This window comes from Lemur catta, chromosome 11, assembly GCF_020740605.2.
Source record: "Lemur catta isolate mLemCat1 chromosome 11, mLemCat1.pri, whole genome shotgun sequence".
In the NCBI taxonomy this organism is placed as follows: Eukaryota; Metazoa; Chordata; class Mammalia; order Primates; family Lemuridae; genus Lemur; species Lemur catta.
The window spans coordinates 97,544,933-97,676,858 of NC_059138.1; the positions used below are offsets into that span (position 1 = coordinate 97,544,933).

The window sequence follows — 131,926 nt, forward strand, 5'->3', positions numbered from 1 at the left end:
TGTGGCTCCTCTCAATGAAAGTTACTGACTCATTTTGTAGAAAAGTACAAGCTTTCTGAGTCCTGCAGACCTAGGCTCATTCCAGAGCCCACCTTTCTGCTGGGTGATCTTCAGTGAAATGTTTAATCTCATTAACCACAATAATCTCCTCTGAAAATGGGAGCATCTACCCCATGGGCTTGCTGTGCTCCATAAATGAAGTAATATATTTGAAGTATCCATGTATAGTTAGCATTCATTAAATATTCACTTCTGTGTACATTCCTTCTCTTCAAACGAAGGTCTGGCTTTAAAAGACATACCGAGAACCACAAATTGTCTGAGTCTGGGAAGGATAATAAGGGTCACAGAACCCCAGATCTCCCTGAGAGGGGCCTGACTTTCTTCCACCACAACCCAACCAAGCTGTCATCTGGCCTGTACCTCCAGTGGCAGAGGACTCTCCAACCTACCAAAGCAGCCAGTTTTATTCCTGGGTCAGCTTGATTTGTGGACGGCTGCTCCTTGGAGCTCTGGCCCAGCTGTCTCAGCCCTTTAGGATGATACCAACAAGGCCTCTGTATGATGGCCCTCTATGCATTTGAAGACACACTTTATGTCCCCCCAAGCTGTCTCTCCTGCAGGCTAAACATTCACTCGTTAGACTCATGCTTTTGTGCTCCATATTATTTATCGTTCTCTAAACATGCAGTTTCCAGAGATGAGCACTCCAGCCCAGCGGTGGCTGAGCAGCACTGGGGACAGTGGAGCCATCGCTTTCTGCCTTGGAACTTCTGTGCTTGTATTAATGCAGTCTGAGCTCAGCCCAGCTTTTTTTGGATGTTACCTCACAAACTGATGACTCACAGTGAGACAACCTTTTAGTAAATGCACTAAAAATCCATAAGTCTATTTAACAGGAGATGCCACAAAGCAACATAGTCCTCATTCTGCACGTGAGCAAGTGGGTGCGTGCACCGGGATCAGGACTCGCGCTGCTGCTACTCGTCAAGACCGTTGTGAATCCTGGTTCTGTCCTGCAGTTCAATATAATCCACCAGTGTGGTGACCGTGCCTTCCGTGGTCCTGTCCCAGGACTGGGATGGGCGGTGTGATGCTTCTTTAGGGCCCGCGGGAGCAGAGAGGGATGCAGGGAGCCAGGACCTGAAATGACCCTTACCAAGAGCACAGGTGGAGCCACAGGCGTGTTGAGCTAGAGGGGCTGGCGAGATGCACGACCACTTTACCCACGGATTTGGACACAGATGGCCCTAGCACTTCCAAAAGAAGACAGCAGAATCCTATTTTGGGGTTGGGAGGGAAGGAACCGTGAAGCTGACAGGCAAGAAGCCAAGCCCTGCAGAGCTCTCCTAAGGGCCTGCGGGTGTCTGGGGCGGGGGAAGAAGGACGTGGTCTCTGGAAGAAGCGCTAGCAAGCGCAGGGACGGAAGCGCGGCAGAAACCCAGGCCCGACTCACGGGGCGAGGAGAGCTTCTGCGGGCGGGGTCATGGGGCACAGGCACCTCTGACCCGAGTCCTGGGGGAGCGACGGTGGATCCTCTTGCCTGGAGGGGACAGGTCCAGAGGCTTGGAGGACGAACCCAGCAGGAGGCAGCTGCAAGGAACAGAGAATGCGGAAGCTGGAAATGAGCCTGAGATGACATGCGCCATTGCCGATGCCACAGTGAAAGAGCGGAAGAGGACCCCGCCGAGGACAGGCTGCACATGCACCGCTGGGAGCCCTCAGCACGCCAGTCATCTTCAGTTTGCGTTTGCCGTCAGCAAGGGCAAACGCAGCTGTGTGGGCAGCGGGTTTCTCAGGCCGGGCTGAGATGACCGCGCACGAGCCGGCCTTGGCCTTGGGGAGGCGAGTCCGCTCACTCCTGTAACCGCGGCGCCATCGCCTGGGTGGGCCCACGTGGCCACCTTTCCCACGGCTCGCCGCCACCGCTGTCCAGAGCCACACGCGAGTGCCCGCCGCGTCCCGACAGTAAAGAGCAGGTGTCACCTGCCGACCGCTCGCCTTTTCCTGCCGTGTCCGCAGCCTGCGCCGGAGCTCGCGCCGGCCACAGAGCCCCCGCCCCACACCGTCCAGGGATTGTTCTTTGCTTTTCTCTCAGATCTGGTTTTCCTGAGAGCAATTGCCCTGTCACGTATCTCCTGGTGCCCTTGGGCCTCAGCGCGCCCCTTCCGCGGGAATGTGTCCAGACACCGGCGCTCGGCGCCCAGGCCGCGTTGCATTATTGACCTTGCGCTTGCCTCTCAGCTAAAGGGATGATGTGAAAAAAAAAGATTAAATGGCTTGCCGAATTTCAGCACCAGTGTTGCCCACTCTGCCAATCTCTCAATCTGAAAACTGAGACGAAAAAGGAAATGAAGCTACTTTGGCATACTTTTTAATGGGATTCAAAGCTAAATTCTAGTCACTTTGCACTTTGCTAAGCATAGATGAGCAATTCATTTGCTAAAGAACTCTACAAGCCCACAGTCTGTGTTATGTAAACTACCTTCCTCCCCTACCAAGGCAAACACTTGGTCTCTCCAAACACCTGTGATTTCCAAAGCCTGCTGGCCATCATTTGGTGAGTTCAGCTGCTCAGAGTCTGAAATTCCTCTGGGTCAGACCCACAGAGCAACCAGGCAGCCTCTCAGTGGAGGCCACAGCCTAGCAAGCCCTGGCCACATCCAGGCCATGGTATCAAACAAGGTTCCCAAAACTCTGAATCAGCTTCCAACATTGAACATCAAGAACCTGACATAAAATCCGAATTCCTGGCTTCGCCTGGAGTTTCAGAGCTGTGTTACTGCTGGGCCCACACTCCTGCATCGGTGTCGAATCTCTGGGCTGGGAAGTGTGTCTCTAGTTTGGAGGTCTTCGCCTGCCCACTGGCTCACTCATGGGGGCTGCCGGGGCCTTTTGGCCTAGGATTTGTGATCCTGCTTTTGGGTTTCATTTATGCTGGGCCGTTTTCTCCTTCTAGCTATAACCTTCCTGGTCTGAGGCTGACACTCCCCCAAATGAGAAGGTGCAAAATGTGACTTGAGAGTGATGGCAAATGCCTGAATAGCACCTGCCATGTGCCACGTGCTGGACTATTAACTCGTTTCATTCCCACAGCAATCTAGCATGGTAGGGGCTCATTACCCCCATTTTACAGGTGAAAACACTGAAGCTCAGAGATGTTAACTCACTTGTCAGAATTAACTGCCTTCTCTACCCCCGTCTGAGTCACGCTCACACAGCTGAACGTCCCCTGCCCTGAACCAGACATGCTGGCTGTTTTCCTCCGTGACCTCCACACTTTTGGCTACTGGGGCTGCAGCTCTCCAGACACCACCCCGCGGGTCTGTGGGGCCCGGCTCTCTCCTCACACAGTGTGTGCTGCCCACTTTTAGATAGGGGTCCTCCTGTGACTTTGTGGCTGCTATTCTTTGTGGGTGCAAGAAACCAGGAAATCTATTAAACAAGACTTTTGGACTTACCACCCAGAATGCTTAAGAATCACGAGAATAAACAGACAACCTACAGAGTGGGAAAAAAGTTTCCCATACTACACATCAGATAAAGGACTGATAACAAGAATCTATTTAGAACTCAGGAAAATCAGCAAGAAAAAATCAAACAACCCTATCAAAAAGTGGGCAAACGACATGAATAGAAATTTTTCAAAAGAAGATATAAGAATGGCCAACAAACATATGAAAAAATGCTCAACATCCCTAATCATCAGGGAAACGCAAATCAAAACCACAATGAGATACCGCTTAACTCCAGTGAGAACGGCCTTTATCAAAAAGTCCCAAAACAACACATGTTGGCGTGGATGTGGAGAGACAGGAACACTCATACACTGCTGGTGGGACTGCAAACTAGTGCAACCCCTGTGGGAAGCAATATGGAGATACCTTAAAGAGATTCAAGTAGACCTACCATTCGATCCAGCAATCCCATTATTGGGCATCTACCCAAAGGAACAAAAGTCATTCTGTGACAAAGACACCTGTACGTGAATGTTTATAGCAGCACAATTCACAATTGCAAAGATATGGAAACAACCCAAATGCCCATCAATCCACGAATGGATTGTAAACTGTGGTATATGTATACCATGGAGTATTACTCAGCTATAAGAAATAATGGTGATATGACACCTCTTTGGTTCTCCTGGAGAGAGTTGGAACCCATTATATTAAGTGAAGTATCCAAAGAATGGAAAAACAAGCATCACATGTACTCACCAGAAAATTGGTTTCCCTGATCACCACCTAAATGCACATCGGGGAAGGATACCAACTGGATATCAGACTGAGACGGGGGGGGGGGGGGGGGAAGGGGGAGGGGATGGGTGTATGCCTACATGATGAGTGCGTTGCGCACCATCTGGGGAATGGTCATGCTTGAAGGTGCTGACTCGGGGAGGTGGGGGGGTGGGGGGAGGGGACGGAGGTATGACTACATGGTGAGTGCCAGGCGCACTGTCTGGGGAATGGACACACTTGAAGCTCTGACTCAGGGGGATGGGTAGGACATGGGCAATATATATAACCTGAACTTTTGTACCCCCATAATAAGCTGAAATTAAAAAAAAAAAGAATTAGGACTGTCCAATAAAACCAAGTGGAGATGGAAGGGCATACTAAAGTGTGGATGAGAATTTCTATTATTTCTCCTGCGTTGGGGAGTATCTAAATTTGCTGTCTGAAGTCAGAGCCTTAAAGGATCACCAGCTGCAATCTGGTAGTAAGTGGTGTTAGCACTTTTCCTTGTCATTACAGATAAATTTGCAATTGAAGGAAGGTGAAGAAACACTTCTCAGAAGAGCACAATGTCTGATGTGGATTGCCAGGACAGGAAGTGCACACAGACTCTGAAAACCTCACCCAGCCAAGCTGAGTAAAATCCAGACTCAAGGACATTGCATGGTCAGTGGTCTCCCGTGTTCACTGAGTGCCTGCTACGTGCCACAGACATCCCAGGCAGGTTCCACGGCTGCCATTCATCTGCTGACATCCCTTTGAGGGCCACGAGGTGCAAGCCCCACACTAAACTCTGGGGATGCAGTCCCTGTCCTTATGGAGCTGAGGTTTTAGCAGAAGACTCAGACTTTGAACAACCAATGACACAACCAGTTAATCACAATTACAAGTGCTGCAAAAAGAAAACATAGTGTGCTGCCCAGACGAGGTGCTCCCAAGCAGTCTGGGAAGTGGAGAAAGGCCTCGCTGGCTAGAAGTCTGAGCTGAAACCCGCGGGAGTCGGGCAGTAGCTGAGGGCCTTCTCGTTCCTTCCAGGCAAAGGGAAGAGGAGGTGCCAGGCGCCCAAGGAGGAGCAGCCATGGACCTGAAGAAGGCGCCAGCACCCAGGAGCAGAGGCAGCAGAGGAGAGAGGCCCGGGGTAGGCCAGTGACCTCGGCAAGCGTCATGCCAGGCGGGGCTGCTGAGCCAGGTTCAGAAACTTTGGGATTTATCTTAAAAGCACTGGGAAGCCATTAGAATTTTTAGCAGGATGGCGATAGGGTCAAATTAGCATTCATAAAGGTCAGTGTGCCCATGTGTGCGACAGGGGCAGAAGTGTGGCGGGGGCAGGTGGAGGAAGCTGGTTGCGGGGCCAGGGGCAGGTGGACAGCAGGCTTCAGCAGCCACCGCCAACCCCGTGCCACGTCAGGCTTTGCCGGGAGGCTGGCCTGTGTGCGTCGATGGCAGCATCCCGGCCCCTGTCCCTGCACGCCAGGGGCTCCCTGCCCTAGTCGTGGCAAACAAAAATGTGTCCAGACATTGAGAAATGTCTGCGGGGGCCACCGGTTTAGACTAAAGTGATGACAAGATATGTGGAAAGATTCAAAGTATATCTTGGAGCTGGAATAGAAAAAAATTGGTGATGGATTTCAAAAGGGCTGGAGAGCTTGTGGGGCCGGGGTGGCCTGGAGCATGGCAGGACCCCATCGCTAGAGAACGTGGAAGGCAGACCGGAGTGAAGGAAAGACAATAAGCTCCATTTTAGGTGTGTGCAGTTTGAAGGCCTCCAAGAAATACAAAGAAAAGCAAGACGGCCCCTGCCCGTCAGGAGGGCAGAGCTCGGGAAGAGGCTGGTGAGCGCCGTGCCGCGAGTGCCGGCCAGGCCGCGTCATGCTCACACGAGTGGACACGCACAGACGCTGGGCCACACTGGCCAGGAAGCTCAAGAGATTTATCGAAGAAAAGCTCAGATGGACTTTTAAGGCTGAGTCAAGATAACTGGGTAAACATAAACGAGGAAAGAGCAAAGCAGATGTAAGAAATCTGCGTGGTCTGAATTCAGAAAACAGGCGGCATCTGGAGCAAGGACCCGGCTAAGCGTGACAGCGCAGACAGCGAGTTGGAGAGACCTCTCGGGCGAGAGGACACCGGCTGCAGGGAGGAAGGAGGGACGGCTCCGAGATGACATCTGGCCACAGCAGCAGGTGACACAAAGCCAGGACCCAGCCCACATTTTATGAAAACATTCGTTCAGCAAATATGGTACCATTTGCTGAAGTAGAGAATTCAGGGCAAGAACTAGATTTGGCAGGAAGAGAACACTAACTGGAGGTTAGGACAGGGGAGCCGGGGAGCAGGTAGAAGCATCCTCCAGCCGGCTGACCCTGGGTCCCTGGGACGATTGTTTGTAAGGGAGGACGTCTGACCTTGCCACGGTCCTCTGAACGCTCTTCCTCTGTCATCCTCTAAGCTCTGTGTTCCATGCTCATCTTTCTACTACATTCCAAGTATGTTCCACTCCACCCTAGCATGCTCCTGACTGCAGTGTCACTTTTCCTTCAAGCAGGACTTGAGGTCTCCTGAGTAACCAGCCAAGCTGCAGACAGGTTGAAGGTCTGACCCTGGAGAGGACGGCGGGCACCCCTGGGTGCAGGGCTGGGCACGCCTCTGTGTTTCTGCAGCTGAGCAGTTTGAGCAGCTTCCCAACCTGGTGCCACACGACAGCACCACACCCACGAGGTATTATTCCAGCTGAGCCTCACACGCCACACCATCAAAGGTGCCCCACTCAGCCCTCCCCGGAGTGCTGCTTTTTCTCTTCTGCTCATGTGCAGTGCAGGTGTCAGGGCAGCAGTGGCAGGGTCCACAGTGCCCACGCTGATCCGAAGCTCCCAGGAACCCACACGTCGCAGACATTGCTCACTGTGTTTCCAGGGACCAAATTGGTAAAATGGTGTGAGCTGATCACGTGTGTGAAATGGAAACAAAAGAGGTCAATTTGAAAACTTATAAAACTTCTGAGAAAATGCAACTTGCTCTCCCCATCATTAACCACAAGTATACCCCATTCCAGAGGGCAGGGACCAGAAAAGCAGGGCTGGCCGCCCCACGAGCAGTGGATGTGGGCAGCGTGGGCAGCACCACGCCCGCCCTCACCCGCTGCGGAGCCCATGGCCAGACCTGGCCGCGCGGGCTTCACAGGACGTCATCTGTGCCCAGTCTTAGAAAAGTCTGAACAAGCGCGGAAACCGCTTGCCTGGCCCTGCAACGGCCCAGAGCTCTCACAGGCCGCTATCGCATAAGTAACTTTGTTACAACAGTGACAGATGACAAGCGGGTGTAAACAGGATCTTTCTTTTTATAGTAGAGAAGCAGACAGGCCAAAGAGTGGTAGTGTGATGACTGATAAATGCTTTTCATTTTTATTTTCAAATAAGCATTATCAAAAGGTTTAAACACAAGCAAAGTAGAGAGAATAGTATAGCGAACCCTCACGTACCCACCACTCGACTGCGAGTGTTATCAGCTCGTGGCCAGCTTCGCTTCACTGCCCACTGTCCTCTCTTCCGTCATTTTAAAGCAGACCCCAATCAGCACAGCACTTCATCCAGAGATGGTTTAGTAAGAGCTCTGAAAGACAAAGACTTTTTAAAAACATAGTCATGTTACCAATTTCATATCTAAGGGGGAATTAATTTCCTCGGTAGCATCAAACATACAGTCTTTAAATGCCCAGTATTGGGTAAATAACTGGGTAAAGTTAAATGTCATAAATATTTTTTAGTTTGTTTGAATTACAGTCCAAATAAGGTCTACACTTTCCTATGGTTGATATGGCTTTTAAATCTATGCAGTCCATCCCTGTTATTTTTTTCTTGCCATTTACTTATTGAAGAAATCAAGTCTTTCATCCTGTCAAGTTCACCATGGTATGGATTTGTCTGGTTGAATCCCTGAGGTTTCATATATATATTTCTCTGTCTTCTGTTATTTCCTGCAAATTGGTAATTAGAGGCTTGATTCACTTTTTTTCAAGATTTCTTCATAGGTAGTGCTGTTGGAAGAAGTACGTAAGGTGTGGTTCTCTCTCTCTCTCTCTCTCCATATATATATATAATATATATATATATATATATACCCACAAGTGTATATATATTTGTGTGTGTGTGTGTATAGTTATCTGCCATTAATATTCAAAGCCTAGATATTTTAATTTACTACTGGTCATGAAAAGTTAATATTCTAATTAGTCTTTCCTTCTTCATCCATCAGCTGAAGTCCATCCACAGAAAAAAAACCCCTCTCCTGCTCCCCGGTCATGTCGGTGCGGTGCACTGAGAAAAGGGGGTCTCAGTTGTGCCCCACTTTGTCATGTGCCACTTACAGACTGGTGTGTTGATTCACTAGCTCTCTCCAACAGCAATTAAGTTTCTTTTTCAGTGTGCCATTAAGATCATCATTTTGAACATATTTAATAGATCAAGGAGACAAAATTAGAAGAATATAGAAGATTTTAAACAAAATTAACAAACTTGCATTAATAATTGAAGAAAACAGTTTTTTAATTAAAAGAAAATTCACATACCAAAAAATTCACCCTTTTAAAAGTATACAATTAGGTGGTTTTTGTATAGTCACAACTGTACAACCAACATCCACTGAGACTGGCTCCAGACCCTGTGGAGAACCCTCCAGAACGTTTTATAACCCCCAAAAGAAACCCACACCCATTAACAGTCATTCTCTATTCCTGTCTCCCCCAGCGCCTGGCAACTACTAATCTACTTTCTGTTTCTATGGATTTGCCTGAAAATACATCCTTTATAACCACATTTGTAACATTTAATTTAACATTTAAATCAAATTTCTTTCAATGTAAGAAAATGTAAAGTCAAAAGGCAAATCTCAACAACTCTCAAAGGATTAGTATCATAGTGACCACATTCTTTGACCACAATGCAAATAAATTGAAAATAAATAACAAGTAAAATTGTAACATGAAATAATATGACAAACAATATCATGTAATTGGAAGATTAATGACACACTTATTTGACTCATGGATTAGAGTCCATGGATCATAATGCCAATATTTGTACTATGCAGGAAACTTCTTCCTTTTTAACTATTTAAGGCTAAATTTTAAAATATTAGATGTCAACTTAAAGGTATGCAAGAGTATTTCAAAGCCCTTTAATGGCAGCATGACAGAGAGAGAGGAAGGGGGGAAGAAGGAGCCCCTGAGAAGGCCTCCCCTGGGGCTGGAGCCAGGCTCAGCACGATGGGCGCTCACCTGGGGCTGGGCCAGCAGGGAGAGGTGACGCGACAGGGCCAGAGATTCAGGACAGACTTGCTCTGACTGCCGGCACCGTCCTTTTGGGATAAGAGCTGTTCTGCTGGAAGTAAGAACACAGGTGATCCCACCAGCTCCTTGCTTCCAATCCCCTCAGGTGCGACATCCACCTGCAGGTCCTTCCAGTGACATCCATGCCATTGTCACTCAATTCTTCACAAGATGAATGATGTATAAGAATCTCTCCCAAAAGTTGAATGACTTCCAGTGGTCCTGAGTTTCTAATTTTATGTCAGTTTGTTACACCAGAGTTTCCTTAGAGATGCCGTGAACTTGCATCTCACTTTGCGTTTCCAGCAGCCCTGGCATTTGCACCTTGTGGGCACCTATAGCAACATCAGCTGAATGCATTTTGTCACCCAAATGGATCAAAACTGTTAAGCAGAATGTACCATTTTCTGCTGTTATTGGCAAAAAGCATGACCACAGTCATGGAATAAACAGGTTGGCTGGCACCTGGCCAGCCTAGGAAACCACACTTGGCCCTTGCTGGCCCCTGGGATACATCTGACTCTACCCTATTAGCTAATGTGATCACTGTACTCTTCAGAATGCTAAAATATGAGATATTTCTGAGGGAAAATGGGGCCACCATGACTCAGCCTATGAGCAGTAGCTGCATAGGACTCCAGTCAGATTGCACAGCACGGAAACTGCTGGAGTGCCTGGCGTTGCAGTTTTGCTGAGGACAGGGGTCTTGTCAGAACAGGTGGGCTGCCCTCCACGGGCCCTGCGGGGCAGCAGTGACCCAGCACCCACAGCACGAAGCAGCAACTTCCAGAGACCCGTAATCAGCAGACAGCCGAGACTGCTAGAACACTCTGCAGGCAACAAGAATAGTTTGTGGGTCATATGCCTACAAACCCAGTTCCTTCTGCTCTCAATATACCGGAAAACAGAATCACAGGAGGAGGGAGACCTGGGGTTCCAATAATTATCGGTTTCATTATCTCCTAAGAAGAGGAAGATTTATTCCTTTTTTGGTGACCAAAAAAAAAAAAAAAAAGTTAAATATGAAAACCCAAGTTGTTTGAAAATTTAATGTAAAACAGCAGTTAGTGAGTTTTCCTTCATCTAAAACTGTACTGCTAAAACGAGCGTCAGTTGGTCATCACCGAAGCCACGCTGGGAGGGCTCACAGATGGACAGCTACAGAGCCATTGGCTAAAGGCCAACAGGACATCTGTTCTGGGGCTGCCAGTGGTTTAAGCCAAGAGAGTCAGACCTGAGAATAAAACATTTCCAAATATCATTTTCCTCTGGACCTCATTTACAAAGCATCATCAAAGCTGAGTGAAGGGGAATTTTTCCAACATAAACAACCTGGATTGGGGTAAGGTCATGCTGTTTTAACCATGCAGTTCATACAGAGAATTCCTGGCCCCCCAGATCAGGGAGAATGTCCCTTGGTGATAATTTTCATTATTTTATGCTAACTCTGATACATAACATTTCAACGTAAGTTTGAAAGAAGACATTTGCTGGAGCAAACTGACCCAGCAAGTGCACGTCCTCCAGCTCCCCGGGGCTCCGCGGCAGGCAGCTCTCCAAGGAGGACGGCGCCTCCACGAAGGCAGTTCCCCGTCGTCACGGTCGCCTGCGTTTTGCTCTCCCGCCGTCTCTCTGCAGGGTAACACGCACAGAGGCACCTACACAGCAAAGCTGTCCTGTGACGGGTATGCAGACTTCAGGTTAAAATCATTGACACAGTTTATATAAATTCCAAATACACCTTTTCTTAATCAAGTCAGGTTCTAAACAATAATTGTATAAATTTCCCAATTGAGGCCCATGTGCTTTTTTTAATAAGGTAGCAGTTGTTTTTAAAAATATAAAATGCTTATTATCAAAAGTTTAAGAATTAAAAAATACAAATCAACCACAATCCTAGAATGATGCCTAATATATTAAAACACTGTACATACACATAAATGCACACAGACAAGCACGCACACACACATTGAAATCTTGACATTTGTGGTGCACACATTTGTAATTTCAGCTATTCCTCTGTAACTCCAATTTGCACCTCCACAAGGTACAAATTTCAATCCGGTGTGTGGAGAACATCACGAAGCTAGTGGGCTATCCCAGGAAGTCCTGCCGCAATCGCCCAGGCCTCTGGGTGTCCCAGACAACACACAAGCGTGTCCAAATCCAATCCCTGTGGGTAGGTTTGTTTGAAAACCCTGCTGCTGGTAACAGCTACCCATTCTCACTGCGCCTGCAAAGGAAGGGGTGGGCTTAGCACACAGGCAATCTCAAGCACGTGGGTGGGCAGCAAGGGAACGCAGAAGGCATGGGGAACAGAATGGAAATCGGAAGCAGAAGCCAGAGTGACTCCTGCCCTCCCCTCGGATCTCCTAGCTCTGTTTGCTTCTATCTGCGCCTCCCATCACAGTGTTTTCTGCATCCTCCTCTCTCAAATGCCGAAATATGGCCATTTCAGCTCCCAAGGACAAATGAATCTTAGTCCTATTTCCCCAGAGAAACTGAATTTCTCAGTCTCAATTTTAACATCACTGGAGTGCAGATTAGCACAGCTCACGTTGACTGCCAGGCCAAGGCTTTCAAGGACTGTCTTTGAGTCCAAAATGCACCCTGATCTTTCAGCAGGTCCTGACTTTTCTCAGACAGGGCTGTGGACATCGCTGGTACACAGGCCCCCAGACCACCAGAATCTGGCACTTTCTCTTAATGGAAGTGCAGCCCTTCCTTTGTCACCATAAAATAGATGCAATTTTATTTCTAGTATTTTCTACCTGTTTCCTACCTGGAGTTAACAATCTTAACACTTTAAAAAAATGTTTAAATAAATTTTAACACATTTCCTCATCACAGTCTTAACCAGTTCCTTGCCACACTCTTTGTCTATGTTAAGCAGAGTTCGACTCAGCACAACATGATACACCTTTTCCTCCACACCCTGCACCTACCTGTCTATTCATGGTGTCCCACTTTACACTCCGCAACACTGGACGAGCCGCATCTCCATGTGTGCTGCTCTTGGCTTAACGCACACTTTCAATGGTAGAAATCGTAGGATGGCATGGAGTTTAGAAAAGGGAGAATTTACGTCAGCTTCTGCATAGATACAGGGTGTTTAAACCCTGCTATTTTCCAGTCTGGTGGATTTTTTTACTCTGATTATGAACACATTTTATTGAAAATTATATAACTATTGATAAATTTTAGTTCATAAATTATTTATCAAAGCAAAATCCATTGAGTTATTTATATTCATTAATAATTTATTTAACACATAAAGTGTTTCCATCTGTTTTTATTTTATTTCACTGAAATTATATTCTTTGGGATGGATTATTTTGAATAGCACACGTGTTTTCTTTCTCTGAGTCACATGTCATCTGCTCCAGTGTCTTGCTCTGCCAGGAGGGAGGCACAGCTGGGGGCCACGAGTCAGGCCACGACAGGACACTCTTAGCCATGCCACTGGGAGTTTATCCTTCTCACCTTAAGAGATTGATAATGTAGCTTTTGTTAAACATTATTTTTTAAAAACTAAAGTTATGCATTGGTGGTTTCTAAACTTTGACATGTAAAAGTGATTGTCTGAGTCTGCTCTGTGTTACAGAATGCCGCAGACTGGGTGATTCGTAATGAACAGAAACGTATTTGATTTGTGGTTCTGGAGTCTGGGAGCCCAAGGGCGCAGCACCAGCATGTGGAGAGGCGTCCGGGCTGCACCGTCCCACAGCACAGAGCGGAAGAGCAAGTCAAAGTCACTTTTACGACAAACCACCCCTCACAGTGATGAGACCATTCCTTCAATAGCACTAATCCATTCGTGAGGGCAAATCCCTCGTGGGCTAATCATCTTTGCAAAGTCCCACCCTCTCAACACTGTTTCTCTGGGGATTCAGTTTCCAACACATGAACTTTGGGGTGCACATTCAAACCACAGAAGTGATGGAAACTCTGCTCTCATCGTCTTAGATGTCACCAGAATCTCTGGGCTTTTCTTTTCTAGTCGAAGAAAGTATAATTAAATACATGAGAAAAATCTCAAGCTTCATTGTTTCAAACTTCATTTGGATTTGACCATTGGCTCTTAATTCAGGGAGCTATCCTTTTATCAAATCACTGTCATTAGGGAATCCATGGTTAAACTATTAAATAAATCCAGTCTTTGTTGTCATTGATGGTGGCTTTTTGACTGTGGGAGTTTTGGCCAATTTAGGATCCCTACATAAAGAGACATCCAGTGGTGCAAATGTCATGTCACTGCAACTGAGGTGGCTTGTCATTTCTTCTTTTTCTGAAATAACCATTTTTTCTTAAAGAAGCAGGAAATGAAATTTCTTTTTCAACACGATTTATGTAAATTAGGATGTTTTCTGATAAAAGCAGCTTCTCTCTGTTTTTTACTCTGGTCCTCTTAGGTGTTTGCACAGATATATTACCTTAGGTATCTAAATAAATGTGCTGTGTACAGTAGAGAAAGAAAAAACGCCCTATTTTTGAGGACATTATTTCCATTACTGCTTGGCTGACAAGACACTAACACTGCACAGGGAGGCTCAATTCCTCCTCCACGAGAAAGCAAGCTGGCTTGCTGGGCAGCAGCTTCTGCAGAAAGCACAGAGCAGCAGTGACGGAAGCAAGTCCTCTGGTGTCAACAGCTCCCATGGACACCCTGACCATCCTTTCCTTTTGAAGCAGAAAAAGGCCCGTCCATGACAGCCTTGCACACAAAGAAGAATCATGATTTGAGGAATTTGTTTCCTTAGATGGGCAAGTGATACCAAATTTCTTTCTAGTATAACAGTGGTGCCATCAATGCAAATTAATCCGTTTGTATGAGATGTTACCTTATGCTTTAGAGGTCTCCTGAGATGAAACCATTGCTTTCATTCAGGGTTATGCCAGTAGTTCACAGTCAACTGGGATTTTTGAAGAGACTTTTCATAGGGATGGGACTGAGGTCTGGTCTCCAACTCCTGGCTTCAAGTGATCCTCCTGTCTCAGCCTCCCAAAGTGTTGGGATTACAGGCGTGAGCCACTGTGCCGAGACTTTTAAATGAAGGAAATACTTACATAGATTAAGCAGGATCAAGGGAAAAACGGGGTATGCTGAGGCATCCGGAGACCAACACCAGTGGGAAGCTCTATCATCCCAAGGCTTGTCATGGCAAGAGTGTTACCAGGGCCTGGTGACGGCTAGAGTTCTGGAAGAATCTACTCATGGAGTGGCACATTCCTTGCCAGAACCATGCCAAAGTGGGGAAAACGAAGGAAAAATACATACCCTGACTTCTCTCTCCTCCCTTCTCTGACCCTCTGTCAATCAGCTTCTCCCACTGGTCAAGCCCTCAGGAAACTCGAAGGCAAGAAAGCTCGAGGGACAGCGCCCCCGGGGTCGGCACCCTGAGGCACAGAGCACAGAGGAGAGTATGGAGGCAGGATTGAGGGCATGGGCTGGGCAGGAACCGAGTCTCACCAGCACAGATGCCGTCCCTTCCACCAGGATGATACAGAGCACCCGGATCATCCCAGATTATTGACGAAGAGCCCATTAGTTTGCAGTCTCCTCTAGTCACTGTCGATCTGCCCATTGTGCAAGCCCTTAAGGATCCTAGAGGGTGGGTGTTTCCTCTGCCTCATCCTGTGCAGTGGTGATCGTGCCCATGGGGGCTCCTTGGCGGAGCTCCCTTCCCTTCTCCCCACGCTCGCCTGGGAAGTTCCCCTCGGAGCTCCTGCCCACACTCCAGGAACAGAAGGTGTAGAAGAGTCACCCTGCTATTTGAAGGTCTTCAAATATTAAAATAAAACTACCTAATCCTTGTCAGTTATTTTGAGGATAAACTTTTAATAAAATTGATCATGATAAAGTTTATTTACCACATGCTGTGGTTTGAATGTGTCCTCCAAAAGTTCATGTTCTGGAAACTTAATGGCCATTGGAACAGCAGTAAGAGGTGATGGGCCATGAAGGCTCTGCCGTCATGAATGGACTAGCCCTGCTGCCATGGGAGTGGACTCCTGATAAAAGTGTAAGTTCAGCCCCCATTTCTCTCTGTCTCACCGTGTGCTGTCCTTCCACCCTGGGGTGGCCGTCACCAGGTGCCAGTGCCATGCTTTTGGCCTTCCCAGCCTCCAAACCGTGAGACAAGTAAACTCCTGTTCTTTGTAAATTCCCAGTCTGTAGTATTCTCTCACAGCAGCAGAAAACTGAGACACCGCATTTTAAAAGAAAGTCATTCTTCGTGAGAGGATCTAGAAATTCAGAGTTTTATCTTTGGCTACTTATTTCTACAAAGTCAAGACTTGCAGATTTTAACACAATTTTTTTCATCAGTTGTGGAAAATCCCTAACACACTTTTTCTGTGTGCAGTTTTAATTGTTACCAGTATTTTGGTTTGTTTGTTTCTACTGGTGATATTAATTACAATTTGGATTTAAGATTGATACTTTGTATTCATTTCTTTAATAATACATGAGAAACTGTATACAGTTTTGCCCAGGAATTCCAGGATGGCAGCATTGCTGATTGGTTTAATATTTGCCGATTTAGCTCTTATGTATTCTTCTATTTCCTTTTATGGAAATTATCTAATTATCTATCCAAAAATACAGCCCAGGGAGTCAAAATGCTTAACTTTTTGCTTCATCAAACCTATCTTTTGTTTCATCATCAAACATTTAGCAATCATCTAGAAGTTCTCAAAATTGTTCAACAGCTATTATCTACTTTTATAAATACAGATATAGATGTATATCCTGACTTTTGCTCATAAACACTTTATCATGAGCATTTTCCCAAGCTATGCTTTACTCTGCCAAAATGTGATTTTAGTGGTTGTGTCATATTCCATTTAATGGAAATATTTTTACTTCACAGGCAGTCCCCTATTTTTGGACTCTTAAGTTATATCCAGTTTTCTATACTAACACTTGGAAAATATTCTTATTTGTAACTCTTTGCATATCTAATTATTCCACTATAACTCTTCCTAGAAGTATAATCAGTGGATCAAACGACATGAAATTTTAAAGACTCTAAAATCATCTTTCCAAAAGATTTTCCTCTCAGGAAATAATTTTGCCTCTTCTCAAATACAGAAATGAAGGGGAGAAAAACATCTACAATTCTACATCACAGAATATTACTATAAGATCTGTAGCTTTCAAGATATTTAAGGCTTATGTAACAAAACGTTCACCTAAGCCATTAAAAAAGTAAACATTACATTGAACAGCACTATTCTTTTTATTTTTAAATTAACAGATAATCTTGTATGCATTTATCACATGCAAAATGATATTCTGAAGTATATGTACATTGTGGAATGACTAAATCTATTATAGCTAAGTGACATATAAAAAAGAAGGAAATCCTGTCATTCGTGATGACAGGGATGAACCTGGGGCACATCATGTCGAGTGAGATAAGCCGGGCACAGCCAGACGAACACTGCACGTTCTCACTTGCATGCGGAATCCAAGGAAGTTGATCTCAGGGAAGTGATGAACAGAGTGGTGGGTACCCGGGGCTGGGGTGGCCGCGCGGGGTGGGCTGGGGAGACGGGGAGGAGACAAGGCTCCGTCCGGTGAGGTTGGAGGAGCACATTCCCAAGATCTGCCGCACAACATGGTGATGAGGGTTGACAATATATTGCTTTCTTAAAAAGTGCTAACAGACTGGCTGTGCTCTCACCACAAAAATAATAACTATGCCAGCACAGTTCTCCTAAGGTGACTTTGTTACAGAGTCCCTCTGCCCCTGGACACTGCTGTCTAGGCCTAGCTCTTCCCTGGCCCCCGGTGGACATGAATGCCCTGGAAGGCCTGTGACTTCTCTGTTCATTTACTTGTAATCAAGAGCTTTAGGGTCACTGTGGAAACCAGTCTCCAGGGTATCTGCTTTCAATAAAATCATAAGCTTGTTACCCCAATTAACTCATGTGCTTGAAAACAACTAAAACTCCAGCATAAATTTGTGTCTACAATCCTTAAAAGCTTCTTCGAGATGACGAGAAAGTTGGGTGTCCCCAGGCCAGTGTCTAGGACACGGCAGGAATCCAGGAGATTGATATCACTGTTTCCAGTTTTCACTGCAAGGGTATTTGCCAAACTGGTGACTTTGAGCTTTGTTTGTCACAGCCTAGTGGCTGAGGAGCAGAACCACACGCCAAACAATTGCTGTCGCCATCACAGAAGACAAAGGAAAAAGTCTAAAGCCTGACCAAGGTGGGGATGAAATAAGAGATGCTTTCACCATGAAGCTGGGCCTCCAACGCCTCTGCCCTTGGCGTGGTGACCTGGAAGCGAACTGACCACAGGCACGTGCACGCAGCCAACACTGAGACTGAAGACATTTCAAAGAATTGAAAGAAAACAGACTTTATCATCTGACTGCAATGTAAATAATCAATAAATCAACAGGAAAAAACATAACCCCCAAATCCCACAGGTCTTGAACCACAGTGAAAATTAGAAAATAGTTTTAACTAAATGGTGATGAAAATACTACATACAAAAACTTGCGAAATGCAGCTAAAGCCAGGCTTAAAGAAAAATTGCATACATTTTTAAAAACTAAAGGCTCAAACTTAATGCCTCAGAAGGGCAGGGAGAAAACCATGACAGTATTATGCTGTGAATTAAATATAAAACATTTTCTGTTTTTTATCAGAAGAAATTATGTGATTTATCTGGAAACCATTGCTCTAAATCCTGAGTTTCACAGTAAAATTAAAGGAGAGGTTCTTTAGGAGAATTTGGAAACAAGTGGCTTAGTCCATAACTCGTTCCTGTTCACAGAATCAAAGGCCCAGGAAATATCACCTTAAGGTAACTTTACTCCTAAAAGTTTACTCAAGAAGTGACTAAATATAACACTTTTAGCAACAAAATGTGTACTGATTATGACCAATGCCTACCTTCTCTTGGTGTAAAGCTTTAGTGAGCGATTCGCCTACATTCTAGATGAACAAGTGAATGTTTCTATCATCTGAGAGATGAGAGACATGGTTGTCCCTTTTTAAAATGGCCATGATTTGTAACCCAACGCCAGTGCCCTCCCCTGCCCCACTGTAACTCATTCCACTTCTTCTGCGATGGCCCCCACCTCCAGGTCACCTCTCTCTACTATATTTGAGAAAGAGAAGGTTTGTCTGGACTGCCCCTGAGCTGTCCTCTGGCTGCCGCTTCTCTGGGCAACGTGCTTCTCCAGGTGACACGGTTCTGTCCCCTCCGCCAGAAAAACTGCCATTGCCTCCGCCCCTCAACACAGCGCTGCTCCGTAGCCCACCTGTGGGGCTGCACACGGGGAGCACTGTACCTCCCCTCACTGCCCTCCTCTTTCATTTGTGCTTAATTCCCTCATTCGCTTTGAAACTGTTACCCTGGACCCTCTTTCCTGTTTTATGTTTTCTCCACAGTCCCTATCACCATTTCAAAATACTACACATTTATTTTTTCGGTCTGTATTCTGAAATGGCCTAGGGGCAATGGGCACATCTAGGACCCTGATCTTGGTCTCTAAATGTGACTTCCCCACAAAGGAACCTGGACTCTTTGGTAGAATATCTAGGTTCTAGGCAGATTCTAGTGTGGGACTGTGGAAGTCCAAGGTGAGCCTGGGATGTATTATCTTGTTTTGCCAGGATGCAAGGAAGTGTTCAAAGGTGGATGAGTCAGGTTGAAGCAAGCAGGACTTGCTCTTCTGTATTTACTGCACCTCAGTAGCATTTACGATGGAAAAAGCAACATTGGCTGGAAGAAGCTCCCACTGTTCAAAACTAGGTCAGTTTGTCAAAAAGAAGAACGATAATGGGTCATGACAAGAAAAATTGCATGAATCTATATAACACGCAAAAATAGGAAAAAAGAAAAAAGGTGGAGGAGAGAGAAAGCTCTTCTTTATAGCCAGGGAATAAATTTAGAAAAAATGATAGAATTTCAAGCAAAACCCCAAAAGGATAATTGATTTGTATGAAAATTATCAAATAAAACCATGGAATGAAATGTTATTGGAGGCAAGATATTATACACAAAAATTATCAACCACAGATAACAGATTAATTACTCACTACAATGGGGAAATTACTCACTACAATGGGGAAAACGTTGTTTTTAGAATTGAGGAATCAGCTGCTCCCTTATCCAGGTGACACAATTTGACACCACCAATAGTGGGGAAACCTAACATTTTGGAATTCCTGGTGGGATGCAATAAGATACACATAATAACTTCTATGCAGTCCTCTTACCAGAACTATTAAGCTTGAAACTTTTCATGAGGAAACTATCCAGCAAGTGATGAATAATGTATAAGACAGCTGGCCTGGATTCTTCAAAAATAGTCAACACCATAAAAAACAAGAAACAGCATGGGGAAAGTTCTAGAGTACAAGAAATTAATGGGTCGCTAAGCCAGCCTCAATGTGTGAACTTAATTGGATCTAGGATTTTTTTTTTTAAAAAAAAGCTTTAAATGACATCTTTGAAAAAATTAGGGAATTTAAATATGGTTTCTCAATTATCTGATATTGAATTTTCTCTCTAGATATGACAGCAGCGTTGTGGTTACGTAGAACATTATTCTTAGAAGAAGCATGCTGAAATATTAAAAGTGTCATGACTTTCAAATTGTTCAGCAGTTTTTAATATATAATATAGATACATACATATAGATATGCATACAGATAATGAAAATGTGGCAAAATATTAATGGTAGGTGAAGTTAAGTAACTGTAATATAGATGTTTGACGTTAGCTAGAAAATATTTAAATATTGAGCGCTACTGGGAAATATAACTAGTCCCACAGTACATGGGAAAAGCAAGCAAACAAAGTGAAAGGTAAACTTGTCTTGGGAGGGTCTTTCAGGACACGTCCCAGCTTCCAGCCCAGCTGCTTGTCCTCAGAACTTTGCTTCCCTCCATGGACCTCCCCAGTGTTACCCCGCCTACCTTCTGCGGAAGCCCCGTCCGCCAGCGCTCTCATCTCTCTCCTCAGGCTTTGCTGTGCCAGCCTGGAAAGACACCTGGCCCAGGCTCATGAGCGGGGGCACAAGCGCCCCTGGGAGCAACGCTCACGCCATGAAGAGGGCGCCCCCGGACAGATGCCTGCACGTCCCAGGTGCGTTCTGCCTGGGTCCTCAAAGGGTGCCCAGATGGATTGATCGCCACTAGCCCACAGCAATTGCTGCTCAAAATATACTTTTCTTGCATGGACAGACTTGGAGGACATTATTTTAAGTGAAATAAACAAGGCACAGAAAGACAAATATTTCATTTTCACACTGATATATGGGACCTAAAAAAAAAATTGATCTCAAGGAAGTAGTGAATGGAATGGTGGCTCCTAGAGATTGGTCAGGGTGGTGGGAGGGGGTAATGAAGAGGTGTTGGGGAAGGGGTAATTCTGTTTAACAGAAGGAAGAAGTTCTGAGGTTCACTGGTACAATGGGGCAACTATAGTTGACAATAGTTTACTGTATTTCAGAATAGCTAGAAGTTTTCAAATGCTCCCAACATAGAGTAATGATGAATGTTTCAGGTGAATCATGTCCCAGTTAGCCTGATTTGATCATTGTATGTTGTGTGCTTGTATCAAGATGTAACACGTACTCCATGTATATGTACAATTATTATATATCAATAAAAAAAAGAAAAATATAAGAAAAAAAAGGCCTTTCTTGGCTTTCCTCCTTTCCCTCACATCTGCTTCCTGAGAGTCTCTTTCCAACCAAACTAGATGCACCTGACAGACTGCCTTTTGGGGAGCCCAGACTAAGTCACCTACTTCTGGAATTGGTGTCATCCTAGGATCTATTTCCTCACCCACCAGTCTATTCTATAACCACCACAAGAGTTTGCTTCCCAAAGTCCAATTTAATGAAATTTTAACAATAGCAAGTTTCTGGGGAGGAGTCTTCAGCAAAATATTGCTAAAGCACATGAGCTTTGGCACTTAAGGCTGTCAACCTAAAATAATCAAAATGGTCAGAATCCAATTTAAAGGGAGTTTATTCAAATACAGTGTGAGGATGGACCACCCAGAACACCAACTCCAAAGGAATGGAGTCAGCATTCCGAAGTAGGGAAGTTAGGGTATCATATATATGGGCAGACAGAGAGTAGTTTTAGCAGGATTGCAACATTATTCATACAAGGTTTGTGCATAGTTACAGCAATTTGATTGGTTAAGGCAGTGTTTCTTTGGGGAAAGGGTGTAAGGCTGGTGGCAGGTACCTCTCCCTTCCCTAATGAAAAAAGAAGAAGCCCCTCCTATCCCTGAATACCCACCCTAAAGCTGAAACAAAGAAATTCCTCACTCCTTGCACCGACATCTGGCCAAAGAAACTCCCATCCCCCAGCCCTAAGAACCTATATAAACCCACTCAGACTGCTGGGCGGGGCGGCCTCTCCGGTACCACTCTGTGGGTCCCCTGAGGCTTGCCCAGGTCCCTCTCTCTCAGGGACTCATTATCCCCACCCGGGACTGCTCCAATAAATCCTCTTTACTATCCCTTTCAACTCTGCTCGTCTTTCTTTCTCTGGCGCCAGCTACTTCAAAGAAACCTTACAAAGGGTACATTTAACTTTTTTTTTACAGAGGGTGTAGTAGTCATGGGTTTTTCTGTCACCTGGTCTAAGCAAAGCAGGACAACAAAGGGGGAATTAACCTACAACATGGGTCACGAATTAAGGCAGCAGGAGTTTAGTCCCTGATGTCCTTTAATTCTCTCTAGTCGTTGTACAGGAGAAACATAAGAAAGGGAGTTAATCTATAGTCTGAGAACAGAAGTTGTATCCGTATGTGACTCAGATCACAGTCGCATCCCTCACAAGATTCAAAGTGTTTTGGGGAGTTCCAGCAGCTTTTAGATTTTATTTATTTTCACAAGCCAAAAGCTCTTTAAGATTTTCCCATCAGAGTACAAGACTTTCATTATTCTCAGTCATCCAACAGAAAGTAATTTGCAGGCCGGGCGCGGTGGCTCACGCCTGTGATCCCAGCACTCTGGGAGGCCAAGGTGGGAGGATTGCTTGAGGTCAGGAGTTCGAGACCAGCCTGAGCAAGAGCGAGACTCCGTCTCTACTAAAATTAGAAAGAAATTAGCCAAACAACTAAAAACAGAAAAAATTAGCCGAGCATGGTGGCGCATGCCTGTAGTCCCAGCTACCCAGGAGGCTGAGGCAGGAGGATCACTTGAGCCCAGGAGTTTGATGTTGCTGTGAGCTAGGCTGACACCACAGTACTCTAGTCCAGGCAAGAAAGTGAGACTCTGTCTCAAAAAAAAAAAAAAAAAAGTAATTTGCTTAAATATGCACACATATCCCCTACACACATGTACACACTCTCCCAAGGACGAATATTAATTTTTAGAGACTTTATCATAGGAACTCATATTGGAGAAGATAAGTCATCTCTTAAATACAAAATAATCTGCATAGACCAGTGCCCACAATCCTGCAAACTGCCATGGTCCCTGTGGTCATCTGAGGCTCTCAGACCACACTCAGAAGCTGGCGGTCTGAGCAAACACAGCCCATTACTACACATTTTTAACCACCAGAACAGGCTCTGCCTATATCATTCCAGGTTGAGAAACCACTCCAGGTGCTTGAATGGACCAAGGATTTAATGTGGGAGCTAGGGAACAGCTGTTGAAAGAGCTGGAGATGCAGGTTCAAGGCCTTCTGAAATGATGCTAAGAAAATCAGAACTCACCAGCAGGGAAGAGCCTCCTCCGGCCCTCGGCTGGGGCTGCGCCGGGATGGGGCAGCCCCGCCACCGCCCGCCGGCACCCGGAGCTGTGCGGGGACCGGCCCGGGCGCACTATCGCAGGGAGCCTTGAGATCCCAGGACTGGAAACAACCCGTGTGCCCTACGCAGAGAGTGGGTCAATAAATTGTGGTTTATGCGTAGAACCCTACTTACAAACAAACAAAATACTAGCAAACATGACTAGGAAGCAGCTCAGAGGCAGGCGGGGTGAAACCAGTCGGGCTCAGAACCGGCCGTCCCACTTCCCCGCCATGCACGGACGGGCCAGCGCACAGCGCGCGCACGGAGGCTGGAAGAGTGGTCCCAGCGGTCCCCTCGAGGAGTCTGCAGGGCGGGTGTGGAGCCAGAGGGGACACCTGGAGCCGGGCACTGGCCCTGGGCACCCTGTGAGCCCTCGTCTCCGGGAACGTCCGCACAGCCCGAGTCAGCGACGCCGACCCTTGCGCCCGGGCAGCAGTGTCCCGCGGAAGCACCCAGGTCTGAGGCCTGCGCTTCAGTCGCAGCCGCACGTGGAGCAGGCACAAGCCTAGCTTCCCATGGGGACGCCGCCCGAGACTCCAGAGGACTTGGCCAGGGGAGACGCGTCCCCCCGCGTTTGCAGCTGCAGAGCCCGCGCTGCCTTCTCCGCCTTCCTGCCGCGACCGGCCGCGTGTGACTTCGTGCTGCAGGCCGGTCCTTCCGCAAGCGTCTCGCTAGGGATGGGCCCCCCAAAACAAAGGGGCATGAGCGAGCCTGCTCGGGTGCTGGTATAAGGTGAAATACAAATCTAAAAAAAAGAAAACTTGAATTTTTCCTGATGCAAGAAGCAAAAGAGACACCCCCATCCTTAGAAGATTTATTTTAGAACATCTGTCATTGTAAACTCTCTCTTTGGGTTGTATGCAAATCTTTTTAATAACTAAATAAGCTTCCTTTGAGTTTTACAGCTCAGGGATGCTTTGCTCAAGGACCGGGAGCCATCTCTTTAAAATGTAAACATCAAAGAAGATGACACCCTGTCCCCCAAATTCCATGGGAGGGGAGGTGCCCACCTGCAGGAGGCACCTGGCTCCAAGGTTGGGTTGTGTTTGTTTTTGTTTGTTTTCGGAGAAAAGCAATTAGGAAACACAAGTGGCTACCCCGATTACCAGGTGAATGTCGGACCAACCGTGTGTGACAAATGGTGTTGTCAGATCCTCTTACTTAGGGAGTCGTCGTCACTTCACACAGAACAAGCGTGTGACGGGTTGGATGTGCCCGGACGTATGAAGGCCGAGGCTTCCGTCTATCTTTCAGTCTCTTCAGTGGATTCGCTGTGATGTGCATAGCATTATGGTTTAGTGTTTATCCAACAATAAAACTGTTTTCTTTCTCTTCTAACCTTGTCAAGGGGTTTTCTGGGTTAGCAGGAGAGTTTGTTTTTAATTATATTTTCCCAATGCTGGAAATGCTCTGCATCCTGATCTGGGTGGTGGTTGCATGAGTATAAACATGGGTAAAAATTCTTCAAGCTTTGTGTATATTACTCTAGGTAAATTACACTTGAATTGAAAAAGAAAGAAAAAGAAAAGGAGATGCCAATTTAGTCACTGCCTTTTGCCTTCCCACGAGCTGAGAAACGGACATGGACACGGGCTGAGTGTGCACAGAGGCCTGCGTCTGCAGCCCCCGCGGCCGGGACACCTGCGGGCAGCGCGGCCTCGCTGCCCCCCGCCGTCCAGACCTCCGGTGACTACCTCCTGCTGTCAGAGCCCGATCCACATCCAGCACGAGGTCTGAACATGGGATTCTAGTTTTGCAATTATTATATTTCAGGTAGCAGATGACATGACAAAGGTTGAGAAAACGAATCCAAGTATCTTCTGCAATGACCAGTGTACCTCTGGCCAAATCCTATTGTCAGGCAGAGTGTTGAGTCGGGTGAGCACTTTCAGCAAAATATTGGAGTACGGACTGATAATGGGGCATCACCCACTTTATTACAGAGGAAGAATAGTCTTAGCATGAAATAAGAATTGCCAATGACCAAAAAATATGAGCAAAAACAAAAGTTTCACCTTCCCAGGTTAAGAATATGGATGAAGGTGGGTAGAATGGGGGTTTATTATCCTCAATTACAAGGTAACTTCCAGGGATCAAGGAATATAAAGATAACTTGTTCCTCCAGTTACAAAACTATAGCTAGGTTCCAACCAGACAAAAATATATAACCTTATTAAAATACAGAAGTTACCAAGGATTGGAGCTATAGAGACCAAGCCCCTTACCCCCTGAAGGTTTGTTGACAAATTAATGACATGGGGCAGACTGATTAATAGGAGAAAAGGCATACACATTTATTTAACCTGTCTACACAAGAGCCTTCAGAATGAAGACCCAAACATACAGGGAAAATCGTCCATTTTTATGTTTAGGTTCAACAAACTGTGGACAGCCATGCAGAAATGTGATTGCACAAAAAGGGTGTGAACTGATGCTGACAGACCGAGTGGGGAATCCAGCAAGGCCTGTCTGTCCAGAGTCTTCCTGGCCTCTCTGAGCAGCATCCTTCCTCCTGGGTGTGGGCAGGACCCTCTCTGGAATAGGGGTCTTATGACTGACAGTCAAACAGGGTAGGTCAGATAATTTTTTACAGCCAGTTTTTACACAGAATAATTTTAGGCTTTATGGCTGGCTTTCAGAAAAGCAGATTCTGGCTTTTCCGACCTGCCTTGGGGAAGAGGGATTCTAGTTTCTGTGGCTAGCCTCAGGGAAGAATGGAACCAAGAGGCAGGAGGACAAAGGAAGGTCAGAGGAAAACTTTGCTTCTGAGGCCTTCATTTTACCCTATTGTTTTCTGACCCCAACAGAGCCAACCTTCCAGGTGTCCTTGGATGCTTCAGGGGGCAGGACAATTGCCCGCATGCTTGGCTTGGACTCATCTCTTGAACGTTCTTCTATCAGCAAAAATTGGGGCGGTGCACCTTGGGATGACAGAGCACTGAGTCCCGTTTGTGCCGGAATTAGTGACTAAGGTGTACAGCTGGGGACAGAGAGATGCTTACTACCTCCTCTACCTCCAGAGTAAGATATCCCCCCATCCCCCAGACTGAAAAGAGACTCTCTCAACTGCATCCCTCCACCTGCCTCTCCAGAAGGCGTAAGGGACGGGGCCGAGTCATCTTGTGATGGGGCCCAGCACTGGTGGCTAGGGGCTTCTTTCCTCTTCTGTGGGCAGGAAGAAGCCCTGTCCCAAAGCGAAGAGAGGAGGGAGGTGCTGGAAGAATCATTTCTGGAGAGTGTAGGTACCCGAAAGAAAATGGCCCCTCTTTACCTGGCTGATGCTTTCTGCAGGTGGGAAGTTCCCCAGAGGAGCCCAGGCCCGCAGGAGGAGAAGGGCCCACTGTGGGGTGTACCGGAGAGCCGGAGGGGGTTACTTCTTCACCCGTCCAGATCTGTGAAGCTCCAGGGGCTGTGAAGAGGAGTTAAGCTGCCCCAGTGAGGAGCACGGATGCTGGAGGAGGGCAGGAGCCCTCGGCCCCCAGGCACAGGGCCAGAGAGGGCGAGCCCCACCCCCAGCAGGTATCCTGGACGGGGGTTGCTGGGCAGCTGGTGGGAGATGCTCTGTGATAAAGGGAGAAGCTGGACGTTGTCCGCACCCGCAGAAAGCACAGCTACCATCTGCATGGAGAACAGCCTCATGGAGGAGGATAGGCCCAGAAGAGGCGAGGAAGGGAACGAAGAAGCAGATGGTGGCCGTATTCCCACTCCAGGTGAGGAAGGCTTGCATCCAATATGAGTGGGCCAGATTTCCTTTAGTTTTTTGGGGTTTTTAAAAATAAATTTTTGTTAAAGGGAAATACACATACAGAAAGTGCATAAGTTATAATATTACAGTTCAAAGAATCATCACAAGTGAGCACTCCCCTAGATTTGAAAAGACTGAACATCACAGAACCCCAGGGACCCCTTGTGTCCCCCCAGGCCACAAGCCCCTCTCCAAGGGAACCACTGTCCTGGCTTCTAACGACATAGTGAGTTTTGACTATTCTGGAACTTTGTGTGACTGGAATTGTACAGTGTGTACCCCTTTGTCACTGGCTTCTTTCAATCACCATTATTTTTTTAAGGTCCATCCATGTTATGTGTAGAGTAGTTTATTTATTTTTATTTGTTTTTTATACACCATTGCATGGAGTATTAGTTTCCAATGGCTGCTATAACAGTTTACAATCTTAGTGGCTTAAAACAACAGAGATTTATTCTCTCACAGTTCTGGAGGCCAAAAATGCAAAATCAGTATCACTATGCCTTAGCCAATGTGTCGCAGGGCCGCGCTTCTGCTGAGGCTGAGGGAGAACCCTGACCTCTGCTGGCTCCCAGCAGCTGCCGGCATTCCTGGTCTTGTGGACACGTCACTCAGTCTCTGCTTCCTTGGCCATGTTGCCTCCTCCTCTTCTATGTGTACTAAATATCCTCCTGTCTCCCCCATAAGGACACATGTGATGACACCCAGAGTCACCCACATAATCCAGGATAATGTCCCCATCTCAGGAGCTTTAGCTTAATCATAGCTGTAAAGTCAATTTTTCCAAGTCAGGTAACATCGACAGGTTCCAGAGATTAGGACTTGGTATCTTAGGGGGGCCATTTTTCAGCAACATCATATATGCTTATCTGTAATTTATATATCTATTCGAAAATTAATGGATATTTTGCTTGTTTTCAGTTTGGGGCTTTACAAACAATCCTGCTACAAATATTCCTGTAGGTGTCTTTTGGCACATACATGCATTTTTGTTGTGTATATACCTAGTCATAGAACTGGGGATCAGAGGGTATGTGTAAATTTAACTTTAGTAGCTACTGCCAAATGGTTTACGAAAGAAATTATACCAGTGCATTTGTTCCTTCTCCACTCCCACTGCTTCACTTGACCAGCCTAAAAAAAAGAAAAGAAAAGAAAAGATAAAATAAATTATACCAGCTTACACTTCTACCCATAGTGTATGAGAGTTTCCTATTACTCCACATTCTTGCCAACTCTTGGTATTAAAATTCTTTTTAAATTTACCTTTCTGCTGAGTGTGCAGTAGGATCCCACTGTGGGATTTTGACTCGTGCTTCTCTGAGGGTGTATAATGCTGAACAATTTTCATGTTTTTTGGGCACTTCAATATCCTTTTTTGTGAAATATCACTTCAGGACTCTCCTATTCTTTCTATTGTCTTATGTTTCCTTCTTTGCAGTAGGAGTTCTTTATATAGACTAGGAAAGCCCTCTTTCAGGTTAATGTACTGCAAATACCTTCTCCCAGCCTAGGGCTTCCCTTTACACACTTATGCGATGTCTTTTGGTGATAGTCTACATACAAATTATATTTTTATATACCAGCAACAAACAGAAAACAATATCATCAAAAATTCAAATGCCTGAGAATAAATCTAATGAAAGATATGCAAGACCTCTGTACAGAAAGCCATAAAGCAAATTTTCTTTCCTTTGAAAGAAAATTTAAAAGATCTAAACAAACATATGATTTGAAGACTTAGTATTATAAAAATGTCAGTTCTTCCCAAAATAATCTACAGAATCAAAATAATCCCAATCAGAATCCCAGAAGGTTGTTTTGGTGTTTCTTTCTTTTTTCTTTTCTGAAACTGACAAGGAGATTTAGGAATGTACATGGACTTGCAAATGACCTAGAATAGGCAAATCTTGGAGAAAAACCAAGCGGTAGGAATTTTCTAACTTCAAGACTAACTACATAGCGACAGTTATAACAATACTGGGGAAAGTCCGGACAAAAGGACCAAAGGAAAGACCCAGCATCGCGCAGAAGCGGAATCCCGTGCGCACGTGCACTGGACTCAGCGCGGAGCCGCCGGTGCAGGCAACAGCACTGGATCAATAGAATATTCAATTGGGAAAAAACGAAAACGAGCCCCTGTTCATGCCATGCACACGAATAATTCCAGGTGGATTGTAGATATAAGTTTGAAAGGTAAAATAATAAAGCTTTCAGATGATATCATATGGAAATACCTGCCTAGCCTTGAGAGAGGCAGCGACATCTCAGACAGACCCCAAAGAGCACCAACCGCAACAGGACTCTGCTAACACTTGCATCGCCCTGATGTCTGAGAGTGATCACGAAGTTATGGACACCAGTACATGAGTGGATTAATAAAATGTGGTATATGTGTACCATGGAGTACCACTCAGCTATAAGAAACAGTGGTGATCTAGCACCTCTTGCATTTTCCTGGATAGAGCTGGAACCCATTCTGCTAAGTGAAGTATCCCAAGAATGGAAAAACAAGCACCACATGTACTCACCAGCAAATTGGTTTCCCTGATCATCACCTAAGTGCACATTTAGGAATTACATTAATTGGGTGTCCGGCAGATGTGGGGAGGGAGGGGATGGGTGTATACATACATAATGAGTGCGATGCACACCGTCTAGGGGATGGACACACTTGAAGCTCTGACTCAGTGAGGGGGGCAAGGGCAATGTATGTAACCTAAACTTTTGTACCCCTGTAATATGCTAAAATAAAAAAATTTAAAAAAATCTCATAGCAATTCAGGGGCAAAAATGGGGGAAAAAAGTAAACATTTACATACATTTTTAAAAAAGCAATTTATGTAACCAAAACGTTTATAGCCTGATAATATTCTGAAATAAAAAAATATGTTATAGATTTTACTCAACAGATTTTTCACTTCCTTTGTCAAATTGAGTCATAAGAATTATAAACTTTTTGATACTTTTGTAAATGAGATTAATTTTTAACGTTTTCTCAGATAGTTGATTGTTGCTGTATAGAAATGCAAATGATTTTTGCATGTTGATTTTCTGATCTGCAACTTTGCTGGATGGGTTTATCAGTTCTTTTTTTTTTTTTTTTTGAGACAGAGTCTTGCTTTGTTGCCTGGGCTAGAGTGAGTGCCGTGGCATCAGCCTAGCTCACAGCAACCTCAAACTCCTGGGCTCAAGCAATCCTCCTGCCTCAGCCTCCCGAGTAGCTGGGACTACAGGCATGTGCCACCATGCCCGGCTAATTTTTTCTATACAGATTCTTAGCTGTCCAAATCATTTCTTTCTATTTTTGGTTGGGACGGGGTCTCACTCTTGCTCAGGCTGCTCTCGAACTCCTGACCTCAAGTGATCCACCCGCCTTGGCCTCCCAGAGTGCTAGGATTACAGATGGATGGGTTTATTAGTTCTAACTTTTCTTTTTGCTATAGTCTTTGGGGTTTTTTGTACATAAGATCACCTCATGTGCAAGCAGAGACAATATTACTTCTCCATTTCTGATTTGAATGTCTTTTTTTTTTTTTTTTCTTGCCTGATTTCTCTGGCTGAGTCTTCCAGTACTGTGCTGATTAAAAGTGATCAGATAGGGCTTCCTTCTCTTGTTCCTAATACTAGAGAAAAAACTTTGAGTGTTTCACTGTTGGGTATAATGGTGTCCCAGGTCTCATTATATACGGCCTTTATTATGTTGAGATGCACACTTTTGATTGTGTATTGCTTTGAGTTTCTATCATATGTGTTTTGATTTTGCAAATACTTTTAATAAAACTTTTGAAATGATTAAAAAAAGTTATGGACAACTTAGGTTGCTAATAATATATTAATATCAATAACTACTTAATGAGCATTTACTATATATTAAGCACCCTACTAAGTTTCAAATGCCTTATCTCATTTAACCCTCACTGTTATTATTATTTTACAGATGAGAAGACTAAGGCACAGAGAGCTTAAGCAACTTGCCCACGGTTATCTGCACTGCCAGTAAGTAGCAGAGCTGCTACTCAGATCCAGCAGTCTGGCTTCAGAGCCAACTCTCTTAATTACTGTCCCTGAGCCCTATATGAGTCATTGGGTTTTATGTAACGTGAGCATTTAACTGACATGCTGATGCCAGACCTGAAGAGCACATGTAGGATGCCCTTGTGCAGACATAGCAGGGACTCAAGATGCAAGATGCAAAAGGTAACAAGACTGCAAGTGCCCTGGCTGAAGTTCCTAAGCATAAATATCTCAGAAACCAGAGCAGTCATACTAGTAGGCTCAATCTTCATGTCTTCCCAATCGTGTTCCCACAGTTTGTCCAAAGGTGTAGGTTTAGGTTGTCATGGTTTTGGGAAAAGGTTTTATAAATTTAATTTATGGGAAAAATATTTTTCAGATTTAAATAACCCCTTGTCAAAATGCACAACTTTCGGCAGCCTTGACTCTTTGCAGTGCCGCTTTGATTATACCAGAAGGTTCTACATCAGTAGTAGCCAATGAAATGTCTGAGAATCTGTGAAACCAGAAAAGCCACAGGTACCCCATTGGTTGTGGTAACAATAAACTTCACATTAGTGAGATCCATGATAGCCAACTTATAATTTCTTTTGTGTGTTACTTTACGAATCTGGTTAGGTTGCATCAAGCTGTCGCGCTCTTTGTTTTTGTTAATAAGGCAGTAGGAGGAGGGTGAATCTCACATTTGACAAGACCCACTACAAATGAAATCAATCCTGTTAATCCTCAGTTCTTCTTAAGAACTGATTCTGGGTATATAAAGTTTACTAGCTGGGCGTGGTGGCTCACGCCTGTAATCTCAGCACTTTGGGAGGCTGAGGCGGGAGGATTGCTTGAGGCCAGGAGTTCGAGACCAGCCTGAGCAACATAGGGAAACTCTGTCTCTACAAAAAATAGAAAAATTAGCTGGGCGTGGTGGCACGAGCCTGTAGTCCCAGCTACTCCAGAGGCTGAGGCAGGAGGATCACTTGAGCCCAGGAGTTTGAGGCTGCCGTGAGCTGCAATGATGCCACTGCACTTTAGCCTAGGTAACAGAGCAAGACTCTGTTTCAAAGAGAAATAAATGAATAAAGTTTACTAAAAATAATAATAAAAGACCATAAAGAGAAACTTTCTGCCCAAGCAGATAGAACGTCCCTGATGTTCATGTTGCTAGGACAATAGTACGAGACCAGACGAAATTACCATGATATGACTCACCCCACTCTTGCCAGTTCTTTCCCTGACAGATGGAGAGGCGAGAGATCTAAAACTGCGTATATGAGGTATTAACATTCTAAAAGTTTGGTCACTTGTAAGAATATAATATTAACACTTATTAGAAAAACAACCATCAAGGATTTTGTTTATGGGACCCAGCTGGCTCCACCCAGTGACTCACAAAGCTCAGGAGAGGCACTTCCCTCCCTTCATTCCTCCTCCCATACTTCTGGGAGCTTCTTTCCTTCCTCCCCTTTCCATCATTCCTTCCTCCCTTCTTTTTTTCTTTCCTTCTCTTCCTGTCTTTCTTTCTCTTTATTCTTTCATTCTCTTTCTTTTTCTTTCTTTACAACAGAAGGGATTTTATTTTTATAGCCCTACATATAACATTTCAGTCAACATATTATCCTAGGAAAGAATATAAAAACATCTAATTTTTTTTAAGTCTCATATCCAAGGTTTTCTCAAGCAAAGTAAGAATCCCTAAGATATCCAGGTCAGCAAGGAAGCTGTAATCGCATCATTGACTGTGCAGATGCCTTCTCTTCTCACCCACGCTCTCCCCAGCAGGAGGGTCTTCCTAAATGAAAATCAGCAGTGAAGAATGGTCTCCTCTTCTCAAGCCAAGGTTTTGCTGTTGTCAAGCCATCATCTCCATGTGGCTAGGCTTGCACCACGTGTGCGGATTGGGTGGAGCTAAGTACCGAGAACAACAGAGAAGAAAGGGGCTGGTATGATCAGACAGGTGAAACGGATTGAGAGAGGAAAAAGCACCTAAGCATAAAACAGAAATAAATAAAAGAAGAAATGAGCCAGCGAGTTTGGTATGTATGTGGCACCAGCCTTACGTGGACTACTTGTCCATGATGAACAATTAGGGCACAACTAATAAGTTCAGCATTAACAAGAAATTATTTAGGTCTGAGGCTTCAACTCAGTTTCATTGGGATCCTCCAAGCACTTCATATCCCCCTTTCCCTGACAGGGTCTCGGGGTGCTGGACGTGACTGCAGCGCAGCACACCCTGTGTCCCCAGCGCCACCTCGTGCAGGATGCAGCCTGTGCAGGGCAGTGGTGCTGCCACCCAGTCATGGCAGCCACCTGGCAGCCACGAGATCTTCTTGTTGTTCGTTATTTATAGAAACAAATAGAAACACTTAACTCCTTGATAACAGTGGACTGTTAAAATAAATTCTCGTAGATCATACAATGGTATATGCAGCCAATAAAATTGTGTTACAGAAGAATATTTTGCTAGTTAACAATGATAAACTCTGAACAAAATAGTCAAAAGACAAAAATGTGTCACGTAAAGGAAAATAAAATTTCAGAACGCTCTAAATTTATTATGCCAAGGAAGGAGTTAAGCCCCGAAGACTGAGTCATGTCGCATGTTTGCAGTTCTGCTTCTTAGATTACAGATTAACTGTCGTCCTCACTGTCTTGTTCTGTAAATGTCTAGGAGACAGAGACCAGACGTTCCCCTCTGCCAAGGACTGATGTTTGTTATGGATTAACTGCCTCCTTTATCGTCCTGTACCTAAGGCAGACCAGATGGCACAAAGATCCCATGACAGTGACATCCTCAGTGCAGGATGTTAAGTATACCTTTCTGGAAAGAAGAGGACCACCTCAACTAATCGGGTCGTTGCAATGACGCATTCAGCCCTACACAGAAAGATACTGACCATCTGTTAAAGCTCCCTAAGCTTTGTCTACACAAGCAATCCCACACTTCTACAGCTGGGAACACCTCTGCACGTCTACACTCTGTAATCTGTGCTTCCCAGCCGGGCTCATTCTCAACCTGTGTGCTTGAATAAACTCTCTTTAAACAAGATTCTGACCTTTGTGATTATTTTAGGTTGACAGTAGGCACTGGAGCATGATCAGTGGAAGGCAGTAACTGCTGTGGAGTCAGTCCATGGAAGTCAGGAACCGCACAGGTGAGATCTGCAACTTGCAGCGTTTGGCCTGAAGGTCCCTCCCGACATCGCTCAAGGCAGCTGGAAGCCTCAGCCTTACTGGCTTGATGCGTCAGACGACAACATTTGGAGCTGGCAGAACAGATGGAAAATTATGAGGAATTCCTGGAAAGGAGAGGGCCACAGAGGGGATAAACTCCCAAATCTGATGGCAAACTATGTCACAAATTCTTGGCTGATTTGCTAAAGCACACAAACATGGGGAGACCCCAGTGGGCCCAGCACAAAAGGAATAGATGAAAACTAAAAGAATAGTCAGAGATTTCAGCTACTGCCCACTGCAGGGTGTGGGAAAACTAGAGCTGGACAGTAGTTGAGGCAGAAAAAAGAGATTTTATTCAGGAACTATTGCAATCGGGGGTACATGATTTCATTGAGAGTCCCTATATTTGCAGAGAAGTAAAAGCAATCATAATATGGGAAAAAATTAACAAACTGACTACATATGAAATTTGTACTCTGACTTCCCTCCCACCTTAGCTTTTACTCCTACCTGTGGGGCCAACATCTGTCTAGATCCACTGGCAGAAGTTATTGAAATATTTCCTATGGAATTCAAAATACAAGTGAAAGATGGTGGACTTAATTCTAAATGAAAGTGAAACTTGCTTATACCAAAATAGAATAGCATGAGGAACATATATGTGAGTTAAGCAAATATATATGTCAATAAAAAAAAGGCTTCCCTGCTTTTATTTTTGTTTGTTATGGTTCAATTTGTTTATTGTTCTTAGTTTTTTAATTATTATTTTAATTGACATATAATAGTTGTACATATTTATGGGGTACAGTGTGATGTTTTGATACATGTATATAATGTGTAATGATCAAATCTGGGTAATTAGCATGTTCATCACCTCAAACATTTACCAGTTCTTTGTGTTGGGAACATGCAAAATCCACTCTTCAAGCTATTTGAAAATGTATAATAAATTATTAATTATAGTCACCCTATGGTGCTATAGAACACTAGAACTTATTCCTCCTATCTATCTATAATTTTATATCCATTAACCACCCTCTCCCCTTCCCCCTCCACCATTCCCAGCTTCTAGTAACCACATTCTACTCTCCACCTTCACGAGATCAGCCTTTTTAGCTTCCACATATGAGCAAGAACATACAGTATTTGTCTAGAATACTTCTTCACCTAAAATCACATCCATGAAGCTCATCCACGTTGCCACGAATAACAGGAGCGTGTTCTTTTTCATGGCTGAGTAGTACTCCATCGTGTACATACACCACCTTTTCTTCATCCATTCACCTGCTCATGGACACTTAGGGTGTGTCCGTATCTTGGCTAATGTGAACAGTGTTGCAATGGACGTGGGGGTGCAGATATCTCTTTCATATACTCCTTTCGTTTCCTCTGAAATCAATAGCAGTGGCATGCTGTTTTGGTTACTATATCCAATAGTGGGATTGCTGGATCTTATGGCAGTAATATTTTCAATTTTTTGAGAAACCACTATACTGTTTTCTACCAAGGGTATACTCATTTGCATTCTCACCAACATTTATATAAGAATGCCCTTTTCTTTGCATCATTGCTAGCATTTTTTTGGTGTGTGTTTTTGATACTAGCCATTCTAACTGGGTGAGATGATATCTCATTGTGGTTTTGTTTTGCATTTCCCTGGTGATTAGTGATGTTGAGCATTTTTTTCATATACCTGTTGACCATTTGTATATCTTTTGAGAAATGTTCAGATCTTTTGCCATTTTTTAATTGGATTCTTTTATTTGAATACCTTGTATATTCTGGATATTAACCCCCTTGTTGGATAAATACTGTGCAAATATTTTCTCCTATTCTCCTGGTTGCCTCTTCACTTTGTTGATTGTTTCCTTTGCTGTCCAGAAGCTTCTTAGTTTGATATAATCCCATTTTTCTATTTTTTCTTTTGTTGCCTATCCTTTTGAGGTCTTTATAAAATCTTTGCCCAGAACAATGTCCTGAGGCATTTCTCAGGACATTTCTGAGGAATGTTTTCTTCCAGTAGTTTCACAGTTTTAGGTCTTACACTAAAGTCATTAATCCATTCTGAGTTGATTTTTGTATATGGTGAGAGATACAGGTCCAGTTACATTCTTTGGCATAATGGATATTCAATTTTCCCAGCACTATTTATGGAAGAGATTGTCCTTTCCCCAATGAATGTTCTTGCTGCTCTTGCTGAAAATCAGTTGTCTGTAAATACGTGGATTTATTTCTGGTTTCTCTATTCTTTCCCATTCATCTATGTATGTTTTCATACCGGTAGCATGCTGTTTTGGTTACTATAGCTTTTGTAGTATATTTTGAAGCCAGGTAGTGTGATGCCTCCAGCTTTGTTCTTTTTGGGCAGGATTGCTTTGACTGTTAGACATCTTTTTTGGTTTTAGCTTAGTGTATTTTTTAAGAGTAATATGGTGTTTTTATTTGGAATACAAATGGTTACATTTAGTGGAAAGCAGAAGTCCTCTTCATAAATGCTCATTACAAAGCAGTTATTTTTTATTACAGCTTATTATAGAGGTACAAAAGTTTAGGTTATGCATATAGCCCATGCCCCCCCACCCCCCAAGTCAGAGCTTAAAGCATGTTCATCCCCTAGACAGGGCGCATTGCACTCATTGTGTAGGTATACACCCATCCTCCCCCCCCGGCCCCCCCACCACATCTGCCCAACATCCAATTGGTGTTATTCCCAAATGTGCACTTAGGTGATGACCAGGGAAACCAATTTGATGGTGAGTACATGTGGTGCTTATTTTTCCATTCTTGGGATACTTCACTTAGTAGAATGGGTTCCAACTCTATCCAGGAGAACATAAGAGATTCTATATCACCGTTATTTCTATAGCTGAGTAATACTCCATGGTATACATATACCACATTTTACTAATCCACTCATGTATTGATGGGCACTTGAGTTGTTTCCACATCTTTGCCATTGTGAATTGTGCTGCTATAAACATTCAGGTGCAGATGTCTTTGTTATAGAACGTCTTTTGTTCTTTTGGGTAGATGCCCAATAATGGGATTGCTGGATCAAATGGTGGGTCTACTTGTATCTGTTTAAGGTATCTCCATATGGCTTTCCACAGAGGTTTCACTAGTTTGCAGTCCCACCAGCAGTGTATGAGTGTTCCTGTCTCTCCACATCCATGCCAACATGTATTGTTTTGGAACTTTTTGATAAAGGCCATTCTCACTGGAGTTAAGTGATATCTCATTGTGGTTTTGATTTGCATTTCCCTGATGATTAAAGAGGTTGAGCATTTTTTCATATGTTTGTTGGCCATTCTTATATCTTCTTTTGAAAAATTTCTATTCATGGCCGGGCGCGGTGGCTCATGCCTGTAATCCTAGCCCTCTGGGAGGCCGAGGCGGGTGGATCGCTCGAGGTCATGAGTTCGAGACCAGCCTGAGCGAGACCCCGTCTCTACTAAAAATAGAAATAAAAATTATCTGGACAACTAAAAATATATATAGAAAAAATTAGCTGGGCATGGTGGTGCATGCCTGTAGTCCCAGCTACTCGGGAGGCTGAGGCAGGAGGATCGCTTAAGCCCAGGAGTTTGAGGTTGCTGTGAGCTAGGCTGACGCCACGGCACTCTAGCCGGGGCAACAAAGTGAGACTCTGTCTCAAAAAAAAAAAAAAAAAAAAGAAAAATTTCTATTCATGTCCTTTGCCCACTTTTTGATAGGGTTGTTTGATTTTTTTCTTGCTGATTTTCCTGAGTTCTAAATAGATTCTAGTTATCAGTCCTTTATCAGATGTGTAGCTGCGAAAATTTTTTCCCATTCTGTAGGTTATCTGTTTGCTCTCATGACTGTTTCTTTGGCTGTGCAGAAGCTTTTTAATTTAATCAGGTCCCATTTATTTATTTTTGTTGTTGCTGTGATTGCCTTTGGGGTCTTCTTCATAAATTATTTGCCTAGGCCAATGTCTGTAAGAGTCTTTCCCACATTTTCTTCTAGAATTCTAATAGTTTCACACCTAAGGTTTAAGTCTGTTATCCACCGTGATTTGATTTTACAAAGCAGTTCTTAAACAGGAGGGAAGGAAATTTTTCCTGGGCTGTCCGCCAGAATATAAAATCAAAGTCTGTAGTGACTTTGTACAAATACAAAAAAATTCGATGCAATCATGAGCTGATTATCTGAAGAACTTTCATCTAGGTGAAAAAAGAAAAAAAAATGTTTTTCTTATCTCCCATGCCTCAATTAAGAGAATAAGAAATATTCAGCCACGGTTGTTCATATCCATAAGGTGCTGTCAAGGAGAAAAATCAGCTAAGACTCACTTGGGGGAGCTGTCTTGGAAATCTGCTGTTTTGCAGGTTGATCTGTGTTCTCAGATAAACTGCCAGGAAGAAGCCCCCACACAGGAATTGAAGCCTGGGTGGAAAGAGTTGAAAGGGAAAGCCCGTGCAGGGGACGGTGTTGCAGCTCTGATCAGCTGTGTGTGTGGGAGGTTTGCCTGCGGCAGCAGTACGCGCTGTGGAGCGGGCCCACGCACTCCTCAGAGCCCAGCTGTCACGGCCACATGCCTTATACCCAGCCCCAAGCTCAACCCTGGCTCCTGAAATTTCTACAGATTCAACAACCCACCAGATGTCTACTCCTGATTTAGAATTGTCCAAAGAAATAATGCTCACTGATGGAAATGCAAATAGTGACATAAACAGAACCCTTTGCTTGAAAAAGAGAATCGATAAAATAGGGGGCACAAGAGAACATTTTGAACATCAAAGAATTAAGAGAGGGCTTTAGGAAAGTTTTTAAAGCCTTCATACACTTTGCACAATGTTCTTTTAAGATGTGCTGCACAAGTGAAGCGTGCGGTCGAGGATGTCTGATGCTCTCACACGATTATGCTGAAGAACACAATGAGCTGGTCTTCTAAGAATCAGAAGGTCATTGTACTTACTACCTACACTGTGTGAAACATAATACGAACATAATATATTTTCCACAAATCTTTAGTTTAACTTTTCATGATACAGTCTCTGTCAGCCATTGATGATGATGTTTCAGTCCCAATACGACTGAATTTATTTCCAGTGGCCGTGTGTGTCAGTTCTGCTTGTTGTACGAACCGTCTGAACATCCAGTGCTTGCAAGAGGCTGCTAGGTTATGGGTATCTTTCATTTTCTTCTTTACGCTTTTTTATCTTTTCTGAATTTTTTTCTGCAAACATGTAAACACTTATAACCAGGAAAAATAAATATAAATAAATAAGCAGGCAGGCAAGCGTTTTATTTTACTTGCCGAAGAGAATTAAATTCACCTGATTCAAATAGAAGCTGCCGCTGCCCACCTGCCACTTCCCCTCAGTGCAGACCTCCAGGTTGGGGATGTATCTTGCCAACCACTACTAAGTAAGCCCCTTCTGAGCTCCCAAGGCCGGGCACGGTGTTGGAAGAAGGGACACGGGTCCTGAGGGTTCAGATCCAGCTGAGCTTTCACTGTGACAGAGCAACCAGGGTGAGCACAGTCTTCCTTCTACCCTGCATTATTGCTGAAGTGGGGGAAGCATGGCTGCGTAGGACCTGGGCAAAGCATGGTTTGCAGGGCAGCTATTTACATAAACAATTTGAGTCACTCCAAATCAGTGTGATGGCACCACTCAGTGGCTTACTCTCTCTCCAGGCCACTGTTCTGTAAACCCCACACATTCCAGCCACAGAGGAGAATCCCAGAGGTACAGATCCTAGAGCTCCCAGGGCATCTGCAGTGTGCAGGTCAGGGAGCCAGAGCTAGAAGGAGGGTTGGAGAATTCTCCAAAGGAAAGAAATGGGAACAAGCCCGAGCATGTCCCATCAGGCCTTGGGGCACCAACCCACATGGTACTACCAGGTGTCTGGCATGGGAGAAGAACTAGAACATTTTTGAGGAAGGGCCTGGGGTGACATTATGCCATCTCCTTCTTTTTCTCTTTATCCTTCTCTCTTTCATTGCCCACTATGCTCAGACTAAGTCTCATGGGGGCAAGTCAGGGCACATCCAACGCCCACTCCTAAGCCTTCCTTTTGGCCAGTAACCAATAATAAATTTGTGTCCCAACATGGAGCGCCTGTGTTTTGAGTCTCTCCACCTCACCTGGGGCAAGTGAGAAGTCATTTCTCCCACCTGTGTTATGGGGAGTTGGGTTGTAGGACCCTGCGTGTCCAGGTATTGGCCACTAGTCCCTCAGTGTGTGTGTGTGTGTGTGTGTGTGTGTGTGTGTGTGTGAAACAGCTTTACTGTGATATAATTCACATACCATATAACTCACTCATTTAAAGTGTACAGTTCAATGGTTTGCAGCGTACTCAGTGTACAACTATCACCACTGTCGATTTTAGAACATTTTCATCACCACAAAAAGAAACCCCATACTCCTGGCCCTTGGTCCCCAAACCCCTCCCCTCAGCTCCAGATATTGACTAATTTTTCTCTTAACCTATGCTGGACATTTAAAATAAATAGAATCATGCAATGTGTGATCCTCTGTTACTGCTTTCGTTCACTTAATGTAACGCCGTCATGCTGTGCAATGGCATGTATGAACGCTTCACTCCCTTCTGTGTGGTAAAACAAACATAACATAAAATTCACCATTTAAATATTTTAAAGCACACAGTTCAGTGGCATTTAGTCCATGCACAGTGCTATGCAACCCTCAGCACTATCTAGTTCCAGAACATTTCCATCATTCCTGAAGGAAATCCCTGACCCATTAAGCCGCTACTCCCCATCTCTTCCTCCTCCCAGCCCTGGAAACCACGGAGCTGCTTTCTGTCTCTACGGATTTGTTTATTCTGAACATTTCATATAAATAGAATCAGACAATACTTGTCACTTTATAACTGGCTTCCTTCACTAGTATGTTTTCGAGGTTCATCCATGTGATAGGATGTGTCAATACCCCATCCCTTTCCACTGCTGGCTAATATTCCTTTGTATAGATACACAGTACCACGTTTTACTTTTCATTCTTCAGGGTGGGATGTGTGGGTGGTTACACTTTTGGCTACTGTGAATAACGCTGCTATGAACATTCACGTACGAGTCTTCGTGTTGGCAAATGCTTGCATTTCTCCAGGCATGGAGGCCTCTGTCTGTTATGTCCTTCTCCTAGTGGCCCATTGGGTCTTTTTAAGAACAGAACAATTCATGGCCTGTGCTAACCAGACAGCTTCTTAGTTGGGTAGCTTAAGAAATCCACTTTGTCCTTGAAATAACCAGGACAGATCCTCCAAACATGAACATGAGTAGAGAATCACCACCTGGGGAGGGTAACTGGCTCGTGTGCCTCCAAGTCCTCCCCAAGATCTGCACCCTCTTGGGTGCTCACTAACCTCCACTGCTGCCCCTCGCCGACTGCAGTCTGGGCACAGCCCTCTTCTGTTAATGCTCTGACCCCAGATGGGCTCAGTTTCTGGGACATGGGTGAGAGCAGTCTGGAATTGGTATAAGACTTTACTGAAAGCACAAAAGACAAATGGAGGTAGATCTAGATAACATGTCCACAGACGACACGGTTTAAATACACAATGTATCCCCTTAAACAGAGATCCTATGCAGCCACTTTCCAGCTCATCTGGAAAGTAGGCTGGCCCCCATGAGGCGGAGGCCGTGGTTTCCCAAACCCGCAAACATAACGGAACTTCTCCACATCTGGACAGAGGGTGGGTCTCAGAGGGGCAGGAGTCCCCACTCCTGTCTACACGGCCCACCTGGAACACTAGCAAGAAGAACATCCACTCACTTAATGCGAAATCCCACCCATTCCTAGAGGGCGGCCTTGCCTGTGGTCTCAACAGAACAACAATGTCAAAAACCTCACAGTAAGCCAGACATCCCATGATAGACGGACACAGGGAAGAGAAAGGGACTGTTTCTGCGTCATCATCTGCTCAGGAAGTCAGGCAGCCAGATGGCCAGCCAGCGCGTTCTGTGCAAACGGGAGCTGTCCCCAGCGGAGTCTGGCCTGAGTCAGAAGAAGCCTATTTCTCTGCCTGGAGAAGAGGTAAGGGGTAAGGGGTAAGAGGTAAGTTATCTTCCATAACTGCTAGATGGAAACAGAGGCACAACCTGAATGGAGAAGGTGTCTTTAGGACTCGCTATCAAAAAACACTGCATCTTTCTGGGCGAAGAGCTGACCTCTGCGGCTGCTCTCTGCGCCAGGTGAGGCAGATCCCACCGCCATAACCAAGACCACATGCACAGTAGCACAGTTACGTACCTGCCACTGGCTTGTGGCCTGCAAACCACCTTCCTCCCAAATGGTGACGGAGTTTTCACGGTGTGTGGTCAGGAATGAGTCTACTCCCCGGGTGGGCCACTGCTCTGCCCGCACCACACCGTGTCCCCACCCTGACAGGCATGGCGGCTGAGGCACCAGGCCCCCAGGAGTCCCCACAGCCTGGTGTTGTGCAGTAAGATGGGGAAACACAGTTAGCCGAGAAGCACTTCCTTTGTTCAGTGTGACGACTTTCTCTTCCTGCACCCTTCCACAAATTACAATGGGGACGAAGACCCTGTTTTGTATTCTTTTGTGGTCAGCCAGGCATGGCCACAAGAAGAGACACAGAAGAGGCACAGAAAAAGTTTATTGCACTCACAGGTCCTGGAGAAACAGTCATTGCATGTCACAAGGGGCCACACAAGGGGTGTCAAGAGCTCAACCAAGCAGATGGGGAGCAGAGAGTGCAGGGACCAACAGGCAGCACTTTTACTGGGGGGTCAGGGTGCAAGACACAAGAAAAAGGCTGAGGGCACTTTACTGGTGTGTTTCAATGTCACTAGTGCTAAAGAATTCAGTGACACCTGTTAAAGTACAGTATCTTAATCCATTTTCTGTTGCTTATACAGAATACCCCAAACTGGGTAATTTATAAACAAAAGGAATTTATTTCTTACAGTTATGGAGGCTGAAAAGTCCAAGGTTGAGGGGCCACAACTGGTGAGGGTCTTTTTGCTGGTGGCGGCTCTCTGCAGAGTCCCAAGTTGGCATAGGGTATCACATGGCTAGGGGCTGCGCATGCTAGCTCAGGTCTCAGGAAGACTTTTGACAAAGCCACCAGTCCCACTCCCATGATAACAACCCATCCATTCGCCCATCAGTCCATGGATGGATGAAGCCATTCATGGGGACAGAGCCCTCGTGACCTAATCACCTCCTAAAGGCCCCACCTCTCAATACTGCCACACTGGGGGTTAAGTTTCAACTTGAGTTGTGGAGGGGACAAATATTCAAACCACACACAACACACAGAAAAGCAGAGTCTATTCAGGACCATCATGATAGGTATAGGGACCACGGCAATGGGATTTTACAGTGGGGGAGAGAGATTAGGCTTAACTCCAAATACAGCAAGAGGGAATTTATAGCCAAGAAGCAAAGTGGGAGTCAGTGGAGGGAAAATCACTGAGAGGTAGCGTCTGGGTAAGGGGGATTCTGGCTAAACTGACTAACAGGATTCTTGCTGAAGACAGGCCAGGGTGACCAGATACCACCTGGGGACTTGTGGAACATGGGGCGGTCAATCAAATATCAGGGGTAATCAGGTATTGGGGGGATGTTCTTGCTAAAGTTAACTTAGCAGGGCTCTTTGCTAAAACTATGTTTTACAAGGAAGCGCACAAATGGGCCTAGGAGAAGATTCAGGTATCTGACTAGTTTGTCACTAGGTCACAGTCGAGGGGGGCGAGTGCACCTGGGCAGGGGCTCACAGCCTGTTTGTGGGGATGCTGAGGCAGTAGGAAAACAGAGTTTTGAAATATACAATACAGACCTCATATTGTTCTAACCCAGCCCCACATTGTTCCCTGAATCATGGTACCCCTACAAGCAACTGAGGCTTTGTTCTTGGGCCAGAGGGGTGTACCTGACCCTCAGAGAGCAAGAAGACAAACTGCTTGCAAGTAGGCTCATGTTGGGGTTGTCTGCAAGTCTCCAGACCTTCTCAGAGGTGGCTGAATCCCAGCAGTCAGCGCTCGCTGGGCCTCAGATTTTCCTTCTGTCTCTTACGCCTAAAGGCACTCAGGATGAACCTGTCCTGGGAGTGTGCTGCTCCAGTGCCGCCTTTCCCCAGGGAGGAGGGAGGGAGTGCAGCTGCACACACATGCCCAGGCAGGCCAGCGTGCAGACGACTGTGTGGGTCTCCCACACGAGGTGTGGCGAATGCATGTCAGAGACTGTTCCGAGCTCAGCTGCTCACTCCCCCGTAGGCGCTGACCTGACGTGTGAGTGCGGGGCCCGGAACCGGCCTGGCTGTGTGTGATGCATCTGCAGAGATGCCCTTTCTCCTCTGTAACCTTTCCTGTGGTCTGACTTCTGGGTTCATTCTTGCCTTCCTACCTGTTAGTTCAGAACAAGTTAAATCCTTCCACTGATTCCTACAGAGATCTAGAAATCAAGGTAGATACTTGGGGCAGCCACGCTAGATTTTGATCCCACGTAGAGAGAATGGAAGAGTACGAAATTGCTTCTTTTGACTCAGATTTTCAGGATAACCACATCCTGCTCTGGTAAGAGCAACTTAAGCAGCCCCACTCAGAAGTCCCATGAGAGCTGTGGCCCTGGGCTCACAGAGGACGGGCGCTGAGAGTTACCACAGGGACCAGAGCAGCAAAAGAGGCTCTCCAATTGCATCACTTCTTCCCGGGAATGCTAACAGAACCCAAACTCAGCTGAAGTCCAAAATGCTTTGGTTAGTACGTCAAAAACAAAACAACTCAGGCCTTCACAAGTACCCCTGCCTCCCCTGCCAGCGTGCACTCCCCACTTGCTCCCAGGAACACCCGTCTCCCCCAGGAGGAAGCCTGCTCCCTGCCAACCTGAGTGGAGCACGGATGCTCCCTCGCCCGAGTTCGTGTCCTTTGACTCTGTTTTCCTCTGAGCGAAAGGAGAGGCAGCTGCCAAGTGTCTTCACCACTCCTGGGAGTTTGCTTTGAATGGGGATATACTGCACCTTATCTTGCCCCCTCCCTTACATAGAAGAGTGAGGAAGGGTGCCCAGTCTGAGAACTTGGTTTGTCCTAAGGTAAATAAAAAGTTGTAATTTCAAGGCAAGGAACAAGTCTTTGCACTCCTCAAGAGTGGCCACCAGAGGAAGATGGCCCTGGGCTTGAAAGGGTTGCAGAACAGATCCCCACGCTGTCCGCATTAAAGCCTCCAGGAGACAAGAGGAGGAAGAAAGGGAAACTGCCACTTCTCTGTCAAATGTATAAGTGAAATCTCCACTGAGGGCAAGGAAACTGCAGAATGGACAGCATTTAGGAAAACATGCCAGTTCCTTAAAATGGGTTTAGATATTGTAGCTTTTCAAAATTTTGGTTTTCCTTAGGACAAACTTGTACACTTGCCAACAGCTGCCCACAGTTATCCACCCACAGACTGCACAAAGAATGGCACTACCTTCACCTTACGCCAAGGAAGGAGAGATCTGAGTTCACCAGGAGTAGCTGAACAAAGCCAGCATGGACATTTCTGCTGTCTGTACCAGCCTGTGCTGCTGCAGTCTCAATAACTTTGCAGGCTTTGGGGAACATCTGCTGTGGGTTATTTTGTCTAGTCAAGTCCCTAAAGTGGCAGAGGGATGGCTCCTAAGTCACGCTGGCATCAGTAGTTTGTAGACTAGGTTTCCTTCACAGCGTAGGTATGAAAATTTGGGAGCACTGAGGACATGTCCTTCACTGAGGGTGGGAGAAAGATGGACTCCCCATCAAGGTAAGGCACAGGAAAGTGGGTCCCCAGAGGGTGCTACTGTATAGTAACCTGTTCTACCAGTTCTGTTTCCCTGAACATTGAGGGTGGTTATGCTGAGTGCCGCTTTAAAACTACTTCCTCCTACACTGTAATTTCCCACAGTCACGCGCTCACTAGGGTGTGTTTCACATGTCCAGCCTTATGGGAGAGGGTAAGACTCTAGAACAGGGTGGCAGTGGGGAGCCAGATCCTCTCCACATCACGCCACTCTGAGGCCACAGAGGCAGGGGTGACTGAACTTTACTGCCACCTTTTACACTGTATTAATGTGCACCCCCTTGGTTCCAGGAAGTGTCCCCATCAGCTACACCCTAATCCTTGTCTTTCTCACCCACTACCTCAGAATCCCCACAAGGGCGGAAACTATCTTTTTCACCTGGCTTCCTCATCACCTAGTACCATCTGGTGCTCAATGTCTGTTAGATGGAAGCAAATTGAAATAAGACATTTTCCTCAAGGAGGAGAAATCATTACATCTATTTGGTTCTACATAAATAACAAGAATAAAGAGAACCAATAAGGACTGTGAAGTAAATATCACGATTATATAAATGCGAAGACCTATTTGCTTGTGGCCTTATGGTACGCATTATGCTCCTGGCCAATCACATTAATGTTTGAGAAATCTCTCTGGTCAATAAAATATCTGGATGATTACATGTGCTTTCATAGTGTCTGTTACCAGAGATGTACATTTATTCAAAACAAACGGACTGAAAATAAAACATTACCAAAAAATAAATAAATAAATAAACCACCACAACAAAAAAAAAAACCGGCCAGTGGCTCCTCCTCCCAGACACCCCTCCCGAGGGCGCTGGATAGGAGGGGCCGTCTCCCTCCCCCCGTGCCCGGGGACCATCCTTGCGGCGTTTTTTCTCAATACCAAACAAAGAGCTGCCGCTGTGCCCTCGGGCCGGCGCGGGCCGGCGGAGGCGCGGACGGGGATGGAGCAGAGCCTCGCGACGCGCTCGCCGCCGCGGCCCGCACAGGCCGAGTGACCGAGACGGCGGAACGCGCCTCGCCGCCTCCCGCGAAGTTTCCGCGCGCTGGGCCGCTGCGGGGAGCGGGCGCGGCGACACCGGGCCCAGGCCCGCCGTGCGCGCCGCCGCGGTCCCTGCCCGGCGGCCGAGCGAGGGGAAGGCGCGGGCGGCGGCCCCGAGCCGGCCCGGGCACCACGTGCAGCGCCCGGCCGCAGCCCGATGCGCGGGCCGCCCGCTGCCAGGCAGGCCCAGCCGAGCCGCCTCCGCCCGCGCCGAGGCCCCGCGCGCCCTCCCCACCCGCGGCCGCGGCCTTCGCAGGGGCCGCCCGCAGCGCCGGCCGGCGCGAGCCTGGGCTCCCGGCGCGTTGCCGGGGCCGCGGCGCCGCGGCAGGAGGTTTGTCCCCGCGCGCGCGCCGTCCCGCGGCCCCGCTGGAGAGCCGCGCGGGGGAGATGGGCGAGACCATGTCGAGGAGACTGAAGCTGCACCTGGGAGGGGAGGCCGAGATGGAGGAGCGGGCGTTCGCCAACCCCTTCCCAGACTACGAGGCCGCCGCCTCCGCGGGGCTCGCCGTCGGAGCGACCGAGGACACGGGCTGTGCTCGCCCCCCGCCCGCCACGGACGAGTGTGGCCTCCTCTTTCACAGCGACGGAAAGGTGAGGCGGCGGCGGCCGGGCCGGGCCGGGGCGCGCCGGCGATGGTAGCGTCCACCCGCCCGGCGGCCTGACGTCATCGGCGCGCGCGGCCCCTGCGACCGCGGTGGGGGGACCCGCGGGCCGCAGCCTGTCGCCGGCGCCGGGCGGCCCTTACCGGCGGGTGGGCCTGCAGGGCGTGGGCTTCCGTCGTGGGAGCTGCGTTCCCGCGGACAGGCGCCTCCGGTCCCTCCTGGTCCGCGACACACTCTGGCGAGCGCTTTACTTCCTGGCGCTCGCAAGTGACCGCCGCGCCGTTTCTGTGCCGGCGGGGGCTGCGTGCACGCCCAGCCCGAGCTGCCGAGCCCGCGCCGGCGTCGCGTTCCCACGCTTTCTCAGGCTACCCCGGGCCTGCCCTCGGGCTGTACGGGATGGGAACGACGGCAGAGAAGCGTTGTCCGTTAACAGTAGGGTCGGGCCGGCCATTGCATGCGTGCCTAGGAATTGGAAACGCGTGTAGGGGAGGCGAAACTTTACCCTCAGGGTCCAGAGCTGCGCCGGAGAATTACATTGATATAAAACAAAGTAACAGGAGAAAAGCACACACATTTATTTAATACGTTTTGTGACGTGGGAGACTTCATAAGGAGATGCCACGAAAAAGTGGCAAAACTACATGCTTTTATACTACACCGAACCAAGAGTGGCAATTGTGGAAAAGTAACTAAAATATTTGGGGAGGCTAACGGAAGATTAGGATTATTTTAACAAGGTCAGTTTGTGCAGAAATCCCTTGGCTTTGACCACCCGTCTCCGGTGATAAGTGTTTCTTCTCTCCTGGTATAGGGAGGCCATCTTTTACATGAAAGTTTTATCTCCTTCGGAAGAAAATAGGTTTAGAGCACCCTTCTGCTGTTTTTCAAGTGCTTTTAGCTCAAAATAATCCTGATGCCAAAGTGGCATATTTTGGGGTGGTATATTCTGCCACCCTTCATGGGGTATCTGAACAAACCTTAACTTGGGAGGAAAAAAGTGGAAACAAAAGACGTGAGCGTCAGCACAACTGTTGTCAAATTTGGTAAAACCGTATATTTACCAGGCTGTGTTTTTCCACTAATGTTCCAAGGTCCGCTTCACCTCCTTTCTCTTGCTCCGCATGCATTTCATACTTGTGAAGGGATAAGTTGGCCAAAACTAAGAAGGTAATTTTGAAAGGGCCATTGGTCTGAAGGCAAACGACTTCTGTAAACATCACTTTTCTCGTATGTGTTCAACAACCGTAGATAACAATTCTTAACTCACAGGATGTTAGTGACTGAATTAGGTGAAGTATATAAATTGCCTAGCAAACTGCTTGATTTGGTAGCTTAAGTAGGGCCTCAATAAATGTTAGCCTCTTTCTTACAGTGAACAATTTCAGTCATATGGTTTAGAATTCATATATCAATATTGGTTTTTCTCTAGATTTTTTCTATTTTTACATACATATACCTGTTATATTTGTGACTTAGTGTTCGTTTTTTATAACAAAAATCCCTGAGAAGCATTAAAAAATCCATCATTAATACTTATTACAGGTTGCTATCTCAATACTCTTTGGGGTAAGTAGGTTACTGCAATGTTTAGTGAAAGATGAGTGACATGAACTCTTGACAGGTGTTTGATGTTGGTAACATTCTCCATGAGAACAACAAAGCAGTGTGGGGAGCAGGTGAGTTTCATTTTCAACCTCAAAGGAGATAAACTCTGATTCAACTCCAGCTTCTGAAATGGCATGTTTTTCTTTTTACCCTTTACATCTGGATAAGTGTGATTTTGTCCTCAACTAGATACTAAACTGACTTATGTTTAAAAGAAAATTAAACCACAAATAACTAATAGGGCTTGTGATATCTCTATGCAAATAAAATTATAATTGTTAAAATTTGTTTTATTTCTTAAAATATGTTGAGAATGCAATTAAGATAAAGATGTGAAGCTATGCATTTGATAGATGTGAAATTACATGAAAATGAAGGTGTTATGAGTTGAATTGTGTCTCCCCTTTCCTCCCCTCAAAGATATGTTGAAGTCCTAACCCACTGGAACGTTATTTGGAAATAAGGTTGTGACAGATGTAATTAGTTAAGGTGAGGCCATACTGGCCCTTAATCCAGTATGACTGGTGTCCTCTATAAGAAAAGAAGAGCAACAGAGACACACCTGGAGAAAGAAGATAGCCATGCGATGATGGAGTCAGAGACTTGGTTGCCTTCCAACACCAAAAGCTAGGAGAGGCGAGGAGGGATTCTCCCCTATAGATTTCAGGCAAGCTTGGCCCTGCTGACACTTTGATTTTGGACTTGGAGCCTCCAGAACTGTAAGACAATAAATTTCTGTGGTTTGAAGCCACCCAGTTTGTGACACCACTAGGAAACTCATGCAGAGGGTAACTTGTTAATTTCTAAGTTAAGTGTTGAATGGTTTTCTTCTGATGATGTATGCCGTGGTAGGTAAAGATTACATAAATATACTAACACTATAACAGTTTATTACTAAGATCTTTTTTTTTTTTTTTTTTTTTTGAGACAGAATCTCACTCTGTTGCCTGGGCTAGACTGCCATGGTATCAGCCTAGCTCACAGCAACCTCAAACTCCTGGGCTCAAGCAATCCTACTGCCTCAGCCTCCCAAGTAGCTGGGACTACAAGGCATGTGCCACCCTGTCTGGCTAATTGTTTATATATATTTTTTTAGTTGTCTGGCTAATTTCTTTGTATTTTTTTTTTTTTTTAGTAGAGATGGGGTCTCACTCTTGCTCAGACTGGTCTCAAACTCCTGAGCTCAAACGATCCTCCCTCCTTGGCCTCCCAGAGTGCTAGGATTACAGGCGTGAGCCACCATGCCCAGCCCATTTACCTGATCTTATTTTAGGTTAACTGTGTATATATTTGGTGTAATCAATCAATAAATAAAATTCACCTCCAGTTCTAAAACCACTCAGATCTGCTTCTCTGAATTGTATTTCCATAAATAGGCACTTGTAACATTTTTTACAATATTTGTCCGAATGTATGAAAAGCAGCAAACCAATATAGTAGCAGTTTTTTAAATTATGGAAAACAGACACTCTTACTTTTCTAACAGCCACTTCCTCCCTTTCATTTGATTTTGTAGTGGCTGTGGACTTCAGGAGGATTGGTCACAGCTCTAGACGCCAAGTCATGATTACTCTGAGCCAGAGGTCCTCAAAGAGTGGTCTCTGACCAGTAGCATCAGCTTTATCTGTCAGTCAGCCGGAAACCACACAATTTGATAGGGGAAGTTTAATATAAAGAGCTGTTATCAATATTAACCATAAGGAGACTGATGTAATGAGATTACACATGTATCTCACACGTATGTGCAGCTAACCTAAAATGAGATCAGGTAAGTGATTTAAAGAATTTTTAGTAATAAACTGTTACTGGGTTGGTAGATTATGTAATCTTTACTCACTAATAGCATACATCATGAGAAGTAAAAGAGAACTGTGAAGAATACAGGAACAGCAGAGCAAGGAGCAGCTAAACCTCTAGCACTGAGAGGGCACTCAAGGAGAAGGTCCCCGTTACTAGTTTTCTGTTGCTGTGTGATAAATTACCCCCAATTTAGCAACTTTATAAGCACTTTTTATCTCACACAGTGTCTGAGGGTCAGGAATCCAGTTGTAGTTCTGGCTCACTATCTCTCCGGAAACTGTTGTCCAGCTCTCAGCCAGGGCTGACATCATTTTAAGGCTCAACTGGGGCAGGAAAACCTTGCAAGCCCATTCGCATGGTGGTTATCGGTGGTTATCGCCTCAGTAGCTGTGGGCTGGAGGCTTCAGTTTCTCACCACACAGGCCCCTCCATAGGGCTGCATCATGACCTAGTGGCTGGCTTCCCCAGAGTGGGTGATCAAAGAGAAAGAGTGTGCCAGGAGCAGCAGTTACTGCACAATGTAATCTCAGACGTGATGTACCATCACTCCTGCCATGTTCCGTTCATTAGAAGCAAGACAGTAAGTGTAATCAAGCGTAATCAAGTGGAGGGATAACATGGGAGCATAAATAACCTGAAATGTAGGGCCCTGCAGCCAGGTCTGAGATCTTGAACTTGTCTGAGAAGGCATGGCCATAGCTACTCACTAGCCGGCAGAGAAATTGCTGATACACCAGGGGAACCTGGTGGAAATGGACCCCTCCAGAATCATGCAATGAGTGTTACAGTGAGAATATATAAAGATATCTCGGTGCAAGAGAAGAAAGAAGAGAGATTAATTCTGCCCATTAGTATCAGGGAAGGCTTTTCAGGTTAAGATGATATTTATGTGGTTCTTGAAAGGTTAAGTGGGGATTTTCCAGGCGAAGGTGGAGGACTGCATGAGCAAGGACGTAAGAGACAGTGCATTCAGGGAATGTCAGGGAGTGAAGTGTGACTGGAGAAGAGGGGGCGTGAACGACACTGGGGGTCATGAGGCTAAAAAGGTAGCTTTATTTTAAAATCAATTTTATTGTGGATATTTAAGGTATACAACATGGTATTATGGGATAATAAAGGTAGTATGTGGGTTTCTATGGTGAGGCAAATTCACATATCAGTAATCTCACATAATTACCCATGTTTTTGTTTTTGTGGCAAGAGCCGCTAAGATCCACTCATTTAGCGTGAATCCCAGATACAAAACAGTTTTATTACCTGTAGTCCTCATGTTGCATCTTAGCTCTCTAGACTTGTTTGTCCTGCATATTTGCTACTTTATATCCTCTGCCCTATGTCTCCCCATTTCCTCTCTTTACCCCTCTTCCCACCAATAGTGTACAAGAGTTCCCTTTCCTTCATACCCTTGCCAACATCTGTTTCTTTGACTTTTTGATAATAGCTATGCTAATGGGTGTAAAGTGATACCCCGTCATGGTTTTGATTTGCATTTCCCTGATTAATGATGCCAAGCACCTTTTCATACACCCGTTGGATATTTTTATGTCTTCTTTGGAGAAATGTCTATTCAGGTCTTTTGCCCATTCTTTAATTCGTTTGTTTTTCCACTGTTGAGATGTATGAGTTCTTTATAAATTTTGGATATTTACCCCTTCTCAGATATATGGTTGGCAAATATTTTTTCCCAGTCTGTAGGCTGACATTTCATTTTGCTGATTGTTTCCTTTGCTGGACAGAAGCTTTTTTAGTTTGATAGTCCTATTTATTTATTTTTACTTCTGTGGCCTGAGCTTTTGGTGTGATATCCAAAAAATCATTGCCATAGTCAATATCTAGGAGCTTTTCCCCTGTGTTCTCTTCTAGTTTCTGGTCCATCTAAAGGATTTTAAAACCTTTTCCACAGAAAAATGAATCAGGAAAACTCTTACTTGCTGTCTGTAATTTGACATAATCTTTAGCTATTGGAAATGTTTTATTTTATAATTCATTATTTAATTTTCCATACTTTTCTTTAAAAGTGGATGTTCTTTTGCTTCAAAATTTGTTCAACATCATAATATATCATGGAAACATAAGGAAATCGCTACTTCTCAACTGTCCAGAGAATTACAATTTTTTTTTCTTCATTCAAAATGAACTAAAGTAATGTGTGTGTTGGGTGGAGGGTGGGGGATATACTCTGAACTTTTCTCCTCAAACTGAGGTTTGTGGACTAAAAGCCTCAGCATTTCCTGAGAGCTTGTTAGAAATGCAGATCCCACTCCAGACCTAAGGAACCACAGTCTGTATTTTAACAAAATCCCCAGGCCAGGGAATTCATAAATTTGAGGAGTATGGGTCTATATATAGCTTTGTTGAATTTTCTTTTAATATGAACTTCACCTCCAGCCAATTTTCAGTTCCTGATGTGGAAAGATACTGACATAGAAGGGTAATGGTGAGATTATGGAGAGGAAACTAATGAAATGTGGTAAGTTAGCATTGCCTGTCTTTTAGAAATAAACTATAGTGTACAGCAGTTAAGGATTTTGATAGACCTATGTTTGACTCCTACTTTTCTGCCACTTACTGGCTATAAACTTTGGGCAAGTCATTTAACCACATTGAACCTTTATTTTCTTACCACATCAACTTGTTATAAATGGTTAAATGAAAAAGCTAATTGAAGTTCTTATTATAATATAGCATATTTGTTAAAAGCTTGTAATAATATAGTTGTAATATAACCACATCTTTCTCACTGGGTTATTACAATGGCTAATTGAGTTAATACATTTAGAATATTCAGAACAGTGCCCAATATAATTAGTAATACAGATACATAGGTAAGTATTAGGTTGGTGCAAAAGTAATTGTGGTTTCACACCATGAAGTTTAAATCATTACAACTAGGCTAAACACATCTTTATTGATCAAAATAGGAACCATTACAATCAACACCTTTGCCAATGAGAAATAAATTTGTTTATTCCTGTATTGTAAAAATCCGTGCTTTGGGATTCGACAAACTCTCGGAAAGCATTTTCTGCTTCCTGCTGGTTGTGGAAGCAGTTTTCCTGCAAAAAGTTATCGAGATGCTTGAAGAAGTGATAGTTGGTTGGCAAGAGGTCAGTTGAATATGGTGGAGGAGGCAAAACTTCGTAGCCCAATTCATTCAACTTTTGAAGCTTTGGTTGTATGACGTGCGGTCGGGCGTTGTTGTGGAGAAGAATTGGGCCCTTTATGTTGACCAATGCCGGCTGCAGGCATTGCGGTTTTCGGTGCATCTCATCCATTTGCTGAGCAGACTTCTCAGATGTGATGGTTTCATCCGGATTCAGAAAGCTATAGTGGATCAGACCGGCAGCAGACCACCAAACAGTGACCATGACCTTTTTTTGGTGCAAGTTTGCTTTGGGAAGTGCTTTGGAGCTTCTCCTGGGTCCAACCACTGAGCTGGTCGTTGTATAATATCCACTTTTCGTTGCATGTCACAGTCTGATCGAGAAACGGTTTGTTGCATACAGTAAGAGAAGACGACACTTCAAAATGATGATTTTTTTGAGTTTTGGTCAGTTCATGAGGCACCGACTTACTGAGCTTTTTCACCTTTCCAAGTTGCTTCAAGTGTCCAACGACTGTAGAATGGTCGACCCCTGAGTTCTTCGGCAACTTCTCTTGTAGTTGTAAGAGGATCAGCTTTGCTGATTGCTCTCAGTTGGTCATTGTCAACTTCTGTTGGCCTGCCACTGCACTCCTCATCTTCAAGGCTCTTGTCTCCTTTGCAGAACTTCTTGAACCACCACCGCACTGTACGTTCATTAGCAGTTCCTGGGCCAAATGTGTGGTGGATAGTAGTGAGTTGCTTTATGATCCATTTTGAACTTGAATAAGAAAATTGCTAGCATTTGCTTTTTGTCTAGCATCATTTCCATAGTCTAAAATAAACATAAAATAAGCAGCAAATAATAAGTCCTTAGCAAAAAATGCACACTAAAGCAAGAAATGCTTCTTAAAGCAAGAAATGCACACTAAGATGATATCTAACAGAATCATGTTTAAGAATGAATTCCAATATCAAAGGGCAAATTTCAACAATACTAAAACTGCAATATACTTTTACACCAACCTAAATAGTAAGAGTTCAGTTAATGACAGCTATTGACATTATTATGTATATCTCTCCTTATTATAGTATAAAATATAATGAAAAATTTCTTTAAATTTTATATTTTCATTGGAATACAGGAAAAAACATATAGCCTTCACTTTTTCCTTCTTAGGGAGATGCTTATTCTTGTCTCCTTTTCCTTCTGAGGAAAATATGGTTGGATATGCAGTGTTCATATGGGTGGGTCCTCAGATTGTCAACAAATTCCAGATTTCTAAATCCGGTACCACATACTTTACTCACTCCCCTCATCTCTGAGAGGGGGCAGGACTCCTGCTGAGGGTGGCAGGACAATGAGGAACAGCCACACTGCACCCCGGGGAGTGTGGAGGTGGGGAGTTCTACCCACACTCTCCCAGCACACACTGTTCACGTTCTGGCCTCAGCACAATTGAAAATTGACGTGAACCATGCCATGGGTCTTCAGATTTACCTCTCTGTGCTTAAAACCTCAGACAAAAGCTCTGAACAGTTAATTGGTGATTACTAAAGGGCTTACTATGATTTATTTTTGTTTCTCTTCACTTCTCTCCTTGAACAAGAATTTTTTCTTGAATATGCTTGAGTCATTTTTATTTTTAAATATCTACACTGTTTGATGCTGAACTAAGAAAATAGTACATACTCAGTAAATGTTTGTTAAATGAATGAATACATGTATTGAAATTAAAAAAGCATTTTTATATTACTAGAGGCATTTTTGCTTATTAATAGTATAGTTTCATTTTTTTAAAATCTCAACATTGAGAAAGATGGAATCCTCCCTAACACATTTTATGAAGCCAACATAACTCTGATACCAAAACCAGGAAAGGACACAACAAAAAAAGAAAACTACAGACTAATATCCCTCATGAATATAGATGTAAAAATTCTCAATAAAATCCTAGCAGATCGAATCCAGGTGCTTATCAAGAAAATAATCCATCACAACCAAGTGGGCTTCATCCCAGAGATGCAGGGATGGTTCAACATACGCAAATCTATAAATATAATACACCACATAAATAGAAGCAAAAACAAAGACCATATGATCCTCTCAATAGACGCAGAAAAAGCATTTGACAAAATTCAACACCCTTTTATAAGAACGCTTAACAAAATAGGCATAGACTGGGCCTACCTAAAAATGATACAAGCCATATATGACAAACCCACAGCCAACATTATACTGAATGGGGAAAAATTGAAAGCATTCCCACTTAGAATGGAACCAGACAAGGTTGCCCACTGTCCCCACTGCTATTCAACATAGTGCTGGAAGTCCTTGCGAGAGCAATCAGGCAAGAGAGCAGAAATAAAGGCGTACAAATGGGGACAGAAGAGCTCAAACTCTTACTCTTTGCTGATGATATAATATTATATCTAGAAAACCCCAAGGATTCAACCAAGAGACTCCTGGAACTGATAAATGAATTCAGTAAAGTCTCAGGATACAAAATCAATACACACAAATCAGAGGCATTAGTATATGCCAATAACAGTCAAACTGAGAACCAAATCAAAGACTCAATACCCTTCACAATAGCAACAAAGAAAACAAAGTACCTAGGAATATATTTAACTAAGGAGGTAAAGGACCTCTACAGGGAGAACTATGAAACATTGAGGAAGGAAATTGCAGAGCACGTAAACAGGTAGAAAACCATACCGTGCTTGTGGATCGGAAGAATCAACATTGTTAAAATGTCTGTACTACCCAAAGTGATCAACAGATTCAATGCAATCCCTATTAAATTACCAACATCATTTTTCACAGATATAGAAAAACTGATTTTACGCTTTGTGGAACCAGAGAAGACTCCATCTAGCAAAAGCAATTTTAGGCAACAAGAACAAAATGAGAGGTATTAATTTACCAGACTTTATACTACAAGGCTGATGGTTATTAAATCAGCTTGGTATTGGCACAAGAACAGGGACACAGACCAGTGGAACAGAACTGAGACTCTAGATATAAAACTGTCCTCATGTAGCTATCTAATCTTTGACAAAGTAGACAAAAGCATACACTGGGGAAAAGAATCCTTATTGAATAAAATGGTGCTGAGAAAGCTGAATAGCCACATGCAGAAGACTGAAACAGGATCTGCACCTTTGACCTCTCACAAAAATCAAATCACAGTGGATAACAGACTTAAGGTGTGAAACTATTAGAATTCTAGAAGAAAATGTGGGAAAAACTCTTGTAGACATTGGCCTAGACAAAGAATTTATGAAGAAGACCCCTAAGGCAATCGCAGCAACGACAAAAACAAATAAATGGGACCTGATTAAATTAAAAGGCTTCTGCACAGCCAGAGAAACTGTCACGAGAGCAAACAGACAACCTACAGAATGGGAAAAAATTTACGCAGGCTACACATCTGATAATGGACTGATAACTAGAATCTATTTAGAACTCAGGAAAATCAACAAGAAAAAATCAAACAACCCTATCAAAAAGTGGGCAAAGGACATGAATAGAAGTTTATCAAAAGAAAGACAGAAGAATGGCCAAGAAACATGTGAAAAAATGCTGAACATCTCTAATCATCAGGGAAATGCAAATCAAAACCACAATGAGATATCACTTAACTCCAGTGAGAATGGCCTTTATCAAAAAGTCCCAAAACAATAAATGTTGGCATGGATGCCGAGAGACAGCAACACTCATACACTGCTGGTGGGACTGCAAACTAGTGCAACCTCTGTGGAAAGCAATATGGAGATACCTTAAACAGATACAAGTAGACCTACCATTTGATCCAGCAATCCCATTATTGGGCATCTACCCAAAAGAACAAAAGACATTCTATAAAAAAGACATCCGCACTCGAATGTTTTTAGCAGCAAAAGTCACAATTGCAAAGATGTGGAAACAACCCAAGTACCCATCGATACATGAGTGGATTAGTAAACTGTGGTATATGTATACCATGGAGTACTAATCAGCTATAAGAAATAATGGTGACATAGCACCTCTTGTATTTTCCCAGATAGAGCTGGAACCCATTCTACTAAGTGAAGTATCCCAAGAATGGAAAAATAAGCACTACATATACTCACCATCAAATTGTTGTCACTGATCATCACCTAAGAGCACATTTAGGAATTACGTTAATCGGGTGTCAGGCAGATGTGGGTGGGGGAGAGGATGGGTGTATACATACATAATGAGTGCGATGTGCACCGTCTAGGGGATGGACACGCTTGAAGCTCTGATTTGGGTGGGGGGGCATGGGCAATACATGTAACCTAAACTTTTGTACCCCCATAATGTGCTGAAATAAAAAAAATAAATCTCTATTTAAAATGTTATGTGCACATGTCAGCATCTTGGTCTCCTGGATGATATTCTAAGCTAATGTAGATGAAGACTCTGTGATATACTTTGGGAGGGTCTGGGTGAGGAATGTACCCCATAAGGGCAGCTAGCAGTCTTCTAGGGCCAGAGTACGTTTTGAGCAAATTTTGCTTGAATAAAATTGAATATAACAAACTGAACTTTTCAGAAAATGCTCCTGTCTTCCATGTATTTTAATTAAAACTGTACAGCAATCGTTTAATCAAAATGAAACCTAAATTCTCCCTGAGAGCGTTCCATAATTAAATATAATTTGACCACTATGTCCCACTATCTCCATGGGGTCCTCATCATCTCTTGAAGTATATTTATGTTTGTTTTGAGCCCTTGAGTTCAGTTTATTAATATGCCATCTATTAGTTTGTCCTTGGTTCTTTATTGCAATTATAAACTTCCTTGTGGTTAGTATATATATCCCCTAGAGAGTATGCATAGCAGATTATCAGTGAATTTTTATGACACATCAAAATTGGGCTAGGTGTATGTACTTAGGATAGGTAATCTGGAATATTTTCTATTATATTACTGACTTCAAAATAAGAAGAACAGAAAGGGACCTGATTATGTAAATCTATGCCTATTTTTGGGAAAGTGAAATATTTTCAAACATCTAAGCAAATTGCATTTTCTTGGTACAGATGCAGTTTAGAGAAGGGCTTGTTTACTGAAAATACCACTAATGAAAGTATGTTTCCACTCCAGTCTAACTCTTTACTGCCAAAATATACAGCTCTCCCCACCCACCCCGTTTTTTACCTTCAGTAATTACCTTAAAGGTAAGGATTGAGGTACTTTTGTTTTATTTGTTTGCAGAATGGAGTGTTAAAAAACCAAGCCTACACTCTTTCTGTGTAACCATCACAGAGCATGTGATTTACAAATGATCATTGGCCTAAGAGAGCTGAGATTATGAAATGCTGTTTCCCCCGAGATCCAGGCCCCCTAACAAAAAGGCTTGTTAAAACTTTTTGTAGTAGTGTTACAGCTCTTTTAGAATTTGTCTAGCAGATGTTCTGGTCCTCACTGGAAGACCACCCACCCAAGTTAACTAAAAAAAAAACAAGAAAAACTTTTTGTAAGAAAGAATTATTTACTGTTCTATACATTTGCAACTTTGTACATATATCATCACCTATACGAAATGCGGGTCAAAAATCTATTCTTACCATCTTAAAAAAGTAGGCAAGTCATTCTTTCTTAGCTTCAGTTTCCTCATATGCCATGGGGTTGATAATGCTGTTTTAGGATTATCAAGAGGATTAAATTAGAAAAGTGCTTCAAGTACCTAGTGTATCTTGGGAGTGTGGTAAATGATTTTATTAGTAAGCTCCTCTGGTGCATATAAAGTAGTATTCAAACCCAAAAGTTTGATTCATGCATAACTGTTCAAAGCTTACCTTTTTCTTTTTAGGAGTTATTTATATGTGCGTGTTGAATGCCTATTTTGAGACTTTCCGTTCTCCTCTATTTGAGGTTAAGATCATGACTCTTTAAAAGTTGTCAGTCTTTTTTAAGATCTCTGTATTTTTATTATATATATGGCAGTTGTATTTCCTCAAACTAGCACTAAATTAAAAAAAATACAGAAGAATGTAAGTATTTTAGAAAGAGAATGATTGCATTTCCTTAGTTTTCAGGTAGAATGACTCGTTTCTCCAGGATTACCATGTCTTTCACTTAAATGCCTTTTTCGTATCCTCTTTGTCCTGAGGCACAGAAATCCTCCCCCTGCTTTCCAGATGGCAAACCTTGGTCTTTCAGTGAGACTCACGAAAGGTACATCTCTTTCCCTGGGGCGCTCTCAGAGCTGTCTGGGGAACTGTGTTACTTGACCATTCCCAGATCTCTCAAAAGGTTGGATAAGAAAGTTGTATTCATTTTCTCTTGCTGGCATAAATAATTCCCCCAAATTTAGCAGCTTAAGACAGCACTTACTTATTTTTTCTCAGTTGTGTAAGTCAGAAATCCAGGTACAATGAGGCTTGGCTGGCTCCTCTACTTAGAATTCCATGAGGCCAAAATCAAAGTGTCGGCAGGGCAGCGCTTTCCTGAGCCTCTGAGGTGAACATCCTTCCAGTCTCATTTGGGTTTTTGGCCACGTGTGGTTCCTTCGGGTGTTGGACTGTGGCCCCTTTCCTTGCCGACTGTCAGCCAGGCAGGCCTCTGCTCCTAGATGCTGCCTGGTCCCTTCCTTTGCTCTACACGTGGCCCTCCCACTTCACATCTCTCTGATTTCTCCTTCTGCCCCCTCTCTCTGTCTCTCCAGTCAGAGAACATTCTCTGCTTTTTTTTTTTTTTTTTTTTTTTTTTTGAGACAGAGTCTCACTTTATTGCCCAGGCTAGAGTGAGTGCTGTGGCGTCAGCCTAGCTCACAGCAACCTCAGACTCTTGGGCTTAAGTGATCCTCCTGCCTCAGCCTCCCGAGTAGTTGGGACTACAGGCATGCGCCACCATGCCTGGCTAATTTTTTCTATATTTTTAGTTGTCCAGATAATTTATTTCTATTTTTAGTAGAGACGGGGTCTCGCTCAGACTGGTCTCAAACTCCTAACCTTGAGCGATCCACCCGCCTGGGCCTCCCAGAGTGCTAGGATTACAGGCGTGAGCCACCGCGCCCGGCCCATTCTCTGCTTTTAAGGGCTTTTAGGATTAGCTGGGCCCCACTTGGACAATCCCATATACTCTCCCTATTTTAAGATCTATAGCCTGTTTGAGGTGTAAGGACATCTTTGGGAGCCATTCTGCCTGTTGTAAATGTTCTTAGCATGGTGGTTAAGAGCTTGTAGTCTGGGGCTGCCTGCCTGGGTTCACACTCCAGTTCTGCCACTGGCTGTTCGTTCGACTTTGGTAAGTCACCCCACCTCTCTCCCTGTGCTTCGTGTTTGTCATGTGAAGTGGGAATAGTGATTGTACCTTCACCATGAACTGTGATGGTGGTGAAGGCAGCAACAGACTGAAGGGCTGGCTGTGTATTCCTTTAGTGGAGTTTAGGATCCAGCAGCTACGCGCGCGCGCGCACGCACGCACGCACACACGCACACACACACAGCCCTGCAGAGCAAGCTCAGCAGCATTTATCCCAGTGTGGAACAAGCTTTCGTGGCCTTCTGGTCCACAAAATGCCCCACTGATGATACTTCCGAACACATACTTGCCTGCCCCTGGAGCAAGGATCTGATAACAGCCCCAGCACATTCCCGATACCTTCTCTAAGGGAGAACTAAGGATTGTTTTCCAAGGTCTACCATTTTCCTAGCAGCACCAGGCTATAGACCTTTCTGAAGTGTTCATATGTTAGTCTACATAGACATACATATTTTTCTGAATATACCATATTGTATATTGCTAGTCAGGCATCATGTGGAGTCATAATTATGTTTATCTCATTAGACCCTGGGTTATCCCCGCTTGGGGGGGTAACCAGTCTTAGTAAACTTTTTGTCCCAATAACAGTGGCTGGCACATGGAAATCACTGATTACTTGTTTTTCAAAAGAATAAGTTAATAAAATAATCTCATATTGGACTTAAAATTTACTAATGATCCACATTTTCTTTCTTTTTTCTTACCTATTTTATAGATATCTGAAATATATACAGAAATATATGTAATGTTGGGTATTTTAATATATATTAAGTTAATATACCAATTATATTATGCTTACAAAGCTTTACTCCAAAATAGAGAAAATCTGGGTGTTTATCTTCAGTAAGTTTTTACACTGTGGATCCATTCTAATCACCAATATTTGTAAAATTGTAAAACTTTGGAAAATCTACTTTTTACTTTTTCCATATACAGTACAAAAACACAGCTTGTAAACATGCTCATGTGAACCCACACCTTGTCTAAACTCTAGAGTAGAGGCAGAGAGGTACAGAATATGTGCATATGTTCTAGGAAATGACAAATTAGGAAATGAATTATTTCCTTTATTCTTGTGTAGTACATGGAAAACATATGGATAAAGAAGAATAATTCAATTTCCAGAAAGTTTTTCAGCAACATAGCTGGAGTAAATCGTATGCTTAAATATCACCTGGTGTCTGTCTGCCCGTCTCGGTATCTTTCTCTCTTCCCCCCTCCTCCATCTCCCTTCCCCCTCCTCACTCTTCCCTGCCAAAATAAAAAGCTTGCTCATCTCAACTCTAAGATTTATTACCAGGGAAAACACTGTGAGAAAGAGAAATAAATCTTGCCATAAACATGCATTCTATATCATTTGGAATAATAGGTGCAGCGACGCCTTCCAAGGAGTTTTACAACTTGTGATTAATATCCGCTCCAGTATATTTTTGCTTTATAACACACTTGGGCATCCTGGTTTGAGAAAATTGCCTACCATGTAGGGAAAGAACATTTTCTTTCTGGTTGCAGTGTAATTGCTAAAAATCAATCCCAGAGTCAGAGATAAAACCTGCAAAGTTCTTTCACTGCTCCTGCTGTTTCTGTGCCGTGTGGTATGTGTTTGTATTCATATGGTGTGATTGAGTGAAGGCTGTAAGTCCTGAAAATCTATCGGTAAAATGTAAATATGAATCAAGAAAAAAATTTTACAGTAAGCAGTGCATGTGAAGCCCAGGAACTTTAGAATTAGACAGCCTGATTATCATGTGACCACAAGTAAGCCTCAGTGTTCTCACCTAAGAAACAAAATCACTGGGTGATGTGAAGATTAATTGAAATATCATGTAAAGCACTTAGTGCCAGGCACATAATAAGTGCTTATTAGTTACCTTTGTAATAATACCATGATTAAATGAGATGAGCCAGTTAAAATTTCTCCTGGTATGGTAATCTCCATCAAATCCAAGTAGAATTATAGTGTAATAAATTTTCTTTGTTGAAGAGATTTTGGTTCCAGTATAAACAAATTAGAAGTCCCTTTTCTGAGAAGTAGTTAGAAAAAGAGGAACTAGAAAAAGTACCTTAAAGCAAAGGGCAGAGAAATGATTTTTGTAATGAAAGTTTGGAAAATATTAAAGGGAGTTAGAGTAAGTAATCATAAGCCTTAAAAACATACTCCAGGAGCATTTATGAGGAATAAAGGGTTAATAGCATATGCTTTGGAATTAAGTCACTGTGACAGAACCAGTACCAAGCATGAGTGTGAGTTAGTCCTGCCTTCAGCTACGATAAACAGAACACTCAATTTAGAAGTATTTTCATCAGACTGCTTTGCTTTCCCCATGTAATGAGAAGTCTAGAGGTAGGCAGCTGTGGTGTTGATTGGCTTCAGCAAGATCAGGGCCAGGGTTTCTACAGTTAGTTTGGTTTTTCTCTCATGTTTGTTCTGTCATAATACAAGAAGGCTGCTGTAGTTCCAGACATCACGTCCAGGTTTTTAGGAGGGAGAAGGGATAAAAATGAGGGGAGTGCTAAATATGTATTTCTTTCTCTTTTCTCAGGAAAAATAAGAACCTTCCAAGATCTCTTAGAAGACTTGTGCTTAGGTGTCATTGGTCAGAACTGTTACATGGGAAAGCAAGTACCTCTTCCCAGGCTTGACACATTAATGTTCTGAGTATAATCAGAATTCTTGTTAAGAAGGAAGAGGTTATGAGGAATAGATATGGGCTAGGTACTAAGTTACAGGCTCTGCCACACCAGATATTAGCGAAGTATTATCTTAATTTTTCCTTCTCATGCAGATTATTCTGCATCTCTTTGATTCCAGTAGAAACCAAAGGCAAGACTCAGGAGTCTTAAGTTACTAACTTGGAGTCAAAACGTTATTAAGAAGTTAGATGGAGAATCAGTTATTATTTTTGGTACATTAACAGCATCAAAGTAAAATACATTTAAAAGCTCATCATCAAAACTGTAGGGAATGACAAATCCAGAAAGCATTGCTAATAAGCAAAGATTGGTAAAATCAAATCTGTTTGCATAGTACTCATTACATCACCTTTGAGGTCAGTGAAATATTGATATTGCATTCATTGATGTACTACTGTCTTTATCACTTTATTTAAGTAAACATATTCATAGAGATTTTCATGAAATTGTTTTTGGCCTTAGATTTCTAGCTCCACTTTTCTCATAAGAGAAGGTATTTTATTACCATGATTGAGTAGAAATTATTGTAATTAAATTATTACTTTGAATAATATTTAATGAAAAGATACAATTTGAAAGCTAATGCTGTTTTAATCACTTAATAGAATCCATTGTCTAGCTGCCCATTATAACTTTGGGCAACTAATAAATATAATGTTAATGGGGAAAATCATATTCAATACCCATATTATGGCAGAAATGTGTTTACTTGTAAATATCTACATTTAAATCCTCTTGAGTTGGTCTTAAAATGAATATACCCATCTCTGAACGCTCAGCTATTACTTACGATGGCTTAAAAATGTGGTCAGGGATGGGGTTTATTGATAATTTATGTACATTGGGTACACAAAAAGGGGAATAAACTGGAATTTTTTTTTAACTTAAAAAGCAGTTATAAGGAACTTATACTTCCAGTAATGATGGGCTATTCCCTACTGGAGGATTCCCTGTATAAAACAACTGTAAAGCTTCGATATAATATGCAAAGCAACTACTCAAAGGCACTGGATAGTAAGCAGACCAGAGTGCAATTGCTTTTTTTTTGTATTTTGTCCAAATTCTATAGTATAAGGTTGTAAATAGTTTTGTGTTATGTCCAGGTTTTATGGAATATGGTTATCAGGTATGACTGGAGGAGAGGAGCCCTGTGGTGTGGAGTAAGTTCCTGTCTCCAGGTCTTAATCTTGGAGCTAAGTACCAATTATGTGGAGCACACAGTGGTGGCAGGGGGTGCCTATGGGAAAAACTTGTTTTCAGGAAAACCAGAAAACTATGGATAACCATGGCTGCTAAAGACAATGGGGAAGAGGGATGAGCCAAAGAAGGGAATCCCCAAATTTTGTCTAAATGTGTTCCTAACCAAATTTTGAAAGATACATTCCTGGAACAGACTCAACGAAGCTCAATTAAAGACAAAAGATGTGGAGTGAGACCGGAGCTGCTGCCCAAGACAACAGAGTTTGCAATTCTGTACATGCAAGATAACAGTCTGCAAATTAACATTCCAGGTGCAATACAAAATTATCTGACACACGAAGAACCAAGAAAATAAAGGGAAGAAAAATAATTTTCTGTCTACCTTTCGGTGTTCTTACTGGGACAGACCCCTCTACCAAAAGGCAAATTAACAAGAGAAAAACAAGCAAGTTTATTAACATGTGTATTTTATAAATATATTGGAGATACGTAGGGAATGGGTAAATCTCAAAGAGGCTTAGAAATTTGACTTACATTGCATCTTCAACAAAGAATAGTAAATTTTTAGAGAAGTGACAAGACATAGGAAAAGGACTTTGAGTTTTTGAGTTTCTGGTAGGGGCACATGATGGGAAGGCAAATCAGTGGAGTTCATTATATAGCTTTCTCTGGTGCCTTTCCCAGCTTATACCTTGTAAAGTTGTCTTCACTGGTTGAGAGGGGAGGACAGATGCCTTTATAAACGTATATCCTGCTTTTAGGCAAATGGAGGAAGGCAGAAAGCTTTTCTTGCATCTGCTTCTCTGGAGCCTTCAGCTCAAAATAATTCTTATTTCAAAAAGGCATATTTTGGGATGGCATATTCGGCTCTCCTTCATAAGAAACACATTTTCAAGAGAAAAGAAAATTAACTGGGCCTAATCCTGAAATGAACCAGATAGTGAAACTAGCAGACATGGGTTTTAAACTGCTTTTACTATCGTCCATGAAGTTAAACAAAATATACTTTCAATGAATGAAAAATGAGGAAATCCTAGCAGGGAAATAGAAACCATAAAAAAAGAATCTTATAGATATTTTAGAACTAATAAATATAGCATCTGAAACTAATAAGTCACTGTATGGTCTTAGTAGGTAAATGGAGAAGACAGAAGAAAGAAAATGAGTGAACTTGAAAGTAGATCAATAGAAATTATGCAATGTGAAAAATAGAGGAGAAAAAAGATTGAAGGGAAAAACGCAGGGCTTCAGGGCCCTGTTGGATTATCTCAAACTGTACAGCATAGGTATAGTTGGAATCACAGAAGGAAAGCAGAGGGAGAATGGGACAGAAAAAATATTTGAAGAAATAATAGTTGAGAATTTTAAAAATGCAATGAAAGATACAAATTTACAGATATAAAATGCCCAACAAACACCAAGAGGAATAAACACAAAGAAGCCCAAATCCAGGCAAAGATAAAGAACAAATCTTGAAAGGAGCAGGATAAATAGCACGTTATATACAGGGAGTCTGATAAATGGCTGATGTGGAGACCAGAGGAGAATGAAACATGTGAACGTCCTGAAGGAAACCACCATCGAGAATTCTTTATTCAGTGAAAATATTCTCAAAGGATGAAGGCAATGTAAAGGTGTTTCCAGATTAAAAAACACCATCACCTAAGAGGGTTTGTTAAAGTGGACCAGCACCACAAGAAATGCCAAGGGAGATGACACCTGATGAAAACTGATAGTCTAAGAAAAGAATGAGGAGAAGAGCATTGAAAATGGTAGATATCTGGGCATATGCAGAAATTGTTTTTTTCTGTCTGCCTTTTTACCTCTTAATTTGCTTACAAAACAGGTAATTGTTTTTTTAAGCAACAGTTACAGCATTATGTTGTAGGATTTATTTCTCACGTAGTTATATAACACATAAATCAACTGTAAGAGAAAGGACTAGGGGTAGGAGTTGTGCCCCTGTGGTTTCAAGGTTTCTACATTACTAACTACAAGTGGATCATGGAAGGTGTTGGGTGTGTATTGTGCCCTCTAGAGCAGCTAAGGTTATTGCGTATTTCTCTGGAGATTACCAGCAATTAATAATAATACCTGTTTCCTTTGCTCCTGGAAGCCTTGGGACTTAATACTTTTTAAACATTTTATTCTTTGTTAATCTAATAGGAAAACCGTGGTACTTGTTTTTATTTGCATTTCATTAATCACTAAGTGGTTGAACATTTTTTGCATATGCTTATCGTTTTATATTTCTTCTATATGACATGTGTTAAAAATTTGGGGTCTATTTCTATATTATGTTCTCTGTTGATTTATGATATCTTATATTGGAAATATTTCCCCTTTGTCAGTAGCTTTTAAACCATCTTTCTTATTTATGTTCTTTATCTTATAGAAGTTAAAATGTTTTTGTAGTCATATCCATCTTTTTTAATGGCTTTTTTCTTTGGTTTCTGCAAATTGTTTTTTGTAATTCTACTTAGGAGTTACAATCCATATAGGGCATTATCTCATAAAAAAAATAAACCTTATAAAAGCCAAGGTAGGCTGGGCATGGTGGCTAACACCTGTAATCCCAACACTTTGGGAGGCTGAGGCGGGAGGATCTCTTGAGCTCAGGAGTTCAAGATCAGCTTGGATAACATAGCAAGACCCCAACTCTACAAAAAAAAAATAATAACAGTTTTTTAAAAAGTAGATTTCAGCCAGTGAAGTATTGAGATGGGCCAGGTAAAATAACTTCTTTCTGTTATGTTCGTACAACTTAGACTGTTAGAGTATTTATTACAAATTGGCCTATTGTGCAATTTAAATTATCTCCTTTGGTTCTCAGATCATTCATAATTTCACAAGGCGGATCCAGACCAAAATCAAAGATCTTCTGCAGCAGATGGAAGAAGGGCTGAAGACAGCAGATCCACATGATTGCTCTGCCTACACTGGCTGGACAGGTAAGAATACAGATATAAGTAACTGGTGTGTTTTATTCTTGGATTATGGCTTTAAAATTTTCTTTCCTTTAAAATGGTAAAATTTTATGCCCTTTAAATGAAATCTCAATCTATGTCTTCAATGATGAGTTGCTTTGGAATTTTATTTCTAAAGAAATGCATTTTGCCTGAAGATTGAACTTTAATATGTAGTATGTCATATTTTCATAACATTATTTAACCTAATATATAGCTGTCTGTGAAAATGTGTAATAAGAGGCCAGGCGCGGTGGCTCACGCCTGCAATCCTAGCACTCTGGGAGGCCGAGGAGGGAGGATCGTTTGAGCTCAGGAGTTTGAGACCAGCCTGAGCAAGAGCGAGACCCCATCTCTACTAAAAATAGAAAGAAATTAGCTGGACAACTAAAAATATATAGAAAAAAGTTAGCCTGGCATGGTGGAGCATGCTGGTAGTCCCAGCTACTCGGGAGGCTGAGGCAGAAGGATCGTTTGAGCCCAGGAGTTTGAGGTTGCTGTGAGCTAGGCTGATGCCACGGCACTCTAGCCTGGGCAACAGAGTGAGACTGTGTCTCAAAAAAAACAAAGAAAAAAGAAAACGTATAATAAGAACAAACTGACCCTAGGGTCAATGTAAAAAATGTTTTTTGTTGCTTTGGTCTTTGTGACAAGTTGTGGTTGAATGGCTTCTCTGGTCTCTTACATAAACTATTTAACCTACTGCCTGTACTCATTTTACTCATTTGTATACGTAAAGCTTTTATTTTAATGATAGCAATTAACTGGTAACACACTTCACATCAAAAAACATAATATCAAAATTAACTTGCCTTAACTAATTTTTACATTCTTACTATTTTACCAGATAGCCAGGACATCGTAATAGCTACCTGGGGAGTATAAAGGCCATGAAAGACAGATCCTGTTCTCAGGGATTACTCTGAATTCTGGTTAAAGCCCTAATGACAATTTAATTTAGAGCTATTTCTTGCTAAATTTTTATAGTGTAATTAATAAACAGCATATAGACACAAGTATATGTGTTAAAAGCCACCATGAACCAAACCATCATTATGGGTCTCACAATGTTGTATTTGTATTTACATTTATATGCATTTATTATTTGCCCATTATGCATATAACATTTACTTAGTGACATTAAATATGTCAAACTTACAAACTTATAACTTATAAACCCAGAAAGACATAGAGCTAGTTCATTCATAGGACCAAAGAAATTTATTCTAACTAGAAAATTAGATAATTGTGGTTAGCCTGAAGTAAAATACAAAGAATATTTAAAAAGGAAAATAACATAGCTATTAGTAGCACAGGTTTCCCCTAAAAAGTCTTTCACTTGCAGCATTTCCTCTTGTTGTAAGGGTCTTTAATCTCCTGGGGGTTAGGCACAAAACTGGCTATGCATCAGAATCATCTAGAGAGATTTAGAATAAACTAAGATTTGCAGCCTCTAGTCCAGAATGATATTAGGAACTCTGGAGATAAAGTCCAGAAATCAGTATTTCTTAAAAATCCCTATCTGAACCAGGCATGGTGGCTCACACCTGTAATCCCAACACTTTGGGAGGCTGAGGCAGGAGGATGGCTTTAGGCTAGGAATTTGAGACCAGCCTGGGCAATGTAGTGAAACCCGATCTCTATGAAAAATAAAAAAAAATAGCCAGGCATGGTGGTGCTCACCTATAGTCCTAGCTACTGTGGGGTCTGAAGTGGGAGAACTGCTTGGGGCCATGAGTTCAAGTTTACAGTGAGCTGTGATTGTGCCACTGTACTCCAGCCTAGGGGACAGAGTGAGACCCTGTCCCTATTTTTTTTTAAAATCCCCATCTGTTGCCAATTTTTGGAATCACTGACAGAGCTGTCATGGAGGTATTTAATTTCAATGATTTAAAGTAATACTTAGAGCGCTGGAGTTCAGGTAGAAGTACTGAATCTGCTTAGACCCATACCTTCCCTAAAACCGTACAATGTAGGAAGAAAAATAAATGAAGCACCCACAGCTTACTCCTTCAGCCAAACTGTGAGACAGAGAAAACACACAAATAATGTTAGGTGAAAAACAAACAGCATCCACACAGTAGTGTAGCGGGTGAGGAGAGCCGAAGGATCCAGGAGAGGCAGAAGGAGTGGGCCGCAAGCTCAGTGGGAACTTCGTGAGCACATCTGGGCGCAAAGTGGGCAGGTAGTGTAGGGAGAGGCCGAGGAGGAAAGCGTGGAGAGCTCCCAGGGAACAGAGGTCTGGGACCTTTAGCTGCTACAGAAGGGGGCAGCTTGCAGGCAGCAGGGGCACCCTGCGGCCCTGGCTGGCAGCGCTGGAAGGGAGAGAGCAGCAGTGATGGGCACTCACTTGACACAAGAAAAGATTTGAGAGTCAAAGGAGATCTGTCACCAAAGGTTACCAGGTATTAAACTTGTTCATCACTTAGCAAGAAGAGGATACCCTTGTGATTACAAACAAACAAGCAAACAAAAACTGGGAAAGCTACTTGAAGCTTTTTAGGGATTCTCCCTATTAATAGTTGATCCAGAAAGAACCTGTGTATTCAAATTTTAAGAAAAAAATTATCGCTTCCATGATACAAAGAAAAGAAAATCACAATTTCTCAATGGAAGGAGAAAACACACTAGGAAAATGTCACTATGATGTAGAGGAAAACGGCAGCTTTCAGTTTCAGTTCTGTAACTTAGTTAAGCAGTAAGTTCACAAAACAGATGTAAAGGAACTTGGAGAAGAGACTGCCAGACCATGAAAGCACAGGAAATAAGAAATGACAGAACCAAGAAAAGAAATTAAAGGAAAAGTCAAAATCATTTCAGAAATGAAGACCGAAGTACAAGGGATAAAGAAAGAACTAAGACCACAGAAAGCTCAGCAGTGCTATAAAGAGTAAAGTATTCTCATTATCTAGGAAAGTTTCAATGTTTGCTGAATGAATAAATGACTAAATCAAATTGTTAAGGGGGGAAAAAAAAAAGCAAAGAAAAAGCAACAAAAACAAATTAAAGAGGGACTTTAGTTTTCCAGTGCAGCACATAAGGAGTTTAGAAGTCACCACTCCATTCTGACAGTAAGTAAAAAGCGGAACAAACTGAGAAATCAGCAGTTCTTAGATCCATCAGAGAAATGAGGTCATAGGGCAAACTGCTGCACCAGAAATTGGAGAGACAGGTGGATGCAGAGAATTAGTCATGTGTTGCTTAACAACAGGGATACACTCTGAGACATGTGTTGTAAGGTAATTTTTTTTAATATATAATTTATTATTCAGGTTTTTTTTCAGAATATTATGGGGGCACAAACATTTTGGTTACTTTGTCATCGTGCTCACATCACAGAGTGCACGTACGCGAACCTGGCTAGCATGGCCTACTGCACACCTAGGCCATGTAGAGCTTGTTGCCCTGGCTGCAAAGCTGCACAGCGTGGTACTGTGCTGAACACTGTAGGCAGCTGTGACACACTGGCAAGGATTTATGGGTCTAAACGTAGAAAAAATATGGTAAAAATATAGTATTGCTGCTGAGCAGGCAGTGAGGTCTCTGCCTAATGCACATGGAAGCCCAATACCATGGCGCCAGCCTTTGAGAAAAGAAAAAGCTTTATTGTAAGTTGACTGGCAAGGAGACGGGAGGAAACGCTCAACTCTGGCTCCTGCGCTGGGGCGGGGTCAGGTTTTGTAAACCTAGGGTGAGGAGGCATGATCTGATGGGATCTTGCAGTGGGGTGCTGCTAGGAGGCACGCTGTGACTGGACTGTGCCGTGGGGTGACCCAGGGCTCAGTCTGGTTGGATCGTGGACCCTGCCACGCACATCAGCTTCATGATTCATCCCCCGCTGCTGGGTTGGAGCACTCAGGTTCAACCTGTGGTTGCCTGCGTCCTTCCCCTGGGCATGCTCAAGTTAGGTGGTCTCCAACCTGGTTGTCCATGGCAACTGTAAAACAACTCACAGCTTTGTTACATAAAGTTGAGCCAGATTGGACTGGTGTGATTACACTATTAAAATCTTATGGGACCATGTATACGTGGTTCATTGCTGACGGAAATGTCATTATGTGGCACGTGAGTGTACAACTAGCAGAACAGAAGCCACTACAGGAACCAGTGCCAGGGTGGAAAACTTAAAACTGTAACCATGTATTGCTAGCGGCTCAGTGTGGACAAGTCTGAGAGATTAAAAACTCCCGGAGGTTGAGCAGACAACACAAGGTATTCAAATTTTAAGTTTAAAACCAAAAAAATCTGCCGGGGGACCCAGTCATAGTGAGGCTCCCACACTTCTGTGAGTTTTACCTTTGAGAGCTCTACCAGGCCCTCACAGTGAATACCTGAATATCGGAGAAAAATCCCCCTCCCCTGTGCTGCTTCTTGCAGGGGAAGGCGGAAAGAACCGTTTGGAAATAGGTCAGAGCAAGGTCTTTCTTAACCAGACCTGCCCTCTGGAGCTCACTGGCCTGGGGAGGGGAGATGCCAGCCGCTGGCTCCAGCCTTCCATGCTGGGAAGGGCGGTAACTGCAGCTCCCTCTAGCCCTCCTGTCCACCAAGCCTGTGGGGCACAGTCCAGGGGCACAGGCTCCCTGAAGACGGCAAGACCTAATCAGGACTCTAGAGCGCTTCCTCCCGCACACCTTATCCCTAAAGGCCTGTTCACCCAGTGCCTGCCACCTACTGCAACTCGTCTACCTGTCAACCAAAAAAGTACAAAGCATGGTGACCATTTTTTCCCCCTAGCCTCCAGGACTGTGAGAATGACTTTCTTTTTTTTCTTTACCTGTCATCATTTACTTAAAAATACTTAAGCATTAAATATACATAGTTATAGTTTTTTGAGTTCACAGGTTAACCAGGTCAGCATCCTGTTTTTAGAGATTTCTGAATCCATGAGGGAGTACTTGTTTGTAAGCCTCTTATAGTGAATATTTTGTTTGAAATTTATAGATATTTAACTTTTACTATAGATTTTCTGTACGTTTATAATTTACATTTTTTGGATAGAGAAAACATGCACTCAAGGAGGTGATAAGTAATTCATAAAGAAGACTTGTTTTCAGAGCTTCCAAATATGCTACTTTCAGATCTGTTAACTCAACATCTTTAAAGAAATAGATAATGATGAAAGAAGGACTTCTCAATAAAAATTTGAAAAGGTGTTAAAGATTAATTTGAAAGAGAAGTGGTATACCCTGAATAGAAGAATTAAAGAAAGAAGAAGCTAGATATTTAGAGAAATTTAAAAAGCAAAATAAAAAATAATAAAAGTCAGAGTACGATGTTAGACAAAGACCAGAACATTGAAGAACCTCAATCCAAACATTAAAGAAATGTTTTGTTTGTCCTTTTCACCATCATGTCATCTCTGTCAGTACTTTTTTCTATAATATGCTTTATTAAAGTATGTATCTATACTGATTCATTTTTTAGTTAGCTATCACGTTGACTTCTTGCATCTGGGCATAAGAACGTGCTCCTTTAAGAAGCCATCCAGGTCCTCCTCCAGAGATTTTCAGACAAAGACCTTTTTCTGATTCGTTTGAAGATCTGGGTCTATTCTTTAATCTGAAATAAGAAAGTTGGCTGGGTGATAAACTATACCCTCTGCACTGCCTACCTTACTCTGCTTCGTGTCGGTGTTTCATAAATGTTTCATTCGCTGGTCGGTTGGTCCATTGGATGGGTTGTTTGGTAAAGAAAATTGAAAAATTGTGAAAATAGAAAAATTAGGGACAAGAGGGTATAAAATCCAGAAAAATAGTAATTTAATTTAGGATAACATAGGCAGATCTGATTATATGAGAAGTAAAAAGAAAAAGGACCCAAATTAGCTTAAGATACAAAGGTGAATGGATAAAACCTTGGAATGAATGAAATTAACTGGGAATGAGTGGGAAGTGGTATATCTTCCCTTGTCTAAGAGTAGGAGGTATTAAATCACTGTGCCAGGACAATTAGCAAGAGAATATATTTACATTTGTTTTATGTTCTTTCCACCCTAATTTCTCAGTCTTGGTTTGTTGTTTTTTTTTTCTCCCATTTTTAAGAAAAGTAATGATATCTAATTTTTTTGACATTGCCCCTTCAGAACCATAGCATTTATGTAGAAGAGATTTCATGTAATTACGAAATAATGTCCAGAAGGTAAAAAGGTAATAATGCTTTTCTTTTGGGGCGGGGAACTATTCCAGGCATAGCCCTTCTGTACCTGCAGTTGTACCGGGTCACGTGTGACCAGACCTACCTGCTCCGGTCCCTGGATTACGTAAAGAGAACACTTAGGAATCTGAATGGCCGCAGGGTCACCTTCCTCTGCGGAGATGCCGGGCCCCTTGCTGTAGGAGCTGTGATATATCATAAACTCAAAAGTGATTGTGAGTCCCAGGAATGCATTACAAAGTGAGTTTTTAAAACTGGAAATGTTTTCTCCCAATTCTTAGTTGAAGCTCTTGCTGTAGAAAGATATTAAAAAAAGAAATTATTTTTTAATTCATCCCCTATTGCAAACAGGTCTCTCCAAAAAGTGAAGAAGTTTGTATATTAATCTTGAGCATAATGGTGGGATCTTATGCTCTCTTTCTATGCAAGCATGTATGTTTCTTAATTTGGGGGAGAGTAAACATGTTTCTTTGAATTACTTTAATCATTTTTTCTAAGCAATTTTTGGTTGTCTTTAGTGCATGAAAACTATAATAGCATACATGCCTTAGATCCACTATAAAAACTAAATTAATCTTAGGTTCAGCCTTTAAGTAACTGATTAGATATGCTAATGATGGAACAATTAGGGAATATAAGCTTTTATTACACCTATTGGTTTATATTCTTCCTTGAAGAAGCAGAAATCAGGGCTCACTCGTAGGGTCTGGTAGAGCATCTGGTACATGCTAGTAAATTAATGTTTGTTGAAAGACAATCACAAGTTAATTCCCAAGCATTGGCTACATTTCAATACCATTTTATTTATAATAGATTTTAAAGTGCTTTTTTTAAATTCTGGATTTTAAAATGAAATATCTTCTATCTTTGGTTTAGAATAGATAAAAAAGTAGAAATTTTGAACATAAAGATGTTTTATTTTTAATGTTGACATTCAAGAGAGGAATTAGTTACGCAGAGAAGTTTTTGTTATTTTCTGGGTGTTTGGTTATTTTTTTAAATCTCAGTTTTAAATTGAAAAATGAATGGCAGGTAGTTCCTAAAGTGATGGGGTTACTTTGTGTTTCAGGAAGAGGTAATTTAGACATTGTCTGAGAAAACAAGAATTTTTCTTGTCGGTTAGACTTTTGCAGCTCCAGAGAGCCGTTGTCTGCCAAGAGTCAGAGCTTCCTGATGAGCTGCTGTACGGACGGGCAGGTTACCTGTACGCCCTCATGTACCTGAACACGGAGATCGGGCCAGGCACCGTGTGTGAGTCAGCTATTAGAGAGGTATGTGGGGTTGCTGACAACCGTGGGCCTCCTCTCATCTCTGCCATTTCTGCTAGCATAGAGTTCTTTTAAGAGCTGGACTCTTTTTCTAGGTAGGAGTAATTTTTTAAAGCGTCTCTTGAAAAAAGTAAACAACAGCCCTTGGTTTTTTTTCTGGGAACATTAACAAAAAGTCTGTACTCTTCTTCATGCTTTATTAATTCAGCCATTTTTACTGAACCAAACAACAGCAGCTTCAGGAAGTTAGAATGTGTATTTCTCTTTCATGAGCTATCTGAACTGACTTGCAGTCCTGGCTGCTGTGACTGGGGACTGGCTGCTTCTGTCCCATCCTGCCGTTTCCTGGGGGTACCCTGTCTGCAAGGTCAGAGCTCACTTAGCACCCCAGCCTGAGGCAGGCGGGAAGTAGGAGTGGAGGGTAACTGCTTCCTTGTTACGGGCTCCATCTACGAATTGTCCGCCTCACTTGTACTCATATCCCATTGCCAGAACATAGTCAAATGACCATGATCAGCTGTCTCTGGCCAGGAGGCCAGATGCCCAGCTAAAACTTGGAGTACTTTATCAAAAGGATGAAAGGAGAATGGAAGTGAGGAAATAATTGGTATCTTTGCCGTGTGCTCATTCCAGACATGATATTCTTTTGATCTAACTAAAATTCTCAGCCTCTCATAAATAAAGCCAGTTCCTCCAGCCTTCCCTGGAAGATGTGCTTGCCAGTCTTTGGGGGGGAAACATTGCAGGTACAAAGCAACTAAAAGTTCATAACAGTTTTATAGGAAATTTTTTCAGATTTGAGTAGCTTTTTCATATAAAGAACTCTTGATTTCTTAGTTAGACTTCTTATCTTTTTCTAGTCTGGCATTGTCTTCTGATTTCTCTCTGCCTGCATTTATTAATTTATAAAGTGAAGATAACTATGTTAGCTGCTAACTTTTTAAAGATTTTTAGATTAAGTAATCTTGGCTGGGCACGGTGGCTCACGCCTGTAATCCTAGCATTCTGGGAGCCCGAGGTGGGCGGATCGTTTGAACTCAGGAGTTTGAGACCAGCCTGAGCAAGAGCGAGACCCCGTCTCTACTAAAAATAGAAAGAAATTATATGGACAACTAAAAAAAAAAAAAAATATATATATATATATATATATATGTATATATAAAATTAGCCGGGCGTGGTGGCAAATGCCTGTAGTCCTAGCTACTCGGGAGGCTGAGGCAGTAGGATCGCTTAAGCCCAGGAGTTTGAGGTTGCTGTGAGCTAGGCTGACGCCACCGCACTCTAGCCCAGGCAACAGAGTGAGACTGTCAAAAAAAACCAAAAAAAAAAAAAAAAAAAAAAAAAATAGATTAATCTCTCTCTCTTTCTCACATATATATATATATGAAGACATGTTTGTGTTAATTAAACTAGAGCAGGATGCATGTAAGTTTTGTAGATTTAGCTGTCTTATTGTCTCCAGGTAGTAAATGCTATCATTGAATCGGGTAAGACTTTATCAAGAGAAGAAAGGAAAACTGAGCGCTGCCCCCTGCTGTACCAGTGGCACAGGAAGCAGTATGTCGGAGCAGCCCACGGCATGGCTGGGATCTACTATATGCTAATGCAGGTAAGTGAGGATACTCAGAAATACCAATACAGTGCAATATGTTAGATCAACTGGGAAGTGAAATTAGTAGTACAAACAGAGCAGGCTGAATTGAAGTAGTGATCCTACTTTGAATCATGGATGCTTAAACTCTGCTCCGTAAACCACGAATAGCGAATTCATAAGAGTATATTCTGCACGTAGTTTTGTACCAGACTGTCTGTCTGTTGCCCACACTTTTCATCTGCCCTTGTCCTACTGCCGATTGAAGTAGGAGCTCTTTTAGTGGGGGAAAATCTTCAGGGGTTTCAGACTAGGGCAGGCTTTGTCTTATTCTGGAACCCCCAGCTTGCTATGAATTGTATTCTAAATTTTTAACGAGTTTATTGCTGTGGTTTTGATCTTGTTTCTCAGTCATCCCTGACGCCTACTGAATTCGGTACTGACTCTTCCCTCAGGCAGGCAGAGACCACAGAGCAAAACTGCCGCCCGTGGGTGGCCTCAGCAGGAGCCTGCAGCCTCAGCCTCGCCTGATGGCCGGTCCCTCCCTGCCGTGCAGGCAGCCTTCTTGTTTTTTTTTTTAAATTAAGACTTTCTTTATTCTACTGAATCACAAAGCTAGTAAGTCAAGGAGCGTAGATTAGAATTTAGATAACTTTGACTGAAAAGCCCATATGTTATTTTTTAAAATTTTACTTCACATTCCTTTTTTATCTAACCTACTACTTCATGTTTCTACTCCCTAAAGGAAATAGGAAATTCATATCTACACAAGACTAAAACTTCCTTTTCGTAATTAGTTATATTTGTTTATTGTAGAAAGTAAAACGTACACATATTCTAATTTGTGAATTTTCTTCATGGTGCAGGTACACAGTTCCAAAATAATCGAAATTCCATATCTCATTTAAAAAGGGTGCTGTTATTCTGAACCATGTAGTAGACTTTGTGTCTGTGTTAGTCAGGGTTCTCCAGAGAGACAGAACCAACAGGCTATACTGGCTCATGTGATTGAGAGGCCGAGAGGCCCCAGGATCTGCCATTTGCAGGCTTGAGTCCCAGCAGAGCCAGTGCTGTAGCTGCAGGCCGGGCCGGGAGACCAGAGACCCAGCAGATCCCAGGAGAGCTGACGATGTAAATCCCAGTCCCAGGGCTGGAGAAGACCAAGGTCGCTGTTCTGGCAGTCAGGCAGGCAGGCAGGAGCAGATTGCTTCTTCCTCTGCCTTCTATTCTGTTCAGGCCAGTGGGTTGGGTGGTTCCCACTTGCCTTGGGAAGGGCCATCTGCTTTACTGCACCCACCATTCAAATGCCAATCTCATCTGGAAACACCCTCCCAGACAGACCCAGAAATAATTTTTAATGTGGGTCCTCTGTGGTGCTGTCAAGTTGACACAAAGGCAACCAGCACAGTGTATTCTCTGTGCTATTTTCTCAGAAAAGTGTTTTAACAGTGTTTTCAGAAACGTTTTTGTTTTTTTCATAATGTGAGAACCACACCAGAGTGGTTTAGAGTAAGGTGCTTATGTATTAGGGGTTTCCTTGGGAGAAATACAAATCATAAAATTTTCTGCTCATCTGCTTTTCAAGTGAAGAACATGGAAACACTACTTAGTAACTCTTGGATTTAGAAATCTATGTCAGTGTTTCTGAGAGGCGTCAAGCAGAGTGTGACGTGCTGGCCTGGCCCTGCAGCGCAGCTCTGTGCAAGCAGGAGTTTCCACTGGGTGCTGCCATTTGGAAGACTCGGAATAATTATATGCAAAAACTTTAAAAGTATCTCTTAAACAGAACTCCACTTTCATGATGGCAGAATAAAGACAGTTCTCCTCTTGAAAATTATCTCAAAACAACCAGAAAAACAAAAAGCAGAAACCCAAATTCTTTGTTGAGAGTCAGAGACATGGGGAGCCCCAGACGACAAATATGTAAGCTGGGAGTCGGTGGAGAATGGCACACAGCCTGCCAGGATGGCAGGAGATTGTGCCTGGTGCCTCAAAAGGAGGATGCCAGCAAGAAGCCAACCAGTTCGTCCCACAGAACCCTAGAACTGAGGAATTTAAAGCGGCGCGTCCCATAGAAGGCAGTACCAGATGTGTGTACCTGTGGGGGTGAGGTCTGGGTAGTAGGAGGAGGCCTTCTTTGAACTGTCAGCTGAAGAATGGTGAGGTTCACAAATTTGGGAAGGAGAGCTTTATTTCTCTGCAGGTACCCATCTTGCAGGCTGGGAAGCACAGCCTTGGGTGAAAACCAAGAGCAAGCACTGCCAGGGAAGGGTGGAGGGAACAGGAATTTATGCTGGGTGGGGTGGCCGAATACACATACTTAATAAACTACAGGAGTCTTGGATATTTATGCAAAGAGAAACACGCACATGCATAAGTGAGCTTCATGGTACTTCATGTGTCCTGTGTTCAAAAATTGGCGGCATTAGCATGATCTGAGGGTAGAGTTTTCAGTTCTCTGACACCAAAGGTGAAGCCAAGGGCACAAGGGCCCTCTGTGTGTAGCCTCTGAAGACTGGCCAGAGGAGTGCACAGTCAGTGGTCTGTCATCAGGGAGGAATGCTGCTCGGTTGCTGCCCTGAGACCACAAAAGGGAGGGCTGCCCACAGGCTGGTGAAATCAGGATGGAGCATCTGTCCAGCTGGTTCTGTCTGGCCCTCAGGGAAGAGGGCCTGAGCTCGGTTGGTGAGGGAGGGTAACTGAGGCGTGTCTCATCTCCCATCCTGTCCTGGCCTGGATCTCAGTCGTAAAGGTTTCTCTGGGGTCCGCTTGGCCAAGAGGGGATTTGTTCAGTCGGTTGGGAGGCTTAGCATTTTATTTTTATTTCCCAGAACATAAGGAGCAGCTGGACCTCTGTTAGTGTGCCCCCCCAGCACAGTGAGGTGCCTGTTCCTCCCCTTAACTCCTGCTGGAGATGAAAGGAACTAGTCTGGAGGGATTGGACCCGCACTTGACTCAGGAGGAGAGTTGCAGGGAAGCGCAGCACTAGTGGTCGGGGCTCCTCATGGTGAGTGGTGAGGCTGTCCTGCTGTCCCGCCGGCTCACGCACCACCACCTCTCTCACCGCAGTGGGTTTGAAGAAGCAACTGGCTCAGATAAAAGTTTTCTAGACATAAGCATTTGAAAGTCCCCATTTAAAAAGTTAGCCTGTGATGATTAATTCTGTGTGTCAACTTGGCTGAGCCATAGCGCCCAGACATTAGTATGATATTGCTGTGAGGGTATTTTTGAATGAGATTTACGCTTAAGTTGGTGGACTTTGAGCAAGGAAGAGTGTCCTCCATGACGGGGGTGCTCCTCATCCTTCCGTGCGAGGCATGAATGGAACAAAAGGCTGAGCAGGAGGTGCTCTCCAGCTGGCTGCCTTTGGACTTGAACACAGCGCTCTCTGGAGTCCTTGGCCTGCTGGGTACCCCAGTCAGATTTTGGGCACCTCAAGCCTATGCAGCCAGTTCTTTAAAGAAGATCTCGTTCTATATATATAGACACACATCCTGTTGGTTCTGTTTCTTTGAAGAACCCTAACTGATACACCATCCAGTCACTCTAAAGTGATTTCTAATATTTGACAAGTCCCTCCTGTGCACAGTTTATCCAGTGAGCTTTGTACTACTGCAAAAGGCAAAAAGTCCCAAACTCTATAAAGTAATTTTAAGAGGTTTATTCTGAGCTGAACATGAGTGACTGTTGGCCGGAGAGTCATACCCAAGACCTGAGTAAGTGGTCCCCAGGCTTCCAGGTTACAATTTGGTTTTATATTAATACATTTTTGGGAGACAGGACTCACAGGTAAAATCACAAATCAATACATGGAAGATATACATTGATTTGGCCCGAAAAGGTGGGACATCTCAAAGTAAGAGTAAGGGGGCTTACAGGTTATAGGTGGGTTCAAAGATTCTTTGATTTGTAATTGGTTAAAGAAATAAAACTTTATCTGAAGGCCTGGAATGTTTTAAGATAAGAAGGTCTGTTAAACAGAGACAAGTCACAATATACATACTCAAGTGTTAAATAAATTGATGGCCTACAGGTGTTATTTAACCTTTGCCTGGCATGGCCATAGGTCCTGTTGATAATTCAGTATCTTACTGTCATAAAAAGTCTGTTTTGTCAGTTTTATGGTCTCTGATTTTAACATTAAAGCTGGTTAGTTTTATCAAAACTCCAAAAGGAAGGGTGTATAATAGGCATGGCCAAACCTCCTTCCCTTTAGGGCCAGAAACTCAGTTTTAAGGTTGTTCTGGGGTCCCGTTGGCCACAATGGGGTCTGTTTAGTTAGCAGGGGGGGTTAGGATTTTGTTTTTAGTTTATACTACGTTATGCGTAAGTATAGACTAGTAGCCAAAGACTTTCCAGACATTTGAGAAAAGCCTCCAACTTGAAAGAGACCTAAACAAGTAGAAAAAAAATCGACAAAGAGAAAACAGATTAGGAAGAGAAAGAAAACTTTAAAGAGACCATAACTAATAATTAATATCCTCAGGAATATAAGAGCAGCTATTATATCCAAGAAACATTTGAGAAAAAAAGAAAGAGCTCTTGAAAATTAAAAATATGATAGATAAATTTTTAAAAAATTTATGAACATGTTTGGAAATAAAAGTTGAATATTTTAGAAAGCAGACAGAAATAGGCAATGGGAGAGGAAAATATAAGAAAATAAGAGGATTAATCCAGGAGGCCCAACATCTGATTAATAGGAGATCTAGGAAGGGAGAACACAAAATGGTAGGGAGGAAATTTGAAGAAAAATAATAATATGTTCTAGAACTGAGGGACATGAGTTGCTATATTGAAAAGTCCCACCAACTTCCTGCACAATGAATGGAATAAAATCAACCCCGCATCGCACCCATCCCTGTGAAAGGGTAAGATGAGGCAGAAAGAGACAACGCTTAAAACTTCAGGAAGGAAGAAGCGGGCTGTATGTGTACAAAGGTTGGGAACCAGAATGGCATTGGGCTTTGCAACAGTTCTGTTGACGATGAAAGATTAATGGAAGTGCCTTCCAAGTTTTGAGTAAAAATGACTTCCAACATTGAGTTCTTCCCAGAAAATCAATTAAATGTAGGGTAGAACAAAAACTATTTTAAATGTTTAATCTCAAAAGTTTAATTGCCCTGCACCCCATCTCAGGAAGCTTCTGGAGTGTGGCACCTGCCAAAGCAAGGGGTCACAGTAAGAAAGAGGAAGGGCAAGGGGCTCTGTGCCAGGAGAGGGGATGGCATCTCCAAGAAGCCGGCAGGTGGAAATCCCAGGACAGCAGTGTCACAGGGGACCTAGAAAGCGGCTGATTACGATTGGAGTAAGAGAATGGAGACATACCTCCATGAGAAAAAAAATCACGGTAGATTTGACTGTGTGGAAAATTATATTGAGAGACTTTTTATGGAGTTGTTGGTGGGTGTGAAAAAGCTTAGGTAGTGGTTCAGAAAAAACTAAGCAAATGAAAATGTGAGAAAGTTACAAACTCCTTGAAAAACTAATAGGAATAAAAGAATATATGTAATTTTGCGTATTTCTTGTTTGAGCAGCAAAGAATATTTATATAGTCTAGTCTATAAACAGAGGTGGATAAAAATGGTGATCAGAATGAAGTTCTCTTAGGAAAATTAGAGGAGGGAAAGTGTCCTCATGGGCCACAGAGGAAGCCAGAGGTGACATCTAAAATTAGTAAGTCAGGACACAGTCACCCACGGGTTTTATAGAAATGTGGAGGTAATATGAAGAAACAGCTAAAGACAGGCGGGGGTGGGGGACTGCATTGTGTCCTGGGAGGAAACGCTGCCTGCTGGTCTTCTTTGAAAAGCTTTTTAACATTTTTTTGACTTTTTAAACTGTAAACGTATTATATGTATAAAAGTATTTTTTAGAGTTACCTTTAGCCTTTTGGAAATACAATCCATGACCTATAGTTTTTAAAAAAGCCTAAAACATTTTGTAAGTATGTGTCAGGAAAAACGAAGATTATCTAATAAGTAACTATGTTTTAAAATGTTAAAATAGATTTATTTCAGTGAAGTTTAGAAGCATTGATACTCCTTGTCTCTTTGTGTTTAACAAAATTAACTTTTTGTTAAAGAAATGAGGTTTTAATTTTATTTTTTAGGCAATATCTATGTTGTGGATTTATTTTATAGGAGAAATCTGTGTTGTGGGTTTTCTTTAACTGTAATAGAATAATAAGAATTTTGAACAATACAGGTTTTCATTTCACAGTTATAACATCTGTCACTAAAACCAAATGAAAGTTGCATCAATGGCCAGAGACAGGTCCTCTGCTGCGGACTGGGCCAGCCGTGCAGATTCGGGTGGGCTGCTGACAGGTCACACTGACGGCCTCCATTAGCCCGGCCTTGCCGTTCGATTGTCACCACCGGGTTGTTCATGGGAATCTGCAATTGCTTGAGACTCCTTGAATGTTTTTCTTTAAGTCCTTTGTAAAGACAATGCTTCAAAATTAGTAAACATTTTCCAAGTGTATTTTTGGTCTTAGTTCCTGTAGTAAAACTTTAACACAGATTCAATAATAAATTGTCATAGGTAACGTTTAATGAGCGCCTTCAGTAAGTGTGCACTGTCATTACACACAGATTGCTGGGACGGGGGAAGCAGGCCTGCTTGCCTCCTTTCCTCCTCATCAGCACCTTAGCAGTAAGTACTATGATTACCCTATTTCAGAGGTTAAATAATTTGCAAAGCCAGTTAAGTAGATTGGGGAGAAGTGAGTACTTGGCTTTTTAGGAGGCAAGATCCATATGGTAGGAAATTGGGGACGAGTATTTAAGCTGAGCAAAACAACAAAACAAAATCCCTAGAGTCCTAGGTTCACCTGAGATTCAGTCTCGTCTCCCCTACTGCTCTGTAGGGTGACAGTTCCTGTTCAGCAAAGAAAAAATGAAATATGTTCAATACATTATAATACTAATAGATTTTAGAAAGATTTCAAAAAGAAAAGATCTGCCTAAGTCTTAAATAACCAGATAATTCAATCAATTCTAATTGTATATGTTCTTCAGTATTCCATGTAAATGGTGCTTTATTATATTAGCTACAAAACAATAGTGGAAAAAAAACAGAAATGTATTTTTGTTTGTTTAAAGCCAGCAGCAAAAGTGGACCATGAAACCTTGACAGAAATGGTGAAACCCAGTATTGATTATGTGCGCCACAAAAGATTCCGGTCTGGGAATTATCCGTCCTCATTAAGCAATGAAACCGACCGCTTGGTGCACTGGTGCCACGGTGCGCCAGGCGTCATCCACATGCTCATGCAGGCGTATAAGGTGAGTGCTTCCCTCCGTGCCACAGGCACCTGCTGTGCAGAAATCCAGGTGTCACCACCAGTTTTCAGTTGGATTTTGGTAAGCCCATTGGATTACACACTGTAAGCCGTCTAGCATTACTGTGTTTACAAAATACATGGAAAGTCTGTTTCATTGTTCATCACCACTGCGGTTAGTGCTGCAAGTATATGTGTGTGTGTTTAACAGGGTTATGTTATGTGGAAAAGAAAGCCTAGACCAGTGGTCCCCAACCTTTTTGGCACCAGGGACTAGTTTCATGGAAGACAGTTTTTCCACAGACTGGGGAGGAGGGAGGTTGAGGGGGGTGTGGGGGGTGAGGCCCAGTCCCTAACAGGCCGCTGACCAGTACCAGTCTGTGGCCGGAGGACTGGGGACTGCAGGCCTAGATGGTAGGATAGTGGCAATTTTCATTCTAGTGAGTGTGTGTATCCAGGAAGGTGGGCACAGTCTTGTAACCAAAGTGGTTTTTGTTTGTGTTCACATCATTTTGTTTTCTTGCTTGAATAAGCCTTTATTGTTGGATTATTATTAATTATTATTATTATTATTTTTTTTTTTATATATATATTTTTTTTATTTCAGCTCATCATGGGGGTACATAAGTTTAGGTTATATACATTTTCCATGTCCCACCCATCCCCCCGAGTCAGAGTCCCAAGCGCGTCCGTTCTCATTCTCCCGACAGTGCACCTGGCACTCATCATGTAGTCATACCTCCATCCCCTCCCCCCCCCACCTCCCCGGGTCTGCACCTTCAAGCATGACCATTCCCCAGAGGGTGTGCAACGCACTCATCATGTAGGCATACACCCATCCCCTCCCCCCCACCCCCCATCCCAGTCTGATATCCAATTGGTATCCTTCCCTGATGTACATTTAGGTGATGATCAGGGAAACCAGTTTTCTGGTGAGTACATGTGATGCTTGTTTTTCCATTCTTTGGATACTTCACTTAGTATAATGGGTTCCAGCTCTCTCCAGGAGAACCAAAGAGATGTCGTATCATTGTTATTTCTTATAGCTGAGTAGTACTCCATGGTATACATATACCACAGTTTACTAATCCATTCGTGGATTGATGGGCACTTGGGTTGTTTCCACATCCTTGCGATTGTAAATTGTGCTGCTATAAACATTCGGGTACAGGTGTTTTTGTTAAAAAGCTTCTGCACAGCCAAAGAAATAGTCATGAAAATAAACAGACAGCCTACAGAATGGGAAAAAATTTTCGCATACTACACATCAGATAAAAGACTGATAACAAGAATCTATTTAGAACTCAGGAAAATCAGCAGGAAAAAATCAAACAATCCTATCAAAAAATGGGCAAAGGACATGAATAGAAATTTTTCAAAAGAAGACATAAGAATGGCCAAAAAACATATCAAAAAATGCTCAACATCCCTAATCATCAGGGAAATGCAAATCAAAACCACAATGAGATACCACTTAACTCCGGTGAGAATGGCCTTTATCAAAAAATCCCAAAACAACACATGTTGGCATGGATGCGGAGAGACAGGAACACTCATACACTGCTGGTGGGAATGCAAACTAGTGCAACCCCTATGGAAAGCAATATGGAGATACCTTAAACAGATTCAAGTAGACCTACCATTTGATCCAGCAATCCCATTATTGGGCATATACCCAGAAGAACAAAAGTCATTCTTATTATTAATTATTATTATTATCTGAGAGTTTTTAAATTTGAGTTTAAAATTGTTATTCACGAGAGATAGGTGTGGTGTGGTGCTCAAATTCTTATGCATCTGGGGTACTATAGGAAGATAGGCAGTACCTTCACTGATTAATTCTAGTAAGCTCTAAATATATTTGGGTACAATATTAAAAATGCTATTGACTCTGTTCTGGACTAAGATTTATCATGTAAGTTGAAAGCAAACAATGCTTTTACAATTTTAGTTTTCATTTAATACATCTTTATTTATAGTAGTTTGCTGGGGATTGTTGTTCATATATTAATAAAGGCATATCCCTGTAACATAATGATTGCTCTATTGAACACAGTATTTTGGCAACGTCACCTAGCTTTGGATAGATAGATGAGATTAACAGAGGAGAACTTACATTTCTACCTGAAAATAACAAAAGAACTGACACCTGAGTCAATTTTATTTTTTCTTTATTACTAACTATAATAAATTATTTAGAAAAATTACGGGGAATTATCTCTCTCATGATTTAGGCTAATTTCTTAGAATTTTTTAGTCCTCCTACAGCAATACCAAAAATATTCAAATAACGTAAAAGTTAGCACTTAAGCAAATAACTCAGAAAGTTATGATGTTTGGTGAGATCGAAGCACGATGAAATATACACTTTGAAAGTCAGAAGACCTTAATGATTCATCTTCTTAACAGTGCCCCAGCTTTTAAATTAGAATATAATCTTGTTCAAATCACTGCCTCCCCATGTTTAGAGTTTTGGAGCAATTGTAACTTCAGTGTCATAAAGATAAGTACAATATTACAAATGTCCAACAGTAGTGTGTGAGCACAGTATTAACAGTACAAACAGGGACCCTTTGATATTCAAAACAAGTGTGTAAGTGCTAAAATTCGAAAGCTTCTATTTGTCAAACTCCTTTGCTCCTTTTCCTCTAAAGAGCGTCATAAGGCAGCTGGTGACTCTCGGTGGTGGAGCCCCGGCTGCGGGGCTGCTCGCCCTGTCTGCTGCAGCGGAGCCCTGGGGACAGCAAGGAGCACCAGGACCCAGGGCCTCCGGGGAGCCCTTCGTTGGGGCAGTTCCATTTCCATCATTGCTGTTGACAGTGGCCACCACGGTTCCCACCCCTGCTGGTCACCCAGGGAGCAAGCCCAGCCCTGCTCTGCTGCTGACAGGCCAGCTGCCCCCTGCAGGGCCTCTGCACAGAATGCCACTGGACACCTCTCCCTGCCCTGCTGGTGCCGAAACAGACATTTCTCCATCGCACCAAAGATGTCAAGATCCCATACTTAGTCATTACACTTAATTGTGTCCTCTGCTAAGATTCTCAAACATGAGGAAGGGACAGGAACAGCAGAATCTTCTCAGGGCAGGAAGACATCCATGGTAACTTGAAAAAGCATATTGTATATTTCAAAATAGCTAGAAGATTTGAAATGTTCCCAGCATAAAGAAATGATAAATGTTTAAGGTGATGGACATCCTAAATGCCCTAATTTGATCACTACACATTGTATGCATGTGTCAATATATCATATGTTCCCCATAAATGTGTATAATTATTATGTATCAACAAAAAAATTGAAAAAAAGAAAAAGTAGATATAATATACTTTTACAATGGAAAATAAAAATGTATTTTCTTCATAGTGTGAACTACAGAAAATAAATTTAGACTAACCCTGCCTGCCTGGGGGGCTACGCAGGCCATGAGACGTGCCTTCTTCGCGTCTGTCTGTCAGCGAGTGGGCCTCGGGTCTGTGTGCACCCAGGCGGGGGGGGGGGGTGGGGGGGGGGGGGCTGACGCTATAGACACAGCCCTAGGCTGTATCTTCTCTTAGGTTATAGTTAAATTAAGAGGGTCTGTATTCATTAAAGCTGTCTCTTAAAATTAGGTAGTAAATGTTTAAATTTTATGTAATAACAAGCTTTAAAATTTCTCATCCTGGCATGTAAGTTCTTCAGGTATATTTATAAAGGCATAAAATATTAATATCCTTCAAAAATAAAACTGTAAGTCGAGTCTAGATTTACAAAATTTATTTTCCCTTTCTGTAGATGCTAATCATGTTTTAGTATTTTCTGTGTGTGAACATACATCATTTGCTAATTTAAAATTATTTGGTATTTTAGATCAGCGGTCCCCCACCTTTTTGGCACCAGGGACTGGTTTCATGGAAGACAATTTTTCCACGGACTGGAGTGGGGGGCAGGGGGGATGGTTTCAGGATGATTCGAGCATACCACATGTATTGTGTACTTTATTATTATTGCATTGTAATATATAATGAAATGATTATACAGCTCACCATAGTGCAGAATCAGTGGGAGCCCCGAGCTTGTTTTCCTGAAGCTGATGCAGCCACTGATGTGGCAGGAGGTGGAGCTCAGGCGTGAGGTGAGCCGTGGGAGTACTGCAGACACAGGGGAGCATTGCTCGTTCTCCTGCTATGTGGCCTGATTCCTAACAGGCCACAGACGGGTACTGGGCCACAGCCCGGGGGTAGGGGACCAAAGTTTTAGATGTTTTTTGGGAAAAAAAGTCAAGGTTTTAACACTATTCTATACTGTATTAGGAATTTTATTAATTGTAAATGATTTTCTAACAAATTACATTTGTGGACCCAGTAACTGGGAGCTATTTTCATGAGTAGTTAGAATCAGCTCTTTATTATCTGGCAGCAAATTATGGGTAAAGGCAGAACCTTCTAACCACACATTTTGAGCCCTAAGGCGTTAGCAATTTGAGTTGGTTCAGCCACTATAAACAAATGCTAACACTGGGTAAATAAAATTAAATTTGGAAAGGTGAATAGTGTCCAAGGCAACCATATAAAAGTCATACCAGAATGTCATCAGTATAATCCGTAGATTGTGCTCTAAGCGGGGAGCAGCCGCGCCATCCCACTCCCCCACGGCTGCTCCGAAACCCAGAGCGGAACTGCGTCAGACGCGCTCCCTGCTGGCTGCCTGTCGTGTGGGCTTCAGAAGATGCTTTCATATAAATTGTGTTCCAAAAGCTCATTTGCAAGTTGGTTATTTAAAACAGGGAATGTCTTTCTAGGGGTGAGTATCAGAATCACATGAAGAGATTTTTTTCAAACTGTACTTTTTTTCCTTCTTCAAGATTCTGATACCTTCCTAATTTTAAGCATCATTTAAATAAATATAGCAGAGTTATCTGTTTTTCATTTGTTTCCAGGTTTTGACTATTATGAAGAAGCTGCTGGGAACATTCTTTCAGGTCTTCTGTAGACTTACATTTTCATTCTTTTGTGTTAATATCTAAGAGTGGAATTACTGGAGCATAGGGTAGGTGTGTGTTTAGTTTAGTTTTGAGAAACTGCCAGACCTTTTCCCAAAGTGGTTGTACCATTTTACATTCTACCAGCAATGTAAGAGAGTTCTAGTTGTTCCACATCTTTGCCACACTTGATGTTGGAGGTCTTTTTAATGTCAGTTATTCTGGTGTGTATTTCACTGTGGTTTTAATTTCTGTATTCCTGATTGATCACTGACGTTGAGTAGTGTTGCTGGTCTCATAACTCATTTCTGTATCTTCCTTTGCTGAATGTCTGTTCATATCTTTTACCCACATTGTTTTATTCTTTTTTTGTCTCTTTGTTATTATTTTTAAGAATTCTTCATATGTTCTGCTTAAAGTCCTTTTGTCAGATACATATTTTACAAATAATTTCTCCCAGTTTGTAGTTTACTTAAGCATATCCTTATGGTATCTTTTGATTAATAGAGTTCTTAGTTGTAATAAATTCCATTTTTTCCCATGTTTTCTCTTATGATAATTACTTTCTGTTTCTTATTTAAGAAATCTTACCTAACCCTAGGTTATACAGATAATATTCCCCAAAAAAGCTTTATAGTTTTAGATTTTACATTTAGGTCTATGATCTATCTCAAATTATGTTTTGCATATTGTATGAAGTAAGGAATGAGTTTTTTTAAAACCATAAGGATATCTGATTGTTCCCATATCATTTGTTGAAAAGACTTTTATTTCCCCCCTTTGATTGATTTGGTGCCTTTATCAGAAACCAAATGACCTAATAAGCATGGGTCTATTTCTGGATTCTATTCTGTTACTTTGGCCTGTTTATCTGTATGTTGTGTGTATCTATATGTCTACTACCATGTTGTTTTGCTTACTTTAGGTTTATTGTTAAGTTTTGAAGTCAGGTAGTTTAAGACCTCCAACTTTGTTCTTTTTCAGAATCACTTTGAATATTGTAGGTCCTTTGCATTCCCATATTAATTTTAGAATCTGTCAGCTTCTAAAAATGAAGGCTGTTGGGGTTATGAATGAGAGTATATTGAATCTATAGATCAATTTGGGTAGAATCAACATCTCAATAATATTGAGTCTTCCTATCCACAAATATGGTATATCTCTCCATTTATGTATATATTTTAAAATTTGTCAGCAGTGTATTATAACAGCTTTTGCTCTACAGGTCTTGCACATCTTTTGTTAAATTTATTCCTAGGTTTGTTATTTATTTATATTTTCCAATTATTCATTGCCATCATATAGAATTATAGTTGTTTTTGTATATTAACTTTATATGTTGTGACCTTGCTAAATTCACATCTAGTAGCTTTTGTAGATTCCTTAGGATGTTTTATAGACACATATCATTATCTATGAATAAAGACAGTTTTCTTCTTCCTTTTTAGTCTCTATCCCTTTTGTTCCCCTTCCTTCTCTTGTTGACAGTAGGTAGGGTCTGCAGTGTGATACTGAATAGAAAGAGTGGACATCTTTGCGTTATTCACAATCATAGCAAAAAACATTCAATATTTCATTATCAGATAGACTTTATTTTTCGTAGGTGCCTTTTATCAGATTGAAGTTTTCTTTTATTACCATTTATCATGAATAGATGTCAAATGTTGCCGTGTTTTGTCTGCATTTATTCAAATACTCCTATAGTTTTTTTCCCCTTTGTTTTGTTAGCAGGGTGATTGTACATTGCTTGGTTTTAAAAATTAAGCCAACCTTGCATTCCTGGTATAAACCTCACTTGGACATGATTTCTATCCTTTTTTTTTTTAATATTGCTAGATTTAGTTTGCCAATATTTTGTTAAAGACTTTTATGTCTCTCTTAGTTTATATTTTCTTTTCCCATAACATCTTCGGTTTTGGTATCAGGGTTATTCTGGTCACATACATGAATTGGAAAGTGTTTTCTCCTTTTATTTTCAGAAGGATTTTGTGTACAATAGATATTATTTCTTGCTTAAATGGCTGTGGGAAAAATTTTTATTACAAATTTAATTTCTTTAATAGAATTCATTTTGCATAAGTTTTATGAATTGTATTTTTCAAAATATTTTCTCATTTCATCTAAGCTGTCAAACTTCTTGGCACAATGTTATTCATAATATTGCCTTATTATCTTTTTAATGTCTATAGGATCTGTAGTAATAGTTTCTCTTTCACTCTTGATGTTTGTAATTTACGTGTTCCCTCTCTGTCTCTCTCTCTCTGTATCTCTCATCAGCCGAGATAGGGCCTATCAAAGTTTTATTGATCTTTCAAAGAAACAAATTTTAGCTTTCTTAATTTTTTGAAGTCTTTATCGTTTTCTATTTCATTGATTTTTTTTTCTCTTTAAAACTTCCTTCTACTAACTTTAGATTTACTTTGCTCTTCTCTTTTCTAACTTGTTAAAGTAGAATCTTGAATTTTATACCTTTCTTTTTTTCTAATACAAGCATTTAAAGCTATACATTTTCCTCTAAGCACTAGTTTACCCCCATTCCCAAATATTTTATCTTTTGTTTTCATTTTCATTTGGTTTGGAATATTGTCTAATTACCCTTATGATTTCTCTTTTGATCCATGGGTTATTTCCATGTTGTGTTTTTTCCAGATATTTGAGAATTTTATACATACTTTATTTCTATTGATTGCTGGTTTAATTCTATGGTTGTCAGAGAACATATTCTGTACAATTTAAATCTTTTAAAATTTATTTAGACTTTATGGCCCAGTATTTAGTCTGTCTTGGTGAATGTATCGTGCATTTGAGTAGAATGTGTATTCTTTAGTTGTCAGGCATAGTGTTTTGTAAATATCAGTTAGGTCAGAGAGTTGAAAGTAATGTTCAGATATTCTATTACGGGGGCCAGCAGACGTTCTGTAGTGGCCCACACAGTAAATATCTCAGGCGTGTGGTCCACGTGGGTCTCTGCTGCAGCTGTGCGGTTCTGTCACCGTAGCACAAGCACAGGCAGAGACAGTGTGTGAATGAGTGGTTGTGGCCGTGTGCCCGGTAAGCTTTATTTATAAAGTCAGACTCTGGGCTTCTAGTTGGCTGACCCTGACAGATGCACTGTACGAATTTGTTCTGTGAGTTTGTTTTCTCATTTATGGGGAGGGGCTGTCTTTCAATCTCCCACTATTGTGGATTCATTTTCTTCTTAATTTTGTCAATTTTTGCTTCATGTATTTTGAGGCTCTGTCATGTACATATTTATGATCGTTATGTTTTCCTGATCAGTAGGCCCCTTTATCATTATGAAATGTCTATTTTATCTCTGGTATTATTCTTTGTCTTGATGTCTACTTTGTATGATACTAATACAGCCACTCCAGCATTTTGTAATTACTGTTTGCGTGATACATCCTTTTCCATCTTTTGCTTTCAACCTATCGGTGTCTTATGCCTCTTTATAGTGGGGGTTGTGTTATATCTGTTGTAATAATCTCAGTGCTTAGTTCATATATATTTAATATAATTATTGACATGGTTGGTTGGATTTACCTCTGCCATTTTTTAATGTGATTTCTTCGGTTACATCTTGGTTTTTTCCTCCATTTTTTCTTTTCTGCCTTTTTTTTAGGGAGGGAGGAGAGATTACTTGGATATTTTTTAGGATTCCCTTTTAATTTCTTTGTTGACTCTTTAACTGTATGTATTTATACATATGTTTTCAGTGGTTGCTATAGGGATTGCAGCATACATCCTTAACTTTTCACAATCTGCTCAGAGTTAACATCGTGCCACTTCATATACAATGTTAACAAACTATAATTGTAAGCATAGAGTTCTGTTTACTCAGTTCTTGACATTATACCTGTCATATATATTAAAGTACAGATGTTGTAAATCACCACTCTAGTATTATAATTTTGATTTAAATAACCCTATTTTAAAGAAATTAAGACAAAAAAAAGATAGTTTTAATATTTTTTATATTTTTCCCATTTTCAGTTTTCTTCATTCCTTCCTAAAGATCCTGATTTCTGTCTGGTATTATTTCCTTCTGCCTACAGAAATTTATTCAGCATTTCTTATAGTCTGAGTTTGGTGATGACATATTGATTCTTATTTATCTTAAATTTGTCTTTATTTCGTCTTCATTCTTTAAAGATATTTTTGCTAGATATGGGATTTTAGATTGACAGTTCTTTTATTTTCCTGTCAGTACTTTAAAGACAGTGTCCATTGTCTTCTGGCCTCTGTTGTTTCTGATGAGAAGTTGGTCATTTCTTGTACTATTCTCTTTTTTTAAGGAAAAAAAATAAAGATGGGTCTTGGTATGTTGCCCAGGCTGGTCTCAAAATCCTGGCTTCAAGCAGTCCTCCAGCCTCGGCCCCCCATAGTGCTGGCATTATAGGCGCGAGCCACCCGCCCAGGCTGTACTGTTCTTTTATGGGTAGTATGCAGTTTTTCTCCAGAAGCTTTCAAGACTTTTCTCTTAATTTTTGGTTTTCAGTATTTAACTCTCATATGCCTAGATGTACTTCTTTATATTTATCATGGTTGAAATCCCTTGAGCTTCTTGAACTTGAAAGTGCAGGTCTTTTACTGAATTTGATAAAGTGTTTGGCCATTATTTTCCTACAGGTCCCTGAGGCTTTTTTTCTCTGTAATTCAAATGAGATGATTTCTGTTTATCTGGCTTTATATTCATTGTTGTTTTCTTCTGTCATGTCCAGTCTGTACGCAGGGCACTGTCTCCACACCTTCTGTCATGACACTTCCCAGGGAAATTGACCATTTGGGAGAAGAATTGTGGATAAATACAGGGATTTTTTGGCCAAGTTGTGATGCTGCAATATAGGGAAGACGAATCTGTGATTGAATCTGGGGGCTTTCTCTATAATCCTAAATTCTCAAACGCCTTCATTCGGAGCGTGAGTGCGTGCCGGGCCGCGCGGGGGCCTGGCTCTGGCAGCCTCACTCAGCTGGGAGCAGGGACGGTGTGCGGAGGCTGATGGCTTCCCTCTCGACCTTCGACCTTCAGTCGTCAGCGAGGAGCAAACCGGGTTCGCTTTAGGGCTGGCCCTCCTCTTCGTATGATTTCAGCACCCAGCCTCTAAAATAATATCTTTCCACCGATTAGCTTTGACCAAATATTTCTTTAGGATGAGAAAAAGTGTTTTCCTTTACATTTAATTTTAAAAGGCTTAAGATGCAAATGACAGGGTGAGATAAAGGATCAGTGCTGGCGTGATGGCACAGAACACCAGGTGATTCACAGCATAGCGGCAGCCAGCGTTCACTGTGTACCAGGCACTGTGCCAGGAGCCGCTCCTGGAGTCTCTCACTTCAATCCCACAAGACACTGAGATGAAGAAATAGTGTCCTCTCATAGTTGGGAAAACTAAGAGATTAAGTGACTAGTCCAAGGTCACACAGTTAAAAGGTGACAGAACTGAGATTCAACAGGCAGTCTGACCTCAGAGCCCACATCTCAGCTGCTTTTGTGACTAACAAAGGGGGTCTTGCTTCTGACTCTGGGAGCCTAAATATGCCTCTGTTTCCCCTTAGGCCCTGTCTTCTGCAGCCTCAGATCCCTGCTCAGCTGAGCACACAGGGATCACTACTCAACAGTCGTAGTCGGATGCATCCTGCTTGCCACCCCCAAGCAGCGATGACCTCTGCACCTCTAACTCACTGTCCAAAGCTCACTTGCACTAGAATGGAATGAGGTTAGCAGGCAGAGATCACTAAGAACCGTTTCCAGGGAAGGGATCAGGGAAACAATAAATGAAATGTGAGAAGAGAAGAAAACATAAAGGGAGTCTGGAGGCGTGAAAGCAGACAGCTTCCTCCTGCCAGTTGTCTGCCTGCACTGAGCCTGTCTGTTCTGCCCTGCCCTGCACACATTGCTTGGAAATGGCACCGTCAGGGTCTTAAGCCCAGGCCACCCGCTCCCAGGTGCTGGAAGGCTCTGTGAGGCGTCCTTGTGGTGGATCCTGACAGACCGTGCTGGCCCCGGCAGTGCAGGGTCCCCGGGGTGCTGTTGCGTGTGGCTGGCCTGGCGTGTGGGATGTTCTCGTCCTGGCGACAGGACCCTGCGGAGTCATGGATCCTTTGACGGCCTTCTACAAGAGCGGGAGTCTCAGAGCTGCCAGACACACGTTACAGGAAACATGGGATGATTTGTTTGTGACAAAACATCTTGCCAAAGAGATGTAGTGGCTTTAATTTTAATATTGGAAACTAAACTTTAGAACTACTTTTGCAAAACCATGGAATAAGAGGACGAGGGGAATGGGCTGCCAGATTGAGCTTGCAAGGTGCTGTGCGTGGTGGTATTAGCGTGTTCATGTTTTATTTGTTTTTACCCCCATGCTATTTCAGTTTTTCTAACGTCATTAAATTTTCTAACCAGAAAGGGAAAGTATTTTTCCCGCTCTTCATTGAAAATGTCTTTTTAACTAAAACTGCTTTGGTTTTCATCGCCCAGGTTTTTAGGGAGGAGAAATACTTGAGAGAGGCCATGGAGTGCAGCGACGTGATTTGGCAGCGTGGTTTGCTGCGGAAGGGCTACGGGATCTGCCACGGGACTGCCGGGAATGGCTACTCTTTCCTGTCCCTTTACCATCTCACCCAGGATAAGAAGTACCTGTACCGAGCTTGCAAGGTGAGGGCGTCTCTATCCCAGCCGCTTCTGAACACTCCAGAACATGCACAAAGTACAAAAGTTACAGCTCCTCTTCCTTCTTTTAACCTGCTTCTCCCAACCCTGCTTTCTACTGTTTCTTCTGGCCCAGCCTTGTCCCTGGCTTCTCTGGTCTCATGGTATTTGTGTCTGTAAAGTGGCCATGTCCTTACGTGTCAAATGTAAATGACTTTTAAAGAACACTTGTTCTCGAGTCACACGACCTGATTAGAATTGCCACTGGTACCATTTATTGGCGTTACAACTTTGGGTGTGTTTCTTCTTCAAGTCTCAGTGTCCTCATTTGTGAAAATGGAAAAAAAATACTACCCACCTCCTAAGGGTGCTCCCAGGAGAACTAACTGAGCTGATGTGCAGATCATCTGTCATCATCTTTGCTTAAAATCCTCCATGGTCCCCACCGCACTGTAGCAAGCCCACGCTGTGCCTAAGGCTACCAAGCCCACGCCTTGGCCCTCGCCTGCCCCTCCACCCGCTTTATGCTGTGTCGCACTTTCCAGCCTGTGGCACTGCAGCCACGCTGGCCCTTCTCTCTGACGAATGGGGTGTGCCGTGCTTGTGCCTGTTGAACCTGTTACTGACTGTTTCCTTCGTGAAGAATGCTCTTGCCCTGAAATCTGCCTGGTGACGCCTTGCCATTCCCATCTTAGCTTAACTGTGACATTCTTAGAGGCCTTTGAGATCCCCCAGGTGGAAGATCACTCAGGTATTTGCTTGTTTCTGGAGTACGTGGCTCCAGAACATAAGCACCATGATCTTGTCTAGGCCACTACTCTGCATTAGTACCAAGAATAGTGTATGGCACCAAGTAGAAACTTGATAAATATGCATTGAAATATTCACAATGAATGGCACAAAGCAAGACCTGGCGAATGTTTATGGGGATGGTTATTACTATGCACATTTCACAAAGTGTAGTTATATGCACACAGAGAAAAGATGGGAAGAAAATACACGAAAATGTTTGCAGTGGACCCTTGATAGATGGAGGCAGTGTGGCTGACTTAGTCTGTCTACTTTGTGGACAGTGAACATCTGTTACAATTGCGAAGCCTTTTCCCAGCCTAAATAGAACGGACACCTCTTTGCCAGTGCCCTGGGAATGCGAATGTCTGTGCAGGGGGCCGTGGAGCATATAAAGAGGGCAGGCCCCACCCTGTCCTGGGCGGTCAGGACGTGACATCTAAGCGAAGACCTGAAAGACAGCTAGGAATTAAACAAAGGGGACGAGGAAAGATGTTATAGTAAAAGGAGAGGAAACTGCTTGTCCAAAGGCCAGCAGGTGTGGCCGCCCAGGGAGCCGCCTGAGGTTCCCCGGGGCTGGAGCCAGGGGAAGGGGCAGGAGATGGGAGGGGTGGGGGGAGACCGCTGGGTTCCGAAGGCCCCGGTCAGCCCTGGCGGTGATCACGGCTGTGGACGGTTGAGTAAACATGGGGAGTGTGAGATTTGATGAGGATCGAGACATAGCTGGTTTTTTAAAGATGAAGAGCTTGTGAGGTGAGCCAGGAGGGGGTGGCCCAGGGAGGTGGAATCTGGTCCCTGGAGGGGAGAGTCGCCCAGGCAGAGCTGCCGAAAGGCCCAGTGTCTTCCTGGAACTCTGAGCTTCTCATTGCTGGGGATGTGGAGGGAAGGAAACGTTGGGAAAGGTGAAGTCAGGCAGGAGGGCAGAGGCCAAAGAAAGTCAGTCCTTCCCCTGTAGTCGGTAGTTGTCAACCTTGGTTAACCTGCAAACCACAAGGGAGCTTTCAAATGATGCCTGGACCCCGCTCTAGGCCAATTCAGTGAGGGAGCCCAGGCACCAGTATTTGTCAAGCTCTCCCAGTGATGCCGACCCTCAGGCAGCATTGAATACTGATTTGGAAGGTGTGGTTCCTGGGAGGATTTGTGACCCGTGTTCAGGCCACTCTTTCAGAAAGACTGCTGGGGTCCAGTGGGAAGAATGAGGCAGGGCTTGGCTTTCCCCATATGGTGGCGTAATAATTAATGCAAGAAATGTCGAGTCCTAAACCAAGGCGTTGGCTGGGATAGCCCAAGGGGAGATTTGAGAACACTGATGATGTAGAACCCACAGAATTTAGTGCATTTTTTTAATGTGGAGAAGATGGAAATATCTGAATGTCTCTGTTTTCTGACTCAGAAAACCAGGTAGATGGCATATCAAACACTAAGAGTGAGCAGAATTGAGGGCAAAAGCAGAATAAGCTTTATCTTACATGTGCTGAATTTGATATTCATTGTGTTCATCACTTAGATTCTTAGTATACAAATGATGAAAAAAAATTGTGTTAGCTTAGGCAAAAAAGAGACGTTTATTATAATGATGTAGAAACACCCACTGAAGAGGTCAACAGGCGAGAGTTGCTCAAAGAAAAGCGCTGGGAGAGCCGAGGCCCGGCTGCTGGGGGACGGTGCGGAGCATGTCCCGAGTCGCGTTTCCCGCGGGGCGGAACGTGTCCCGAGTCGTGTGTCCCGCGACGTGTGTCCCGCGGGGCGGAGCGTGTCCCGAGACCCGTGTCCCGCGGAGGCCGGGGAAGACCCTGTGGGCAGCAGCTGATCCTGAGGGCAGTTGCAGGGCCAGGATTTTTATTTGTGGTAGAGCAAGTGCTTCCAGTTATTTCTGGAATCATCCCCCAAGGGGCGGGAGGCAGGTGACAGAAAGCACAGGGGCGGTCGGGCTGTTGCAGCTGCCCCCGTCCTCCCGGGGGCTGGGGAGGTTGTCCCAGTCTCGTGGCCTGCTGGCCCAGCTGACGAAGGGTGCTTTCTTTTTAGTTTGCAGAGTGGTGTCTGGATTATGGAGCGCACGGGTGCCGCATTCCTGACAGACCCTACTCCCTCTTTGAAGGTAAGAGTGAGAAGAAAACTCCAGATTTAAACATCTGGGTGAGTGAAATCGGTCCCCCTGCCTCAGTGGGCCGGCGCTGTTAAGGCTGACCTCGCTTGAGTAGTAACTTCAAAACTGTATGAGTAAAACAGCAGTGAACAAATTAGTTTATTGATGAAGACTACGTTGAGTCTCTTTGCCTGTCAGTGTCTCCAGTGCCCGTGGCCCTGGTGCGAAACTCGCGCAGAGGGAGCGCGAGGGCGCCGCAGCGAGGGCAGCGGTAGCTGGAGCGTGTTCCCCGTGCTGCACGGGGAGCTCCAGTAGCCAAGCACATTCACATGTGTGTCATCGCTTAAATCACACAGAGAAGCACGAAGAGTTAGCATTAGCAGTTAGAAATGCTGGCAGTTAGGAAAACAGCCCGCGCGCATGCGCAGGACGTTCCGGTGGAGCAGAGCCGCGGCAGGCGGCCTGGGCTGCAGGCGGAGAGCGCGGTGCAGGGGGACGGCAGGGGGACAGCAGCGGGACAGCAGCGGGACAGCAGGGAGAGAGGGAGAGAGAGGACTGGATGGTTTATAACAACGCACAGAGATCAAAGGGCAAAGGTTTAATGGTGTTGGGATAAACTGATGATAACTTAATTACTTTAGAACCACATCTTATACCTATCTCAAATAAACTTCAGAAGGAATAAAAGATTGAATAATGTTTTTTTAAAAAATCAAATATTATATCAAGCAGAGTCTGAAGGATGGTAAAAGAAATGAAATTTAAAAGAAAAAATATTTTTAAAAATCAAATAATAGATGGGTATTGAATTTGTCAAATGCTTTTTCTGCATCAGTTGATAAGATCATATGATTTTTCTTTTTTAGCCTATTAATATTGTGGATTACATTGATTGATTTTCAAATTTTAATCCAGTCTTATATCTCTGGAGTAAACCTCACTTGGTCATGTATACAATTCTTTTTACATATTGCAGAATTCTATTCGCTAATATTTTGTTAAAGATTTTTACATCTATATTCATGAAGGATACTGACTGATTCCTGTTTTGTACATTTTGTCTGGTTTTGGTATCAAGGTAATACTGACCTGATAAACTATATTGAGAATTATCTTCTTCTCTTCTGTTTTCTGGGATAGACTGTGCATTAATTGGTGGAAGAATTGGTATTAATCTAATTTATGTGTTTGGTAGAGTTCTCCAGTAAAAACTTCTGGGCCTGGAAATTTTTCTGGAGTTTTTAAACAAATTCAGTTTCTTTAATGGAGCTATTTAAGTTACTGGTTTCATACTGGGTGCTCTGTAATTGTTTTTAATTTTTGAGAAATTGGTCCATTTCATCTAGCATGTCAAATTTATATGTGTAAAACTGTTGGTAGTATTCCTTTATTATCCTTTTGATGTCTGAATTGTCCGTGATCTTTTGCAGAATATGATCTTTTTAATATCTAAGAAATCATAAGGAAAAATTTCTCTGAATAAAAATTTTAGTTTTCTGTGTTATAAAAATGCAGTGTATTTGCACCAGATATAACACAGTTAACGTCTGAACTCTAAATGGAGTTCATTCAAGTTTATAACAGCACCTTCAAAGCCCCAGCATTTTTGGGATCTTTGAATGTATAACTCCCTGAAGGCCAGAGGGTTGACAGGTCGTCTCTCTTCGCCCCGTGCCTGTCCAGTGCCCAGCAGACAGGACTAGCAGGAGGTGCTAACCAGGTTGTCGTCAGACGGGCCGAGGGATTGATATGTACCTGCCTACCAATGTCAGCCACTGTGATAGGCCAGCAGGTCGGAGGGGTCGCTGACACCTATGGCCCTTCTGGAGGAGCTTGCTCCTGCTAAAGTGCTCTGTCCAGTGGATCTGCCACCCCACCACCCAACATGGACATGGGTCGTTTCAGCATGGCTCCTCCAGGGCCCTCCTGTGGCTGTTTGGGGTCACTGTTTGTTTCTAATAGGTTCCAATAGGTCAGTGGTTTTCAGAATTTTTAAATACACTTCTGGAACGCTTTCTTCAAACAAAAACTTATAGGGAAGGCTGAGAACAACCTAGATGTCCTTCAGTAGGGAAATTGGGTAACAGTCTGTGGGGTACTACTCAGAAGTGAGAAGGAACCAGCCACGGACATGCACAGGACATGAACAAATCACAAGAACATCGGGGAAGGGCCAACACAGGCTGCACACTGTGATCACATCATGTGAAGCTCCGAAACAGGCCGTGCTGAGCACTGGTGGCTCAAACCCAGACTGCTGGTCACCCCTGGGGGGACAGAGTGTAAGGATGGGCTGGACAGGGACAACCGGAGCTTCCTGGGCAGCGGAAACATTCCAGATCTTAATAGAGGTTTGTTTTACACAGGTGTGTGCAGTTGTCAAAACTCAGAGATGTACATTTAAGATTTGTGTGTTTCATTGTATGTGAATTTTACATCAAAAGGAAAACCGTATACAAACCAAAACTTACAAGGGAGGATTTAGGTGGGAGAGAGGAGGCCTTGGTGGGCTAGTGGCCTCCCCACCCCACACGCCTGGGAAGTCTTGGTGTCAGTCACATTGAAACCCGCTGCTTTAATTACTGTGATGATGTGGGCTAGGAATTTTGACCAAATAAATTAAGATTTATTAAAAATAACATTGTCTGAATGTAAAGAAGACATAAAATGCAACTTTTTGTTTAGAATGAGAATATAAAAGCTCTGAGAGGGGAAGTTTTATGTGTTAAAATACCACACATAATTAGTTATCATCCATAACTTTTTCGTAGTAATTCTATATAATTGTAAAGTTTCAAGATACAAGAGTAAAGCCCAGAAGCCAAGTTGTAAAAAATAAGATAGTGAAGAAAACTGGTATTTTTACCAGCTGGATGCTCCGTTTTTTTTATGAAGTCATTTTTAAAGTCCTCAGCACCTTTTCCCCATGTCCCCTCAGCCCCTGGTAAAGGAAATGACTAGAAGTCACTTTGTTTCGGATGTTGCCCTCGGTGGTGCCGGGTCATTCTTAAAGGGTCTGCATCTTCTGTTGCAGGCATGGCTGGCGCCGTTCACTTTCTCTCCGACATCCTGAGACCAGAGACGGCACAGTTTCCAGCGTTCGAACTTGGCTCTCCGAAGAGGGATTAAAAGGTGCAAAAAGACAACTAAGATACCTGTTTGGACCAAAAGCCATCAGATTGCTTAGTGCCTGACACGGAAACAACTATGAATCCTGACAGAGAAAAAGAAAAAGCAGGCACCTTCACAGTCCCCCTTTTGTTGCAGAGACCCTCAAGTTAGAGCATGAGTGACAGAAACGTCCCGTCAGCATTTTGTGACAGTGTCCCCTCACCTGTGTAAAATACGACTTCTTCACACCCAGCTCCTCTGTGGCGTCTGCATGTGTCCGCGTCCCGTCCTCTGCTGTCCGGGCCGAGCCGGCTGCGCGTGCTGTGTGCAGCCGGGCTCCTCGTGTGCACAGGCAAGGAGCAGGCCGGCCACGGCTCCTCTGCATCGGAAGGGTTGTCTGGGGCGGGCCGTGATGGCGTGTTGTCAGCCTTCCAGACGGGCGTGGGAAAGACCCCGGAGCTGAGGAGAGACGCGGAGCCCAGGGCGGGAGGGGCGTAGGGCCACAGCTGCTCGCCTCCTCTTTGGGTTTTGTGCCCGCCCTGGTGTTTTTAGGAAGCCCCAGGAAGGCACTGCAGCTCTGCTGGGGTCCCCGTTCTCAGCAGGGGTTTCAGGTACTTCGTGTCAAGTCTGCAAGGCCCGTGCAGCCCGGCGGCCTCCCAGGAGCAGACCTGGGGCCAAGGGCCGCCGGCGGGGAAGCCGCCTGGTGACTGAGTGCCGGCAGCTCTAGAGCGTTTGCCAGGTGTCTGTTACTGCAACCGACTGCGCCTCAGTTGTATCAACATTGCAAACGTTATTGTAAGAACGGTGGCTACAGTTGCAGATGGGTAGGAAACAGAAAGATACTCAATTGGACCCATGTCCCTGCAGTTAAGTTTATTTTAGACTTTTGGTCAATATCCAAGTACAAATTTAGGATGAATACATTTCATATTTTTTGGTCTAGGGTGGTAAAGTCAAAAGTACTAGTCTGAATTTATAGATATGGGGAAACATAATGATCTAACCAAGAAAATTAGGGTATTATCTGTCTGACATTTTTTATTTAAAACATGTGGGCAGTAATTTGGATTAGTTTACCTTCAGTGATTCTGTCATGTAGATTTCGGTTTTAGAAGGGTTTCTGTCATCATGATACAAGTGGTCCAGGGCTTTCTAAGTACTCTTGTGAGCTAAGGTGTGTGTCATAAAAGACAATATACAGGGCGCTCGGACGGTCTCAGGCCTTGTCTGCAGGGCCTGCCTACGCATGGACCAGCCTGAGTCCCCACTCCTTTCGTGAAGGAGAAAGACGGTAGTCGGTGGAAAGGACAAGCCTCCTGTCCCTGTGCAGCTCTCTGGGGAGCTGGTACCCAGAACACGTGACCTTCGGTTTCTAAGTGATGCCTCCTGAATCCATTGCAGACATTCTTGCGTCTAAGTCATGATTGCTTTCTCTCACAGAGACTGATGACTTCCGTGGGTATTAATCCTCACGATTGCATTTTAACTGACTCCCACACCCTGTGACGTGAAGTGGGTGCACTCTCATGGACCCGCTGGGGGACCTCATCCCGACACTGTTCCATCCTCCCCACCCACCTCATCGGAAGACCACGCACACCGCAGAGCCCACTGGTGACTTCTGCCTGCGTCCTTTCTCAGGGGTAGCCGGTCAGGGGCCGCATGGGAGTCACCCTCGGCTCCGCAGTAGCCCTTCTCAGCAGGGAGGAGACAGTGGTGACCCTGGCCCCAATGGGCCAAGTGTCTTGACCAGGAGCAGCAAGGGTAACTCTTATTTATCTGGGTGTCTGCCAGGCACTTAATCACATGCACATTTGAAAATACTCGTCTTTCTGACTGGCATGCTGAGGGAAAGATAAAGTACCTGTGGAATAAACGGAGGAGATTTTATTTATGGGGCTTCTTAAAGCCAGCTGGGTCGACACCTTCCCACTCTCCCACCACACACTGACAGGTGCGCTGCCCCGTGAGACTCTGCATTGAGCCCCTTCCTGCGTCTGCTCCCGCGCGGCTGTGTGACCGCAGCTCCCACTCTCGGTCCCTGACGGCAAAGCAGAAGTGGCACGTACTGCACAGGACAGAGACTTGCAAAAGTCAGCTTAATAGTTAATAAGTGTTTGAAATAAGATTTCAGGTCATCTCCAGTCATTTCTAGAATTTGTGTCCACAACTGTGTTTTGCAAAATGTGTCTAAACTTTAAAAATATGTACATGCACAATACCGTTTAAAATTGAAAGAAAAAAAGTTGATGTCCACAAAAAGTGTGTGGGGTCTTTGGTTTTGTTAGTAAAAGACAGTTTTGTGATGATGACTCTTGGAATCTTCCTTTGTTTCCATTTCTGTGTTTGAGAGTGACATTGGTTAGGAGCAGTGGTGACTGTTCTTTTGAAGATCTGATTCTTCACCTGCAGCTGTGGCAGCTGCTCATGTAGTGACACTCTGGTTGGAGATTTCCGTCCATGCATCTTTTCTGGATTCCAGTGGCACCTTCCAAAACGTAGATGATAATAACAGCCGCGTACATTGAGCCTACGTTGTGAGGCGGGCCCTTTGTCCTCCCAGCAACGCGGGGCGGAGGGTGCCGTCACTATCCCTGCCTCACAGCTGGGACCCCAGCAGACTCGCCGGCTCCGCACCCGTGTTGGCAGGCGGGGCGGTCAGGGCTCAGGCCCAGGCGGCTCCTGCTTGTGGTCACACTTCTAAATTGCACTCAGAACCTCTTCCCTTTCTTTGTTAGTGCCCCATGGAGATCTTTTTGGGTCTGAGTCCTGTCCTACCCCCCATTGTCACCGTGTAAGAGAGTCCCGTGGCTTTCCTGGGATCATCCGCCAGATGCAGTGCTGGTCACACAGGCATGAGAGGGACTCTAGGTAGATCTTGAGCCAGAGCTGTCAGCTCTCCTGACGAGGCGAGAAAGGTGCCGAGGCAGAAAGGGCTGGGGACAGCTCCTGCATGGCGCCCGGCCTGGCAGCGGGCCGGGGCTTCCAGCGGCTGCCGTGGGGCTGTGGGTGGACGGGGCCAGGCAGGAGACGGAGGGTCCAGTTTTAAGTGTATTGAGTTTGAGGTGACTACGAGATGTGGACAGGTCTGGAGTTTAAAGAGAAATCTGGTATGGAGCTGTCACTTGGTGTCATTTGTTTGTAATGTCACTTAAAAGCCTTGAGACCTGATGCAATTACCATGGAAGGAGGGTGAAGAGAACGGGGAGGGAGCCCCAGTTGGAGCCGGGGGCCACGCCACACGGAAGAGGTGGGGGAAGAGCGGGGCCAGCGGAGAGGGTGCCGGAGCAGCCGTCTCTGGGGCTGGGGAGGAAAGCGTGCACGGGGGACAAGGGAGAAGTGATCGCCAGTGTCAGATGGAGACTGAGAACTGGCCGCCAGATGGGCAGCGCCACTGGGAATTCTTGGCACTGCAGACAACACTTTAATGAAGTTTTGTTACAAAAGACAGGAAAGAAACAGCCATAGCTAGCAAGAGAAATGGGATGAAGAAAAAACATTCTTTTAAGTTCAGAAGAGTAACAGCACATTTGTGAATTGATGGCGGTGACATAATGGACGGTAAATAAAAGTGACCATGTAGGACAGAGGGGAAGGGGGCGGCTGGGGCTGATGTCTGCAAGAGGGGTGCCCGGGTGGTGACGGCTTCAGACGGGCACAGACGCATGCCTAAAAACGTGGGGACAGACGCTGGTGGGCGGCCAGGTGGGAGCCCTGCGAGTTCTCTTCTGATCGCTTCGGTTTCCTCAGCGCAGTGGGCAGTGGGCGGGAGCAAGGCAGCGTGTGCTGAGGAGGGGGAGGGGGAGGGGAGGGGGAGGGGGAGGGGAGGGGGAGGGCGTGTTGGGTTGAAGGGAGGAGAGAAGGCCTGGGACGGCCAGGAGGACGGAGGATCAGCGAGTGCTGCTCAGCTCTGCTCTTCAGAAACGGCCGGGCAGGGTCCTTACGACTGGCTGCTTCCGATTCAGTAGGTTCCAGGGGAGGGCTGGGCATTCGTAGCTCTCCCGAGTTCAGGGTCTTTCAGGAAAACACGTTCTCCTCTGGTTTCCTCTGGTCGCCCAGAGCAGCTGGAAGTATAGCCCACAGCATCAGGGCCCAGGTGGCCACAGCTGGGGAGACCGTGGCCGGGGTCCGTGGCCGCTGCTGCTGTGCCCAGCTTGCCTTTCAGGGTCATCTGAGTTGCTTCTCCCGTTTGCGTTAGTTCCCTCTCGTGCTCGAGGGGCACACGGTCACGTGCTGCAGAAGGCCTCACAGCACGAGTGGGGTACAGCTGCTGGGAAACGCTGGCTGAGGCTGGGCTGGGTCCGTGTGGTGCGATCTGGCTGGACCTTTGGGTTGGGGAACCACCAGGGTCGGTATCTGGGACCCACCAGGCCCTGCCAAGCCGACCCCAGCCCCCGCCTGCAGGTCAGTTGGGGCCCCTCCACTGCAGGATGGCACTCTGACCTTCACTCTGGGCCATCGACCCTCTGTTTTACTTTTTTAAACTAAAAAAAGCTTCTAGCTTTGAGCCGTGTAGGAGGGGCATCTGGAGAGCTGGCTGACCTCCAAACCAACTTTAACCCAAGCCCCTCCCGGCCGTCCAGAGGCGCCTGCTGCAGGTGGGGGGCTCTTGCCGTGGGCTCAGGGCTCACTTTGCTCCTTTGTCCTCTCTGCTCAGTTACGGGCCACCCCTATCTGCTTCTCGGCTTCCCGGGGTGTAGCCGTCTCCCCTCCGATCCCGTGTGCCTGGGCGGGGCTGCGGTCCGGGAGCCGTGTGCCCGGCCCCGCACACACACACCTGCCGGGCGCCCAGCAGGCTTGGCAGGGCCGGGGAGTGCACGAGGGCTTTCATCTCTGCAGGCTGCACGGGGCGCACACGTGGCCGTAACCATCGCGGCCTGAGCAGGACTGAAACATCTGTCCTCTCCCCCCCCCATCAGTGCCCTCCGCGCTACACGCCCCCAGTTGAAATTTTCTCACATGGAATTATTTTGCTAACATCTTAATTTTGCGATTTTGCCCACACGGAAAGCCTATTTATTTTTGTCAAATGGAAAAATTCACCAGTTAAGAACATTTTGTGCCTACAAGACACCATAGTTCCTCAGTCGTTGTGCCGTCAGGGATCTCACCCTGCGGGCGGCCCTGTCTCTCTGCCCTCTCTGGAAGGGGAGGGTGCTGGGGAGGAGAGAGGAGCGAGGGCGCGGGCACTGGGTGGTGCCCGGCACCGCGGTGAGAAAGCACAAAGGAAAACAGCTGCCATCCCCGCCCCACGTGGAAAGCGTCGGGCTCCCAGTGTGCCCATGCCGCATTCCTTCCTCCGTCCAGAGCGGCTGGGAACCGGCCGTGCCCTGTGGGGGTGCAGGTGTGGCTCATTCAGCAGCCCAGCCTGTGCCTGCGGACCCGGTCGAGGATGGTCTCCGGCATCCGGCTCTCTGGGTCCCAGCTGGGTTTTGCCACTTTCAATACTGCTTGTGGGGTTGTCGGGAGGATTGAATAAAATAACCTGAGCAACGCACAGCGCAAACGTTCAATAAATGTCACCCTCACTGTTAAATTAGGGATGAAGTAACATCAGATGATTTTCTAGGAAAAAACATTTTTAATCAAGGGACTGGTTGCTTCCGTAGCTGGCCCCATCGCAGAGCAGCAGGGCAGCCCCACAGCCCCAAAGAGCTGTTCTGGCTCCTTCTGCGAGCCCAGCACCACCGCCCTGCCTCTGGGAGCAGCAACGCCTTCCTGCAGCGAACTGCGCTTCGCTCTTGGACACTGCATCTTCGGCACACACGCCGGCATACGGCTCTCTTCTGGAGAGATGGCATTTAATTTATATTAGCACATTTTGAGTCATCAGTAATGTTCCCGATGGCCTACTCAAGGGACAGAGCAGCAGCGATTATTCAAACTCTTCAGGCTCTCAAGCATTTAGTGGGTTTCACCACTTGAGTGCCTTTCATTTCTAATGTGTAATAACGATATCGACCATTACTGAGCCGGGCATGGTACGAAGCACTTGATAAGCATTGAATTCAGTTATCCCCTTTGGCCCCATAAAAACCTGTGCATAGGCTTCTCAGCCCCGTTCACGACGTGGGAGGCAGCCTGGGGTTGGGAGAATGGCCCGAGGCCGTGTGTGAGTGAGCTGTGCAGCAGAGGTTCAGTCAGACCTGCATTTGCGAGCACAGCATGCAGACACTCCAAGGGCATTCTCACTGATGGGTGGAGGGGGTGGAGGAGACCACCGTCAGCATGCACAGGAGAGGGACATGGCAGCGTCCGGAGCTCCGTGGGCAGAGACGGCAAAGCAACAGCTTGAGACGAGCTCGACTCTGAGCACCAAGCCACGCGCACAAGCTCATGCTTGTGTTTCACAGCCTGTTCCAACAAGCAGGGTCCTCGGTGTTCCCACCTATGACACCTAAAGGAATGACAGGATGCAGCTGGCGCTGCTCTGCCACCAACTCCTGGGTCCAGGCAGCGACAGTTGGCGCCTCTCTGGAGACGGCAGACGTGTGCGCCTTCTGATGGAAACACCACCACCACCTTGGAAGTGCCGCTTCAGAAAAACCTGAATCCAGTCAAGCTTCTCCGGCTACCAGTTCACAAGACATGGCATAGGGCAGAGGGCAGAGGGCAGAGGGCAGAGGCGCACGTGGGAAACACCACATCCCATGAGGATGTGTGCGCTCGGCCAGCTCAGGACTGTGGGTAAATCTGCAAGGCAAGTGACCTGGTTTCTGCTACCAAAAAAAAAACCAAAAAGATGAAAAAGAGAGGGGAAACCTATAGATTCAAATAGACATAGAAATCAACTTCATGGTGTCGACCTTATTTGGATCCTGATTTTTTTCAAACTAAGATAATCAAGAGAAATGTAAACAACTGACTGGATCTTTAAAGATATGAAGGAATTATCGATGACTTTAAGTTTGATGTGCTACTTGCTGAAATATTTATGGATGAAATATCTGGGACTTGCTTAAAAAAATAATGCAGGGAAAAGCCAGAGGAATATAGATGATGAAACAGGATTGGCTGTGAACTGGGAATTGATTATCCTAATCTCTGTAGTTTTCTATTTTTTGATATTTCCTCTAATTAGAATCTAATTGAGACTGAGACTGTGGGAATCCACTAGTCTGGAAAAGTCTTGAAGCCAGGCTGGTGGCCAGGCGGGAGGGCCGAGGCAGGGCAGTGGGGTCTTGAGAGGGACAGGAAGGATGGCAGGGCCCAGAGGTGAGGAGCTGGGGTCCGTGCCCTGCAGACGGGAAGAACCACCTGTAAGGTGGGCCACCTTCCCAGCCTACCGCTTCGGCCTGGTAGATCTCTAATTTACATCAATGCCTCAGAACAAGCCTCCAAACCATCATCAAAGCTCTAGAGACTACAGTAGATAAATTAAAAATAAAAAGTTAATTCATTCGTTCATTCCAAGGTATGGCCTTCCCCTAAGATCCTTACAGTATTAGTAATCTATTGCTGTGTGACAAATTATTTAGTATGTTAAAATAAACATCTGTTTCCCTGTGACAGAAATTTAAGAGCAACTTAGCTGGACAGTTCTGGTCCCTCATAAGTTTGTGGTCACAATGTCACCTGGAGCTGGTACTTGGCCCACTTCCAAGGTGGCACAACCATTGGGCTGGCACTTTGATGGCGCTGGTGGCAGGTCTCATTACGCTCTGCCTCCGTGTTCTGGGGCTGCCATAACAAAGCGCCGCAGTCTGCGGTGGCTGCAGGAGCAAACCTGTCCTCACAGCTCTGCGGGCAGAAGCCTGAAGTGGACGTGTCAGTCGGGCGGTGCTCTCTCTGAAGGCCCCAGGGGAGGACGTGCTTCGTGCCTTTTCCTCCACCACGAGCATCGCTGGCCATCCTTGGTGTCCTCCGCCTTGCACAGCACGCTCCAACCCTGCCTCCACCGCACAGGGCACCTCCTGTGTGCCCGTGTCTCTTTTCCTCTTATAAGGACATGCGTCGTATTGGACTAGGGACCCACCTTACTCCAGTGTGACCTCGTCCTACCTAGTTTCAGCTGCGTGACCCCCTATTTCCAAATAAGGTCACATTCTAAGAATCCAGGAAGACCATGAGTTTGGGGGGCACTGCCCAGTCTGGTACCTCTTCATGTGCCTCTCCGCATGGCTGCTTGCGAGTCCACGTGACATGCAACTGGATCTGCCAGAGCAAGGACCTAGGAGAACCCAAGGCAGAAACTGCAGTGTCTTCTATTAGAAGTCGCAAAGCATCGCCTCTGCCACGTTTTTCTCAGCCTGGAAGGGACTGCACCAGGGCACAGATAGCAGGCAGGGCTCATCGAAGGCCGCCTTGGAGACTGGACATGTCCCTCCACCTGCAGCTCGCACTCAGCCCTCCCCAGGCCTCCGCAGGGGCTCCTCCAGCCTCTGCCGGGCCTCAGCGGCGCAAGGCCCTTCCGCATGGCAGAGCCTCTTTGGTTTATCTGAACGGTTTTCTGAGGCAACAAAACTCTTAACAATAATAGAATCTGTGGCTACACCCTTGACTTTATCTTTATACCGTCTTTTCCTGACAGTGCCCCGGGTTACCTTTGCCTGGAAGCTGTTTCTTCACTCTGGCACTACGTGCATCTGGAGGGCCCGGAGATTTTCAGACCTGCAAGTCCTGACTCCAGTACGGTTAATAGTCTCTTTAGAGTCTCTCTTCTCACACGTTTTACCGTAAACACCAAGGAGACGCCACGCAGTATCTTTAACATTCTGTGGAAATCTGGGAAGTCACTTGGATTATTAGGTACATTTTCTACTTTCTCTCTTGGAAGAGGTAACATGCATGACAGAACATATTAGGAAAAAAACCCAACATCTTGTCCTGTCTGCTTCAGCTCTGTCTCCGAATGCACGCACGCACTCCTCTTGTGTGTCAGCTGTAAACATTGTGACCCTTTTCTCCTACACACGTCATAGGCATCTTCTAAAAATAATCTGCCACATAATCACAGTGCCGACACTGCACTTGAGAAAACCAGCAATGACTTCGTAGTATTAGGCTGCGTCCAAACTGTGTCTGGGAGTCCGACGTTGCCAGGTCTGGAGCTGGTGCCAACCCCTGACGGACGGGGCAGAGCCAGACCCCAGAGCGGTGCTGCCACCTGGACGGCGAGCTGGAGGCAACTCAAAAGAAGCGTTTCCATTTGACACGATGATGCCTTTTAAGTCTGAATTGTGTTTTCAATCAGGATCCAATTTAGATGCATGTTTTATGTTTCTTTCATCTCTTCAACATGGAACAATTCCCTCAACCTGTTTTTTGTTTGTTTTTTGGATTGATTTTAATGGCATTGACTTGCTCAGAACTGCAGAACTGTCATTGCATAGATCTTCCTCCTTATGGGTCCACCTGCCTGTCCCTGTGCTGCCACCAGCCTGCTCCGTGCCGCCCAGTGTTAAGAGTTTTGTTGCCTCAGAAAACCATTCAGATAAACCAAAGAGGCTCTGCCATGCGGAAGGGCCTTGCGCCGCCGAGGCCCAGCAGAGGCTGGTGCTGCGGTGGGAGGAGCCCCTGCGGAGGCCTGGGGAGGGCTGAGTGCGAGCTGCAGGTGGAGGGACATGTCCAGTCTCCAAGGCGGCCTTCGGTGAGCCCTGCCTGCTATCTGTGCCCTGGTGCAGTCCCTTCCAGGCTGAGAAAAACGTGGCAGAGGCGATGCTTTGCGACTTCTAATAGAAGACACTGCAGTTTCTGCCTTGGGTTCTCCTAGGTCCTTGCTCTGGCAGATCCAGTTGCATGTCACGTGGACTCGCAAGCAGCCATGCGGAGAGGCACATGAAGAGGTACCAGACTGGGCAGTGCTCCCCAAACTCATGGTCTTCCTGGATTCTTAGAATGTGACCTTATTTGGAAATAGGGGGTCACGCAGCTGAAACTAGGTAGGACGAGGTCACACTGGAGTAAGGTGGGTCCCTAGTCCAATACGACGCATGTCCTTATAAGAGGAAAAGAGACACGGGCACACAGGAGGTGCCCTGTGCGGTGGAGGCAGGGTTGGAGCGTGCTGTGCAAGGCGGAGGACACCAGGGATGGCCAGCGATGCTCGTGGTGGAGGAAAAGGCACGAAGCACGTCCTCCCCTGGGGCCTTCAGAGCGAGCACCGCCCGACTGACACGTCCACTTCAGGCTTCTGCCCGCAGAGCTGTGAGGACAGGTTTGTTCCTGCAGCCACCGCAGACTCGAGACTTGAGCTGTTCCGTGTGGTCGCCATTGGCCACATAGGAGTACTTAAACTTAATTTCATGAAGATTAACTTAAATTTAAAATTAAGTCCCTCAGTCTCACTAGCCTTATTTTAAGTGCCTAGTGGTCACATGTAGCTGGTGGCCACTGCACGGGAGAGTGACACACAGCATTGCCATCACCAGGGAGTGTTCTGCTGTAGAATCCCACTCCAGAGGCATCCAGGTGGCACATTTTGGCATTACGCCTTCTCAGGTGACATTTGGTGCTTCATATCGTATCACAGAAGGAGGACTGGCCAGGAGGCCCAGCGTGCCCTGAGGGCCACTGTGAACAGTGCACATGCAACTTAGAAATGTCACTCTCTCCCACATTCTAACATGCTTCCCTGGTCCTGTCAGCCTGCATCCTATATCCTGTGATGCTAAAAAAAAATTCTAGGGAAAAGAAAATAGAATTGAAAAATTTTAGAGCTGAATGGGAACTTTGATATTATTTTATAAACAGCTGAGGAAACCGAGCCCCATAGGGGTTCAAGACTTGCCCAAGGTCACTGACAGCGAGCTGGCGGCAGACGACGACCTCAGCCAACATCTTCTTGCCCCTGGCCAGACCTGTACATCAGAGTTGAAGCAGCTCATGGCAACTGAGGTCAGTTGGTACTGCTACTACTACTAACAATAATAACATATCTTTTATTGAGTATTTACAATACTGGACATTGTATTTAGCCTTTAGAAAAATTACTTCACAAAATTCTCACAACCATCCCATAAGGTAGGTCAGTAACAGAACGTTTGATTAACGGGAGTTTTTTCCAGGTGGTAGGAAACCGAGAATTAATTAGCTCACTGGCTCAGAAGTTCAGCAGTGGGGAAGCTGGGTGCTCTGTGATCACCTTGGCCTTTGCCAAGCTGCAGGGTCAGGGCGGGGTGCGCAGGCGCAGAGCAAGGCCAGGGGCTCCAGCCCGGACAGCACCGCGGGGTCAAGGCAGGGTCAAGGCGGGGTGCGCAGGCGCGGAGCAAGGCCAGCGGCTCCAGCCCAGACAGCACAGCAGGGTCAAGGCAGGGTCAAGGCAGAGTCAAGGCGGGGTGCGCAGGCGCGGAGCAAGGCCCGCGGCTCCAGCCGGATGCACAGGAAGGGGGAGACCTTCCCGGAGGACGCCGAGTTCTGTGCACGTGGCGTTGGCCGGCGCTGTGTCCTGTTGCCCCCGTTGCCAGGGGGACGGGGCAAATGAAGACGACGAGTAGCTTTTTTTCTGCTGCTACAGAAGAGAGAGGCAAGGAACAGGGCTAGGAGTCGGCGCTGGATCAACCCGGCGCCACCGGCGTCGTCCCCTGCCCCGCGCTTCAGAGCCGGACGCTGCCGGGCGGCGGCGACGGGCCGGGTGCGCGCACCGTGACGAGGCCGCCGAGGCCGCCGGGTCTGGAGCGGGTTCAAACACTCACAACCGGGCACAGGGTGTCGCCGGAGTGAGGTGACGCTGCCGCCAGAACAGTGCACGGAAGGCAGCTCGGAAGAAGGGCTGCCCGGCGGGTGTTGGAAGTGGCGCTTTAGAAAACGTCTTTTCACTCCACATCTAATGTTTATTTAAAATGTGTATCTCGTACCCATACATACCTGATGTGGTTTGTGAGCTACATGTGTTCATGCTGCTTCACACACGTTTCATAAATACATACTTAACACTGTATTTCATATTTTCTCCCTAACGCTCTTTTCTGGGAGAGCTTAGTCTTTCCGGCCGGGGGTTCGCCAACCACTGGCCCTTTCCAGAAGGCGGTTCCCACGGGTGGCGAGGCGTTCATGTAATGAAAGAACAAAGAATGGGGCTTTTTATTCCTTCAAATTGGCAATTATATGTGGACAAAGTCATTATAACTCATAACAAATCATTATAATCCTTTCAAAAATCATTCATTGTAATTTATTCAAAACCAGTATAATCATTATAATTCATTCAAAATCATTGTAGTGATTATAATTTTCCACATGTACTTGCCAATAATACACAGTGTTGTCAAAGGCTGATGGAATAAATCAGCATAATCCTCCTGAAGGTAGTGTGTCAAAAGCCCTAAAACATGTACATATGCTTTGATCCAGCAATTTAAGTCTAATATTTTATTCTGAGGAAACAAATGTGAATGTACATTAAAAAAATAGTGACAAGCATGCTCAGCCCAGCATTATTTTATAATAGAGAAAAATTAGCAACAATGTGAGCAAAAAAGCAAATTGGAGAAAATATATTAATATTGTAAAGTTCACAATGAAACTGAGAAATAAAAATAAAATCCTAAGGCCCCCCCCAACCTCTTGGCCTCAGGGACCTCAGAGAAAACTTACGAACTGAGTTCCTAGCTGTGACGGGACAGGAGGTCAGACCCCTTCTCATACCCGCTCCCTCGCTGACGGCCGTTAGACTTTCTCTCCTAAGGATTGAAAAGGAACCAGCCCTTAAAATAAAAAAATACAAAAGAGACTTGCTCCACTGCTGATTTCAACCAGCTGCCTAACGCTGCCCCTCCCTTTCTTGTGGTCTTGAGACAACCCCCGACCAGCGTTCCTTCCTGAGAAGGGACCACCGGGCACAGTGGTTCTGCCAGTCTGCCGAGGCTGCACGCTGTGAGCCTTTGTGTCCTCTGCTCACCTTTTGGCGTGTAGCACCTCACTGTGGGACACTCAAATGCTTAGGCGCCACTCTGTGTGAACACGGGATGCGTGTCGCATACGTGTCAGCCTGCTCTGTATCGCATTCCCTCCTCCATGAATGCTCACAGCTTCTCCTGTAACTGTTGCATGTGTGCACTTAGCCAAGCCAGTCAGCACGAACTCGTCTCCTCCTTCCCTCCTGTGAAGTGCTCGCTCTCAGCGTCTGCGGAGGCAGGCAGCCTGCAGCACTTTATGAGAGGTAATTATCTCCTTTTTAAATTTATGAACCTGTGATTCTTTGGTGGACAAAACAAAGCACATGTGGTAAAATTATAAAGAAAAGCAAGGAAATTATAAACACAAGATGTGGGATAATGGCAGGGATGCAATAAGAAAGACTCGCGGGGGACCTCAGCTCTACCTCTCAAGTGGGGCCAGGGTGCAGTGTGATGATTTTATCATATTTGGTCTGCGTCATTTACAGTTAAGCCATTTTAACCCGGGTGAGGTGATATCTCATTGTGGTTTTGATTTGCATTTCCCCTGATGATTGTGATGTTGAGCACTGTTTATATACCTGTTGGCCATTTGTATGTTGTCTATTGAGATCCTTTGCCAACTTTTCAATGGGAGTATTTTTATTTTGTTTCTTATATATTCTAGATATTAGCCCCTTGTCAGGTGAATAGTTTGCAAGGATTTTCTCCCATTCTGGACACTGACTCCTTACTCTACTGTCTCCTTTGCAGTGCAGAAGCGTTTTAGTCTGACATAATCCCATTTGCCCATTTTTTTTCTTTTGCTGCTTGTACTTTTGAGGTTTTCTCCATAAAATCTTTGCCCAGACCAATGTCCTGAAGCATTTCCCCTAAGTTTTCCTCTAGTAATTTCATAGTTTCAGATCTTACATTTAAGTCTTTAATTCATTTTTAGTTAATTTTTGTACATAGTGAATGGCAGGGGTCAAGTTTCATTCCCCTGCATGTTTATATCTGGTTTCCCCAGCACCATTTATTGAAGAGGGAGTCTTTTGCCAATGTATATTCCTGGCACCTTTGTCAATAGTCAGTTGGCTGCAAATATGTAGATTTATAGCTGGGTTCTCTATTCTGTTGCATGGTCAATGTGTTCATTTTTATACCAGTACCATGTGATTTTGGTTACTACAGCTTTTGAAGACAGGTATTGTGATGGCTCCAGCTTGGTTCTTTTTGCTCAGTATTGCTTCAGTTATTTGGGGTATTTCTATGTTTTCATAAAAATTTTAGGATTGTTTTTTCCGTTTTTGTGAAGAATGTCTTTGGTATTTTGATAGAAATTGCATTGAATGTGTAGATTGCTTTGGGTAGTATGATGATTTTTAACAAACATGAATTCTTATAATCCACAAGCATTGGATGTCTTTTCATTTGTTTGTATCCTCTTCAATTTCTTTCATCAGTGTTTTGTAGTTTTCATTGCAGAGGACTTTAACCTCCTTGGTTAAGTTTATTCTTAGGTATTTTATTTGTTGCTATTGTAAATGGGATTGCTTTCTTGATTTCTTTTTCAGCTAGTTATCATTAGTGAATAAAAATGCTACTGGTTTTTGTACATTGATTTTGCATCCTGCACTGAAATTTTTTGGCCATTTTTAAGAGGTTTTGTGTGTGTGTGTGTGTGTGTGTGTGTGTGTGTGTGAAGTCTTCAGGTTTCTATCATTATATAAGATTATGTCTTCTGCAAGGAGTGATGATTTGACATTCTTTTTTCCAGTCTGGATGCCTTTTATCTCTTTCTCTTGTTGATTGTTTTGGCCAGGACTTCCAGTACTATGCTGAATAAGAACATAGTCAAAGTAGGCATCCTTGTCTTGTTCCCATTCTTAGAGGAAATTCTTTCGGCTTTTCTCCATTCACGGATGTTGGCTGTGGGTTTGTCACATATGGCATTTATTATGTTGAGGTATGTTCCTTCGATGTCTAATTTGTTTAAGAGTTTTTATCAAGAAGAAATGCTCGCTTTTGTCAAACATTTTTTCTCCATCTATTGAGATAATCATATGGTTTTTGTCCTTCATTCTGTTGATTTAATGTATCACATTTACTGATTTACATATGTTGAACCATTCTTGCATCCCTGGGATAAATTCCACTTGATCATGGTGTATTACCTTTTTTGATGTGTTGTGGTATTCATTTTGCTAGTACTTTGTTGAAGATTTTTGGATCTATGTTCAGCAGGGATATTGGCCTGTAGCTTTGTTTTTTTTTTTGTTGTGTCCTTGTCTGGTTTTGGTATGAGGGTCTCATAGAATGAAGTAGAAAGAATTCCCTCTTCAATTTTTTGGAATAGTTTGAGAAGAATTAGTGTTATTTTTTCTTTGTAAATTTGGTAGAAATCAGCAGTAAAGCCATCCGGTCCCGGGCTTTTCTTTTTCGAGAGACTTTTATTACTGACTCAATCATGATATTTGTTTTTAGTCTGTTCAGGTTGTCTACTTTTTTCTGGTTCAATCTTTATAAATTATGTATGACCAGAAATTTCATTTATGTTTTCCAGTTTGTTGGAGTATAGTTTTTTGTAATAGTCTCTAATGACTCTTGGTATTTCTGTGGTATCAGTTGTAATGTCCCATTTTTGGTTTCCTGTTTATTTGGGTCTTCTTTTTTTTGGTGAGGAGTCTAGCTAATGTTTTATCTACTTTGTTTGTCTTTTCAAAAAACCAACTTTTTGTTTTGTTGATCTCTTGTAAATTTTGTCTCTAGTAAGTTTAGTTCTTTAGATTTTTACTATTTCTTCCCTTCTACTAATTTTGGGTTGTTTTTGCTTTTCTAATTCTTTTAAGTGCATCAGTAGGTTGTTTATTTGAAATCTTTCTACTCTTTTGCTGTAGATCTTTATTACTATAAATTTTCCCTCTTAGCACTGCTTTTGCTGTACCTCATAGCTTTTGTTATGTGGTATTTCAATATTCATTTGTGTCAAAATATATTTTGATTTCCTTCTTAATTGCTTCATTGACCCAGTGGTCACTCAGGAGTGCACTGTTTAATTTTTGTGTATTTTATTTTCCAAAGTTCCTCTTGTTATTGATTTCTAGTTGTATTTCATTGTGATTTGAGAAGATACTTAGTATGATTTCTTCTTTTTAAAATTTGTCAAGACTTGTTTTATGGCCTAACTTATATAGTCTATCCTGGAGAGTGTTCTGTGTCCTGATGAGAAGAATGTGTATTCTGGAGCTGTTGGATAAAATGTTCTGCAAATGTCTGTTTGGTCCATTAGTTCTGAAGTGCAATTTAAGTCCAATGTTCCTTTGTTGACTTTCTGTTCAAATGATCTGCCCGATGCTGAGAGTGGGATGTTGAAATCCCCAGCTATTATTGTCTTGAATTCTGTCTCTCCCTTTTGATCAAATATTTGTTTTATATATCTGAGTGCTCCCTTGTTGGGGGGATGCCAGGAGTTCGCGACTCTCCCAATAAATCGGGTCCCAGGCAGGAACGTTGCAAGAGAGATTGGAAATAAAGGAGACAGAGACAAAGTATAGATTAAAGTGATGGGGAAATCCGGGGTCCTCCAGCATTCCCGTGAGCCAAGTGGCCACGAGTGGAGTCCTACATCAGTATTTATTCTTTCAGCAAACAATTGTTATCAGTCACCGATTTACATGTACATATCATGAGTTTAAGTTTCAAGGTCTCCCAAAGTAACAATAAACTAAGTGCACACAGTTTAAAGGTAAAATCGTGAGTCAGCAGTAAAGCTTATAATCCAAACAGGAACAACGAGACCACGTACTTCTTTCTACTTTATCTAGTTCCTCATTTACTGAGACGTGAACTCAGGAGAGAGAAAGGAACATTGCCTCAGGCTTAGAATAGCAAACTGCTCTTATCTGCTGGGCTGACATCCTTTGATCCTTCTCTCTGCCTTCGGATTACAAGCCCGGGTCCATTTGCAGACATCCAGGCTGTGGCCCTCAGGCTTCGAGGTGGGGTCCGTTGCAGACATCCCTGATCAAGGTCGAGCAGCTTTTGCTTAGTGAACTGACACGTTGACAGGTTGCTCTTTGGCAAAGTCCTGTCCCACTCCTGGGGTTCTCATGTCTCAACCCTACCCCTCAACATCTCCCCCTTTTTTCTTAGCAGCGAGTCGATGAAGTTGAATCACCATCGCTGCTAAACGTTGGTCTCCGGATTCTTGCTTTCTTCAGAGTTGTCTCCAGACTACAAGCAAGCATAAGCAAATGATTAAAACAACTCCAAAAGAAGCTAAAGCAGAGCTTCCCAAAATAGTCAAGTGGGGAGTCAGGTTTACAGATCTGATCCCAGAAGAAATGCCATTTAATATATCAGCTTCAGAGAGTAAATCCAGCTTTTGGCTAAAAGTACTTAATATTTCTTATTGTAAATTTCCAATTTCAGTGGAAAGAATTCCTTGGTTAAGTAAATGTTTTTTAATATTTTCCCAAGGGAATCAAGTCTGATTATAAATATGAGGTGTGACACAAAACTGGGTAATGTTCCGATCACACCGAAGTCTTATTTGTTTTTGTAGACTCACAACTTGGTCTCCCAGTAAAGTGACTGCTTGCTGAAAGTCAGCCACTTGGGTCACTAATTTACTGTCAATTTGATTTTGGGTAGGCCACAATTGATTAGAGCCCTGGTGCCAATTCTGTACGAGCTCGGTAGTTTGGATAATTTGGTGCAGAGCCACTCGTGCTGTAGCAGAAGAGGCGGTCACAGCGATGATTCCCAAAATGGCTATAATCAACAGGCTGATAAATCTTTTAGAGCACTTAAGAATGTGGTTTTGCAGTTTGTCTAGTAGTAACATTGCTGGAGTTTCTTGCCCATATGCTATTTATCTTAACAGGCAGCCATAATCCAGTCTTAGCCTTCAAAGTATAAACTGATTCTGTATAAGAGTTAAACTTTTCTGAGTTGTTAATACAAGAACAACACATGAACAATTTTCATAAGACACTAAAAAAGAGGACTCATCGCATTTAGCAGGTCCTATCATAAGTAAATAGGTAATCTTACACAAGCTTGCGTGTGGTGAGTTGAATTGAGAGTAAAAAAGTCCATTCCTTACTGTTGTTCGTTCCCCAGATACAGGGGCTGGCCCAGGCTTGTAACGGATATAAAGCGGCTGATGGCTTCCATAACTGGCCATGGGCAGGACCATGTAGCATGTGAGGTGCTGGAGGGGAAGGACCTCCGTTCACTGAGGCAGTATGACTTGGAAAGCCAGGGTCTTTAACCAGCATAGAGAAGGCACATTTATTCCAAGTGAATTCCTAAGATTGTGAGTGGAAGCAGGATGCCCACAGGGGCTCCAGTCGAGAATGTTCCCACAGGATGACCCAGCAAGGATGTGTCCCACATATCTCCTACAGTTTTCCCAATATACCCAGGTTTTTGAATCAGTAACTTCTGCATTTTTGCAGATGGGCATATTCAGAGGCGTAACTCTGCTTTTTCCAAAAAACGAAAAAGTAGAAGCAGTTAAAAGAAATAACAAGGCCTGTGTGTTCTCACCAGTTGTTTTAGTGGTGACCAGCCAGGTTTGGGTGGCAGGTTTTAGACAACGGGAACCTTTGCCAATACATATGGGAGGGCCTTCTGTCCCCACCTCGTATCTATTGATTTTAGTGCCTTCCTCATTAGGTTTCACGGGACCACGATAATCAGAAGGTCCCAGCAGCCAATTGGAATCATTAACAAACACCAAGAAGGAGGTATCTGCCCAATTAACAATTCTATTTAAAGGAAGGCTTGGAATATATGCCCCATAGTGGTGGGTTTCATTGCTAGAGGCACCTGCCGCTGTGTGCAAAACACAGACCATAGCAAGAAAAAGACTTACAGACGTTTTGGGTGCGTTGGCTTGTGACAGCACATTTTCCGCCTTCTCGCGTGTCTTCTTCAGCTGGCCCCAAGTGATGACTGATGCCTGTGGTGTTCTGGAGGGGCATCAGTGGGTCTCTTGTTGTTCAGACTCATCCTGGAGAGTTCTTCTGTTATGGCCTCGGGCATGTATTGAGGCATCTTCCGTTTCCTCCTTTCGGGGCTTGATCCTTCTGCTTGGAATCCACATGGTCTGTCCGTCATCTGTCAAGACACAAGCATAACCTTGACCCCACATCTTGGCCCATCCTACTTTCCATTTTACTACCATTTCATCTTTCCACCAGATAGGCTGATGAGGGGACGAATTAGACTGTTTGTTTTCTCCCCAATGTTTCTCTACTGCTGTTAAGTTTTCTTCCTTGCAAATGTTTAAAAAATTTAAAGTGAATAAGGCTTGATTTATTCTATCTTTTGGTGTATGTATCCCTCCCCCTTTCTGTTTTAGAAGCATAATTTTTAAGGTTAGATGAGTACGTTCTATAATGCCCTGTCCTTGGGGATTATAAGGAATGCCAGTTCTGTGTTTGATACTCCACCTTGAACAAAAGGTTGCAAAAGTATGAGCAATATAGGCAGGACTATTGTCTGTTTTTATAGCTGCTGGAATTCCCATAACTGAAAAACAGGAATATAAGTGAGAGTACATGATGAACAGTTTCTCCTATAGAAGGAGTGGCCATAATAAACCCAGAATAAGTGTCTACAGTAACATGAACTACTCCAAGCTTGCCAAACTCAGGAATGTGAGTAACACCCATTTGCCACAGTTCATTAGATGAGAGACCTCGGGGATTAACCCTAGCTGGGAGATTAGGCCGATTAATTGTTTGGCAAGTAGGGCATTGAGAGATAGTATGTTTGGCTTGATTATCTGTTATGTGGAATTTTTTAACCAAGCCTTTGGTATTGATATGAGTTAGTTGATGAAATTGAGCTGCTTCTTGAACAGAGCCGGTAAGTAACTGATCTATTTTTCATTTCCAGCAGCCAAAGGTCCCGGAAGGTGTGAGATCCAATACGAGTAACAAGTAGTGGAGACTGGGGGCTCCGAATTATAGATTGAAGGCGCTGGAACAGCTTACAAATTTCCTCAGTTTCTGTACTAGTAACAGTTTCTATGGCTAGAACTACTTGTTCTCCCTGGATCCAGGCTGCAGAGGGAGAGTGTTCTGAGAGGTATACAATTAAATCCAACCCCGTTTTGAGGTCCATTCTAGATAGTTGAGCTTCATGTACATGAGATTGAATCTATGCCATTCCTGTTTTGCCACCTCAGTCAGTTGACGAGGGCTGTTAAGGTCAGAGTCACCTTTTAATATATCAAACAAATTACTTAAAGCATAGGTAGGAATGCCTAGCATGGGTCTAAGCCAATTTATATCTCCTAATAACTTTTGAAAATCTTTTAAATTTTGCAGTTTGTCCATACGAATTTGCACCTTTTGAGGAACTATTTTGTTCCTATCTATAAGCCACCCTAAATAATAAAAATATGTAAATGGATTAAAAAAGGTAAAAAAATAAATAAATGGATAATCTTGTTGGACTTTATCTTCTGCAGTTGCCAACCCATACTGAGGTAATGCTTGTCTGGCTTTGTGGTATAATTGTTCTAAGTCTTGCCTAGATGAGCAGGCAAACAAGATGTCATCCATACACTGAATAATATAACTGTAAGGAAAACAATTCCTCAATGTTTCTAAAGGCTAATTCACAAAATATTGACACAAGGTTGGGCTCTTAAGCATGCCTTGTGGCAATACTTTCCACTGATATCTTTTAGTCGGCTTATGATTATTCAAAGTGGGAACAGTAAAAGCAAAATTTTCTCTGTCAGCAGGTTGTAAAGGAATTGTAAAAAATCAGTCTTTTAGATCTACTATTATTATATGCCAATCTTTGGGAATCATAGTTGGAGATGGGAGGCCTGGTTGAAGGGCCCCCATAGGTTGAATAACAGAATTAATTTTTCTTAAGTCTGTTAACAATCACCATTTACCAGATTTTTTCTTAATAACAAATATAGGGGAATTCCAAGGACTAGTGGACTCCTCTATGTGACCTGCTTGCAACTGCTCTTCAGCTAAAGAGTGTAGAGCACCAAGTTTCTCTTGATTTAGCGGCCACTGTTCAATTTTCCTGTGAAATCCATTTCGGAGCCAGTGCATAGTGGTGGCCGCTATCCTAAATTTGGATAGCCTAAGCCTTGTCGGGGAGAGTGATCTCTTGGTGCCATTAAAGTCTTGGCTCCTTGGCCCCTTTGGCCAAGGCCAAAATAAGGGTTAAAATTCATATTAAGCATCATCTGTTTAGCATGAGCAGAAAGCGTAGGTATGCTGACAAAAGCTCCCCATTGTTGTAACAAATCTCTTCCCTAAAGGTTAATAGCAATATTCACCACATAAGGTTGTAAAGTAGCTGTCTGCTCCTTGGGTCCCTGACAGTTCAATATTTGTTGGCTTTGAAATATATTGGTCATAGTCCCAATTCCAGTAAGAATTGTGGGGACCTGTCGAAATGGCCAGGTAGACGGCCAAAACCTTTTTGATATTTTGTAATATCAGCATCAGTATCCACAAGTCCAACAAAAGTTTGGCCATTTAAGTTCCAATTGAGGCCTTTGATCATTAATGAAAGTTTGCCAGTATACTTTAGTTCCAGTACTCCCAAATCCTCCCTGCCTTTGTACATTAGATTTCCCGGTTTGAACATAGGGTAACAATAAAAGTTGAACTATGCCATCTCCAACCTGAATTTGATAATTAATATTAGAACTCATCATGACCAAAGTCTCCCCCGAATAATCTGGATCAACTACTCCTAAATTAACTGTAACTCCTTTTATAAAAGTGAGAGAGCTTCTGCCAATAATTAATCCTACTGTAGCTGGAGGAATAGGGCCAAATATACCAGTAGGTACCTTGCATATGGCAGCAGATGGCGTTAGAAGACTGTTATCACAGGATGGCAGATCTAGTGCAGCGCTCCCAGTTGTTGCTGGTGAAAGATTACTAACCCTTAATTTTGGGGGGTCCAGGCTGGAAATTGATTTGGAGACTGTTGGTTGGGATTGCTCACGCTGTCCTCCCAAGTTTGTGGTTGTCAGGTGGGGAACTGCTGAATTAGATTGTTGCCCAAATTGGTTTTCTTGGGACCCAAGCTGGACCCGCCCCTCATTTCCTGACTCTGTAAGGGGCTGGCTGTTAGCATGAAATTTAGAACAGCATTCGCTGGCCCAATGATGTCCCTTTCCACAGCGGGGGCAAAGTCCTGAAGAAGGACCGGCCGGCTGGCCATCACTGTTAGATGTTCTCGGAGGTTATCGGCAATCCTTTTTTATGTGGCCCTTTCTGCCAATATTGAGGCATCTAGAGGCTGTTTTTTGGCCATTTGGGCCTTTTCCTTGGACAGCTTCTGCCAGTAATTGCATTTTATAGGTATCCGAGCCAACGTCACGAGTTTTTATATACTCCTCTAGCGGGGCACCATTGGACTTAAGAGGGCACAAAAGCTGCTGACATTCTGAATTAGCATTGTCAAAGGCCAGTATATGTAACAGCATGTTCCTTAAAGGAGGGGGACTGACAGTTTTTTGTACAACATCCTGAAGTCTAGAAATGAAGTGAACATAAGGCTCATTAGCAGCCTGTTTAACATTAACACAAGAGGGCACTGTCTGTCCAGGAGGGATTATCTTATCCCAGGCTCTAAGGCAGCACTGATGGACCAAGTAATAGCTAGACTGGCATACTTCAGTTGAGCCACCGTGCCAAACCGTCTTCCTTGTCCTAATATTTGCTGTGATATCCATAGGCGGATCTCGGGAACGGTTATGCCAGGCTTACTGGCGAGACTCATCAGCCCACCAAGTGGTGAACTGAAGGAATTCAGATGAAGACAAAACCATTCGAGCAAGCATTTCCCAATCCCAAGGAATCAATCTTTCTGTTTGTGCCAATCCCTCGAGCAAGCCTTCTGTATAAGGAGACCTGGTACCACAAGAAACGCAGGCTTGCTTTAGAAGTTTTAAAGTTAAATGGGATAGGCTCATGAATGTAGTGCGGTTCCCGGGGCACCTGAGGTGTTTGGTCTGGAGCATCAGAATCCGAATCTGGCTGCACCACAGCAACTGGGAAAAGATCAGCCTCAAGATCTCCTTTAAACGATGCCTCTCATATGTCTCCCTGGATACCCGTCCATCATTTCAAGACTTTCTTTAGAGTCCTCTTAGGCTGAGCATGTTGTTTTAAAGAGAAATCAGACATACAAAGTAAAGGTGCCAAAGGTGAAAATCTAGAACAAGGAAGTCTCTAACCGAGTCTCGTTCTCTCAGCAGGGCTCTGACAGCCTGCCGCTACTGCCACAGCTTAAGCGTACCTGGAGGAGGGAACCAACAGCACTGCTTGGCAACCAAATGAAATAGCTCCTCAAAAGTGTTTTGTTTGACAACCCCAGAACTCCTCAGCAAAGTTTGCAGTAGTTCAGTATATTCAGAGAATTTTGACTGATTCTGCCCATTTTTTACCCTGACTGGGAAAATCCCCAGAGTTTAAACTTACACTTTCTGGCTGGCAGGGCTCATAGCCCTCTCTGGGTCTCCACGACGTGGTACGGGAATCTTCTTCACTCCAGTGAAGCCTTCTGCCTCGTGGACCCTGCTCGCTGCACCAGTTGCCGGGAGTTTGCAACTCTCCCAACAAATCGGGTCCCAGGCAGGAACATTGCAAGAGATTGGAAATAAAGGAGACAAAGACAAAGTATAGATTAAAGTGATGGGGAAATCCGGGGTCCTCCAGCATTCCCGTGAGCCAAGTGGCCACGAGTGGAGTCCTACATCAGTATTTATTCTTTCAGCAAACAATTGTTATCAGTCACCGATTTACATGTACATATCATGAGTTTAAGTTTTGAGGTCTCCCAAAGTAACAATAAACTAAGTGCACACAGGTTAAAGGTAAAATCGTGAGTCAGCAGTAAAGCTTATAATCCAAACAGGAACAACGAGACCACGTACTTCTTTCTACTTTATCTAGTTCCTCATTTACTGAGACGTGAACTCAGGAGAGAGAAAGGAACATTGCCTCAGGCTTAGAATAGCAAACTGCTCTTATCTGCTGGGCTGACGTCCTTTGATCCTTCTCTCTGCCTTAGGATTACAAGCCCGGGTCCATTTGCAGACATCCAGGCTGTGGCCCTCAGGCTTCGAGGTGGGGTCCGTTGCAGACATCCCTGATCAAGGTCGAGCAGCTTTTGCTCAGTGAACTGACACGTCGACAGGTTGCTCTTTGGCAAAGTCCTGTCCCACTCCTGGGGTTCTCATGTCTCAACCCTACCCCTCAACAGGGGGATATATATATTTAGAATTGTTATATCCTCTTGCTGAATTTTTTTTTTTTTTTTGAGACAGTGTCTCACTCCATTGCCCTGAGTGCAGTGGTGTCAGCCTAGCTCACAGCAAGCTCAAACTCCTGGGCTCAAGCAATCCTCCTGCCTCAGCCTCCTTTGCTGAATTGACCCCTTTCTCATTAATTACCTTGTGTCTTTTTACTGTTTTCAAGTTAAGGTCTATTTCATCTAATATAAATATACCTACTTTTGCTCACATTTTATCTCCATTTGCATGAAGTATCTTTTCCCATCCCTTCACTTTTAGTCTACGTGTCTTGACAGGTGAAGTTAGTTTCTTGTAGGCAGCATAGAGTTAGGTCATTTTTTAAATTCATTCAGCTAGTTTGTATCTGTTAAGTGGGAAATTTAATCCATTTGCATTCAGGGTTATTATTGAAGGGTGAGGACTTATTCCTGTCATTTTGTTAATTGTTTTCTGGTTGTTTTGTATATCCCTTGTTCCTTTCTTCCTCTTCTATTATTTATCATTGCTGTTTTGTGGTTTTTTTATTGGTATAATAACATTTGAGTAGTTTCTCATTTGTGTGTCTGCTCAACCAGTGAGTTTTTTGCTTTTGTGTCTTTTCCAAAATTATATATAATCCTTTCACATCCAGATGTAGGACGCCCTTAAGTATTTCTTGTAGGTTTTTGTCTCATGGTGATGAATTCCCTTGGCTTTGGTTGTCTGGCAAAGACTTTATTTCTCCTTCATTTTTGAAGGATAGCTTTGCTGGTCTACTATTCTTGGCTGCTAGACGTTTTTTTCTTTTTTTTCGTTTAGTACTTTGACTATATCATCTCATTCTCTCCTGGCCTGTAAGGTTTCTGCTAAGAAATCTGATGTTAGTCTAATGGGGGTTTCCTTATATGTGACTTGACAATTTTCTCTTGCTGTTTTTAGAATTCTCTTTGTCTTTGACTTTGTCTTGGAGAAGACATTTTTGGGTTGAATCTATTTGGGGATCTTTAAGCTTCCTGTATCTGAAATTTTCAGCCATATTTTGTTAAATAGGTTTTCTATGCTTTTACTCATCTCTTCTTCTGGAACTCCTCAAATTTGAGTATTTGTTAGCTTTATAGTGTCCTATGTGTCATGTAGGATTTCTTCATTCTTTTTTGATCTCTTTTCTTTTTTTTTTTTTTTTTCTGATTGGGTTATTTCTAAAGACCTGTCTTCAAGTTCAAAAAGTCTTTCTTCTGTTTGATCTGTTTTATTGTTGAAGCTCTTGATTATATTTTTTTATTAAATTCATTGAATTCTTCAGTTCCAGGATTTCTGTTTGGCTCTTTTTTATGACATCTCTTTGTTCAATTTCTCATTCAGATCATCAATTATTTTTCTTATTTCTTTGTTTACCCATGTTCTTTTGTATATCACTGAGCTTCGTTAATAATATCTTGAAGTCTTCATAATTTTTTTCATTAAAATCTATTGCTAAAGAATTATTGTATTCCTTTGGAGATGTCATGTTTCCTTTTTCATGTTTCTTGTTTCCTTATGTTGATATCTGTTCAACTGGTGTAATACTTGCTTCTTTCAAGTGTATGAATTGGCTCTCATAGTGAAGGATTTTTTCCTATAGATGTGCCTCTAGTATTGGTTGGGTAAGGTGCTTTGACTTTGATTCTGAGTAGGTGCAGTAGTGTAGTCTCCATAGGATTTCTTCAGCTATAATTAGGATCAGTAATGTCTGTGAGTTCCTCTGTGGCTTAGGCTGTAGTTGTTAGTGGAGACTGCAGAGAGGCTTTGCTGGGGATGGAGATGCCAGTGGTGCCAGTGGTGGCAGTGGTGAGCCAAGTGTGCCTGTCCTTGGGCCCTTGAGTGGCATACACGGGGCACTGGTGGTAGCAAGTCTGGGCAGACCAATCTTTGGGCCCCCAAGTGACTTGCTCAGGTTTCATCTGTGGCAGTAGTGATCTAGGTGGGTGGGTGGGTGGGTCCTTGTGCCCTTGGGCAGCATGCACAGCATCAGCCATAGCGGTAATGGTGATGGCCCAACCTTTGGGTCCCCAGGTGGTATGTGTGGGTACCAATAATGGCAGCAGTGGTCTGGGTGGGCCCCCAGGTGGCACATGCAGGTGGGTGCTGGTGGAAGTGGTGGCACTAAACTGGACCAGACCTGTTCTCAGGCTCCTGGGAGGAGTACATTAACAATGGCAGTGGCAGATGGGGCAGGTTGATCCCCAGATCCCCAGATGATGTATGCAGGTGCCAGTAGGCTGGATGGGCCTGTCAGCACATCCCCAGATGGCATGCTAGGGCACCGGCTGCAGGCAGGTTGGGTCTGTTGTTAGGCCCGATGGTGTGCACACATGCCAGCCGTGGCAGGCAGGATGGATCCATCCCCAGGCCCATAGACAACATGCACAGGCACTAGCAGGGGTGGCACTGGTGGGTGGACCTGTCCTCAGGCCCTCTGACTGCATGCAGGTGCAGGCTGTGGTAGGCAGGGCAGATCAATCCCCAGGCTCTTAGATCAGCTCAGGTACCAATGGCAGTGGTGGGTACAGTGGACCTGTCCTCAGGTCCCCAGATGGTGTGCGTGGGCACCAGTGGTGGTGGGTGAATCCACCAGCCCCCTGGACAGCATGCATAGGAGTTGATGGTGGCAGCAGGTAGGCAGGCCTGTTCTCAGCCCCTCTGATAATGCACGTGAATGCTAGATGTGTGGGTGGGGCCAATCAATCCCCAAGTCCCCTGGATGGCAGTGCTGGTGGCAATGAGTGGGGCAGACCTATCCTCAGGCCCCAGCAAGGCACCCGGACAGTTTGGTCCCCAGGTCCCCTGAAGGCCTGTGCAGGTGTGGTGGCCCTACAGCTGGGCAAGGCAGGGTTTCTGTCAGCAGCAGCGGCCCCAAGCAGGTGGCTCTCAGGCTCTGGGGAGCACACGCTTTGGCTCCCTTTGCCCAGGGGTCAGGCTCTCCATTGTGCTGCACTGCCTGTTCCCCAGGATGTAGGACACTGTGTGGGCCAGAGTGCTGGGGACCCAGCCACACCTTCGGGTTTAGCCAGCATTGTGATGGTGGACGTGGGGATGTCAGCAAGGGTCCAGGGATGTGGAGGTGCAGGGACTGTTAAGCCCCAGGGCAGTCTGTAGGAGACTGGGCTCTCAAAATCATGCTGCAGCTGCTTGGGTTTCGAGGGGTGAGAAGGACCCAGCGTGAACTCCCTCCTTGGAACAGTGTAGTCATGTGGACTACAAGCAGCTTCCTGTTCTAGTCTCAGGACCCACAAGGGCCAAGGGGCTCTCCCATGGCTAGGACTGCAGGAGTCTGTGGTGGGAATGTGGACCACTGCGGACCTCTCACTTACCTTTCCCTGTATGTGAGTTTCTTCTGGCTCTGAGCCAATCCCAGCTGGGCAGGCTGTTTTGCTTCCCTTTCCTTCCATGTCTCAGAGGGTCCCAGTCACTTCCCTACTGAATTCCAGTGTCCTCTCTTAGATGCTCTATTGGATGTGTGATTATCTGCTCGCTGTTTTGGCCTATCCTTGTGGGGGAGGCAAGTGTACCTCTAGTCAGCCATCTTGAAGCCCGTCTCTGAATGTGTAACATATTGTTTACAGTTCATGGCTTGTTCTCAGATGCTCACAGATCTCATCCTACATAAATGGTAGGGATAAAAAGATAGTTGTGCAAGGCTTCCCTTTCTAGCTCTGACTGGTTCATCACCCGTTACTGGGCAACACACAGGAAGGGGATGTGTGGAGTGCTGGTGGGGTACGTGCAACCTCTTGGCTTCCTTTTTTACATCATCATGGTACAGAAGATGGAGAATACGTGGAGAATGTGTCAGAGAAAATCCCTCTCTTCACACCCCTCTGACTAACCACACCACGGACCTAGACTCCTCACAATGAGCAGAGGGTTGGGTCAGAGTTCATTTCCTCTCTCACTATGCTTCAATTTCTCTTGCTCAGGGAATTGTGGAATGAGACAGAGTAGAGGATTTTTAACATTTGTTGATTATCCACTACGTGCAAGCTTTGTATAAGCAACAGGTAGTGTAATCTGCCTTTTATAGTTGGGGAAACTGAGACTTGAGGTTAAATCATTTGCCTGAAGACGTGCAGTTAACAATTAGTAGACTCAGGACTGGAGCAGGGCTGTCCACCTTCAGAGCCCATGGTCTTTCCACGACACCAGCAACGGATAGTTATGGCCACATGGACTACCCTCACATATACTTTGTCCTCTTTGGCATGCAGAGAGTACTAGAAGTTGAGAACTGCTATGGACTGAATGTCTGTGCACCCCCCGAAGTTCATATGTTGAAATCTAATGTGACGGTGTTTGAAGGGGGGGCCTTTGGGAGGTGATTAGGTCATGAGGGGGGATCTCTTGTGAATGGGATTAGTGGCCCTAGAAAACCCCCTCACCCCTTCTGGCAAGTAAGGTTACAACAAGAAGATAGGTGTTTATGAACCAGGATGCAGACCTTCACTAGACACTGAATCAACCAACACCTTGATCTTGGACTTCCCAGCCTGAGACTGTAGTAAGTTACAGTTACGTACTAACACAGAAATAAATTTGTTCATAAGCCATCCAGTCTATGATATTTTGTTATAGCTGAATGGAGTAAGATAAGAATTTAAACTGTTAAAGATCATTTTAGTTGAGAAATGGGTGGGTGATTGGGCAGAAATGCTGGTGCAGCTTAAGTCAGGAGAAAACTTCAGTGTCAAAATGGAGGGACTCCTCCCCTCCTACTCAGTGACAGCAAGAAGGGTGCAAGACTCTGGCTTTATGAGCAAGCATTTCAGAGCATGCTGACCCTCTGTGGAAAAGGACACAGAGCCATGTGGATAGAAGCACAGGGACTGTGGTGATGGAGACTGGGTCACTACCTCTCCCAGGTCCCTGGGTTTCACTTTGCACAAGACCTCCCTACAACCTTGGACCAACACCTGGGGGCTGCGGGAAAGCCATGGGAGCTCTATCCTGTGAACATTTTAACCAACACAGCCCACCTCTCCCATGCCCGGAGCCTTACCACGCAGAGTGTCCTCTTGGTGAGACAGCGAGCTTCAGCTCATTAGTTCCTGCGGCCAGCTGCTCTTTGTACACTCGGTGGAGGGTGGGGGGAGTTGGCTGGAGACTCAAACAAGCTGCTGGTTGATCCCCGACATCTGCCGCTGCCTCTCCTGCTTTCTGCACTTGCTGGCTGTAGGGGCTTCTCTGAGGAATAGTGCTGCCCTCCCTCGCCACCTTCTGTGCCATCTTCTCTGTTTCCTCCATCAGTCAATCCCCCTGGCCTTCTATTTCACAAATTACTCAACATTTTTGTCCCTGCACTCTTGACAGCTGATATGGATTTTCTGAGGCTCAGTGAAATTTGGGAAGGACAGATAAAAGTGAGCACTCAGTTTGCCATCTCAAGTCATGACCCTGCTTCCACCTTCCTGGGGAAGCTGGCTAGGCACGGCGTCCTTCCCCAGGAGGTGGCTGTGATGCCGGGCGACTTCCTGTCTGCACGGCAGGGCCTCAGATGGGACTAATATCTATCGAACCCGTCCTTCCAACACAGCCCTTCTATCAAGTAAAACTGAGGGCTGTATTCCAATATATAAAACAAACTACA

General features: G+C 44.0%; 1 protein-coding gene, 3 long non-coding RNA genes and 1 other non-coding gene across 5 annotated transcripts; 2 read left to right on the top strand and 3 right to left on the bottom strand.

Annotated features, from left to right (window-relative positions):
* Window positions 1–1,554: 1,554 nt before the first annotated feature.
* Window positions 1,555–11,101, bottom strand: LOC123647443. The gene is made up of 3 exons (XR_006738232.1): window positions 11,064–11,101; window positions 7,714–7,844; window positions 1,555–1,593 (listed from the first exon to the last, which is right to left on the bottom strand). It is a non-coding gene; the product is annotated as an uncharacterized LOC123647443 (long non-coding RNA).
* Window positions 11,102–27,423: 16,322 nt separating this feature from the next.
* LOC123647445 lies at window positions 27,424–48,021 on the bottom strand. The gene is made up of 3 exons (XR_006738233.1): window positions 47,839–48,021; window positions 34,160–34,369; window positions 27,424–28,229 (listed from the first exon to the last, which is right to left on the bottom strand). It is a non-coding gene; the product is annotated as an uncharacterized LOC123647445 (long non-coding RNA).
* LANCL2 (LanC like 2) lies at window positions 47,412–104,517 on the top strand. The gene is made up of 9 exons (XM_045564910.1): window positions 47,412–47,684; window positions 68,189–68,306; window positions 74,507–74,714; window positions 75,598–75,745; window positions 77,205–77,351; window positions 84,440–84,622; window positions 96,054–96,230; window positions 99,039–99,111; window positions 102,134–104,517. The coding sequence occupies exons 1-9, from the start codon at window positions 47,481–47,483 to the stop codon at window positions 102,226–102,228; spliced, it is 1,353 nt and encodes a 450-aa protein (XP_045420866.1). The 5' UTR covers window positions 47,412–47,480; the 3' UTR covers window positions 102,229–104,517.
* On the top strand, window positions 59,571–59,632 carry LOC123647861. The gene has a single exon (XR_006738392.1). It is a non-coding gene; the product is annotated as a U7 small nuclear RNA (small nuclear RNA).
* Window positions 104,518–118,579: 14,062 nt separating the features above from the next.
* Window positions 118,580–126,359, bottom strand: LOC123647399. Its single transcript, XR_006738221.1, has 3 exons — window positions 125,513–126,359; window positions 120,910–121,154; window positions 118,580–119,261 (listed from the first exon to the last, which is right to left on the bottom strand). It is a non-coding gene; the product is annotated as an uncharacterized LOC123647399 (long non-coding RNA).
* Window positions 126,360–131,926: the final 5,567 nt, after the last annotated feature.

Excerpts from the sequence above, each read along its gene's own strand:
- LANCL2 (XM_045564910.1), top strand. The coding sequence starts at position 47,481 with ATGGGCGAGACCATGTCGAGGAGACTGAAGCTGCACCTGGGAGGGGAG. Across the intron at positions 68,307-74,506 it reads TGCCTACACTGGCTGGACAG|GCATAGCCCTTCTGTACCTG; the intron begins GTAAGAATACAG and ends GAACTATTCCAG. Across the intron at positions 84,623-96,053 it reads TGCTCATGCAGGCGTATAAG|GTTTTTAGGGAGGAGAAATA; the intron begins GTGAGTGCTTCC and ends TTCATCGCCCAG.